Source organism: Diabrotica virgifera, chromosome 8 (genome assembly GCF_917563875.1).
Source record: "Diabrotica virgifera virgifera chromosome 8, PGI_DIABVI_V3a".
Classification (NCBI taxonomy): Eukaryota; Metazoa; Arthropoda; class Insecta; order Coleoptera; family Chrysomelidae; genus Diabrotica; species Diabrotica virgifera.
This window is the reverse complement of record NC_065450.1, coordinates 94,972,125-95,109,489: the sequence shown is the minus strand read 5'-3', so window position 1 is coordinate 95,109,489 and position 137,365 is coordinate 94,972,125. Positions and strand designations below refer to the sequence as shown.

General features: G+C 34.8%; 1 protein-coding gene across 1 annotated transcript; it reads left to right on the top strand.

The window, feature by feature from the left end:
- Nucleotides 1–32,078: 32,078 nt before the first annotated feature.
- LOC126890760 (pulmonary surfactant-associated protein D-like) lies at nucleotides 32,079–98,648 on the top strand. Its single transcript, XM_050659936.1, has 4 exons — nucleotides 32,079–32,238; nucleotides 60,032–60,114; nucleotides 86,872–86,980; nucleotides 98,267–98,648. Exons 1-4 carry the CDS (start codon nucleotides 32,139–32,141, stop codon nucleotides 98,491–98,493), a joined length of 519 nt encoding a protein of 172 aa, XP_050515893.1. The 5' UTR covers nucleotides 32,079–32,138; the 3' UTR covers nucleotides 98,494–98,648.
- The last annotated feature ends 38,717 nt before the right edge of the window (nucleotides 98,649–137,365 follow it).

The window sequence follows — 137,365 nt, the reverse complement described above, 5'->3', positions numbered from 1 at the left end:
CTTGCACACGGTGTATGATACCGGGCCTCTAAACAACTTTCTATAACTCTGATTGTAGTGGAGATTTTGAATTGCTGCTGCATATACTTCTTCAGTCATCAGTCAACTGTGGGTGAAATCCACGTGCAGTGTAAAAAAGGGTATTGTAACTTTTGTTATTATAGTCTAGTCGCAACATAGGGAGCCCCATGTGTACTTTTAGATCGCCGCGATTTGATGGTGGTATTATAGGTTTTTTGGGCCGCTGAATTCAATAGAAGTGGTCTGGAAGCCCAAATATGGCGCGTTTAATTGTTATTAATAAATTATGGTATAATTAGGTGTTTTTCAGGAATTATTAGAAGCCCTGTAAATAAATTGATAGTGTTAAGGTCTTCTCTGGTGTATTTTTGGTCGCTGAATCGAATACGACTAGTCGCGATTACTCAAAATATGCTCTTATTTTGTTAATAACAAAATAATTGTTTATTCGCCGAAAAGCTCGAAATGCGCTATCTACAGCAAGTTTGTAGTATTTTTTATTTATTTATTTGTTATTAATAAATTATTGCAAAAATAACGGTTTATAGTATGTTTACTCATGATTTTTGCTCTAGATTTTAAAAAACCACTTGGATTGACATGCAATGTGGCATACACGTAGCTAACATGTCAAACAAAACAAGTGATATTGTGCCGATGTCTGCTTTTACTCTGGGGGTGAGTTTCACCCGTTTTCGGGGGTGAAAAAAGAAAAAACTCCTCCTGGTGTAAAAACAAACCTTACTTACTGCTCAGTAGCTAGTCTTTCTGCTTCTCTCCACCCAATATTCCTTTTTACGTAATCCTTTCCAATATTTGAGTTCCACGTTCTTGCTGGCCTGCCTCTTCGTCGTTTGTTGTCAGATGCCGCTTTCCATATCCTATTTACAGTTCTACCTTCACTCATTCTCGCCATATGTCCGAACCACGATAACTGTTTCGTTTCAAGTCTGTCTAAGGTCCTTCCAAACCTTTAAAATAAGTCCAGAAGTTGATAAACTGATTAATTCTAAGCAACTTTCGTTCTATACAGTTTTTTCACAAGTCAATACTTTTCGAGTTATTTTAGTTTTTTGTTAATAACTCTAAAATATTGACTTGGTGAAAAAACTGTATAGAACAAAAGTTTCTTAGAATTAATCAGTTTATCCAATTCCGGACTTATTTTAAAGGTTTCTTTTTTCACTTCCAAAACGGGGTGAAAGTCACCCCCTGTGTAAAAGCATACATCGGCACAATATCACTTGTTTTGTTCGATATGTTAGCTACGTGCCAAATTTCATGTCATTCTATGTGGTTTTTTAAAATATAGAGCAAAAACCGTGAGTAGTTAAGTATTATAAACCATTATTTTTGCAATAATTTATTAATAAGAAAGTCGGAACGTGGTTTAAGCTATCACGATTAGTGACAATCGATTTTGCGTATAAAAATACTATGAAAAAGACTACAAACTTGCTGTAGACAACGCATTTCGAGCTTTTCAGCGAATAAACAATTATTTTGTTATTAACAAAATAAAAACATATTTTGAGTAGTTGCGACTAGTCGCTTTGGATCCAGCGACCAAAAATATACCAGAGAAGACCTTCACACTATCAATTTATTTACAGGGCTTCTAATAATTCCTGAAAAACACCATAATTCGTCAATAACAATTAAACGCACCACATTTGGCTTCCAGACCACTTCCATTGGATTCAGCGACTCAAAAAACCCATAATACCACCATCAAATCGCGGTGACATAAAAGTGCCCACGGGACCCCCTATGTTGCAACTAGACTATTAGGCAACACGGTTCGGTACAACAGGTGTGAGTATTTGCGCACAAATTTTTGTGTTTAAATCAGACATCGATAGTTTTAATTACTAAGGTAATTTATGAGCTTTTTTTATTTTCAATGTTTATATATTTGTTTATTTATATTTAGATATGGCTTTCGAGAAGGAGAAGCCAGTGTTATTAAAATTATTTGAGGAAGTATCGACTGACGAGGAAACGTATGAAGATGATGATGAACAAATTTACTTTTTATTAAAGTAATATAAGGTTATCACAAACGCATATCTACAAAATTATATAATCATATTTTCATTAAATAATATAATTGTACACAATTTTGCAAAAAAAAAAGAATTTTAAATATTGCTGACCTATATGTTTGGACCCGGTCTTCTGCACCGTGCGCCAGTATTCGATCACAATAAATTGGCACGAGTAACGGAAGGTTAATTGCAGTAGTTTTTTTTTTATCAAGATAATTCTGATCTTCTTCTTTTGGTGCCTATATACCTTACGGTGTCGAGGTAAGTGGAGAAATCAAACGTCTCCATGCCTTTCGGTCAGTAGCTAGTCTTTCTGCTTCTCTCCACCCAATATTTCTTTGTACGCAAGCCTTTCCAATATTTGCGTTCCACGTTCTTGCTGGCCTGCCTCTTCCTCGTTTGTTGTCAGATGCCGCTTTCCATACCCTCTTTACAGTTCTACCTTCACTCATTCTCGCCATATGTCCGAACCACGATAACTATTTCGTTTCAAGTCTGTCTAAGGTCCTTCCAACACCGCACCTTTCACGTATGTCTTCATTTCTTATACGATTACGTCTGGTCACTTACTACGGATATTGTCGTTCACTGTCCACGTTTCACTACCGTAGAGTAGTACCGGCTCGTATACAGTTTGAATTACTTTCATTTTTGTTTTCAGGCTTACTTCTTTCTTCCTAATAAAACTTTTATTTAGTGCATAGTATAATTTTGTTGCACTCATTACCCTGCTGTTTATTTCTGGTTCTATATTTGCTTGCCCATTCATTGTTGATCCTAGATACTTGAAGTCCTCTACTTGTGTAATGGTCTCATTATTCAGCTTTACATTTATATTTTCTTGAGTTTTCGATATTACTAAAGCTTCTGTTTTTTTCAATATTTATTTTCATCCCAAATTTCTTAAAGGCTTTATTCCAAACATTCACATTCACTTGCAAGTCTTTTTCTGATTTTGCCAAAATTACCAGGTCATCGGCATATCTCAACTCTGTCACGTAAATTTGTTGAAGTTTATACTTTCATAGTATAAACTAGTAGGGATTCACATTAGATATGTGGCACGAGTAACACGTGTTTTCGTTCGCTCTTGGCAAAAGTCTTTAGTTTTGTGTGAAAAAGAAATTAACAGTTATAAAAAGATGTGTAGGTAATCATTTGGTGGTAGTACTTGTTAAAAGTGTACCCAAATTTTGGAAACTCCAAAAACAAGGTAAAATTTGATATCTTTTATTATAAACTAAATCGACTAGTTCTTCCTTTTCGATCAAGTCGTTGTCAAAGATGCCGGATACAAGGCAAACGAAACAAACTCCACAGACGACTCAAGATGGAATGTTGAGTGAAGAACTGCTAACGAAAATTTGTAAACAACAGTCTAGTTTTATTATGAACGAAATAGATGTTAAGTTTACACAATTCAAAGTCAGTCTGGACTCATTAATTGGGCAAGTTACTGAGAATAGGGAGAAAATAAATACCATATCCATGAATCAAAATTTGATCGAACAGCGCTATAAACTTAATAATTTACTACTTTTTGGTATGGAAGAAAAAAACCAAGTGGGAAAATCTTTAGAAGACACAGTGGTAAAATTTTTAAATGATAAATTATCAGTAAACCTAACCCATAGTGACGTAGATATGTGTTTTAGAATAGGTAAATTTTCTGATAAAAACAGTACCAATCCTCGACCAATTCTCCTACGGTTTTTGTCATATAAAGTTAGAAGAAGTGTTTTTGATAAGAAAAAAATGTTGAAAAGTTCCGGAATAAGTATTAAAGAAGATTTAACCACTACTGCTAGTAAGATTTTGAGGGCGGCTATGGAGAAATACGTGAAACATCGAGTTTGGACATTGGATGGAAGAGTTTATGCATTAATTAATAATATAAAAAAGTGTCTTTCTGATCATTCATTCAACTAATTTTAAATGTTAATAATTACTTTATCGAACAGGTACTACTACTAGTTTTAGTTTCAATATAAATTTGTTTTAAACATGAATCAATTATTCTTAATGGGTTTTGTGTTTTATTAGTGATAAAAAATATATGGGTTTATTTTATGCTCGTTATTTTAACTGGAACGAAAGTTCTGCGTATTATCATTGTATTTATATTTCTTTTTCAATACTGGTTATTTATTTATTTAGGAACTATGATGGGTATTTTGTCAGGAGCAGCGTGCTCATTTTATTTGTTATATTTAATAGATTTCATACAGTTTTTTTTTGTGTTGTTATTTTAGATATCAGGTACTTTTATGAAAAAATTTTCTTTTGCTTTCTTTAACGCTAATTCATTATGTAATAAATTTAACGAATTTAAATCTTATGTTTTAAGAGAGGAATATGATGTAATAGGTATTGGGGAAACTTGGTTTAATCAGAATATTACTGATCATTTTGTGCACATTGACGGATTCAACCTTATAAGAAATGACCGAATTACAAGAGGGGGAGGAACTGCAATATACATTCGATCTTCACTTAATTATAATATTCTTTGTGATTTTACTAATACAGATTCTGTTGAACAATTGTGGATTAGTTTCAAATTACATAATACAAAATACGCATTTGGAAATATATATAGACCCCCGGATAAAAATATAAATGATTTTTTAAGCGACTTTGAAGAAAATTTAGCTGAAATTTTCACACAGTTTGATGAAATAATTTGTGGAGGGGACATAAATATTGACATGTTAAAGGGGCCGTCCTGCAATAACGTAACAAAGTTTATTAACATTACAGAAATATTTAATCTACAACAAATAATTAATGAACCTACTCGAATCACAGCTACTGGTGAATCACTTATTGATGTCATTTTAATTTCAAATCAAAACGATTCTTACATTCATGGTAATAAAGAACTATTTATTACTTCTGATCATCAGTTAGTATTTTGTGCATTAAATTTTGATATCAGTAATAAAGAAAATGTTATATATACAAGAAATTTAACTAACATAGATAAAAATTTATTGGAAAATTTTTTATATTCGTCTCCTTTCGAAGAAATATTTCGGTTAGAAAATATTAATGATAAAGTTTCACTTTTTAATCAGTTAATGGTAAATATTTTTGATACATTAGCTCCTATTAGAAAAAGAAAAAACAAAAAAATAAATCCTCCATGGCTTACAGATAACATAAAACTATTGATAAAGCTGAGAGATAAAGCTCTTTCTAAATACCGAACAACAAAACGTCCAGCTCATTACCAGTATTACTTAGTATTACCAGACTTCGAAAGTTTTTTTGAGCTCTTCGACACACTGATAATACAAAATCAGTCCCTTTCTGACATCCAAAGGTTTCTTTATTTGAAAAGTTACCTACAGGGTGATTCTCTTAAGTTGGTGGATTCTTTGAAAGTCACAAATGAAAATTTTTCGATTGCTTTAGATATTCTAAAGAACCGCTATCAGAATAAGGTCACAATCATAAATTCTTACTTAACAGAAATTATAGACATTCCTACACTGAGAAACAGCTCACCGCAAGCCCTCAGAAATTTTCTAACAACCGTAACAAAAAATATGCAATTGCTAAAAAATTTGCAATTTTCAAGTACAGAGCTCATTGATATAATTTTAGTTTTCCTGCTAGAAAGCAAATTAGATTTTTCAACAAGGAGACTTTTTGAAACTGAGCGAAATCATTCAGATGTACCAAAATTGGATGTTCTTCTTAAATTTCTTGAAAAAAGGTGCATTGTTCTGGAAAGCCTGGAAAATACAAATCCTAGGCAAGCCAAAAACGTAAAAGTTTCACATCATGCATCCAGTAATAACACATCAGAGGATTCAGATAAAAATAATACGTCAAATAATTTAGTTTCTGATTTTTATTGCATTTTCTGCAAAAAGCAAGGTCATAAAATTTACAAATGTCACTTTTTCAAAAACATTCAGCATGATGACAAAATAAAATTCGTGAATTCAAAAGGTCTCTGCGTAAACTGCCTAGGTAGGCATAATTCTAAAGATTGTTTATCAAAACATGTATGTACCGTTTGTAAAAGGCGCCATAATACAAATTTGCACATTCTGGCACCAAATAATAATTCGGGTAAACATAATACTTTTTCTACGACCCATAAAAATGAAAGTCCGTCCACTTCTACAAATTCAAACAATTACGAACGCGAACATTCGTCAAATTCAAACTTTCAAGGTCCTTCGTTTCAAGGGCAAGAACCTTTTACAAATTCCTTTTCTGCTTTGTCCGTAAAAAATTTAAACATACTTCTAGCTACGGCAAAAGTAACCATTTTCGACAAAAACGGGAAACCTTTAACGGCCCGATTGTTACTCGATACGGGAAGTCAAAATAGCTTTTGTACCCAGTGTCTCGCTGATAGGCTGGGCTACAAGCCATATGACATATCTCTAAACATTTCTGGCATAGGCCAAAGTAATTCGGTTTCAAAAAAGATGGTCAACATAAAAATGCATTCTAACTATAATAAAAAGTCTTTCAAAATTTCATGTGCCATCTTAAAAAATATTACTTGCAATCTTCCACAGTTCCGCATTCTTACAAAATAATTACCAATTCCAAGGGACGTTTTTCTCGCCGACGATTCCTATCACAAACCTAGTCAGGTAGACATCTTGGTTGGGGCTGATTTGTACTACGACTTAATTCTTCCTGACATAATTCCTCTGGGCCCTAGGCTTCCAATTTTGCAGGCTTCTCATCTGGGGTACCTAATAGCCGGCGTGATTGCTCCTCACTTGACGGCACCTACAGTAGCAAACAATGCTTCTGGAGATGTTGCTCTATTTTCTACGTGTAGCACGGACGAGCTGCTCACGAAATTCTGGAACATGGAAGAACTTTCTCAAAAACCTATTCTGTTGGAAGCTGACGAGCTGGCCGAACAAATATTTCAAACTACAACAAAGATCCTTGAAAATGGACGCTTTGAAGTAGATATTCCATTAAAAAGTGCACAAGAACACCAATTACTGGGTGATTCATTTTCTATAGCCAAACGGCGTTTTCTGTCGCTCGAAAATAAATTCCAAAAAGATAAAAAATTATTTTTCGAGTACAAAAATTTCATTGACACATATATTTCTTTAGGGCATGCTGAATATGTACCTCTTTCGTTCGTAAATGAAAATTCGGACAAAAAATATTTTATTCCACATTTATGTGTCATCAACGAACAAAATAAAAGTACAACTTTGCGTGTCGTCATGGACGCTAGTTGTAAAAGCTCTACAGGAAAAAGTCTGAACGACATTTCATTAAAAGGGTATCAGGTTCAACCCGATTTATTCGACATTCTGGTTCGTTTCAGGCAATACAAATTCATATTTTCCTGTGACATTCAAAAAATGTTTCGACAGACGTGGATCAACAAAGATCAACGCTTTCTACAAAATATTCTATGGAGGGACGATACCCACGATTCTATAAAATGTATTCAATTAAATACTATCACATACGGGACGAATAGCGCCCCGTTTCTTGCGACGAGAGTCTTGCAAGAAATTTCAAATAAAAATAAAGTTCAATTCCCATTGGCCTCGCATTTTCTCGAAAACCAATTCTACGTAGATGATGGTTTATGTGGGTCAAATAATATTCAAGAATTGCTCGAAATACTTCAGCAATTAAATTCTGTTCTAAACCGCCATGGGTTTACTTTACATAAATTCCATTCAAATTCATCCATATTCCTACAACAAATCAACCCAGAACATTCAAAAAATACTACTCAGGAATATGACCTAAATTTCGATTCCACTTCCAGTAAGGTTCTAGGCCTAAAATGGGACCCTGCGGAAGACCAAATAACAATTTCCGTCCCCGAAAATAATTTCTGCCCACCAATAACAAAAAGAAAAATCCTATCTGCGTTAGCGCAATGTTTCGACCCTCTGGGACTCATCAATCCGTTTATTGTTAAAGGCAAAATGCTTATGCAGAAACTCTATCTGCAAAAAATTCACTGGGACACAGAAATTTCGGACAAAACTATTCTAAACGATTGGAACAACTTTCTACAGGACTTGTCACAATTAAAACAATTAAAAATTCCTCGTTTCTATTTTTCTGAAAAAATAATTCTGAAGGTTGAGCTTCATGGATTTGCAGACAGCAGCATGGCAGCTTATGGCGCATGCGTATACCTAAGAACTTTCTATTCAGATGAGACCATCTCTTGTGCATTAGTCTCTTCCAAATCAAGGATAACTCCGTTAAAGACGGTAACACTTCCTAGGCTTGAGCTGTGCGCAATGGTTCTTCTTTCAAAACTTGTTGCAAAAATAATTTCTATCTTTGAAAATCAATCTATAAAATTTCATTCAGTCAGCCTCTGGTCAGACTCCCAAGTAGCTCTGTCGTGGTGTAAAAGTCATCCAAGTCGGTGGTCGGTTTTCGTGGCTCACCGGGTAGCTCTTGTCCAAGAGTTGACTCAAAACTTTACATGGCTTCACATAAAGTCTGCGCAAAATGCCGCAGACCTTCTTTCTCGAGGAATGTCTGGTTCTGAAATTCTCAATAGCGACTTCTGGTGGCAAGGTCCCAAATGCTTGCGAGATAAAAATTTCAGTGTTTCCAATCTAGTAAATGACAGAGTTCTCGAAAACCTGCCCGAGGAAAGAAAAATAAGCCTCGTGGTAAATTCTAATGTGGAAAATTTCTGGATAAAAATTTTCTCACGTTTCTCAAATATTTCACGCTTAAAACGTACAGTAGCGTACGTATTTCGTTTTATATCTAATTGTAAAAAACAAAAAATTTCTGAACCTCTTTCTGTTGCGGAGTTAAATTATGCAATGGATTTCATCATCAAGCAAATACAGGGTGATGCATTTTCAAAAGAAATTTCGGCGCTTAAAAATAACAAATTTATTTCGAATAAAAACTTCATTTCACTAAAACCATTTTTAGATCCTTCTAATTTTCTCAGAGTTGGAGGCAGACTTACGAACTGTCCCGACATAGACTATTTGCAAAAACATCCGATACTGCTCCCATCCAATAATCCTATCGTCAATCTTATCATCAAAAATGAACATCTCAGGTTGGGACATGCTGGTGCGCAAACAGTTCTCTCAAATCTTCGTTTGAAATTCTGGGCTCTCAATGGTCTAAAGGAAGCAAAACGAATCATTCGCAACTGCACCATATGTTTCCGATTTTCGTGTGCTCCTGCACAACAGCTTATGGGTAATTTACCTGAAGAAAGGTTGTCCATTACAACAAGACCCTTTCAAAAAGTGGGTGTAGATTATGGTGGACCCTTTCTGTTAAAATCTTCTTCACTCCGAAAAGCGCCAAAAATCAAGGCATACATAGCCATTTTCGTGTGCATGGTGACCAAAGCTGTGCACATTGAGGTTGTTTCTGATCTAACAACTTCTTCCTTTCTATTAACACTTAAGAGATTCATTTCCCGACGTGGTAACCCAACCGTCATTTACAGTGACAATGCCACATGTTTTTCTGGTGCAAAAAACCAACTCTATGACTTATACAAATTTTTTCAAAATAAGTCTAATTCTCAAACCATTATGGAATACCTTTCTGAAAACCTCATGGAAGTTTATCCCCCCTAGATCTCCTCATTGGGCTGGGCTCTGGGAAGCTTCAGTAAAAAGCGCAAAATATCATATGCGTAGGCTAATAGGCTGTTCTTCTTTCACTTTCGAACAGTTTTACACTGTCATGGTTCAAATTGAAGCTGTGATGAATTCAAGGCCTATCTGTTCCATGTCCAGCGACCCTTCAGATTACACCTTTCTCAGTCCTGGGCATTTTATAATTGGCTCCAGCCTGTCAGCGCATCCTGAGAAAAACTTACAAAAAATTCCGGAAAATAAACTATCCATGTTTCAGCAAATTGCAAAAATACAACAAAGTTTCTGGAAAAAGTGGTCTGTTGATTACTTGAACCGGTTACAAAATTCTCCAAAATGGTCCCGACCAAGGGAAAACGTAAAAGTCAATGACTTAGTTCTTCTGAGAGAGGATAATGTACCTCCTCTAAAATGGCCTTTAGCACGGGTAGTTGATACAATGCCCGGGCAAGATGGCAAAGTCAGAGTGGTCAAGTTGAAGACCATCGATGGTCAATTCACAAGGGCAATCTCTAAAATTTCGGTTCTCCCTAATCAAGGTAAAGAAGAGTAGGTTAGACCACAAGGCTCTAACGCCGGGGGGAATGTTGGAGAACTGTATTCTCCACCCAAAATAAACTCTATTTCACCAACAACAAATTTCCGCGCCGCCTCTGTAACAACCATAAAATAATTCCATTACGCAGTGAAAGCTTCCAAGAATGTTAATCTCCGCCCTCTCTTTTACCCAAAGCACCCAACGGAAATATTTGTTAACGGGATGAAAGAGCGGGGTGCAACAGTCAGTCAACTATCAACACTCATTAAGAACGTACACAAAAACCTCTTTTCATTTACGCTTTTTCGAAGAGAATTCTTCACGCCGCAATTAGCAAAAAGCCGGTACAAAGTGTAAATATATGTGTAGTGGCGTCTTTCACGGATAAGTTGTTAACTCAATTGTTCACATGTAAAATTCTATTTCTTGCCCTTTTCAACTTCATTACAGTCATAGCAAAATAGAAAGTGTTTTATTTACATTAACAATTCAACAGGCCAGAATTACAGCATCTTACGGTTCATTAAAAGTTCTCCTCTTAGCTATCGAAGGCTTAGCGACACATTGAACTTACTACAAGTGCAAAACGCTGGAAAGAGACATTGGAACTACTCCAAACTCTCCATGGAGGAATGTTGAACACCGGCGTCCCTCCAATATCTACCAATAAGTACGTTTAAGACTAAGTACAAAAGTATTTTACAAGAAAGTAAATAGCAATTCTTTTTCTTTGTATTTTTTTTTAATGTCATATATCATTTTTGTTTTTGTTTATAGTAATAAAGGGATGACACTTCATTGTATCAGCCTAGCTGTTTGTCATCTCTTTTTTGCAGAAATGTATTATTGAATTTAATATGTAAATATTATAATGTATTGTTACATATCATTCTGCAAATAAAACATATTATTATTATTATTATACACCCCAACCCTAGTTCTTTTTACCTTGCCCCAGCATTCTCTTGCAGTTTCGTCCATTAGAGTGATGAATAACACAGGACTCAGAACACCACCTTGTCTTAGACCTGTCCTTGTGTAGAATTCTAGAGATGAGCGATTGTTCGTTCTTACATTATTACGTGTACATTTATATATAGTTTTTATTGCTTGGATTAACTTCGGTTTAACATTTCTACGGTTTAATATTTCCCAGATTTTGTTCCGTGGCGCGTGATCAAATGCTTTTTCCAAGTTCACAAAACACAAAACAAACCATAGAAATAAAATTATCAAACAGTATCACATCTCTACAGAGCAGACAAGATGCCAAATAAATTAGAATAATTCACAGTCTACATTAAACCATCAAACATAGTATGTTGCCGTCGAAACTTCCTACTAAAGCCGGCCACTCACGATACTGCAGCGTCATTGAATTTTGTCAAATTCGACTAATTGATAAAAATGTTGATCGTGTGTGACCGTGCATCCAACAAAATCGATATACACAGAGAAACTAGTTTCTCTGCTGCAGTACTACAGAATTAATATAATTGGCGATTTTGTGGAACGACACCGCAGTATCGTGAGTGGCCAACTTAAGAGAAGGGACCAAGTGATCATATTCAGACTATGACTTGGGACATATGATGATCACCCATGATTTTATATTAAAGAACTTCCTCCAATGTGTTATGTGTGTGATAGTGAACTAACAGTTCAAATATTAATAGATGCCCTATCTATGTACTAGGTACTAGAACGACAACAACAACAGTTACCAAATACCATTAAGAATGTCTTCTTCTTCTTCCTTCTTTATAAATAGGCTCAATGCCTGTGTTTACGGTTTTTAGCCTCAATTGACATTGTCTGACCATCTTTTCCTCGGTCGTCTCAATGATCTTCTTCCATTTAGAATAGAAATATGCTTTATTGTTATAAAAAATTGTACAATTTTATCGACAAAGCTTATAAAAAGTCAAGACAACAAAACAATAACAATCCAATTTACTAAAATTACATACATCGTCAATATATTTACAATAATAACAATAATAATGAAGTTAAACAGAAGTAGTCAATTGCAAAATTTAAGTAAATTACAAATGCATAGTCTACCTAGTAATTAATAAGTTTAAAAGTTAAGCTGCTCCATATGACACCCAAATATAGACAAAAAAAAATGATAATAAAAATACTACTTGTGCAAAGGGTACTGTAATTTCTTAGTTATTGATTAAGAAAATCTTCTACTGAATAATATATGGTCTTTCAGATAGGTAGGCTTTTGTCAGTTTACGGAATTTGGGGAAAGATGCTGCAGATTTAAGTTGTAGAGGGAGATGGTTGTAAAGTTTTTTTGCGGAATATAATATAGATTTCTTTACTAACTCAGAGGACGGGGTCGGCATATAGACGTCAAACGTAGAATTTCTCGTGAAGTAGTCATGATTAGGTCTTGGTGGAAAGACATGTAGATGTTTACGAATTAAGCAAACAGTTTCTAAAATATACAAAGATGGAAGGGTTAAAATTCTGTGATCTTTGAAGTAACTTCTGCAATGTGATGTTCTTCTGAGGCCAAACAGATGTCTAATTGCTCTTTTTTGTAATTTGAAAATAACATCGAATTGGGCAGCTGTACCAGAACCCCAAAAAGGAAGACCATAACGAAGATGTGACTCGAACAAAGAAAAATATGTTATTTTGGAAGATGCTAAATTGAGTTCATTCGAAACAGATCTTATAGCATAGCAAGCTGAGGATAGTTTCTTCCTTAACAAATCGATATGGTGGGACCATTTAAGGTTGCTGTCTAAAAAAATACCAAGAAATTTCACAGAATCAACGGTACTGATCTGGCTGTTATTAAGAGGTAAGGGTTGAAGGACTCCTTTATAAGACAATGCCACTGTTTTATCTACGTTAAACGAGAGTAAATTAGAGTCAGACCAGGTTTTTATTGTAAGTAGATCAGAAGTTATAGTAGCATGAAGAGTTGCAATATTTGAGTTGCTCCAGGTGATACTGGTATCATCAGCAAAAAGAAAGATTTTTCCATCGATTTTTAAACTAGTGATGTCATTAATAAAGATAAGGAAAAGTAGAGGACCCAATACTGAACCTTGAGGTACCCCACATACAATGTTTTTGAGACTAGAGTCTGTATCATTTGCTCTAACCAGTTGTTTCCTATCATCCAAGTAAGATTGGAACCAATCTAAAGAAATACCTCGAATTCCGTAGAAATTCAGTTTTCTTATCAAAATGTTATAATTTACACAATCAAAAGCTTTGGCGTAGTCACAAAAAACGGTGGCAGTGTGAAGATTATTGTTCAGTGCTTGATAAACCTCATGTAGTACAGAAAAGATGGCATCAGTGGTGCATTTATTATTTAAAACGCCGAACTGATTTTGTGATAAAATGTTGTTTTCAACTAGAAAGGACATAAGTCGGGCTTTTATGAGTCTCTCAATAATTTTGGAGAGTACCGGTAGTAGTGCAATAGGTCTATAATTGCAGGTATTAGATATTTCACCACCCTTATGAAGAGGAATAATGATGGCTGTCTTCAGGCACTCTGGAAATTTACTTTTCTCAAAGGAATCATTAATTAGTGAGATGAGGACTTCTAACACATTTTCTGGGAGATTAGAAAAAATTTTTATCGATAGACCATCAGTACTACAGGAGGATTTGCTTTTGATAGTATTGATTGTTTGGATCAGTTCAGATTTATCGACTGGTTTTATAAAGAATGAATTCGAGACCTTTCTTGAATTAGGGAGATAAGCAATGGGATCTTGTTGTGGCAAAATAGTTGATGTAATATTTTTACTCACATTAACAAAGTATTCATTTAGATTTTCAGGGTCTGGAAGGGAAATTGTTTTAGCAGTGTGGGTTTTATTTCGAAGATCGTTTATTATGGACCAAGTTTCTTTTGCAACACTTTTTGAGCTTCCCAAACGGTTATGGTAGTAGTCTTTTTTAGCTGATTTTATAAGTTTAAGATAGGTTGCCCTGTACTTGGTGATATATTCAGTGATAGAAACGTTGGTAGTAAATTTCCTGATATAGAGAAGAGAACGCATATTCTTGGAAGATATTCGGATACTTTTAGTAGTCCAGGGTTTGCGATGTTTTGGCTTAATTGCAATTAAAGGAAATGCTTTATTGAAGATACGGACAAGCTTATCCAAAAAAGCACTAAAATTATTATCCACGTCCATAGCAGGAAAGCGCCACTCAGAGGTTAAGCATAAATTTTGGAAATTACGAAATTTCCGGGTGGAAAAAATCCTGCCCAAACGTCGGGTTTTCGAGGAGGGTTTGCTCAAGATATTAAACTTCGTATAAACTGCTTCATGATCAGATAGTCCAGCATTAATAATTGTAGATTGGATATCAAGGGGTGAAAAATCTGAGACAGTATAATCAATTATGGTAGATGAAGTTTTTGTAATCCTTGTAGGAGAATCAACGTGCATTGTTAGACCATACGATTCAAATATGTTGACCAAGGATATTTGTGTAGCACTAGCAGCAGCATAATCAATGTTAAAGTCCCCGCATAAAATTTCTCTACTTTTATGGGGCAGGTCATCTAACAAATTTAGCAGGTTCTGAAAAAATAGTTCCACGGAAGAGTTAGGTGATCTATAAATGCAAATAATATAAAGATTAAGATTCTTATTGTAAATTAACGAAAACTCAAAGAAGGCTTCACTTAGCAGAAAGTCATATTTTGTTACCGAAAAAAAATCATTGCTCGTAGATAGAATTAGGGTGCCTCCGTAAGCTGAGCTTGGACGATCATACCTAGCAATTGTGGTGTATTTTTCTACAAAAAAAGGCTCGTTGACTTCAAGCCAGTGCTCTGTAACCGCAACTACCGGGGGAAATCCTAATTCCTCTAGGAACAAAAATAATTCATCAGTTTTGTACCTTATAGAACGAATATTAATTAGAACCATGCTAAAGTTGTTATCACTAAAACAATTTGAGGATTCTAGTCCCTCAGAACACGTCGTGATGTTTAAAAATTTCGTTTTGGAGAGGCAGCGGAATAGTAATTTCGGTGACATTCCCTTGATTTCTGCAGGTGAATAATTCTTTCAGAAGTGAGAAAGGATCTGTAAGCATCAAGATCAGCTTCCACCTCATCTGGACCAATCCCATAGGCATTGTTAAATTCCAGCAGAATTCGTCGTAGATCTTCAGTCTTAGTGGGAAGTCCCTCGGAAGCCAAAAAGAGTTTAACGCTTGTGTTGGTAAATCCATCGTAAAACACTGAAGCTGGTTGGTCGTGTAGATAAGCGAGATGAAGTTTAATGGCTTTTAAGATATCCGGTTCCCTTAATCTGGCTAGAAGATATCGACTATTCGAGTTATTGGTTAATCTAACTCTTGGTGGGGTCAAAGGATCCAGATTTATCGAAGGTTCTAAAGTATCCTTCTTAATGGAATTTACAGGCGAATGGAACGGATTCTTAGATTTACAAACTTCGATGGCCTGCTTGTCTGTACGTATGTTTGTGTTTTCTACTTCATCTTTGTTCTTGCGAGAATTGGTAATTGGATTTTCTAAGGTGACAGGACTTCTGAGATTCTTCGGATTCTTATGTGACTCAGATAAAAGCGTTGGTTCAGAATTGGATGATTCTATAGACCATTTGATGTTAACACCATTTGGCCAAATTTCCTTATTAAATAATAGGTTAATAGCTGTTCTAGATTTTATACCTATTTTGAACGGAGAGCCAGTTGCTGTGTCGGCATCTTTAAGGAGTGTGTAACATCTAATGTATTCCTTAATGCCTAGCCTCTCTTTGATATAGTGCACAACTTGTATAGGGGTGTACATTGGGGTCAAGTTACTAATAACTACAAAGTGACATTTATCTTCTGAAATTTTTGGCTTTTGCTCTGGACTTGGTTCGAGATGTCGGGGCTCTTCAGTTTGGGTACTTGCGGTGACATAAGATGTATTTTTCTTCAATATCTCTTTTTTAGTTGGTATATTAGATAGATTTTTTGTAAGACTGTTCATTTGATTTGACATTTCACCGATATTTGAAGAGAGCCTTTCTAATCCCAACTTAATCTCAGTTGAATTTGTGTCTTGGATTTCAACCTTGATAGTCTCATCTGAAGAAGAGCCGAAAAAAACTGACGATATATTAAAAATGTCGTGTTCCATCTGCCTTACAGATTTTAAAACCTTCTCAGGATTCAGCAGGTTGTTTAGTTTGTGGATCTCGTCAATTTTTTTCGTAAGATAGTCCGGTTTGCCGTCATTTTTAGTTAATAGGTCATAAGTCTCGATGAAAACAGGCAAATTGTCATTTAGTTTTTTAGTAACTTGAATTAAGGCCCCAAAGTTCTCTAAAGGTATTTGATTTTTTGATAAATTTGTAATTTTGTCATTTAAATAATTTAAACTTGGAGAGTCACATACGGTACAAAAGAATCTAAGGTGAGAAGACTTTTGGTCCAATAGGGCTTTAGTGATGGTCTTGTTTAATTTTGTACATTTCATACAGAAGTTTATTTGGCAATCTCCATTACATCTTAACTGGTTGTATTTATCCGAGTCAGAATATTGTGTAAGACAATGTTCACAAGTGTACGTCATTTTCAAGGTTAGATGTGCAAAAATTAACTAGGTCGATGTGATGATGGTAATAAAAATTGAAACACTTACAGCTAGTATTCACAACACATATATCAAAACAAATAACAAAACTTGTAAACACAAGAAAACAAATCAAAACATACATCCGTATACTTCCACTGCTGGTAAACGAATTTGGCGATTGGCCTCTTGCTATCCGTACTATTCTATTTTCTGTCATTCTTTCTATGTGTTGATTGCATTCTATTTTTTTTTCTTTTGATCCACATATTTATTTCTTCTCTAATTACCACATCTCGCTCGTATTTTCTCACTTGCTCACTTCTTACTCTGTGTCTTTGAGTTTGGTTTGTTATTTCTATTTCTAGAGGAATTAGGGTTTCCTCCGATAGTTGCGGCTACTGAGCACTACGATCGTCAAAGTTTAGCTCATGGAGGCACCCAAATTCTTTCTACAAATAATGATTTTTCTCTGGTAACAAAATATGACTTTCTATTAAGTGAAGCATTCTTTGAGTTTTCCTTAGTTTACGATAAGAATCTTAATCTTTATATTATTTGCATTTATAGATCACCTGACTCTTCCGTGGTATCTGTTTTTTCAGAACCTGCTTAATTTGTTAAATTACCTGCCCCATAAAAGCAGAAGAATTTTATGCGGGGACTTCAGCATTAATTATGCTGCTACTTGTGCTACACAAATATCCCTGGTCAACATATTTGAATCGTATGGTCTAACAATGCACATTGATTCTCCTACAAGGATTACAAAAACTTCATCTACCATAATTGATTATATTGTATCAGATTTCTCACCCCGTGATGTCTGCGCTACAACTGTTAATGCGGGACTATCTGATCATGAAGCGGTTTATACGAAGTTTAAGACCTTCAGCAAGCCCTCCTCGAAAACTCGACGTTTAGGCAGAATTTTTTCCGCTCGGAACTTTCGTAAATTCCAAAATTTATGCTTAACCTCTGAGTGGCACTTTCTGTCTATGAATGTCAATTATAGTTTCAGTGATTTTTTGAATAGGCTTGTCTGTATCTTCAATAAAGCATTTCATTTAATCACAATTAAGCCAAAACATCACAAACCCTGGACTACCAAAGGTTTCCGCATATCCGCCAAAAATATGCGTTCACTACTGTACATCAAGAGATTTATTACCAACGTCTCTGTTACTGAATATGTCACTAAGTATAGGGCAATTTATTTAAAACTTATAAAATCAGCTAAAAAATTGTACTATCAGAATCGTCTGGGAAGCTCTAAAAGTGTTGCAAAAGAAACTTGGTCCATAATAAACGATCCTCGAAATAAAACTCACACAGCTCAAACATTTTCCCTTCCAGACCCAGAAAATCTAAATGAATACTTTGTTAATGTGAGTAAAAATATAACATCAACTATTGTGTCGCAACAAGATCCCATTTTCTATCTCCCTAATTCAAGAAAGGTCTCGGATTCATTCTTTATAAGACCGGTTGATAAATCTGAACTGATCCAAACAATCAATAGTATCAAAAGCAAATCTTCCTTGTAGTACCGATGGACTATCCATAAAAATTTCTCTCTATCTAATCTCTCTAATTAATGATTCTTTTGAGAAAGGTAAATTTCCAAAGTGCCTAAAAACGGCCATCATTATTCCTCTTCATAAGGGTGGTGAAAAATCTAATACCTGCAATTATAGACCTATTGCATTACTACCGGTACTCTCCCAAATTATTGAGAGACTCATAAAAGCCCAACTTATGTCCTTTCTCGTTGATAACAACATTTTATTACAAAATCAGTTCGGCTTTTTAAATAATAAATGTACCACATATGCCATGTTTTCTGTACTTCATGAGGTTTATCAAACATTAATCAATAATCTGCACACTGCCACTATTTTTGTGATTTTGGCAAAGCTTTTGATTGTGTAAATCACGACATTTTGATAAAAAAACTAGATTTTTATGGAATTCGAGGTATTTATTTGAACTGGTTTCAATCTTTCTTGGATAATAGGTTAGATAATAAACAACTGGTTTCAATCTTTCTTGGATAATAAACAACCGGTTAGAGCAAATGATACAGACTCTAGTCTCAAAAATGGTGTATGTGGGGTACCGCAAGTGTCAGGATTGGGTCATCTACTTTTCCTTATCTTTATTAATGACATCACTAGCTTAAAAATCGATGGAAAAGTTTTTCTTTTTGCTGATGATACAAGTATTACTTGGAGCAACTCAAATATAGCAACTCTTCATGCTACTATAACTTCTGCTCTACTCACAATAAAATCCTGGTCCGATTCTAATTTACTCTCTTGTAACGTAGATAAAACAGTAGCCTCATCCTATAAAGGAGCTCTTCAACCCTTACCTCTTCATAACAGCCATATCAGTATCGTTGATTCTGTAAAGTTTCTTGGTATTTTTTTAGATAGCAACCTTAAATGGTCCCTTCATATCGATGTGTTAAGCAAGAAACTATCCTCAGCTTGCTTTGCAATAAGATCTGTTTCGAAGGAAATGAATTTAGCGTCTTCCAAAATAACATATTTTTCTTTGTTCTGGTCCCATCTTCGAAATTGTTAAATTTTTCATGACAATAAAGCATATTTCTATTTCTATTTTTCGTAAGACTTTTATTTATGCTGTTTCCAGCAGTCTTTGTGTTTTCGCCATATCTGCTCTTGTTTCCGGTGTGTACGTCATTATTGTTATTATTGTTGATTTATATATCCTGGTTTTCGTTTCCATTGTGAGGTATTTGTTTCTCCAGATTGTGTTGTTGAGACATCCTGCTGCTCTGTTCGCCGTGTTCACTTGTTTTTGTACTTCTTCCACTTTTCCGTAACTTGACAGTTTTTTTCCCAACGATTCCGTTTCCACTACTTGTTCTATTATTTTGTTATTTACGACCAGTTTACATCGTCTCGGTTCGGCTGATATTACTATCGATTTAGTTTTTTCTGATGATATCACCATGTTGTATATGAGCGCCGTGCCTTCAAATTCTTTAATTAATCTTTGTAGGTCATCTTCATTTTCGGCTGTTATTATGGCGTCGTCGGCGTAGCAGATTATCTTTATTTCCTTTTCTCTCATTTTATATCCTCTTCTTTTTTAACTTTCTTTATGATTTCATCCATTATCAGATTACATATTGTCAGTTATTTTCAACCTATATTGTCAGTTCTGTGAAGATATTGATGAATACGTGGAAAAGATAAGAGCTATATTTATAACGTATAGAGAGGAAAAAGTTATAGTTGTAGCAGATGTAAATGCAAAATCAATATTGTGGAATTTAACTCAAACAGATCAAAAAGGATTATTAGTAGAAGATATGATTAATGAACTAGAGTTGATAGTACACAATAAACCAGGAAACCCACCAACTTTTCAGAACAGAGCTGGTGCGGCTAGCAATATAGATTTAACAATATCAAATGTTGCAGTAGCACACCTAGTTAAGGATTGGAAAGTGATGGAGCATGCAACAATAAGTGATCACAACCTTATAACTTTCAATCTTAATAACCTGAATCCACGTAATACGGAAATATCTTCGGTGAGATACAATATAGGTAAAGCAAATTATTAACTATTAAAGTCTGAGTTTCGACCACCTTGTCTGGTACAAAGGGGATCTAATATAAATATTGCAACAAAAGAATTAACCAAACAAATTAAAAAAGCAATGGATATAGCAATACCAAAAATAAAAGAAAATAGTAAAGTAAAAAACTCAGCCTGGAAGGAAAACCTCACAAGAATGAGAAGCAGAGTTAGATACGCGCGAAAGCGATATCAACGATGTGGTATCTATCTTGAGAGGCAAATCCTTCTAGGTGAGTATAGAAGACTAAAACAAGAATATAAACAAGAAATAAAAATAACAAAAGCTAAAAGTTGGGAAACCTTCGTATCAAGACACTTAGAATTAGATATGTGGGGAATACCATATAAAATAGTTTCTAAAAAATTAGATGTCCGACAATGCTTTCTACTTTAAAAAAGAAGATGGAACATTTACAGAAAGTTGGAAAGAATCGGCCGAAACATTACTTAATGTATTATTACCTCTAGATAAATTAGAAGGAGAAACATTAGCACAAAGAAATATAAGAGAAGAAATGATACAAGAATACCAAATAGAAGGAGAAAGAGAAATAGAGGAATTCACAGAAGAAGAAGTATATGAAAGTATGAGAGAAATGAAAAGAAAGAAGGCACCTGGACCGGATAATATTCATGTTGAAATACTTCAAGCATTGTCGGAACAAATAATTCCAGTACTGACATCATTATGTAATGAATGTCGTAGACAAAGAAGGTTTCCCAATAATTTTAAACAAGCAGAAGTTATAATAATACATAAAGGGGAAGATAAAGATCCTGCCTTACCGAAATCATATAGACCGGTATGTTTATTGAATACAATGAGAAAATTACAAGAAAAATTACTATGTAAAAAATTAAATCAAATAAGAACAGAAATTGGATTACATCCTGGTCAGTATGGTTTTAGGAAAGGTAGATCAACAGAAGATGCAATAAATAAAGTATTTGAAATAGTAAACGAAAGCATAAAAGAGTATGTTTTAATGATCTTTATAGACGTGTCTGGGGCTTTTGACAATCTTTGGTGGCCGTCATTCTTTGAAAGACTTCGAAAAATGAGATGTCCAAAGAATCTGTACGGAAGTCTCAGAAACTACTGTCAAGACCGATATGCAAGCCTAAGCTGTCCAACAGGAAAAAAGACAAAACATATCACAAAAGGATGTCCACAAGGATCAGTTTGTGGACCTATGTTCTGGGATGTTATGCTAGAGGAACTGTTGGAACAATTGACTATAGATCCTGAAGTGCTTGGAAGCATAGCATATGCAGATGATTTGTTGTTGATCATAGATGCAAACTCAAGAAGAGAATTAGAAAATAAATCAAATGAAGTATTAATAAGAGTAAATGATTGGATGAATAAAGTAAAATTAACAATATCAGATTTAAAAACAACATATAGTTTAATAAAAGGAAATTTAGAAAGAGATCCAATTATAAAAATTAGAGGGAAAACAATAAAAAGAAAAATGGAAACAAGATATTTAGGTATTATAATAGACGAACAAAAATTATTTACAAAACACATGAATTGTGTCTGTGAAAAGGCAACAAAGATCATGCATACATTGCTAGTCTAGCACAGAAGGAATATAGAATTTCGTTCCGACAGATGAGAATATACCTAAGTACAATCCTTGCATCAATTGTAGGGTACGGTTCAAGTGTATGGGCACATAGATTAATAAATAAAAAAAATGTAGAAAAATTAAATAGAGCTCAGAGAGGATTTCTTGTAAGAATGACGGGAGCATTTGGAACAACTGCAACACAGGCACTCACAGTTTTAACTGGAGTAATGCCAATGCATTTAGAAACACAAAAAAGAGCATGTAATTATTGACTAAAAAAAGAAAAATATGAAAAAATAATACAAATAATAGGATTAGATATAAGAAATAAAAGAGAATTAAAAGAAATAATAAATAGAAAAAGACAAAATGAATGGGAAAATTCAACAAAATCTAGACGTTTATACAATTTTATACCAATATTAGAAAACATTTCAAATTATTTTAATCCAAAACAAGGTTTAATACACTTTTTAACAGGACATGGACCGTACCCAACATATTTGGAAAGATTTAACTTGATGATGCATATTGTGAATGTGGAGAACTAGGTACACCAGAACATATAGTGTTACATTGTGAAAATACTATAGAAAATGAAGAACATAGAGAAATGAGAAGAAGATTAGAAAGAATTGACATAAGAGATATATTACAAAATGAAGAATATTTTGAAATATTAAACAATCTCACACAAATAATATCTAAAAAACAACACGAAATATATAATAATAGAAGAAGACAACCAATAATCCAACCCTGATGAAGTTGAGTAAGATAAAGTTAAAATAAATAAAATAAAAAATAAATTCAAAAATAGATATTTTCAATTATAATAATAATAATTCAATATAAAATAAATAAATAAAAATAATAATTCAATACATAATTCATGAAATTAAAAAAAAAACTACCAACTCTCTTCTGAAAATAGAGGGACTGTCTTTATAACTTAGAAGGGAGTTGATAGTACCAAAAATATTTTAAATTGTTTATTTAAATTTGTTTGTTAAACGTAATTAATAGATTATGGCAAATTGTTAATTGTAAAAATAGATTTAATAGTTGAGTAAAAAATGTAAAAATATAAAAAAAAAATATCTGTAATCCCATCAGGAAAAAACGACCTGGATTAGTCACTAGAGGCCAGGTCATATGTATAAATAATAAATAAATAAAATAAAAAATTATCAGATTACATATTAATGGGCTCAGCGAATCTCTTTGTCTAATGCCAGTTTCATATTTGATAGGTTGCGATAGTTTTCCCTTACATCTTACCATAGCTATGTTATCTTTTTACAGTGTGGGCCAAAGAAAACAGTCCACCTCGATATTTGGCAGTAGTTATTAGATCTTAAGGTGATACAGTAGCGATCAACAGGTAGCCAAAACGCGTTCCAAGATTGCGGCTGTAATTTTGAATATTTTTTCGAGATATTTGGCACACGTATTCGTAATATAATAAAGAATGGCGGTACAGAGCCCAATTTGAAAAATATATTAATATGTGGAAATTACTCTGTAATTAAATACAATATTAAAAAAACGAGCTTGTACCGCCATTGAGAAGAACAAAAAAATACACTTTCTTCAAATAAACTTTTTTATCCGATGCCTAGATTTTGTGTCATTTTGGAACTACTAATGAAATGTGTTATGTTAAATTGAGACATTCAGAATATTTTTTTGGGTTAACAAAAAAGACAGCGAGCTCAAAACTTTTATTTAAAAACAATTAATTACAGCAATTTTAGTTCGCGTACTGAAAAAATACCTCTATTATTTAGGGCTTTAGGCGGTTTAATACCACGTACAATGTCCTGCCAGCAATAATACAGTTCATTCCTAGGGTTGGGGTATTTCCAGTTTTCCCGTGAAGTCTTTGTCATTGCACTTATTATTGCGCCTTTACTGTGAATCTTTTCAATTACCCCAGGATAAAAATTTGAGTCGTAACTAACTATGACAAAGCATCCAACTTGTTTAGTTATTGCCGTTATTGGCTGCAGAGGATGTTTTTCTTGATGGGAGTAAATATTATCCTGGTCATTAGTCTCTTCAGTAATATTGTCTTCAATATTGTCAATCTGTTTTGCTTGCAATGAATCCCAGCCATCATCTGAAATGTCGTCAAATACAACCTCATTGCAACTGTCTTCGTCACTTTCACTAGACATAATTATTTTACTTGTCTTTTGCCTTTTCTTACTGGATGATGGTTTTCTTTATTTTTTTTTTCATTAATTGGCTTCTTTTCTTTTTTTCTCGCTTTGGTTTGTCTTCCAAAATTACTATATCCTCTTCACAGATTCCTCTAACAGCAGGAACATTCAATTTCTTTTTCTTTTGTTTTCTTAAACCATCTGTCTCTTTCCTTCTACATTCTTCTAAATATTCTTGAAATGTAGTTACCCAGGCAACGGTATTCTCACTTTCTTTGCCATCCTCTACTGCCTGTTTACTCTACTTTATCAAGCCTCTTCAAGACCTCTCCTCGATTTAGTGGAATTAATCCTGCTCCTTTAAATCCACTTATTACGTATTGTGAAAGATTTTTCTCTCCCATTACCTCCAGACATTTTTCTAATAAACGAGGAAATGTATCTTTTCGCACAGTTCCACGATTTTTTGTTTTCCAAGAATCTAAAGTTTCACGCCACTTAATTTTAAGCGGGCGGAAAAATGCGACATCTAACGGCTGAGTAAGTCCAGTGCTATTTGGGGGAAGTAGGATGAAGATAATATTTTTTTTTTACATTCCTCTATTATATATTCCTCTATTATATATCCTCTATTGTACAAATTATCTCCAATCATTACTTTTTCTTTTCTTTATCTTGCTTCGAGAAATAAGGCAAGGCAATTTTTCGAAACCCATCTTCGAATATCTTCAAAGTGAACCACCCACTCTTACTTCTATTATAAACTGTCCCCTTAGGGCCATATTCGGTCCAGGTATTATAAAGATTCTCAGTTTTGTATGTTACATATGGAGGGAGAAGTGTCCCGTCTCCGGCAGCGGCAAACATTACAGACGTACTTGACTTAGAAAAATCAATAATCCTTTCAGCATGTCGACACCCTCTTCTAACAACAACTTTTTTACGACCAGGATCCTCTGTCATATTTGTTTCATCATAATTAATGACAGAATGAGAAAGAACTCCCTCCATTGACTGATTTAACTCATCAAAGTAAATATTTATGGCGTTATGGTCGACTTTGGCTCGAGATCTCTTTATGTTTTGGCACATTTTACTACTCAAAGTGTTCTGGTGACGCTTCAAGAAAGACATGACAAAATCTCTACCTGGCATGTTGTTTTTAAATCTATGTTCATTTCTTCCAGAATGGTCGAGGAATGTTTTGACAATGAGTCTAATATCGTATAGTGTGAGAGGAAAGTCCCAATCCCCAGCTGAACATCGACACATTACTAAAGCATTTTGGTCAACTTCATTTAAAACAAATGGTCTACCGACCTTTCCTGTGTTCTTTCCATTTATTGCTCTATTTATAGAACATCGTGGTATTCCAAATTTTTCTTCGGCTTTTCTCAAAGAAATCCCGGACCTAACAGCTTCCACTGCTTTATGAAGTTGCTCCTCCGAGAAATTTCGGTATTTTCTAGATCCAAATTTCTTTTTTGGGTCCGAACCATACCTGAGCCTGAAACAATAATGAAAAAATGGTAAGTAGATAGGTAAGTAGGTAGGTTAGAAACTAGTTTTTACAGTATCTAATTTGTGGTGGGGTAACTTGAGACAGTTGTCTCAAGTTGACCAACCAAGGTCAGGCTGAGAATTCGTATATGAAATTTGCGGCACACCAATATTAATATTAGAGGTTACGTTTTCTATAACAATTGCTTGTTTTCGGATATTAGTCATAGAATTATTATATAAGTTATGTACTATATGAAATTTGGCAGTTTTAAAGTTGACGTTTATTAAAAAATTATCAACTTACGTTAGATAAGACAAAAGAATTTAATTACTAACGGTTAACAACCACACGTTTGCTACCTTTTGCTATCAAAACAACACTAACAATGTTAACCGGTTAACCGGGATGCCAAATTGACGAAAAATAATAGTGTCTCCAAATTGTCTCAAGTAACCCCATCGTCTCAAGTTACCCCAAATTACGGTACATACATCTGTCATTTGTCAACCCTCTCCCTTCCACTTTCCCCACCCCTTATTTCTAAATAAGGAATAGGGGTCGTGTGCTATCTCATTTGAAAGGTTATGCAATTCTATATTTAGTAATATAAACATTTACATAATTATTTATACAGGGTGTCCAAGAAAAAAATATTATAATTAAATTAATTGACACAAAAAGAAGAATGTATGTAATCTATTTAATTCAAAATACATCCTAATGCTGTCACAAAACAGAAAAAAAATGTTTTTTGATAAAAAATAAACATTGCTTTTCGCTTAATTTCAATGTTTAACCCGCCATTACACGCGCTATTAGGGAATCCCTCACCATATTTGTTTATAAGCAATGAAATTGTGTAAACTAATACGATAACCTTAAGCACCCAGGAATGCCTTTAGCATGGTTCATGAGAGGGTATAAAAAATTTATAGAATATTTCAGGCGGTGAGTGTGCTGTGTGATAGTTGAAAGAAGAGACATCCCTCTTCAGGTGAGGGAATTCCTCACTGCGCGTGCAATCACGGTGAAATAACGTTTCTGTTATCTCAAAGAAACTTTTAGGTTTTTATTTAATATTTAGGTAGGTTTAATTAAAATATTATTGTTTGGATTAGGTTAGGAACAGTGGCAACCCGAGGGGGGAGTTTTGGGGGTTAAAATCCCACCCAGAGCATATAGAAATATATATAAAAGAAGGTAGGAAAATGTAACTTGTCTTTCACAAATAATACAAAAAACTTTCGGTGCCCAAGCAAACCCCCCCCCCCAAAGGAAAATTCTAGGTGCGCCACTGGTTAAGAACCCATTTTTAAATTTACCTATTCTAATTGGGAAATAAGCCACAATTTAACTTGAAAAATTAATTTTATTGACGTTTCGAATTCCACCTCGGACGTCGTTATCAAAATACAAAATATTAATAGTTAATTACATAAATGCCACAAAGAAATAGCTTCAGAACAGTTGTTAATTTACATTTGTATTTTTAGTAAAATCAATTCGCGTAAAGAACGTTAATTTCTTCAGTGGCTTGCTGAAATTGAAAATTAAGAAAACTTGTTTTTGATCTATATTATTTTTACTTTTGTTTTGTTAAATTAATAAAAAAAATTGGTTTACGAGTCTTTCTATAATATGTGAGTACAACCCATTTTATATTTATACATGTTGACATTCATTCTTTCTCGAAATAAGTCGAATTGATGTAGGTGAGGGCGACGCTCATACGCGTGCAACCACGTCACAATAGAAGACGCGTGTAACGGCGGGTTAAGCTGCCACCCTCTGCCTCTTGGTAGGTTGAATATTGAATTGAAACAACAAACAATATTTATTTATCAAATAAACATTATTTTATGTTTTCTGTCAGGAGTAGAATGTATTTGAGTTAAATAAATTACATACATTCTTCTTTTTGTGTCAATTAATGAAATTTAAAATAAATTTTCTTGGACACCCTGTATAAATAATTATCTCAATGTTAGTATTACTGAATAGAGAATTGAATGACCTTTCAAATGAGCTAGAACATGACCCCTATTTCCTATTTAAAAATTAAGGGTTAAGGAAGTATGACAGATGTATGTACCATTAAAAAATGTCCCCCTTAGATTAAAAATCGACCTGTTTCTTCATTTCCTTAAAATCTAATACATAGTGCCAAATATCGAGGTGGACCGTTTTGTTTGGCCCACACTGTATATTATATTCTCAATGGTTTTTATTAAATCCCGTAATATTCCCTTATGTATGGTCCCAATGGTATCAATGGCCGCAATAAATGTATCGTGTCTAGCATTCTCACTCTATCAAACGCCTTCTTCAAATCTATCAGGTACATATAATATGCTGGTTTGTTGTATTCTAGTGACTTTTATTTTATTTGTTTAATTACAAAAACTGCACCCGTGCATGATCTTCCTGTCCAAAATCCTTGCTGTTCCTCTTGCAGAGTTATTCGTTCGTTTATTTTTGTCACTATAATTCTTAAATAAAACGGGATTCCCGAAGGTGGGCTGTATACCATCTAGTTAAATAAAATTTAACGTGAAGTAAAACACTCCCTGGTGTGGTTGGTATATTTTAATAAAAATTTAAAAATTTTAAAAATCCAAAAGGATTACGTTCAAAACGTCATCAGTCCATCATCAGTGAACTCCCTGTCCTTGCAAAATAGCAACAACGACAAACACTGGTTAAGTTATATGTTCCAACTACATAGTAAAAAGTAAAAAATAGTTTGGCTTAAAGTCGATGCCAATGGATTACTTCCAGCAACATGATGCTCTACTGCTTTACGTTAAAATATTTTTTGTTATAACAACAAAATAGAATAGAATAACAAAAAATATTTTAATGTAAAGCAGTAGAGCATCATGTTGCTGGAAGTAATCCATTGGCATCCACTTTAAGCCAAACTATTTTATACTTTTTATTATGTAGTTGGAACATATAACTTAACCAGTGTTTGGCATTGTGGCTATTTTTCAAGGACAGGGAGTTCACTGATGATGGACTGATAAGTCCGAAAACGTTTTGAACGTAATCCTTTTGGATTTTTAAAAATTTTAAATTTTTATTAAAATATACCAACTACACCAGGCACTGTTTCACTTCACGTTAAATTTTATTTTACTATAATTCTTGTTGTCAATTTGAGTGTTATATTTAAAAGATTTATTGCTTGATAATTATTGGCGTCTTTCTTATCTCCTTTCTTGAAGAACATCAGCATGATCGCTCTCCTCCTTCATCTGGTATTCTGTTCGTGGTGATTATTTTATTAATAAAAAGTTACAGTTTGTTGTTGTACGCAAGGTGATCATCTCCATATTTTAAGAGTTAATTTGATATTTGCTCTTCCCTGATGACTCTCTATTTTTTAATTTGTTTATTCCTTGTTTCACGTTTAGTTGGGAGATTTCGGTCTTTTCATTAGTTATTATATTTGGCGTTTCTGGTAAAGGTTCTTCGTTTTCTTTTTTAAATATTTCTGTCAGGAAGGCCACTCCTCGTTTATGTCTTCTATCTCAACTAGTTCTTTTATTTCGCTTCTTTGTTGTCTTATAAAGCGCCATACTTGTTTCTGTTGTCCGTACGGAAATCTATCTCTAGTCCTTTTGTGAATCTTTCCCCAGTAATCTGGTTTTGTTTTTCTTACCAATTGGAGAGTTTCAGTCCCTACTCTTTTATAGTCTTCATATCGCTCACTGAGTTCTATAGTGGCACAACCGCAAAAATGAAGTTTTGAGACAATTGACCATGAAGTTTCATGACATCATAAAATACCATTCAAATCTTCGCCCTAAAGTGTTAACCTGCTAACTCCGTTTTACCCAATTTTACAGGAGAGGCAAAAAAGGATTTCGCAGCGTGTACTTGTCAGGTCAAATTTTACTATATAAATACATGGCTGTCAAGGACTTAGCTGTGTTTACGCGGGAAAATCAAAGCAATCGGAGTTAGCTGGTATACAAATCATACAATATTTTAGGTTTTAGATAATAAATGTAACTTGACTGTTTAACTAATCGACAGACTAAATTAATACTATTATGAAGATGTTAAAAACCCATTTTGCCTAAAATATGGACTTAGCAGGTTAACACTTTAAGGCGACGAAATTACAATTTATGGATCGGAGGTCGAGAGAAGAAACCAAATACTTAACAATGAAGGGTTAGATAATACATTTTTTCCATTGTATGAATTTCGAGAACTTTGATATAAATATGTCAGTATCGAATTAAAGTTTTATAGTGTTTTGGCAAAGATGGTCGGTCGTAAGTCGTGGCATAAAGAGTTCATAAAATAAACGGTTTTATTTTTTAATTTTTTAATCATGTCTTTATTCGCACTAAAGATATACTATATGAACACATGAACACAACAATATTTTTCTTACTAATAACTAAAAAAGAATCAATGATTGTCAGTTTTATAGAAATAGCTTGTTTATAGAAACAAGAATAAAAACGTGGAATGTAACTTGATGTAAAATTCACTGTGCCTTATAATTGCATTGGATCGAATAAGATACTTACATTAGATCTTCATACCTTGTTGTGGCAAATGGAATTTTATTCTGATAGTCGCTATTAATTTTAATGTCTTTAAAAAATAATATTTTGTTAGAATTTATGGTTTGTATGTCTTCGAATAAGTTGACGATTTTAAAACAAAATTCTTTAAAGGAACTTTTATACAGGAAAATGCTAGGATTACCCTTTTCGACTTTCAGCATTGAAACATCACTTAACTTCTTCAAGACTTCTACCAAAACTTTGCACAGTCTTACTTTTGTACCTTGTTCAACAAAATGAAAAGCATTGTTATTGGTGCTTCCACCACTCTTTTCTTCATTAACCTGTTCCATCAATACCATTGTGTAGTTTATCTGCTTGGAAATGTCTCCCAAATCCCAGTATAACTTAAAAACGCTCGTCTCTCTTCTTCTGTGAATTGCTGGTACACGTTTGCCTGAATTTTGTGATGTCACACGGATCTTTAACTGATCTGGCTGGAACGTCTATCTTTATGTTGTACATTTGATAAGGTTGTCCAGAGCTTCGGAGGCGTTTAACTCAGCTTTGTATCCACTGAGAAGCTTGGGCTTTGCTTTTTCTCGTTTTCTTCTTACGTTTTTCTTCTTCTTACATTCTAAGTGAAATATAAGAAAAAGTAAACCTATACTGACAAAACTTTGTTCTTTCATGGCATAAAGTGAAGTATTTGAAGTAAAGTAAATTCCATATCGACACAACCTTGTATTTTGGTGACATAAATAGTATGTTTTTTACCAAAAAATTCATTCCATACTGGCACAACTTTTAATGTGTCGGTATAGACTAAAAAATAAGATATTTTATTGAAGGTGATAAAAATTCTAATGTGGCATGACTTTAGTTTTATTAAAATGTGCCGGTATTCCACGTAGAAGCAACACAAACACACTGAAAGTTAACGGCATATTAAATATGTACCGGTATAGTACTGCCGCTCGAGCGAAATGGAGGGAAATATGCACGTGGTACAATGCTGTCTAGGGGATTCTATGCAAACTACCTTTATGCCGGTTTTGTTCAATTATAAAGTAAAATTTCGTGATTTTTAAGTAGTGGTTATTACAAAACATCATTTTCCGAAAATGTGCCACTATAGAATTCAGTAAGCGATATGATCCATTCGTTTTTTCTGACTTATATTTTAGGAAAGCTTTCTTTTTTGTTTAACCTCTAGTGTAAACCGTGGTGTTTTTGTTGAACACTATTTGTTTTTGTTTATTATTTTCGTTTCAAGGGCTTCTGGGGCAGCATCCAGAATATTTTTGGTAAGTTTTCTCCAGCTAGTTTCTACATTGCTTTCATTATCGATACTCTCCATTTTTATTTTCTGTTCTAGCCTTTTTTGATAGAATGATTTTAGAGAGTTATCTCTTAAATTTTCTATTTTTATTATTTTCTCTTGTTTCATCTTCTCTTTCCATCTTTCATTTAATCTAATTTTACCAAGCACCAAATAGTGATCGCTTCCCACATTGGGTGACGTCAAACTTTTTACATCCACTCTCTGTTTATGGTGATTATTTCTGTTTGTGGCTACATAATGTATCATTGATCCATGTCCTCTTCTATTTCAAACGTGTATTTATGTTGAATTTTATGATCAATAAATGTGTTGGTTATTCTTATTTGGTTGGGAATGTGTAGGTACATAAGTGAAATAATAATTCATTTAAGACTTTAAATTTTTTACGTGCCATACGACCAATTAACCATATTTAATATCAACCTTGTAATTTAATGTAAATACAATTTAATGCTAATGATTCTTTTTGGTTGACGCAAATTGTAAATAAAAAAAGAGATAATAAGTTTGTTATATTCCGGGTTTTATTCTAAATGGTGTAAATATGTCTTTATTATCAGTAGTAATTGGTTGTGTATATTACATGAGATAAGATGTATGTATTTATATTTCGACATTTCAAAAAACTTAAACAAAAACAAAATGTACCATTGGTGTGTTGTTCCGTTGCTCTTTATTTTTCCCCTGGTTCTTGGAGGTATTGTATATTTTACCTTTTTTATTGAATGTAGATATATTATAATAACAACAACAACTATAACAGCAACAACTATTAAGCGAATGAAACAAACGGAGCCTGTTAAAATAAACCGAGGAATAAGACAAGGACATACCATTTCGACCAAGCTATTCAACCAAGCGCTAGAAGATGTGTTCAAACAACTACACTGGGATGGCTTGGCTGGTATTAACATAAACGGGCAATATCTGAATCACTTACGATATGCTGATGATTTTGTATCACAGAAAGAACTGAAGAATCGCAAAAAATTATGGAAGAACTAGATAGAGGATCGGCAACGATAGGACTGAAGATGAATTACAGTAAAACAAAAACCATGACCAATCAACAAGAAGAACTAATAATAACAGTTGCACAAACAAGAATAGAACAAGTAAAAGAGTACAGGGTGTCCCGAAAAGATTGGTCATAAATTATACTACAGATTTTGTGGTCAAAAATAGGTTGATTGAACCTAACTTACCTTAGTACAAATGTGCACATAAAAAGAAGTTACAGCCCTTTGAAGTTACAAAATGATAATCAATGTTTTCCAATATATCGAAAACTATTAGAGAATTTTTATTGAAAATGGACACGTGGCATTCTTATGGCAGGAACATCTTAAGAAAAAATTATAGTGAAATTTGTGCCCCCCATAAAAATTTTATGGGGGTTTTGTTATCTTAAATCCTCCCAAACTTTTGTGTAAGTTCTAATTAAATTATTATTGTGGTACCATTAGTTATAGACACAATATTTCTAAAACTTTTTTGGCCCTTTGTACTTTCTCGAAAAGCCAGTTTTTATCGAGATATTTTGAATATTTGTCAAATCCACCACATATTTGTATATGGAGATTATAAAAAATCAATTTTCATTTTGTAACTTTAAAGGGCTATAACTTTTTTTGTGTGCACTATTTTATATAGGTAAGTGAGGTTCAATCAACCTATTTTTGATCCCAGAATCTGTGGTATAATTTATGTCCAATCTTTTCGGGACACCCCCTGTATATCTAAGACAAATCACTAGATTAAATAAAGAAAATCAGACCGAAGAAATAAAGAGAAGAATTAGATTGGAAAACTGTCTTATATTCTAAATAATCGAAAATAACCGCAATACCTATAAACAAGAGTCTTCAATCAATGTATACTTACCACTTCTCTAATATCTGGCTCTCAGACATGGACGTTTACAAAAGAAAATATGGGAAAAGTAACAAAGACACAAAGATCCATGGAAAGACAAACGCTAAACATTAAACTATCAGACAGGAAAAGAAACGAATGGAAACATATTATTTGGCTTTAAACTGACGCGTCTTAATGATTACGAATACGTGCTTACTTGCAATACAGAGTGTTTCATTAATAATTGTCCATATAGTAACTGGAGAAACCTTAGCACAAAATACGAAGATTTAAGCTAAAACACTTATATAAAATGTGGTTCCTTACTGAGTTACAGGGTGTGTTATCTAGAAATTTAAAAATTATGTTTGCTCAGCATTTTAAAACTATTCGACGTATCCTTTTCATACCTGGCAGGAAGTATAGGTACTGTACAAACTACTAAATTATGTTAAAAAACGTTTCTGGCTGTTACCAGAGGCGTACGACGGGGGAAAGTGAATGGTTGACTCTTTCCAAATTCTACGCCACAGGCGGAATTGCTATTTTAGTTTAATTTTTGGATTCTCCAATATTTTCTATAAAAATAATATCCTCTTTATTCGTAACGATCAATTCATTATTTTCGAAATCTTTTAAGTTAAATATGAAACTACACGGTTATTTTGATTAATGTAGTGTGTCGCTTCATTTTTAATTTGAAATATCTCGAAAACTAATCATTTTATCGTTACAAATGAAGAATATATTATTTACGTAAAAAGTATTGGAACATCAAAAAATTAAACTAAAATAGCAATTTCGTCAGTGGCGTAGAATTTGGGAAGGGTCAACCAGCCACTATCCCCTGTCGTACGCCTCTGGTAGTAGCTAGAAACGTTTATTTATCTTAATTTAGTAGGGTGTACAGTACCTACACTTTCTGCCAAGTATGATAAGGATATGCCAAATAGTTTTAAAGTACTGGCTAAAAATAATTTTTAAATTTTAATCATATGAATCATATAAATTAATCGAAATATCTGTCCCGTTTCATATTTAACTTCAAATATCTCGAAAACTAATGACTTTCTCGTTACCAATGAAGTGTATATTATTTACGTATAAAGTATTGGAAAATCTAAAAATGGTACTAAAATAGTAATTCCTCCAGTGGCGTAGAATTTGAGAAGTGTCGACCATTCACTATCCCCTGTCGTACGCCTCTGGTAGTAGCTAGAAACGTTTGTGTATTATAATTTAGTAGGGTGTATAGTAGTCGCAATTTCTGCCAAGTATGAAAAGGATATGTCAAACAGTTTTAAAATGCTGAGCAAAAATAATTTTTAAACTTTTAGATAAAACACCCTGTAAGTCAGTAAGGAATCACATTTTATTTAAGTGTTTACGCTTAAATCTTCGTATTTTGTGCTAAGGTTTTCCAGTGACTATACGGACAATTATTAATGAAACACCCTGTCTAATTCATATATTCCAGTTATATCTTGAGGGCACCAACTTTTGGGTCAAATACTTCCGCAATAAGAATACTTTGGTATTTTGGTACAGAATTGTTCTATACTAATTTTTAGAATTTAGCTGTACATAGAATTGCTCAATTTTTTACAAACACACACACACACACACACACACACACACACACACACACACACACACACACACACACACACACACACACACACACACACACACACACACACACACACACACACACACACACACACACACACACACACACACACACACACACACACACACACACACACACACACACACACACACACACACACACACACACACACACACACACACACACACACACACACACACACACACACACACACACACACACACACACACACACACACACACACACACACACACACACACACACACACACACACACACACACACACACACACACACACACACACACACACACACACACACACACACACACACACACACACACACACACACACACACACACACACACACACACACACACACACACACACACACACACACACACACACACACACACACACACACACACACACACACACACACACACACACACACACACACACACACACACACACACACACACACACACACACACACACACACACACACACACACACACACACACACACACACACACACACACACACACACACACACACACACACACACACACACACACACACACACACACACACACACACACACACACACACACACACACACACACACACACACACACACACACACACACACACACACACACACACACACACACACACACACACACACACACACACACACACACACACACACACACACACACACACACACACACACACACACACACACACACACACACACACACACACACACACACACACACACACACACACACACACACACACACACACACACACACACACACACACACACACACACACACACACACACACACACACACACACACACACACACACACACACACACACACACACACACACACACACACACACACACACACACACACACACACACACACACACACACACACACACACACACACACACACACACACACACACACACACACACACACACACACACACACACACACACACACACACACACACACACACACACACACACACACACACACACACACACACACACACACACACACACACACACACACACACACACACACACACACACACACACACACACACACACACACACACACACACACACACACACACACACACACACACACACACACACACACACACACACACACACACACACACACACACACACACACACACACACACACACACACACACACACACACACACACACACACACACACACACACACACACACACACACACACACACACACACACACACACACACACACACACACACACACACACACACACACACACACACACACACACACACACACACACACACACACACACACACACACACACACACACACACACACACACACACACACACACACACACACACACACACACACACACACACACACACACACACACACACACACACACACACACACACACACACACACACACACACACACACACACACACACACACACACACACACTGTCTATTTATCTGGCTATTTTTGTTGTTATCTTGCCAGCATATGGGAGAGAGCCGAAGGTACCGGGTTCTTTCTGTGGTGGTGGATATGTTACGGTCAATGTGATAAATCCGGTCTGTATTAAGAAGAAGACATCAACAGGTTCTATGGTCGTCTAGAAGAAACTGTTCGCGCTATTCCGAATCGTGAACTCGTCATAATTTTGGGAGATTTTAACGCCAAAGTGGGGTCATCTAATGAAAATATTGAAGGAGTGCTGGGCAAAAATGGACTGGGACAGAGAAATGAGAATGGCGACCGTCTAGTGGAGTTCTGTGTAGAACAACGTCTTACAATTACAAACACGTTATATCAACATCATCCACGGAGATTATACACATGGCGCAGCCCAGATGGACGAACAAGGAATCAAATAGACTACATCCTAATAAGATCAAGATGGAAGTCGTCGTCCATCAAGTGTAAAACATATCCTGGCGCAGACTGTGGAAGCGATCATCAACTCCTGGTATTGAACGTTCGACTTCGTTTCAAAGTCCCCAAAAGGACACCCCAGATAAAAGTCATGTCTCTAAGTCCATCAAAAATCAATGACTTCCAACAAAACCTAGAAGATGCTCTTTCTTTAGATAGGCCAAGAATAGGCTTTTGAATTGTGTAAGCTGGATAAATCTGTGGTCAATTTTAATAGAAATGGGCGCACCAATGCACCTGGTGACACTTATTAAAAATCTGTACCAGTCCAATATGGCGACAGTACGACTAGATCAGAAGTTCTCAAACCAATTCAAGACCGAGAGAGGTGTTAGACAAGGATGCGTGTTGTCACCTGACTTATTTAACATTTATGGTGAACATGTCATGAGGATGGTTTTAGAAGGATGGGCCGGTGGAGTGACAGTAGCTGGTAGAAAAATCTCCAATTTAAGATTTGCTGATGATACTACACTTATAGCAGCAAATGAGCAAGAAATGTTTGATCTTCTGCGAAGAGTTGAGTACGAAAGCAATAAAGTTGGCCTGAAAATCAATAAAAGACAAAAATAATGGTGGTCGACAGATTTGACACTATTCAACTGACTAACATATTACAGGAATACCAGATAGTAAACACCTTTGTCTATCTCGGGTCTAGTATAACTAACGATGGTAACTGTGAAGCAGAAGTTCGGAGACGTATTGGTGTGGCAAAGAATGCGATGAGTCGCCTAACTAAACTTTGGAAAGACAGATCTCTCTCTCAAAATATCAAGATGAGACTGGTGAATGCCCTTGTATTCTCAATATTTCTATACGGAGCAGAGACTTGGACTCTTCGAGCATGCGAGCGCCAAAAAATTGATGCCTTTGAGATGTGGTGCTGGAGAAGAATGCTGCGCATACCTTGGACAGCTCATAGGACAAACGTTTCCATTCTAAACCAACTCATTATTAAAAAAAGCTGTCCACAATATGTCTGCAACGAATTCGGCAATTCTTTGGTCACGTGGTTCGCAGAGGTGACGACAGTTTGGAGAGATTAATTGTTTCTGGAAACGTTCCGGGGAGAAGATCAAGAGGACGATCATCAACTAGATGGTCTGACCAAATAAAGCATTCAGCTGGAAATTCATTCTGCGAAGCTCTTAGAGCAGCTGAAGATAGAGACCAATGGAGAAACATTGTTAGGAATATTGGAAGAAATCACGATCCTCAGTAATGGGGAAACGACAGGAGAGAGAGTGTCAGTATGGGTAGGTTTATGATATACGGAGAACTCATGTGTGTTGTGTAGTCTGGTACCTAATCGTTACATCTAGAAAGTTTATAGACTTATTCTGTTCTGTTTCTATTGTAAACTCAACATATATTACTATGAAGTGAATTGATGTATTATAGAAATTGGTCAAGTTGTCTGTTAATTCCTGTAAACCATACTAGTATATCATCCACGTATCTCCAACAATATAAGAACTGTTTAAATACGGGATGTTTAGAAATTGTTGTTTCAAGTTGGTTCATAAATATATCTGATAGTAATGGGCTTAGAGGATTTCCCATAATAAGACCTGCACTGTTGTTTGTGTATAAGAAGTCCATTTTATTATTGAATTCAAAATATTCTTGATTTATGCAAATTTCAAGGAGGTGTAAAATTTCAGATGCAATGATCGGATTTGTACTATTATGGTCTAAAAGATTTTTAACTAAAACAAAAGTTTCTGTATTGAATTCATTAATAAAATATACACAAACAACAGTGCAGGACTTGTTGAGATGTATCAAAAAATAAGTATTTTAATACATGTAGCGCCATCGGTTGATAACCAATGTAAACATATTGTATTGTATTGTAAGTTGCCTATGTGACGTATTGAAATTAATTAGTCGTTAATATTGAACAGAACATGGCGTGTCTCATTTCTAAGTACCCCAGATAATCCTTTCTTCCACATTAATTTCAAGAGGTTATGGGCCCAATTAACGAGTTTTAAGTAAGTTTTAACCTGAAGTAATAAGTTGAAGGTTTTTCTGGCAACGTTGTCACGTAGGGTCAAGTGAAAAGTGAGTTAGCAGTTTGTTCGTTGTTTGTAGACAGAAAATGGTGGCGGCTAATTATTTAGCAAGTGTTCCAAAGTTATTGGGTCGTGATAATTACGATGACTGGCAGAGATGGGCATCGACACGTCGACTTTAATTGTCGACACAGACGTGTCGACAATGTCGAGAACGTGTCAACAATGTCGACAATGTCGACAATGTCAGCAACGTGTCCATAATGGAAAAAAGTGAGGTTATGTTATGAAATTATTCAGTTGTAAACTTTGAATGTGATCTGATCTGATCAGAATCAAAATGAGTGGCAGAAAACTGAATAAAAACTATGATAAATTATCATTCAAAGTATTAAAGATAGAAGGAAAGCACGCGGCTAAATGTTGTGTATGTGGAAATGTGATAAAAAATACAGTTGCAGCAAGATTGCAAAGTCACAGGTAAGAAGAAATATTTTAATTAATTTTAGCTGGATAGCTATAGAGATTTATTCTCTGAAATTGATATTTGTATCGGCTGATAACTAACCCCGTCCCGTACTTTCATTTTAAGAAACTTCTGCAAGTTAGATCGTGGCAATGGTAATCAATCCAATAATGAAATGTCGCATGTTTCGATATACGAAAATACTGGCTCAGACACAGGTTTTACACCTACAGTTAATCCACAAGTGAGTATGTTCTACTACATATTTAGCAGGGGCGGATCTAGAAAAAATTTTGGGGGGAACTTTTGGAATATTCTATGAATTTGACAATCGCAAGTTAATAGTGAGGTTAAAAGTTTCAAAAGTTTGAGATTATTTGGTCTCTTTGCAACTTGTTGAAACATTAATGCATACTTTTTCAATAAGTCAGCGCAGCCAGATTAACCTAAAATTTCAAATTAGTGCGCACGGAACGTCATTCTGATCGTTTGCTAATTGTCGACATACTCGACATTGTCGACATTGGCAACAACTTTAAATCACTCGACATCGACATGATTGTCGACATGTCGACAATCGAATTGTCGACATGACATTATCGACACCGCCCATCCCTGATGACTGGTCGTTTGCAATCGAAAACGTGTTTGTGCTCGATGGACTATGTGATTTCCTGGTACAGGACGGGGAAAAAGATGAAGACAAGCAAAAGAAAGCGAAAGCAAAACTTTGTTTGTGCATAGATCCCTCTATTTATGTACATATTCGCGAAGAAAAAACAGCGTTTGACGTGTCGCTAGCACTAAAAAACTGTATGGTGAGAAAACTTTTACGCGAATGATTGATTTACTTAGGACTCTTATAAATATACGACTGGATAATTGTGATAGTATGGAACAGTATATAGGGCAGATGATTGAAACAGCCCAGAAATTAACTCGGAGTGGATTCGAAATTACTAGTAAATGGGTCGGTTCGTTGTTACTAGCGGGGTTGCCGAATAGATTCGCACCAATGCAAATGGCTTTGGAACACTCGGGCATTAAAATAACAGCAGATTCAATAAAATCCAAGTTAATCGATATGCAGTAAGATTGAAACGGTAGGAACACAGACAGTGAAAAATCTACCGGTAGTGCTTTTGTAAGTCAAAGTCCAGGCAAGTTCCGAAAACATCCCAAAGAGGGCGGTGGTAGTTCCAAAAACAATGACAGAAATGATAATCATAACAAAAACAAAGAACATGTGATTTGCTATGGATGTCAACAGGTCGGCCATTACAAAAACAAGTGACCAATTTTGAAACGGGAGTTTGAGCATTTTCGAAACAGCAGAGAAAACCGGAAGATAAAAATGCCTTTAGTGCGGTCTTTTTAAATGGTGGATTTAATAACAGTGATTGGTACATTGACTCTGGAGCTAGTGTGCATCTAACGTCAAGAAATGACTGGATAAAGAATACATCCCAGGATATGGAGCTCAAAGAAATTTTAGTAGCCAACAATGATAAGAAGTCTGTGTTGTGTACCGGAGAAGTAGAGTTAACTACAGTAAGTAGCAACAAAAACTTTGACATTGTAGTTAAAAACGTTCATTGTGTACCAAATATTACAACCAATTTACTGTCAGTTAGCCAGTTGTCAGGCCATGGAGTGGTGTGTTACGTTGTAAAGAATGACGTGCACCATATCCTTCATGCTATGGTAAGCTGGACGAGCCATACAGCCTGTAGTCAACACCCCGAAGTATGAGCGGGAACACAAGGTGTATTAATACTCATACGCTTATGAACTGCACCTAGCGGGTCATAAGGGCCTTCACATTTTACTCTTCTTCAACTGGTCTTGAGTAAAATGTCTTTAATCTTTCCTATCAGCCTCCCTTGGCTAACTCTTGTTTCTTCCGACCCCGAATGGCTATTAGGTTTACGAGGGCAGACGGGTCACTATATTTCCTTCTACTACTTTCTCTAAAACTCACCAACCCGCATGGCAGGCGTGGTGTTTTATTTTTGCCATACCCCCTCAAATAATGTCAAGATTTAAAAAATTACCCCAGGTGAGTAGGATGAATCCAGAATCTCACACTGATTTATCAGTGTGTCCCACGAACTCGGATTCTGGGGGGACAAAACCTTGACTCAGAGACTATATAAAATGAATGTCGCAACGTACAATGCTCGAACGCTACTATCGGATGACAAGATCACTGAAATGGAGATGGAGATGGAAAAGATCAGGTGGGACGTAATTGGGCTCTGCGAGGTAAGAAGACATGGTGAACACCTACAGACACTAAAATCTGGCCATATATTCTATCACGTTGGTGAAGATAACAAATCAGTGGGAGGTGTAGGTTTCCTCATAAATAAACGGCTTTATAGTAGAATCGTTACAATACATGGTATATCCACTAGAGTAATATACACCATTCTAAAGCTAAACGAGAGATACAATATCAAAATAATACAGGCTTATGCACCAACCACAGACTACAGCGAAGAGGAAATAGACATTTTCTATGACGAAGTAACGAAAGCCCTGAAAGAAAATCTTAATAACCGTTTTACCTATCTTAATAACCAAAAGATTGTAAAATAACCGTTTTACAATCCTATTTGGTGATATGAATGCAAAAATTGGCATGAAATCCGATCCGTCAGAATTTGCACTTGGAAACTTCGGCAGCGATGGAAGAAATGAACGCGGACAAACTTTATTAAACTATCTCCTTCAGAACAAATTATATGAAATGAATAGCTTCTTTTACAAAAAACATCATAGAAGGTGGACATGGAGAAGCCCGGATGGGAAAACGCAAATTGAAATTGACTACATAATTGCAGACAAAAATTTTATAGTTAAAGATGTCACTGTCCTAAACAGCTTCACAACAGGAAGTGATCACAGAATGGTTCGCGCTAGAATAGAAATTAACATCGACAAAGAGAGAACTAAACTAATAAGAAAGCAACAAATGAAAGCATGGTCACAACCAAAAAATGAAACAGAGTTTGCAGATCAGATAACTGTACATCTACAAAACAGACCCCTACAAATGATATAAATCAGCTAAATAAATTAATTACTAATACCATAGCAAAAGCTCAAAGGAAATGTTGTACGATCAACAAGAGAGAGGAGAGAATCACTGCTAACACCAAACTTAAAATGGAAGAAAGAAGAGAAATGCTAAAAGATAAGAATATAGAACAACAAAGCTTAAATAAAATAAACAAAGAGGTCTCTAAAGCTACTAGAAAGGACATAAGGGCATATAAAAATGAGAAAATCTCGCAGACAATCGAGCATAACAAGAGCATGACGATATTAAGAAGGAAATTGACGAACAGCAGAAAAGAAATTATCAGACTGAAGGGAAAAAATGGCAAACTAACATCCAATAGAGAGGAAATGCTAGAGATAGTGGAAGACTTCTATAAAACACTATATACAAATAAACTTGACCTAAACCCTACAGAACATTCAGAACAAAAAATTATGAATCAAGGTTCAGAGGATATTCCCGAGATAACAACAGCTAAAATCTATCATGCTTTAAAGAAAATGAAAAATAACAAAGCACCAGGAGAGGATGGAGTAGTGGCAGACGCGCTAAAAATCGGAGGCTCTGCTCTCATCAGGGCAATTAAACACCTTTTCAATATATGCTTAGAAACCCAAGCCATACCAGCTGAATGGAATAATTCTATAACGCTCCTCATACATAAGAAAGGAGATGAAACAGACCTCGAAAACTATAGGCCAATTAGTCTTCCAAACCACCTGTATAAATTGTTTGCTCGAATAATCACTGCCAGAATTGAGAACAAGCTAGAAACATGCCAACCTAGAGAACAGGCAGGTTTCCGTCCTGGGTATGGTACAAATGACCATCTAACTTGGCAAGGTCCTAATTGAAAAAACTGTGGAGTACAACCGGCCGCTAGTTCTAGTATTTGTTGACTACAAAAAAGCCTTTGACAATATCGAAATGGTAGCCATCTTAAGAGCTTTGAGAGATTGTAGAATCGACTACCGATATTCCAACATTATTCAACATATATATGCAAATGCCACAACAGCAATAAACCTCTATACCCAAACTCAAAAAATAAAACTAAAAAGGGGAGTTAGACAAGGAGACAACATGTCACCAAAACTATTCAATGCCGTAATGCAGCATGTATTCCAGATGTTAGAATGGGAAAACAGAGGTTTGAATGTCGATGGCGAAAGGCTGAACCACCTACGATTTGCAGATGATATAGTTTTAATAACCGACCAATTAAAGGAAGCCCACGAAATGGTGCAAGAACTACAACGAGTTTCTCAAAAAGTAGGGTTGGAAATAAACTTTGGGAAAACTAAAATGATGACCAATTTAGTACCTAGCGGATCACTGACACTAGAAGACTGTCATATCGAAACAGTTCACAAATACATCTATCTGGGCCACGAAATACAAATAAGTAGACAACCAAACATGCGAATTATCTCGAAGAATAGCTTTAGGATGAGCAGCATATGGCAAACTAAGAGACGTGTTCAAGGAAAACATCCCAATAAAGCTAAAAAGAAAAGCATTTAACCAGTGCGTACTTCCGGTGCTTACTTATGGAGCTGAAACACTGACATTGACTAAAACATCAATAAGAAAACTACAAGTAGCACAACTAAAAATGGAAAGATCCATGTTTGGCCTAACTTTGAGAGACAGAATACGAAATGATGAGTTACGGCGAAGAACTGGAGTGGAAGACATCATAAAGCGCATTACGAAGTTGAAGTGGAAATGGTCAGGACACGTCTCAAGACAAAGAGATAACAGATGGACAAGGAAGATCTTAGAGTGGAGGCCAAGAGCGGACAAACGAAGTCGTGGAAGACCACCTACCAGATGGACCGACGATATCAAGAGAATAGCGACAAACTGGATTGCAGCTGCCCAGGACAGAGAAGGGTGGAGACATCTTGAGGAGGCCTATGTCCGACAGTGGACAAATTTGGCTGTATGATGATGATGATGAGCCAGTTGATTTTAAATGGCAACAAGGTTGTTTTTAACCAGAAGGGTTGTGAGATTTTTAATAGTAAAGGTACAAGTGTAGCTACAGCTGATTTAATAAATCAAGTTTATAGACTTAATTTTGTCAAGTCTCAGCCAGTGGCGTTCTCTACGTATTCTCAAGATGGTTGTGATTTGTGGCATAGAAGTTTCGGTCATATCAACTTTAGAGACTTGGGTATGATGAGGGACGGGGCAGTTGCAGGCTTGGACTATAAAGTGCGGACAAGCTTGCATAATCTGTGTCAGGTGTGCTGTGAGGGAAAGTAGACTGGGTAACCATTCAAGAGTAGTAGAAATAGTGCTGCAGAACTACTCGAGGTTGTGCATGGTGATTTGTGTGGTCCCATGGAGGTGATGTCCATCAGAGGATCCAGATATTTTTTGGTTCGAAGATGACCTGAGTAAGATGGTTTTTGTTTATTTTTTAAAACACAAAAGTGAAGCTCTAGATAGGTTTAAGGAGTTTAAATTGCTAGTTGAGAACCAAAAAGGGCACAAAATCAAATGTTTTAGGTCTGACAACGGAGGAGAATTTTGTAGTGCTGACTTTGAATCTTTTTTAAGTAAGAATGGTATAACACATCAAAAAACAAATCCTTACACCCCAGAGCAGAATGGTACTTCGGAGAGAATGAACCGTACGCTGGTGGAGAAGGCGAGGTGCTTGTTATTCGATGCAGATTTTCCTAAACAGTTATGGGCTGAAGCCATCAATACAGCAGCTTACTTAAGAAATAGGTCTGTGGTCAGAGGTCTTAAAGGTAGAACACCATATGAACTATTCTATAATAAAAAGCCAGATGTGAGTCATGTTCGAATTTTTGGTAGTGAGGCAATGGTGCACGTACCCAAAGAAAAAAAGACAGAAGTTTGACAAAAAGGCAGAGAAGATGTTCTTAGTTGGTTATGGTCAAAATGTGAAGGGCTATAGACTGTATGATCCCATTAAGAAGAGTGTAATTACCAGTAGAGATGTGGTCATTAATGAAAAACCAAAGCTGCTTAAAAACTTTGATTTTTTAGAATCACCAAGCAATGAGATTGCGTTGAGAGTGGGGGACCCAGACCAAGGTAAATTCCCAGATAGACTCTCAGATGAGGAAGAAAACCGTCATATTTTGGATGATGACCTCAGAGATGACTCAAATGACCCAGAGTATGTTCCAGATAAAGTGATCACACCAGAAATACCAAGTATCTCAAGACGATCCGATAGAACGAAGAAGCCCAAGGTCTTCAAGGACTATGTGATATTCCAATGTCATAAACAGCAGGAAGTAGATCTAGAAGATATTCCATCCAGTGTGTCAGAAGCTCTATCCAGACCAGATTCGGACAGATGAAAGAGGGCCATGGATGAAGAGATGCAGTCTTTTGCAGAAAGTGATGCATGGGAGTTGGTCGATACTCCAAAAAGTGGAACTTTAGTTGAGTGTAAGTGGGTTTTTAAAACCAAAGTTGATTGTGATGATTGGGTGTGTTATCGGGCTTGCTTAGTGGCTAAGGGATACACTCAACGTGAAGGTGTGGATTTTGAGGAGACATTCTCTCCTGTAATAAGGTATTCAAGTTTACGATTGTTATTAGCCTTATCTGTAAAGTTAGATTTAGATGTTATTCATTTGGACGTGAAGACAGCTTTTTTAAATGGTGACTTGCAAGAAACAGTATTCATGCGTCAACCAGAAGGTTATATTTTTAAAGGCAATGAAAATAAAGTTTGTCATTTAAAAAAGGCCATTTATGGATTAAAGCAGTCTTCTCGAGCCTGGTATCAAAAAGTGAATGACATTTTGATTGGCCTAGCATTTAATAAATCAGATTATGAATCATGTGTCTATATTAAGAAAATTGATAAGAGCTTAGTTGTCGTGGTTTTATATGTGGATGATTTTATTATTTTTAGTAATGATAAAGCCGAAACTGATTTATTAAAGGCAGAATTATGTTCAAAATTTAAAATTAAAAACTTAAGTCAGTTAACATTGTGTCTTGGTATGAAAATTCATAGGGATAAAGATACTATTAGATTAGACCAGAGTGCTTATATTGCAAACTTATTAAGAAAGTTTAATATGGACCAGTGCAATGCTGTGAGCTCACCGATAGATAGTTTTGATTTTGGAGAAAGTAGATGCAAAGAAAAAATTGAAAATCCTTTATATCAAAAGTTAATTGGTAGTTTAATGTTTTTAACAGTTTTGATAAGGCCAGCCATTGCATATAGTGTAAGTTTTCTAAGTCAATTTAATAAAAGTCATAATGAGTATCATTGGAAATGTGCTAAAAAGATGTTGAGGTACTTAAAGGGGACTAAAGATATTTGTTTGACATACAAAAGGGATGATTTAAATTTAACATGGTTTGTTGATGCTGGTTGGGCCTCAAATATGTTGGATAGAATATCTTACACAGGTTTTGCTTTTAAACTTTCGGGTGGTGCAATTTCTTGGAAGAGTGTTAAACAGAAATCAGTGGCTCTTTCTAGCACTGAAGCAGAGTAATGTAGCTTTAGGGGAGGCTACTAAGGAAGCCATTTATTTGAGAAATTTGTTGTCGGAAATTCAAGGAACACTGGAATCAGTTGTTTTGTATAATGACAATCAAGGGGCTCAGAAGCGGTGCCGCCCAAAATCCCGACAGCCAAAATCCCGACAGCCAAAATCCCGACGGCCAAAACACCGACACGCCAGATTCCCGACACGCCAGAATCCCGACAATCCAAAATCTCGACATGCAACAATCCTCGCATAAGTAAAAATTCCGACTTTTGTTTAATACTTTTAATACAAAATACTTTTGTTTAGTAACAAAAAATAAAAAACAGATGGCCATAAACAAAAAACAAAAAATTAATGTAATTATATTTTAAAAAGAAACTTATCAAACCTGTCAGGATTCTGGCCTGTCGGGATTTTGGGGTAGACCCGCTCAGAAGTTATGTATGAATCCAGTATTCCATCAAAAAACAAAACATATTGACATCCGCCACCATTTTATCAGAGAGGCTGTTCAAAATAATGCTGCTGAATTGAAGTATTTATGTACTGATGAAATGTTGGCTGACATCCTTACTAAAGGGTTGAAGAATGTTAAAAATTCTAAATTTAGGCTAGGTTTAGGTTTGAAGGTTTGGATTTTTTGATAAGTGGGGGTGTTGAGATGTATCAAAAAATAAGTATTTTAATACATGTAGCGCCATCGGTTGATAACCAATGTAAACATATTGTATTGTATTGTAAGTTGCCTATGTGACGTATTGAAATAAATTAGTCGTTAATATTGAACAGAACTTGGCGTGTCTCATTTCTAAGTACCCCAGATAATCCTTCCTTCCACATTAATTTCAAGAGGACTTATTATGGGTAATCCTCTAAGCCCAATACTATCAGATATATTTATGAACCAACTTGAAACAACTATTTCCAAACATCCCGTATTTAAACAGTTCTTATATAGGTGGAGATACGTGGATGATATACTAGTATGCTTTACAGGAACTAACAGACAAGTTTACCAATTTCTATCATACATTAATTCACTTCATAGTAATATTGAGTTTACAATAGAAACAGAACAGAATAATTCCATAAACTTTCTAGATGTAACGATTACCAGACTACACAACAAACATGAGTTCTCCGTATATCATAAACCTACCCATACTGACACAACTATACATAATTCATCATCCCATCCTACAAAACACAAATTAGCAGCCTACCATAGCATGATACATAGACTGACAGAAATTCCCATGACAAAAAATAACTTCGAAATAGAACTAAACATTATTATACAAATAGCAGTAAACAACGGCTATAACGAACAAACAGTTAACAAAATTTTAAATCAAAAACTTCATAAGAAAGCCCTGAAATTAGTGTATCCACCACCACAGAAAGAACCCAGTACCTTCTGCTCTCTCACATATTACTGGCAAGATAAAAACAAAAATAGCCAGATACATAAAAAAGAAAGGAATAATACCAGCTTTCAGAATTAACATCAACTTAAGCAAATATATTAAGAACAATAAAAGCCGAAAGAGAAAGCAACTACAGAGTGGTGTGTACAAACTAACTTGTGGTGACTGTCCGAAAACGTACATAGGTCAAACTGGCAGAACTTTTGACAAACGGATAGCAGAACACAAAAGGGCTTTCAACAATAGAAAAACAGACACTTCTACATACGCACTTAACCTTTTAGACAATAATCATTCTTTCAATGAAGAGTTTCAAATTCTGCATATTCAAAATAAAGGCGTTAAGCTATCTTTTTTAGAATCTATGGAAATTAATAAACTGAAAAATATAGATATAATTCTGAATGACCAACTCGAGACAAACAGCTACCCACTCCTCAACCTCTTCAGTTAGAGACTTAAAAAGGCAAACACATTGTAAATTATATCACTTGAGAAAGGCACTCGCCGAAACAGCTGTAGTCACATAGTTGTAAATAATAAATTTTGTGGAAGTATAGAAAACAAACGTTTTCAGTGCTTTATTTTTAGATAAAATTCACTTCCATCAAGTAACGGTCGAATCCATCAATTATAAAAAAAAACAAGTATTCGCATTTTACGTTTTTCAACCATTCCTGCGAATGTTACGTTTTTCAACCTGTGAATTTCATAAGGATCGGATCAGAACATTTTGCGAAATAAATTTTGCAATCCAGCTTTCGCAAAAAAAAAATAATTTTTTCAAAACGTTACAGGACTGAAAATAAAGGAGACAGCAAGCTGATTTTTTTTTCATATAGAAGAATACTGTACCTTTCATTTTCAATTTTCAAAATTAAAATCGGTTAACTACCACGGCGTCAGGAATTTTTTTTAAATAAACATTAATTATTGGTGCTAGTTTGCGGATAGTTTGCTCTGATTGGGCATTCCAATGACCTTTGATAATGATTGATACATTTTAATTTTTAGTAGATTTCGATATAAATAAATTTGTTTATTGCAAAAAAACACATACTTTATCCTTTGAAATAACACTTTTTTTGGCAAAAACTTTCTTTGTTCATATATTTTTACTTAGAGCATAAAAGTTTATTATCTTTAAACATATGCAATTGTTTAAACAATATTTCACAAACAAAAATAAAATTAGTTTGATTTTTGTGAAATTAAAATATTGAAATACAACAAAATATAGAGCAAGAAAATAATATATTAGATAAAGATTGGAAGAAATTTTGGTGGAAATCAACTTGTGTGAATCGAACACCGCTGTCCTGCGCGTAGAACCAAAAACTAATGTTTATTTAAAAAAATTTCTGACGCCGTGGTAGTTAATCGATTTTAATTTTGCAAATTACAAATGAAAGGTACAGTATTCTTCTATATGTAAAAAAAATCAACTTGCTATCTGCTTTATTTTCAGTCCTGCAACATTTTGAAAAAATGAATTTTTTGAGAAAACTGGATTGCAAAATTTATTTTGCAAAATCTATTGAACCGATCTTAATGAAATTTACAGTATCGTTTTATAATATTATAAAGCTTTTCTGGGTAAAACCTAAAGCTCCTAAGTGTAGCATAAATGGTTGAAAAACGTAAAATGCGAATACTTGTTTTTTAAGGGTTTTTCCGCAATTACTGCTATTTTGCAACAAGGGTTAGTGGAGTCAATGAAGGTTTTCACCTCCGATTTCGTTGAACCTCCATCGATTTTCATGAAAATTGGTAAGTATGTAGAGGATACCTCAAGAAACAAAGGTGATATGGTGCCAACTTGCGCTTTTACCCTGGGGGGGGGGGGTGCCACCCCTTCTCGGGGGTGGAAATTATTTTATTAAAAATAATACCACTAATCGATAGAGGGATAAATTATAAGTAAAATTTGTTATATAAAGTTATTCCAATAAATCAATAGTTTTTGAGTTATTTGAGTTATTAAAGATTTTTTCTGAAAAAAATCCATGTTTTAAAACAGTTTTTCATAAATAACTCAAAAACCATAAGTTTCTTCAAAAAAGTTGTTATTACCAAAATCGAAGATAATATAAAAATAAATAAGCTCCTTATTCGAACAATCCTTTATTACATATACAAAGTGAGTTATATGCAATTGAATATATATTTTTTTTCACGAGTACACAAATCTTAGTATTCAAGCTTAAATAACAGGAAAACGATGCACTTTGTTAAATTTAGATACTAAACATTTTAATAAAGTACTTAAAGGTAACTATAAAAAAGCTATATTAGAAGTCGATAGCATCAAAATTAAGCAAGTTATGATGGAAATAAGAGAACCCTTTCAGATTTTTTAGGGGAGAATGAAAAATTAAACATACGTCATTTTCACAAAAATTAAAATTTATAGTAACCCATTTAAAACTTTATTTATTTTAACATGAGTAATAACTCCAACAATTTTGACCGGTTTAGAATGCATATTTTTGAAAAAAAAATACGATTAAAAAATTAGAATTTTTCAAATTTTCGTGATTTTCATTTTCTTTTGATAATAACTCCAAAAATACTCGATATACTTAAAAAATGGTATAGAACAAAATTTTAGTTTTAACTTTATTTAAGCATTTTCTTTTTTTAATATTTTTTTACGACAAAAAATAACCGAGATAGAAACATTTAAAACCTAAATTTTACTGCGAGAACCATGTAACCGGGGCCCTTTCACCTTGTATTTGAAAAAAAATAAAGGATTTAGAAAATTATGTTTAATACAGTGTTATAGACCTTTTACTTAGCTTTTTAATGGTTTTGGATAAATCTCATATTTCAAAAATTAACGGAGTTATTTAAAAAAAACCAATAACATTTTCTTTGAAAAAATTTTATAGCGGAGGTTTTGCATGTATACAGGTTGTGGGAAGTCCAATTAGTCGTGTGTTGTAGGAGATACGAAAAAAGTTTATTTAGGTGAGATTGGGGCATAGATAATATCAGAATTTAAATACATTTCCAAATATACAGGGCCACCCATATTGACAGGGTAAAACAAAATTATTTTTTGTTTAATGGAACACCCTGTATATTTTTACATTTTTGGATTCTTCTCTATGGTTTATTTCTTAAAATATCAGGTTTTGTGATGTTATGCGAAGTAGTTTAAAAGATAATTACGTTTTTTTTTCAAATTTCATAGCAATATTCACCCCCTGTATAATTGTAGTGATTTGACATCAGAAAATCAATTTATGTTCAAGTGATTTTTAATATAGTCTATTATTGTTAAAAGTATTAATCTAGCAAAACGTTTAATTTTAGCTAATACAGGGTTGGTCGAAACTGAATGAGTGTTTTCTCAAAGTTTGAGAGTATGAGTTTTCTCAAACGGAGCAGCCTGTAGTAGTGATGTAACGAATGTCATTTTTTGAACATTCGCGAATACGAATGCGAATGCGAATATCTGCTACCGACATTCGCGAATGCGAATGCGAATATACAGTTTTTTTTTAATTTGTTTCTATTTTTGTAATGTTTCCTAAATGTATAATGAAAAGTTAATTGATATTTAGTGTAAATCGATTTCAATCTTAAGCTTTATTACATAATACCAAATAATAAAAAAAAAGTGAAGGCCGATAATGTCATTATACAAGGTTAAGTTCTATCTATCTATTGCTCATCATTTGTCCAAAGTTGAACGTAGGCCTCCCCCTTATTTTTCCACTCTTCTCGGTTCAGTGCTAATGCTGTCGATCTGGTCCCTGCGTATCTTTTTAGGTCATCCGACCATCTCGTCTGTGGTCTGCCCCTTCCTCTTTTGTAGTCCCAAGGTCTCCAGTGAGTTATCGCTTCATTCCATCTTCCGTCTCTTTGTCTGCTGTTGTGTCTTGCATATTTCCATTTGAGAGTGGCTAAATGTTTGAGGTTAGGTTACCTTTTCTTAATAAAAAAAGATGAGAAGTGAATAGATTTTGATTTTATTATCCTCAAATTATCTTAAAATTATTTTTTTTTCTGGTTTTCATATTCGCAAAACATTTGCACAAATTTCGCGAATGCGGATGCGAATGCGAATATGCAAAAACATGCGAATATTCGCGAATGCGAATACGAATATTCGTTAAATCACTAGCCTGTAATGCCTGTAATGAGCATTGTAATGACATGCTATTGTATGGCACTTTATTATTTCCCACCCTGCCAGTGAGAACTGAATTTATTTTTGAAATTCCTAACTTTATGTCTTTAATTATTTTAAATATTGTAAACGATTAAAAAACAATCAAATTAAATTGAAATGAATAACCAGTGTATATCTTCCACATTTACTTTATATTTAACGTAGCCTGTACCATAGCATTGCACAGATTATTATCCCTGTATAGCAACGATATACCATGACTGTGAATTCATACTTGAGAAATGTCCTATATCCAGTCTCACCAAAAAAAAGGGATTCCTTAAACATAATATATATGCAGACAAAATCAGCCAAAGTGATTTGCGATATCTAATTAAAGGCCGTACCAAGTTGGTTTTGTTGAATATATCATGAAAGTACGACGATACTTTAGTGATAAGCGTATTTTTCGTAGTAGCTATAGTATGTTGTTTTATATTATGTATTACCTATATTAAATTAGTTTTAGTATGTTTCGTTTATCTAAAAAAATGTAAAACAAACAAAAATTATGTTTTTCTTGTAGTTTTTTTTTCGTATAGATATTGTTTTATATTGTAGTAAATTGAATTTAGTTTTAGTATGTTCCGTTTGTTTGTAGAATTATATTTAATTAGATTTGCTTTAATTACTAAAATAAATAAATTTTCAATTATATTTTATGTATTTGTGGAAAAGGAAACCTAGCATTAGCGGCCACATTTCTATAACGGCCAATTGTTTTCTATTTTTTAGTGGCCGTTATTGTCAAGTTTTACTGTACCAATAATATTTTATTAAATTATGAAATATTATTAAAATAAAAAATTTAAAAACTTGATAAAAGAAAGTTTGCTTAGAATTTACTCCTCTATCTAATTATGGGGTTATTTTTAATAAAATAGTGTTCACCCATGAGAAGTGGTAACATCCACCCCCATGATAAAAGCGCAAGTTGGTACCACATCATTTTTGTTTCTTGAGGTATCCTCTAACTACTTACCAATTTTCATGAAAATTGATGGAGTTTCAACGAAATCAGGGGTGAAAACCTTCAGTGACTGCCTTTTTGGAAATATAAAAGAATAATTTTTTTCGTGATTGTCGATTTGCTAATTTTCTGATTTTTGGTTGCTATAAGGTTTGAAAAATTAATAAAAATTATAAATCATGCACATAAATGTAAAAAAAAAATTATTTTACTTAATTAAACGAGATTGCTTGAGCCAGAATGCTGAAATCTGCATTTTTATCATTAAAAAAAAAAGGTGGATTTCACCCCTAAAATGCAGAAAGCGCAACTTGGTGCCATATCACTTTTGTTTTTTGAGGTATCCTCTAACTAATCAACAATTTTCATGAAAATCGATGAAGGTTCAAAGAAATCGTGGGTGAAAACATTTAGTGACTACACTTTCAGAAATATAGAAGAAGGTTTTCGTGATTTTCGACTTGTTAATTTTCGGATTTTTGGTTGCTATAAGGTTTGAAAAATTAAAAAAAAAATGTAATTCATGCACATAAATATAAAAAAAATATTAATTTTTTTTAATTAAACTAGAATACTTGCGCCATAATTCGGAAATCTGCATTTTTTTAAATTTCAAAAGTAGGGGTGTATTGCACCCCTAAAATGCAAAAGCGCAAGTTAATGCTATATAACTTTTATTGCTTGAGGTATCCTCTAACTCTAACGAGTGAAAGATCCCCAGGAAACGAAATACAGCAAATAAAAAAAACAAAAAGAACAGCAGAAGGAGGAGCATTTAACTCAAAAAACTGATAACACAGGCACCAAAAACTGCAAAGATACTAGTAGAAAAGACAACGCAAATGGAAAAGGACAACGAAAATAATGGAAAGGAAGCAACAATAATAGGTACTTGGAATATCACAAGTCTTTATGGTAAAGAATTCGAATTGACAGAGGAAATGAAAACATACGGTATTGACATCCTAGGCCTGAGCGAAACGAAGAAGAAGGGAAGAGGAAATATGAGATGTGGCGATGGTTACAAGCTCTTCTACTCAGGTGTACAAGAAATGGAAAGAGCAAAAGAGGGAGTCGGTTTTATAATCACGGATGATCTGAGTGGGAGAGTTGTAAAGTACCAAGCAATATACTCTAGAATAATTACCGTGAGTATAAAACTAGACGAGTTAGTTAGCATAATAAAAATATATGCACCAGTCGAGGGCACAGAAGAACAGAAAATGTCTCAATTCTATAGCGAACTCCAAACAGCTTTAGACGAAGTGAGAGAAGATACTGAGTACATAATTATTATGGGAGACTGGAATGCTAGAGTTGGAAATGACATCAACAAGGGACTTGGAAGCCTTGGGCGGTATGGAGAAAAAGCTGAGAACAGAAATGGGAAGAAGATGATATAATTTTATGTAAATAACGACCTAAAAATTGGAAATACATGCTGGTATCAAAATATGGAGGACAGATACACTTTTGAAGCACAAGAAAGAAATGCTAAAAGTCTAATAGATTACATTGTGATTCCTGCAGAAATGGATATTATCAAAAATATAAAAACAGAAAAATTTGCAGAACTAAATACTCAACACAAGCTACTCGTAGCCGAAATGATTACAAAGAAAAAGCAATAATATAGTCGATAAGTCATACACTAAGGTAAATATTAAGAAGCTGAAAAGAGAGAAAGAGAAAAATGACTATAAAAAAGAAATATATGAGGAATTGCAAAGAATGGAGCTGGAAAGAGAGCAATTGGATATGGAAGAAAGATGGAAAATACTAAAAGACGCACTATATAAAACAGCAGAGAAAATTTGGGGAAAAAAGTCAATAAATAAATATCATAAGAGAACAGAATGGTGGAGTCAAGAACTAAAGAAAATAATAAAGGAAAAGAAGCAAGCCTGGAAAAAATATCAACAATGTAGAGATGAAAATAACAAAGCAGAATACATAGAGAAACGTAATAGAGCAAAGATAGCAGTAAAGGAAGCGAAAAATCTGAGCTGGGGAGAATTCGGAAAAGAATTGGAAGCAAATTACAAAACAGATAACAGAAAATTCTGGAACCGTATAAAGGGTTTAAGAGGGAAAGAAGGCAGGGAACAGTATGGAATCAAAGATAAAAATAACCAATTGAAAATAGAGACTACAGAAATAGTAGAAGTATGGAAACAATACTACGAAGATAAATTCAAACACGAAGAAGTAGAAAGATATGAAGCAGGAAGAAAGAGACCAGAACTGGAGGAGGAAGAGGAACCAGAGAGTATAAGGAAGGAAGAACTGGAAGAAGCTATAAACAATATTAAACTTAGAAAAGCGGCAGGAGAGGACCAAATAGATCCAGAAATGATAAAATGGATGGGTGAAAAAGGAGAGGACTGGCTATTACAGATATGCAAGGAAGCATGGAGTACAGAGAAAATCCCAGATGACTGGAAGAAGAACATAGTTCTACCAATATACAAAAAAGGACAACATAATGAATGCGAGAATTATAGAGCAATATGCTTGTCATCGGTCGCCTTCAAGGTATACACGAGAATTATAGAGAAGCGTCTAAGATCAGTGATAGAGAAAAAATTGGAAGACGAACAGGCTGCATTCAGATCAAACCGTCAAACAAACGATAACGTCTACATCATAAGAAATATAATAGAGAGACAATGCCTTAAAGAGAATGAACTATTTCTCATGTTCGTCGATCTGAAGGCGGCATTTGATACAATAAACAGAGAAATATTGTGGAAAATATTGGAGAGCTATAATATACCAAAAAAGATGATAAAAGTCATAAAATCTATATATATATATGGAAGTAGAAGGCCAAGTACAAATAAATGGAGAAAGATCAGGCACTTTTAAATGGGATAAGGGAATTAAACAAGGAGATGGACTAAGCCCCCTCTTGTTTATAATAGTCATGGATACTTTAATCAAAAATACCAAAGATCAAACAAGAAACCTTCAATACATAGTAGGATATAAAAACTTAAATGCAATAAAGATCAACTCCCTTCTATACGCTGATGATATAGTTTTAATCACAGACACAGTAGAGAAAATGCAGAAACTAATAGATATTTGGCAAAAAGAGATTCATAAATTAAAAATGAAAATGAACCTCAACAAAACAAAACTTATGATAATAAATGAAGATGAGAAAAGAGAAAGGAATACTAATATAATAGTAAAGGAAAAAGTAATAGAACATGTATCTACTTTTGAATATTTGGGAAATATAATAACAGATGATGGGAAAACGGACTTGGCAATAAGTAATAAACTGAAGAAGGCAACTAGCGTGTACTACTCTTTAAATAATACAATTTTTGGAAAGTCAGAAATAAGCAACAAAACTAAACTCAGAGTATATAACAGCATAGTAAATCCGATAATGGCATATGGGGCGGAAACATGGATTGTCCAAAAGAAACATGAATCAATGATAAACGCGACCGAGATGAAATACATGAGAAGAATAGCCGGAGTTACGAAGTTTGACAGATTCAGAAATGAAGATATAAGAAGGGAGCTGGAACAAGAACCGATAATTAGGAAGATCGAAAACAAACAATTAAGCTGGACACATACAACGAATGGAGCAAAATAGACTTACAAAGAAGGTACATGAAGCCAAAATGGGAAACAAAAGAAAAAAGGGAAGGCCGAGGAAGACATGGATGGACCAGATTAAAGATATAGGTGAAAGGAGACACATCAGTATGAGGGATATGAAGAACCTGGCCACCAATAGAAGCAATTGGAAGAAGTGGATAAAAGGCGGAACCCGACATCCGACGCCCTGAAGGGCACTAAGGATTATGAGAAAGAAGAAGAAGAAGAATTATTTTAAATATGAATAACTTCCACATTTCTTCCACAATGTATATCTTCCACATTTACTTTATATTTAACGTAGCCTGTACCATAGCATTGCACAGATTATTATCCCTGTATAGCAACGATATACCATGACTGTGAATTCATACTTGAGAAATGTCCTATATCCAGTCTCACCAAAAAAAAGGGATTCCTCAAACATAATATATATGCAGACAAAATCAGCCAAAGTGATTTGCGATATCTAATTAAAGGCCGTACCAAGTTGGTTTTGTTGAATATATCATGAAAGTACGACGATACTTTAGTGATAAGCGTATTTTTCGTAGTAGCTATAGTATGTTGTTTTATATTATGTATTACCTATATTAAATTAGTTTTAGTATGTTTCGTTTATCTAAAAAAATGTAAAACAAACAAAAATTATGTTTTTCTTGTAGTTGTTTTTTCGTATAGATATTGTTTTATATTGTAGTAAATTGAATTTAGTTTTGGTATGTTCCGTTTGTTTGTAGAATTATATTTAATTAGAATTGCTTTAATTACTAAAATAAATAAATTTTCAATTATATTTTATGTATTTGTGGAAACGGAAATCTAGCATTAGCGGCCACATTTCTATAACGGCCAATTGTTTTCTATTTTTTAGTGGCCGTTATTGTCAGGTTTTACTGTACCAATAATATTTTATTAAATTATGAAATATTATTTAAATAAAAAATTTAAAAACTTGATAAAAGAAAGTTTGCTGAGAATTTACTACTCTATCTAATTATGGGGTTATTTTTAATAAAATAGTGTTCACCCATGAGAAGGGGTAACATCCACCCCCAGGATAAAAGCGCAAGTTGGTACCACATCATTTTTGTTTCTTGAGGTATCCTCTAACTACTTACCAATTTTCATGAAAATTGATGGAGTTTCAACGAAATCAGGGGTGAAAACCTTCAGTGACTGCCTTTTTGGAAATATAAAAGAATAATTTTTTTCGTGATTGTCGATTTGCTAATTTTCTGATTTTTGGTTGCTATAAGGTTTGAAAAATTAATAAAAATTATAAATCATGCACATAAATGTAAAAAAATATTTATTTTACTTAATTAAACGAGATTGCTTGAACCAGAATGCTGAAATCTGCATTTTTATCATTAAAAACAAAGGTGGATTTCACCCCTAAAATGCAGAAAGCGCAACTTGGTGCCATATCACTTTTGTTTTTGAGGTATCCTCTAACTAATCAACAATTTTCATGAAAATCCTTGAAGGTTCAAAGAAATCGTGGGTGAAAACATTTAGTGACTACACTTTCAGAAATATAGAAGAATAAGGTTTCCGTGATTTTGGACTTGTTAATTTTCGGATTTTTGGTTGCTATAAGGTTTGAAAAAAAAAAAAAAATGTAATTCATGCACATAAATATAAAAAAAATATTAATTTTTTTTAATTAAACGAGATTACTTGCGCCATAATGCGGAAATCTGCATTTTTTTAAATTTCAAAAGTAGGGGTGTATTGCACCCCTAAAATGCAAAAGCGCAAGTTAATGCTATATAACTTTTATTGCTTGAGGTATCCTCTAACTATTTACCGATTTTCATGAAAATCTATGAAGGCTCAACGAAATAGGAAGTGAAAACTTACAGTGACTGCACTTTCAGAAATCTAAAAAATAATTTTTAAAAAAGGGGTGTATTTCACCCCTAAAATGCAAAAAGCGCAAGTTGGCACTATGTCACCTTTGTTCCTTGAGGTATCCTTTAACCACTCACCAATTTTTATGAAAATCGATGGAGGTTCAACGAAATCTGAGGTAATAACTCATATCCACCTTCATTGACTCCACTAGGTGATCATTTTAAAATTTTTAACCAATTCTATATTGTAGGAAATTTAATTACGCAACTTTCATGTAAGTACAACTTTTCTCAAAAATGAATATTTTTAAAGTTATAATCAAAAAACGAAGAAAATATCGAATTTTTCCTTCATATTTTGATATTTTGATTATTTAAACAATGTTCTAGAGCTTTTTGAGTGGGAGGATAACTCAAATATTATTATTTGAGTTATTTTCAAGCAATTTCTGCAAAAAAATTTTAGTCACCTCTCAACGTCCATCTCAAAACAGATGCGCCCTGGACTATTGGCCCATTTTTCAATTTCGTCAGGTGGACAGAATTGAAAATTCCGGATTATAGTATCTCGCATGTAGGGTGGGGTTGCGTGACGCTGGCTATTTCGTTTCACATACCCCTAGAATGGGGTTGTCTGGTCCGACAATTTCTACTTAAATATTTAGCAGCTTCAAACATATTAATAATAATTAGTAAAATTACGTTCCATATACATTTTGGATTTTCAGAATGTACATTTTTAGAGCCTTTCGGATATATAGGTTAACGAATATACATATAAATTCGGATATATAGATATATTCTGTTATATACCCATTAATAAAAGGTTTTAACATCTAGGTAGAGTAAGTAAGTACTATATAAAAATATTTTTTTGTAGCTACCAAAGGGAATTGTGCAAGTTGCGGATGTAAAGTAAATAATGTCCCTCCAGTCATAACCTATAAATTACTGACTACTCCAGTAAGTACAGCTAAAATTTAATAATAATTCTAATTTATTCAAACTACGTTTATCTATAATTTTTTAGTTTTTTTAATGAATAGGGGAATTAATATTAATATACCTAAAATATAATAAATTCAGCTTTCAAATTTGGAAAAAAAAAGTTTTTTTATGTTATTGGCAAATAAATAAATTTCCATAAACATGCAACAATAGGATGGAGGTAATACCTACCAATGATATTTGAACAAAGAAATCAAACAAACACTAAGCAGTCTTCTGATGTGGTGCTCTGGAAATTAGACCTATCTCTCATGAGCTATAAAAAATATTTCGTTTTTGATCTAAGTGACGAAATCTTAGTATAATTATTTTTCTATTTAGATATACAGTAACCGCCACCCTACTAGATACATAAGAACATTGAACTATTACAGTCCTGGACCCTTCACTTGTTGCAATGTTTATTTTTATAACTAGTGACGTCTGGAACGTTAAAAACTGTATGAAGTTGTGTTCGTGTATAGAAAGTTGACAAATAACAGATCAGCTATATTTGACGTTTAATGTAATTTTTTTTAAGTTGTAAAAGTTTTAAAGTATTGTATATTCTTTAAATAAAGTTATTTTAAAGCAGTCATAATACTATTAATTAATGTTGTTCTGAAGCTATTTTCTTGTGGCATTTTTACAATTTTAACTATTTATAATGGGAAATAAGCCACAATTTTACCAAAAAAAAAGATTTTATTAACGTTTCGAAGCCCAAATCGGGTGCCGTTGTCAAAATACAAAATACTACTAACATAAACAAAAATGTTGTTGCTTAGTAAAAAAATTCTTCTAATAATTTATTTGACTCATTTATATCGGCAATTCAGATACATATGATACAATCATATACAATTTATGAGTTGCGTTCCTGGGACGACTTTACTGAAAGATAGTTCATTTGATTCCATGAAATCAACCCCAACTCAAGAATATCCGTCACAAAAAAATCATACCATGTGATCTGTCTTTAAAAAGCCAACCACATGCAACGGTGACATTAAAATTCTCGCGTTAGAGATCTCATAGTAAATCACGAGGGAAAACCAGGAAAAACCTCGTGATACTATCCCGACATCGTAAGTATTTGGTCTTACATTTAATTTACTCTCAAAATTAATACCAAATTCTGACTTTACTATAATTTTGTTTAAATTATAAATAATATCAATAATACATGGATATATAAGTAATACTAAAATATAAAATATGTACTAACTCGACTATTGACTTACTAATTGTGGTATTTTCTTTCTATTGACTTCCTCTTTCAGTATGGGTATCCACATCCTACTGCATTCCACCGAGGAATTTGCGACACAATTGGTTTCGTTTAGTATAATTAGAGCCGATTCTTTGATTTTTCTCTTTTTACTATCTGTTTCTTTCAGAACTGTACTTGAATCTCTCCACTGAACTCTATGTTCATTATCCCATGCGTGTTGACATATTTGAGATCTATCAAATTTTTAATATAAGATTGATGTTCACTTATTCTAACGTTTGATGGTCTTGATGTTTCACCTATATAAAACTGTTCGCATTCACAAGGTATTTTATAAATACAATTCTTTGTCCTTTCTTGTTCATTGTTAGGTTTAGTTTTAGATAGAAGAGATCTCAATGTGTTGGTTGTTTTGAATGTTGTTGAAATGTTGAACTTATTTCCTATTGTTTTAAGTTTCTCGGATAGTCCTTTTATGTATGGTATTGATATTTTCCTCGTATTATTTCTTGTGAATGTTGTAGGATCCCGTTCTATGTTGTTCTGTTCCATTTGATCCAATCTTGAAATATCTTGACTATCTGAGAAACTTAAGACAATAGGAAATAAATTCAACATTTCAACAACATTCAAAACAACCAACACATTGAGATCTATTCTATCTAAAACTAAACCTAACAATGAACAAGAAAGGACAAAGAATTGTATTTATAAAATACCTTGTGAATGCGAACAGTTTTATACAGGTGAAACATCAAGACCATTAAACGTTAGAATAAGTGAACATCAATCTTATATTAAAAATAGAGAATTTGATAGATCTCAAATATGTCAACACGCATGGAATAATGAATATAGAGTTCAGTGGAGAGATTCAAGTATAGTCCTGAAAGAAACAGATAGTAAAAAGAGAAAAATGAAAGAAGCGGCTCTAATTATGCTAAACGAAACCAATTGTGTCGCAAATTCCTCGGTGGAATGCAGTAGGATGTGGATACACATACTGAAAGAGGAAGTCAATAGAAAGAAAATATCACAATTAGTAAGTCAATAGTCGAGTTAGTACATATTTTATATTTTAGTATTACTTATATATCCATGTATTATTGATATTATTTATAATTTAAACAAAAATTAGATTTAAGTCAGAATTTGGTATTAATTTTGAGAGTAAATTAAATGTAAGACCAAATACTTACGATGTCGGGATAGTATCACGAGGTTATTCCTGGTTTTCCCTCGTGATTTACTATGAGATCTCTAACGCGAGAATTTTAATGTCACCGTTGCATGTGGTTGTCTTTTTAAAGGCAGATCACATGGTATGATTTTTTGTGACGGATATTCTTGAGTTGGGGTTGATTTCATGTAATCGAATGAACTATCTTTCACTAAAGTCGTCCCAGGAACGCAAATCATAAATATTGGCAATATCATTTTAAAGTCTTCTACTTTAAAATGTATCATATGTATCTGAATTGCCGATATAAATGAATGAGTCAAATAAATTATTAGAAGAATTTTTTTACTAAGCAACAACATTTTTGTTTATGTTAGTAGTATTTTGTATTTTGACAACGGCACCCGATTTTGGCGTCGAAACGTTAATAAAAATCATTTTTTAATAATATTGTGGCTTATTTCCCATTATAAATAGTTAAAACTATTAATTAATGTATTTTTGCATGGAAAAAACATACCGTTTATTAATTTTCTTTGTTCGAATTAATTTCGAATAATATAGGTTACATGCCTTCAAATTAGATTGAATTGTCTTTTTTCGTCCAACAATACTGCAACAAGCAGTGCTTCTTCTTCTTGCATATCGCACATTTTATACACAATATTTCCAACTGTATTATTATTTATACTAATGAAATCGCAGGTCGCTATCGCTCCGATGTGTTCGCTTTCTACAGAAACCGAGATCGCCATCGCAATCGTGGACGCGATCGCGATCGTGGTCGCATAGATGTGTTCTTCGTTATATTATACGGTATGACGGTATGCGGCAAAATAAACAGTACTTAAATGCGTATGCCTCAAATTTGTATGTGTTGTGGGGCGCAACGTACTGAATTGTTTCCTAATTTAGTTATAAAGTATGCAAATGTGGTGTTATTATTAGATCCTTCAGGAGGTTCTCAGTTTTGCAGAAAATTTTTTTTATCGTGGAGTAGTTTTTTCGGTAATACGGAAAAGGTTGGGAAAATGGTCTAGCAACCAATATTGGGTTCATAAGGACAGGATAACCTATCACACGGCCCGGGAGTCTTTTCGAATACTCCGTGATCATTTTGGGAGACCGTCACTCACCTGACCTAACTCCATCTGATGCGTAGGCGTGAGAAATACTGAAGGGGCCAGACCGATCCACAGTATTACATTTAGGTATTGCAGATTAGAATTAAAGTTTTTTTCGTGCCAGAGGGCATTTTTAACATCTGTTTTATCGGGAACGTCGTCGTGAATAATGTTTGAAGGCTATATTATAAATATACTAATATATAAATAATTCTAAACATTTCAATATTCATTTCAGTACTGTTTATACTGCCGCATACTGTCATTTACCTGATGAGTAAAGCTCGGATTTATAGGCAACAAAAATTGAAGAAAAATGCGCCTATATAGTCAAAGATTTTTATTAAAAAAGGCAGGAATATTAACATTTAGGCAAAATATAGGCAATAAAGGAATATAATTTATTATTTATTGTACAAAGTAAATTAACGTAATATTAACTTACGGCAGGTATATTTACACATTAGTATAAATAAACTAGTAACTAAATAACTGCTAATTAATAATTAAACATTGTAACCACTTAAAATTTTATCATTAATAGAAACAACTAAATGTTTTTCAATATTTTCGGTCTTAAAACTATGTCTTCGATCACTTAAAATTAATTTGTACATTGAAAACGAACGTTCGACATCGACAGATGTAATTGGAGCATATTTCAGAGCGGATAATAAATCTGGCATAATTTGTAATTCCTCGGAAAATGTCCCATTCAAAACTTTAGCAACATTAGATAAAAACGAAAAACCTTCATTCTTGTCGAAAACATATTTCATTTTTTTTAAAATTAATTGACCGTTACTTCCAGGTGCCGATTTAATTTTCGTCTTTAAATTATCTATTAATTTTACTGACTCACATAAATTTATCTCTTGTTTTTCTAATAAGGTAATTGTGGTAACTATTAATTTATAATTGTCATTGATATAAGCGAGTTCCTGTTTCAATTTGGGATTTTTTAATATTTTTTTTGCTTCTCGAATGGCTTCGGAAATATCATCATCAAATTCTGACATAACTAATTCTATTTCAGTGCAGTGTTCAAAGTAAAAAAAAATGCTTCGAGCCAGGTTCCCCACCTTGTAATTACTGGTTTAGGTGGCAAAGGGACACCGGGAAGTCTTTCTTTATATATTTGCACCCTCAACGGAGCCTTTACAAAAACTTTTTTCATAAAATTTATAAAATTATTTACCAACGGAAACAGATTTCTTATTTCTTCAGCAATTCTATTTACCCCGTGGGCTACACAAGTGCAATGAATTAAATTAGGATAAAAAAATCTTTAAATTAACAGCAGCTTTTAACATATATGCCGCAGCATCTGAAAGCATTAAAACTATTTTATTCACTGGTATAGGGTTGGGTAAAAAGAGGTTTGTTAAAATATCTTTTATAAATCGACTTATTGTTAAATTGTTTGTTTTTTCCAATTCTTTAACGGCAACTAAATAAGGTTTTCTCGCAAAGTTTTCGTTCAAAATTCCAATCATTAAATTAGCTATATACCTGCCGCATACATCTGTCGTTTCATCCACGATAATATACAAAAAATTGCCCTCTAACTCCCGCTTAATTTTTGAAATACATTCCACATAACATTTTTCCACAGTATGTTTTCTCAATGTACTCTCGTCCGGTAAGGATTTATTAAGATATTTTTCGAAAAAGCATTTAAAACTAGGGTTATTAACTTTATATAGAGGAATGTTGGATGCAATCATCATCTGGCATAAATCAAATTTAAATGCGTCTTCCACCCTTTTTTTTGAACTGCTTAAACTATCCCGCAGATCGCGACCCGTCAAAATAGCCCGGTCAAAACAGCCCCTTCAAAAAAGCCCCGTCAAAATAGCCCCAACACAAAATAGCCTCGACAAAATAGCCCACAAACAAAATAGCCCCGACAAAATAGATCGCACACAAAATAGCCCCGGACAAAACAGCCCCGGCTGAAATAGCCCCGGCTAAAACAGCCTCTTATAAACAATTACATAATTAAAAGACTAAGTTTTTCAACCTAATAAAAATATTTGTAAATTAAATATTTTTAAAAGATTTTTAATTGAAAAACTTTATTGGCCCATTTCCTGGTGACAACCTCCAAGGCTTCTACAATATGCAAGCCAAATGGATGCTGCAGTGAAGACTAAAGGGAAGGAATTCTACACTAAAAATGGTATACATTTTTATTTTTATAATTACATAATTATTTATACAAGGTGTCCAAAAACTTTCTTTTAATTTAAATTATTTGACAAAAAGGAAGAATGTATTTAATTTATTTAATTTAAAATGCATTTTACTGTTGCATAACAGAAAAAAATGTTTATATCATAAATTAATATGGATTTTCGCTTAACCTAAATGTTCAAACGTCCAAGAGGCAGGAAAGACAGGACTCGAGTTCTCTGAAAAGACAATTTTTATTTAATGTGGTTAAGATAAACATCTGAATAGAGGATAATTACCATTTCCGAAAAAATATATTTTTAAGGAATTATTTCATGATGATTTCTGAAGGGAGCTTTTTTTTTCGGGGCTATTTTGTCGGGGCTGTTTTGTCGGGGCTATTTTGTCGGCGGGCTATTATTCCGCGGCTATTTTGTCAGCACGCTATTTTGTCGGAGCTATTTTGTGTACGGGATATTATGTCGGGGCTATTTTGTCGGGGCTTTTTTGACGGGGCTATTTTGACGGGGTACCCCCGCAGATATATTTGGGCTCACTTAGAGGAATTTAATTTTTCCAAATTACGTTTATGAAGTGGGGTTCCACAATGCTGGTCAATAAAGTACTTTTTTCTACTTGAAATCTGAGAATTAAAAAAAAATAATTAGAATTCTAAAACCGCTTTAGAATTTAGTTATGTTGTGAGACGAGAAAAAAAGAGAAAAAATAAAACTTACCGATTTGCCGCATGGTTTACAAAATGCTCCATCTCCTTCTAGAGAAAGTTCCGAATAAGGTGAGATCCATAGCCTTAAAGTCGCTTTTACACGATGGCAATTGGCGAGACAATTGTCATTGGACAATTGTCATTGGACAATTGTCATCACGTGGTTGCAGATTTTCGGAGGCCAGTCCAGTTGAAAGAGAAGATGTTTACACGGGGCCAACTTAACATCATGGCCCCGTGTAAACATCTTCTCTTTCAACTGGACTGTCTTCCGACAATCCGCAACCACGTGATGACAATTGTCCAATGAAAATTGTCTCGCCAATTGCCATCGTGTAAACGCGACTTAATTTAGATGTCATCTTTTCACACAAATGTCTAAAACGTGTTCTTTGCTTTTCGGTACTTATACGCAACAAAACTAAACTAGGATATAGCAATTTGTGACTAAACTCTGATACAGTAACCGACTTTACAACTGATAATAAACTAATAAAGCTTAGGGATTTCCAAATAGTTAATCCTCAAGTCTCGATCAGGTACATTTTCCTAGAAATCTGTTATACAGAGTGAGTTTTATGTATGGAAACACTCAATTATCTCGAAAACAGCTTGGCCGATTTTTATATATTTTGGTAGGTAGGGGTTTTCTACTGCGGCCAATATTATAGTGCTAATTACATTGTTCTCATATTTTCCGTTTTTCTGGAAATCTAATGAACTTTCTTATTTCAAATGGAACACCCTGTATATTTTTTGCGTTTTGAAGTCCTTAAGAAATACCGATTATTTTTCATGTTATATTCCCTATACCTAAATGCCATAAGTTCGAAGTTATTGTTACATTTATTTAAAAAAAAATTTAAACAAATTATAAAAATCGACTTTTTAGGCCCGGGTAAACACTATTTTAGGTTGTTTGGATCATTGGGAAGAAAAAAGGTCGTTTGTAATTTTTCTCTGAAATTAATCGTTTCCGAGTTATAAACAATTTAAAACTGAAAAAAATCGAATAATGATGATTTTCAAGGTTCAAGAACACAAGTAAAAAATATAATTTTTAAAATTTTTAAGTACCTAAGTTCAAGCCCAACTCTTCTTCTAATAGTGCTATAAGATTTTTTGCCTCCTTTTATTTTATAACATTGCTTTTTAATTTTTAATGAAGTGCATATGAGAGGACGGGCGATCGGACTGCATTAACAACTAAAAAACAATGTTTTAAAATGAAACAATCTTAAATTACTTATCGGTAGCTAATAAAATAAGCCTTGAGCTTGAATTTGAGTACTTCGCAATTTCAAAAATAATATTTAGACTAAGTGCCGCTATAGGTGAAATTTCTTAATCATTTTAGGCACGATGGGACCCTATAACTTAAATAGTAGAACCTAAAAGAAAACGTTTGAACACTGTGCCGTCACTTTTCAGTGGCACATGCGTCGACAGTGGCGCATCAAACTTTCCACTTATGGACGGGATAAATAAATTAAAAGTTAACAGAACTTACTAACAGAATTATTTTTTTTACTTTTTTAAGTTCTATGTGATTAACACATAGGATTCATCATGATTTTAATCCACCACCCCCTTCCCCCTGCCCCCACCATCAGAAACTTCATTTTTGGTTTTTATTTTTTTTTGGTGGGATGCAATCAATTTTAAAATTTCAAAAAATTCACACGCATAGTTAAGGCTTTTATAAAACATGCTTATTTTTATAGACCCATAGGTAGAGTGTACATAACCTCAAAAAATTAAAAGAGATTTTTTTTTCAAAAAAGCGTATAACTTTTTTTGAGGAATAGCTGTAGGTCTAATTTTTTCTTAATCTTGTGTGTTTTATCAAACACTATATTTTTAATTTTTTTCAGATTTTTCCGTAAGCCTCCCCACCTTCAAAAATCCGAAAAACTGTTTTTTGAGGGGTTTTGGGGGATTTTCCCTATTTTATAGACTTCATAATATATCAAATCAATTTTGTTTTTATAGGTTATATATAACTTGAAGTAACTGAGTTCTTTGGAATATTTAAAAATCAGAAAAACACTTTCAAACCCCCCAAAACCCCCTTATAAAACAGTTTTTTGGATTTTTGAAGGTGACTTACGTTACAGAAAAATCTGAAAAAAATTAAAAATATAGTGTTTGATAAAATACACAAGACTAAGAAAAAATTAGATCTGCAGCTATCCCCAAAAAAAAGTTATATACTTTTTTTCAAAAAAAAAATTTTAAAATTTTTTTGAGGTTATGTACAGTCAACCTACAGGTTTATAAAAATAGACGTGTTTTATAAAAGCCTTAACTATGCGTGTAAATTTTTTGAAATTTTAAAATTGATTGCATCTCACAAAAAAAAAATAAAATCGAAAAATAAATTTTTTGATGGTGGGGGCAGGGAGAAGGGGGTGGTGGGTTAAAATTACGATGAATCTTATGTCTTAATCACATAAAACTTAAAAAAATGAAAAAAAATTAAATTCTGGTAATGAGGGAGGGTATTTTTTAATTTATGTATCCCGTCCATAAGTGGAAAGTTTGATGCGCCACTGTAGATGCATGTGCCACTGAAAAGTGACTGCACAGTGCTCAAACGTTTTCTTTTAGGTTCTACTATTTAAGTTATAGGGTCCCGTCGTGCCTAAAATGATTAAGAATTTTCACCTATAGCGGCTCTTAGTCTAATTGTTAATTTGTGTTCTTGAACCTTGTAAATCGTCATTATTCGATTTTTTTTTTCAGTTTTAAATTGTTTATAACTCGGGAACGATTAATTTTAGAGAAAAATTACAACAAAAGACCTTTTTTGTTCCCAATGATCCAAACAACCTAAAATAGTGTTTACTCGGGCCAAAAAATTGATTTTTATAATTTATTTAAATTTTATTTTTAAAATAAATATAGCAATAACTTCGAACTTATAGCATTTAGGTATAGGGGATATGCCATGAAAAATAATCGGTATTTTTTAGGGACTTCAAAACGCAAAAAATATACAGGGTGTTCCATTTGAAATAAGAAATTTCATTAGATTTCCAGAAAAACGGAAAATATGACAACAATGTAATTAGCACTATAATATCGGCCGCATTAGAAAACCCCTACTTACCAAAATCTATAAAATTCGTGGACGCCATTTTCGAGATAATTGAGTGTTTCCATACATAAAACTCACTCTGTATAAACAAACCATTGATATTTTATTATTGACCCAAAATTTTATTATAGAATGGTTTAGTAATAGAATAATATCATGGGTGGTAGTACCATGAAATTTTAAAAAAGGCACAAATAGGCGGAATTTACGAAAAAAGGCAAAAAGTGCAAAAAACAATTATAATAGGCAAAATAGGCAAAAAAAGGCATTTTGCCTATAATCCGAGCTTTACTGATGAGATCTGTATCATATAAACTCAGTTACTTATTCACTTGATTAGGGTGGTGCAAAATAGGAAGAAAAGTAAAAGATATACAAATATAACCCTGAGATAGTAAAACCAATGCTTACATATCAGTCACAAGGGCTTTAAAACTAACATGTGTATATGAAATGTCATCATCTCCTCAAAAAAAGAATCATCTACTCAGATGAATAGAATAGAATAGAATAGAATTTATTTCATCAAATATACAAAATTTCTTTTGTTTTTGACAAGTCAAAAGAGTACGTACCTATATTATAAAATTTTGACAAAATTTAAAAGATAAATATTATAAATTATAATGAACAGATATACAAACAGGTACTAACAAATTTAAACAATTTAACACACTATGTAAAAACGTAAAGACATGAAATAAACTTAAAAACATGAAATATCGTCATAATCGGCAAAGAAACCCTGACCAAACTAGTGTACTTATTATAATGTATTATAAGCGGTACCTAAGTACTCTGTCTTTGTGTAAAAACAATGTTTTAAAAAGTGTGATTTTATTTTATTTTTAAACGGCTGTAAATGAAGACTTTTTACTTCATCTGGCAAAAAATTGTACAAACTAACATCGGTTGAGTTTTTTATACTTTTCGTCAACCTAAAACGTTGTGCTCTAATAGCATCGCTCGATCTTGTATGGTGATCATGGAAGTTGGAGTTTATGTTAAACTTACTTTTGTTGGAATGAATTTCAATCAGCGTCTCATATATATAGAGTGAAGGTAGTGACATAATACCTAACTTCTGAAATAAAGGTTTACAGTGTTCCCTATACTCTGCTCCTGCAAGTATCCTCACTACTTTCTTTTGTAACTTAAAAATTCTGTCTGCGTGACAAGAGCCACCCCAAACAGTTATTCCGTACTTTAAATGGCTATGGAACAGTGCAAAGTAGATCATTTTAAGGGTACTTTTAGGAATCATAAAAACTAAGTTGCGTATCAAAAATATAGTTGTAGCAAGTTTAGAACTTAAGTAGTCTGCATGAGCACTCCAGTCCAAATTATCATCTAGGAAAATTCCTAAGAGTTTAACACTATTTCCTAAGACATACTTCCGGTCAGAACTAAACATCAAATTCTGATTTTTGTTTTCATTTAGCTTCAGACCATTATGCAAAAACCAGTTTTTTGCTTTCTGAGTATCACTATCTATTTTAATTTTCAAATTATGATGATTAATGTCAGTATTTATGAGAGTGGTATCATCTGCAAAGCACACACATTTTATGGGAAAAGTGTAGTGAAATAGATCGTTCAGATAAATAAGAAACAAAGTGGGTCCTAGTATTGAACCTTGAGGAACCCCGTATTCCACCGTGTTCAAATCAGAATAGCTATTATTAAGAAAAACTGCCTGCTTTCTATTTGTTAAATAAGATCTAAATAGATTGAGAGTGGTTCCCCTTATACCATATTTATGCATTTTTTTTTCAACATTAATTTATGCAAAACACAGTCAAAAGCTTTGGATAAATCACACAGTGTCAAAGGCACGAAATGACCTTCCTCCATGCCGTCGACTATAAATATCTCTCACAATTTTCTGTATAGCTTGTGTAGTGCTGCACTTTTTTCTAAAGCCATATTGGTTACAGTGAAGTATTTTGTGTTTATCTAGATATTCTATCAAACGAGTATTAAGAATGCTTTCAAAAATTTTACCGAAAATGGGAATGATAGAGATGGGACGGTAATTTCCAATTTCATCTAAAGACCCTTTTTTGAATAGTAGCAACACTTTTGTTACTTTTAGTACATCAGGGAAAATCCCCTCAGTAAGGCAATTATTATAAAGTAAAACTAATTTGTCAATAACAATATCAATAGTTTCGACAATTATTTTTTTGTTTAAAAAATAAAAATCTGTACAATGTGAATTTTTCAAGCCACGCAAAACATTTCTGATTTCAATATCAGTAACAGGTAGTAAAAATAAAGAGTGGCAAGGAGAGTGTACATCTTTCAAAATATCTATAGCTACATTTTCATCTGTAGAACTGAAAAAACCTCTAATATTTTTAGCTACTGAAGTAAAGTAATTATTGAAATCGTTTGATAACTTCGTTCGATAACTTTCCAACTGTCACGAGATATATTTTCAGAATTTGAAAAGAAATACCCATAAGCTAGTTTTTTCTTTAATGATATTGTTGATCTATAATGCTTCTTAAACTTATTACAGTCGAACCCGCTTATTGGAATAACCTTCGTGCCAAGCAAAAATATTCATATAACCGGGATATTCTAATAACCGAGCATTGGTGGCTAGTAAAAACGTTTAGAGACCTCAAATTTCTATTCTTTAAACCGGGAGATTCCTATAACCGGTATTCTAATAAGCGGGTTTGACTGTATATTCACTATAATTTTTTGTAACGTCAGCAATTACCTTGACTGTGGAAAGATTTTCTCGCATAAGTTTTAATTCATCATCAAACCAAGAAATTGGAGCTTTATTCTGACTTCGCAATTTTTTTAATGGAAAATTGATTTCAGTTAACTTTTGATACATTTCAGTAATAAATTGAGCTAATTCTGCTGCTGTTTTGAGAGAAATAGCTAAAGACCAATCAACGTTATTTTACGAATGTTTCAACTTCAGTATGCCATTACTCGTTATACGTCTTGTGTATGTATTTGCACTATGATTTTTTTCAGATTTTATTTTTAAGTTAATAAATTGAGCAAGATGATCAGAGATACATGGGTCCACAATTCCACTACCAACTATCCCACTGTTTATGTTTGTTAAGATGTTATCTAAACAAGTTGCTGATCTAGTTGTTATTCTAGTATATTCATTAATATTTATTGTTAAGCCAAAAGTAGAAATTAGATCACGGAAAATTCTGAGTTCTGAAATCCCCAATTATTATTATTTCCAAAAAATTAGCAAAGCAAAACACCAATAACTTTTCAAAAAGGTCTAGAAATATTTTAAAATTCCCATTTCCGGTTCTATACACTGTTACTAGAATAGTTTTAATATCTGTAATTTCTAATGCACAAAATTCACCCTCATATTCACATGATATATCATTCAAACAAACTGGTCGTGTAGAAAATTTATTATCGCTAAAGATTGCAACACCTCCATGTTCTCTTACCTTCCGACAGAAAAAAGTTGACAAAAAGTACCCATCAAACTTTAATGTTGTTAATTCGTTTTCTCTGAGCCAATGTTCAGAGAAACATAATATATTGTATCTTTTATTTTTCAAAAAAACATTAAGCTGATCTATTTTGTTTATTGAACTTTGGGTGTTTACATGAAAAATACTAACTAGACTAATTTGGTCAGAGTTTGCTAACGAATTTTGTTTATTATAAAATGGTACAGAGTTTTTTAAAATAACACTTTCACTGTTGTCTTTTCCTGTTAAAGTATCTACCTTGGTTAGGAGGTTTATTGACGGAATATTTTCTGCGAAAAAAATATTCACTCACCTCTATTCCCTTTGGCCATGTCTGTGGTTGAAAAAGAATATCCTTCAATTCTGCATTTGCCGTAATCCTGAAAGAATTGGATCCATTTACCTTATTCTCGTATAAAGTGCACGAGAACTCATGCCCGGGAAACTTTGTTTGTAGGTATGTTTCCAATTTTTGTGTACTATAAGATTGTTTATACTTTGCTGCATAAATCCACACCTTGTCTTTTGTTGCAAGCTCCTCACTCTCGCTGTTATTGCCCACAACTTTTGCATCGGACCGAGTTTTGTTTTGGTTTTGGCCAAGACTGTGGATATCATTCATTTTCAAACTTTGTTGAGCCTGCGTTAGGGCGCTTGAGAATTGCTGGTTTGTAATTGTTATATTCTCACGTGTCTCGTGTATGCCCTTGGTTTTCTTTCCTTCAGCTTTAGCGACGGAATTTGGAGGATGACCGGCAACACCGCTTTGTTTGTTTGTATTTGGCACATGGTTAACCTGCAAATTTGCTGGGTTTTGTACCAAATTTATAATATAATCTTGATTACTAATCTTGATTACTTGATGTAGGGGGTGAGAACCATATTTTCCTGGACACTGCATGTAATAGGTTGTTTCTTATATACCTAGTCTTCTATGATAAGTTATAGTTGTATTTTGAAAGTTATCTTAATCTCAGGTGTGAAATTTGTTAAAATATTATTATATTACTTAGCTTAATGCCTCGACAACTAATTGGCCATTGGCATGGTACAATTGATTTTCTATCAAATACCTAGTGTAGTGTGTGTATGTGTGTTAAGTAAATGTCTTGTTACTTTGAAAAGTCGACTTCATTGTCTTTACAAAGATACGCTAATTGTATCCAAACGTCTGCGATCCCTCCGGTGAGTACCGATCCCAAAAGGATAGAAACTATTTTCGTTTATTAATTTTTAATAAAATGAAATACCTCCTACCCAGCTGAGGTTCGAGCTCAAGACACCTGGATCCAAAGGTAGGCACTCTTACTGCTGAGACACAGAGGGGGTGTTGATGTATAATAAGTATAAATGTATATGTATCTAATGTCCATAGTTATAGTTGTTTGCTTATCTTAATAATTTTGACTCTAGTTTAGTGTAACGTTTGTGCGTAATTTTTTGTATAATATAACTTAGGTATTGGTAAATAATAAATAAATAAATCAGTCTTAAATTTTCATAACGGAAGGGGTAATTAACTTTATATTTAGGGTTTTTCAATAAGGGAAGGGGAAGAAGTTTATAACAAATAAAAAGTCTCAATCCCTAATAATTTCGATAGCTTTATACACACACCGGCAAAATTAAAGGAACACCTTAAAAATGGGACATATTTGATGTCTCGAATCTCCTAAACCAGTTGTCCGATTTGATTGATTTTTTTAGTATGTTGTAGCCTAATTATTTAAGAATATCGTTGTAATAATATTGTTGCTAGACAGGTAATTGTCATTTTATACTGGGTGTAACAATCATACTGTGTTTTTTCGTTAATGTTCGGAACACCCTGTTGAATATTCTAGCCTATCTAAAATATTTAAATTAAAACTCAATTGTAGCCTTAGGCTTTCTTAACATTTTCTTTTTGGATTTATTTGCTTATGTTGGATAATAAAAAGTTAGGTACTTTAACAACTAGCCATGTTCTTTATCAATACAGGGAGTTTCTAAATAAGTGCAACAAACTTTAAGGGGTAATTCTGCACAAAAAATAATGACAGTTTACTTTATAAACATATATGTCCGCAAATGCTTCTTTTCCGAGATATGGGATGTTGAATTTTATCTTGCAAACTGACGATTTATTTATTGCTCTAAAACCGGTTGAGATATGCAAATGAAATTTGGTAGGTTTTAAGAGGTAGTTAATGCGCATTTTTTGACATACAATTAAGAATTTTGCATTTACCATTTTTCTGCATACGAGTATAAATATTTTACATATATCCCGTATGCACGCCAATGATGAATACAAGATTTTTGATTGTATGTCAAAAAATGCGCAATAACTACTTCTTAAAACCGACCAAATTTTATTTGCATATCTCAACCAGTTTTAGAGCAATAAATAAATCGTCAGCTTGCAAGAAAAAATTCAACATCCCGTATCTCGGAAAAGAAGCATTTGCGGACAAGTGTTTATAAAGTAAACTCTCATAATTTTTTCATGCAGAATTTCTCCTTAAAGTTTGTCGCACTTATTTAGAAACACCCTGTATTGATGACGAACATGGCTAGTTGTTAAAGTACCTAACTTTTTTATTATCCAACATTAGCAAATGAGTCAAAAAGGAAAATGTTAAGAAAACTTAAGGCTACAATCGAGTTTTAATTTAAATATTTTATATTGGCTAGAATTTTGGCCAGAATGGCACAGAGTGTTTCAAGCATTAAGGAAAAAACACAGTATGATTGTTACACCTGGTATAAAATGACATTTACCTGTCTAGCAACAATATTATTACACCGATATTCTCAAATAATAAGGCTACAAGATACTACAAAAATCGCTCAAATCGGACAACTGGTTTAGGAGATTCGAGACCTCAAACATGTCCCATTTTTAAGGTGTTACTTTAATTTTGCCGGTTTGTGTATCTCCTAGCTTCTACATTATACAGTGATGAGCGCGCCAATAACCGGAAAAATAGCGCAAAAGATGGAAAATAGAATAAATTGTGAGATAAAAAGAAATAAAACTAGTAGAGGTGTTAAAACTAGCGATAGTAACATATGCATTGACATTATATTGATTGTTTCCCACCTTTAGCCGAGTGGATTGATTGCATTTTGCCGAGTGGATTTGAATAGTGTAGAAGCTTTTGTGGTAACTTTTAATACCTTTTTTATAAATTTTGCTACTATTAACTTTTATAATCATTTTAATAATGTTACCTAAAGTCAAAATCAAACTAAATTAATATGCTTTTGTTGGAAGGTTGATCTTGTGATCTTACTTAGTTTCTCGGCGAATACAAGTTTTTTACATATTTTTTTAATCACATGTGTGATAACCACATGCTGCTTTTGCTGTTCAAAGTCTTTGTTAAACTGTAAACTGTACTTGTTATTGATTGTTTCTACAACCTAACGATTCAATGGTTCATTGTTTCAAGCTTTTTTTACAATTTTATACCTTTGACTGCTACATGTCTTTTTGAGATGAACCGATGATGCTCTTTGATTAGAGAGCGAAACGTCTTCGAATAAATAGATGAAGTAGCCACCTTCTTTGTCTTATTTCTCCACCTATTGACCGAAAAACCCACCACTCTTCGAGTGATCCTTAATTTATATTGGATTAACGGTCGTACTCCTTTTCTCGTTACGTATCAGAGGAGTATGTCAACTAAAACTGTTACTGTGACATTGGCATTTCTCAAACTCTTCCGACACGTCTGAAGGTGGGAAACCATAAATATAATGTCAATTTTTAAGTTACTATCGCTAAAGGACATCGCACACATCTTATGGAAAATATAATGTCACTCAAATTCAATAAAAGGCTATAGCGGGATAAGATGGTCAAAAATGCCCCCGCACCGATCAGCCTCGATACTTATGTTTTCGATAAAGGATATAACATTATGCCCTCATGCAAATTTTTAGCTTCCCAGAGGTCCTAAAACTTTTTAAATCGAGAAAAGAAGAATTTTTAGGTTTTATTTTTTTGTGAGCGTAGTTTTACTTTAAAAAGTCTGAAAAAATTCAAGAGGTTGTATCTTTTGAATACAAAACAACCTGATTTTTTTTTTAGATTTTTGTAACAAAAAATGAGCCCAGGAAAAATTTTTGAAATATTCAAAAAATTTTTAGGTTATGATAATGTAATTTGGCCAACTTTTAAATAGTATTTTTTTGTGTACCTTTTGCCGTTCTTTTGAATGGCAGAGGCAGAATTTTTAATATCTGAGCGGAAAGAACGAAAAAATCGAAAAAACCGTTTTTGGCTGTCACGAGATGCATCTCGGGACAGCCAATTTTAGGATTAAGGACTACAACTTCCTGACTACAACAACTGAAAAAAAAAACTAAAAGTGAATTGTGTCATACAGTTTGGTATGTGGGGTTTTAATAATATTTGGAACAACTTTTCCAAATAACTTTTTTCGATATCTCTAACGCGAAGCAAATCGAATCGCATATCGAAAATTCACCCTGTTTGTAATAGGCCGCGTTTAAAACTTAAAGTTTAGTTGACTATTTTCAAAACTGTGAACCATCATCCTGTATGACTGTGCAAAATTTCAAATCTATATATATTTTGATAGCCGAAACATAGGGGTGTCTTCATCTTAAATGCGACACACTGTATCTTATCAATTTGATAATTTATTGCAACTAATATAGTCGTATTTTTTATAGATTCAAAATATAAAATCAAAATACTGACTAATTCACTAATTTTATCATAAAAAGTACAAATTGATTGCATTGAAGTATTGAATCAATTAATGTGTAATACTTAATATAAATATTTATACTATAATATACAGAGTGAGTTTTATGTATGGAAACCCTCAATTATCTCGGAAATGGCTTGCACGGTTTTTATAGATTGTGGTGGGTAGGGGTTTTCTAATGTGACCGATATTATAGTAATACTTACATTGTTGTCAGATCTTCCGTTTTTCTGAATATCTAATTAACTTTCTTATTTCAAATGGAACACCCTATATATTTTTTGCGTTTTGAAGTCCTTAAGAAATACTGATTATTTTCCATGTTATATTCTCTATACCTAAAGGCCATAATTTCGGAGTTATTGCTACATTTATTTTAAAAAACTTTTTAAACAAATTATAAAAATCAATTTTTTCGGCCTGGGTAGACATTATTTTAGGTTCTTTGGACCACTGGGAGCAAAAAAGTTCTTTTGTAATTTTTCTCTAAAGTTAATCGTTTTCGAGTTCTAAATAATTTAAAACTGAAAAGAAATCGAATAATGACGATTTTCAAGGTTAAAAAACACAAATCAAAAATATTATTTTTGAAACTGCGAAGTACAGAAATTCAAGCTGAAGCCTTATTTCAGCTAACAATAAGTAATTTGTTGTAGGTAAGCTTGTTTCATTCTAAAATATTGTTTTTTAGTTGTTAATGCAGCCTGATAACCCGTCCTCACATATGCGCTTCGTTAACATTTATTAAAAAGCAATGTTTTAGAATCAAAAGTGCCAAAAATTTTTAAAGCGAGCTGCTGGAAGAAGGATTTAGCTTGAATTTGGGTACACCACAGTTTCAAAAATAATATTTTTTATTTTTGTTTTTGAACCTTGAAAATGGTCATTATTCGATTTTTTTCAGTTTTAGATTGTTTATAACTCGAAAACGATTAACTTTAGAGAAAAAGTATAAAAGACCTTTTTGTTCCCAATGATCCAAATAACGTAAAATAATGCCTACACGGGCCTAAAAAATTGATTTTTCTAATTTCTTTACATCTTATTTTAAATCAATGTAGCAATTACTCCGAAACTATGGCATTTAGGTATAGGGAATATAATATACAAAATAATCAGTATATCTTAAGGACTTCGAAACGTAAAAAATATACAGGGTGTTCTATTTGAAATAAGAAAGTTCATTAGATTTCCAGAAAAACGGAAAATCTGACAACAATGTAACTATCACTGTAATATCGGCTGCATTGCGGGAAAACCCCTACCCACCAAAACCTATGAAAAACGTGCAAGTCGTTTCCGAGATACTTCAGGGTCTCTATACATAAAACTCACTCTATTATATTATATAATAATTATAATAATATTATTATATTAATACGCATTAATTGTTTCAATATTTCAATGCAATCAATTTGAACTTTTTATGATAAAATTAGTGAATTAGTCAGTATTTTCATTGTACATTTTGAATCTGCAAAAATTACGACTATATTAGTTGCAATAAATTATCGAATGGATAAGATACAGTGTGTCGCATTTAAGATGAAGACACCCCTATGTTTCGGCTATCAAAATATATACAGATTTGAAATTTTGCAGTCATAGAGGTTGATGGTTCACAATTTTTAAAATAGTCAACTGAACTTTAAATTTTAAACGCGGCCTACTGCGAATCCACAAATAGGGTGAATTTTCGATTTAGAGCGTTAGAGATATCGAAAAAAGTTATTTGGAAAAGTTGTTCCAAATATTATTATAATCCCACATACCAAATTTTATGACAAAATTCACACTTCTAGTTTTTTTCAGTTGTTGTAGTCAGGATCTTAAATCCTAAAATTGGCTGTCCCGAGATGCATCTCGTGACAGCCAAAAACGGTTTTTTCGATTTTTTCGTTTTTTCCGCTCAGATATTAAAAATTCTGCCTCTGCCATTCAAAACAACGGCAAAAAGTACACAAAAAAATACTATTTGAAAGTTGGCCAAATTATATTATCATAACCTAAAAATTTTTTGAAAATTTCAAAAATTTTTCCTGAGCTCATTTTTTATTACAAAAATCTAAAAAAAAATCAGGTTGTTTTGTATTCAAAAGATACAACCTCTTGAATTTTTTCAGATTTTTTAAAGTAAAACTGCGCTCACAAAAAAATAAAACCTAAAAATTCTTCTTTTCTCGATTTAAAAAGTTTTAGGACCTCTGGGAAGCTAAAAATTTGCATGAGGGCATAATTTTATATCCTTTATCGAAAACATAAGTAGCGGGGCTGATCGGTGCGGGGGCATTTTTGACCATCTTATCCCGCTATAGCCTTTATACCAATAGATTCATTTTAAATTAACGATCAAATCTTATCACTGCGCCAACTCTCTATTTTCAAAAATAAGAGCAGAAATTGATATAAATAAATCTGAAATCAAATGGGTAGGTACATAAGTTAGAGAGAGAAAAAATATTTTAAAATACCCAGATTTTCGGTACTCCATAAATCAGCGGATTAGTTTCACTAATCCGCTTAGGCCCAGCGGGATTTAAGCTGTTATGAATAGCACTCAGAGCAATAATGATTGTAAACTAACATTTTATGGACTCCAAAAATGTGATTTCGATAAACTTTAATTGCAATTTGCGCCGTAATTAATCATAATTAAGAGTTGGCGCAATGATAAGAATTGATCGTTATATTAAAACGAATCTAATCGTATAAATTTTATTGAATTTGAGTGACATTATATTTTCCATAAGATGTGTGCGATGTCCTTTAACACATCTACTAGGTTGATCCCTTTTTATCTCACACCTTAATATGTTTTCCATCTATTGCGTTATTTTTCCCGTTATTAGTGCTCTCATCACTGTATATTATTGTAAGTATATTTACACATAGATCACAGATCAGGTATTTAGGTTATTGTTGCGGACACTTGTTCATTGGATTAGTGGCTACCTCACCCTTTTTAATTTCTAGTGGGTAAGGTATTTATTCGTGAACCGTTATACTTTCCTTATCTTTTATACCTTACCTAGTCAAGGATTTGGTCCTGATGATCCTTCTTCTCATGGACAATCGGAGAATAATGAAAGGAAAAAATGAACAAAGGTATAAACAAATACAGAAAGAAATCAAAAAAGAAATCAGAATAGCAAAGGAAGATTTTTATAAAAGAAAATGTGAAGAAATAGAGCAATTGCAGGCAAAACATGATATTTTTAATGTACATAAAAAAGTGAAAGAACTTGCAGGTACACAAAAACGTAAGCAGCCAAATACCCTGTATAATGTCAACAAAAACATAATAACACAACTAGAATTATGTTGAACAGTTGAAGACATGGAAAAACTATGTTGAAGAACTCTTTTCAGATGATAGACAACAATCTGAACTAAGTAACATACAAGGAGACGAAGGTCCAAAAATAACGGAAGACGAAGTAATGTACGCACTAAAAAAAATGAAAAACGGTAAAGCCCCAGGGTCCAGATGAAATACCAACGGAAATCCTTAAACTAATAGAAAAAGACTCGATCCACATTTTAGTTGAACTTTTCAATAGCATTTATAGATCAGGAAAAATACCACAAGATTGGCTTTTGTCCACCTTTGTTATTATACCAAAAAAGATGAATGCCAAACCATGTAGTGATTACCGTACAATCAGTTTGATGTGCCATGTACTGAAAATATTCCTGAAAATTATACATACTAGAGTACACAGAAAACTGGAAATGGACATCAATGATACCCAGTTTGGATTCCGAAATGGACTCGGAACAAGAGAGGCGTTGTTTGCACTGAACGTTATGTCTCAAAAATGTCTTGACATAAATCAAGATGTATTCATGTGTTTCATAGATTATAACAAGGCCTTTGATAAAGTGCAGCATGATCATCTAATCAGACTCCTGGCAGAAAAGAATTTAGATAAACGAGACATCGGACTAATAGCAAATATGTACTACAATCAGAAAGCAGTAGTGAGAGTAGAGAATAATACCACTGAAGAAATTGAAATAAAGCGAGGTGTGAGACAAGGGTGTATACTGTCATCAGCCCTGTTTAATCTCTATACCGAAGACGTAATGAATAGAACACTCTCTGAGCAATCCATAGGTATTAAAATAAATGGTGTTATATTAAACAATCTGAGATTTGCCGACGACACCGTTCTGATCGCAGAAACATTTGAAGAGCTACAGACATTGGTGAATAAGATAGCAGACTGCAGCGAAGAATATGGACTATCTTTGAACACAAAGAAAACTAAATTTATGGTGATAGCGAAATCAACACGAAATGTCCAAAATTTATATTTATACAATGAAATTATCGATCGAGTTAGCAAATACAAATATTTAGGCACTTTTATCAATGAAGACAACCATAGCTCAGCAGAAATCAAAATAAGAATAGAAAAAGTGCGGCATGATCATCTAATCAGACTCCTGGCAGAAAAGAATTTAGATAAACGAGACATCCGACTAATAGCAAATATGTACTACAATCAGAAAGCAGTAGTGAGAGTAGAGAATAATACCACTGAAGAAATTGAAATAAATTTTCATATTCATATTACATATTCACTAAAATAAAGAGAGTGTTCTGTGGAAGAAAGAGCCTTAAAATGAAACTTCGCCTGATGAGATGTTACGTACTTTCTGTGCTGTTCTACGGAATGGAGTCATGGACGCTGAAAAATATTGATACCAAAAAATTAGAGGCATTTGAACTGTGGATGTATCGCAGAATCTTGAGAATATCATGGACGGAGAGAGTCACAAACGTCGAGGTCTTGAGAAGACTGAATAAAGAAAAGGAAGTCATATTTACGATCAAAAAACGAAAACTGCAATACTTGGGACACATTACAAGAGGCGAAAGATATGAACTGCTTCGAATAATTATGCAAGGGAAGATAGCAGGAAAAAGGTCCATAGGAATAAGACGAAACTCCTGGCTAAAGAATCTACGGGAATGGTATAGCTGTACAAATTGTTTCGGTCAGCAGTTTCGAAAATACGTATAGCCCTGATGATCGCCAACCTTCGGAACGAAGATGGCACTTGACGAAAAAGTCAAGGATTATTTTTGATTATAATATTAACACATTATCATGCACTCATCGTTTCCAGCGCGTAGCGTTAAGTTTACGAAAATATTGATTTTAATGGTTTTAAATAATATGAACAATTCATACTGTCCGGAACGTATGGTATCAGACACTTCTTCGTAAAATCAGGTTCTTTGGAGACTACGCTACGTGCCGGAAATAATGAGTATATGATAATATGTAGAATCCTTTAGTGTTAAGGCTTTTTGCTTTCCCCCCGGACATTGATTGTTTTTCTCACTAATACCTTTTAAACTGGCGCAGTAGTGTTGATAATTTATTTTACGTAACCTTCTGGTTCTAGCCTTCCCGTAGACTCCACTACTTTTTATATCCTTTCTGTATACAAATAAATACATTTTTTTATTGACAAATATTTTTTATTAAATATATTTGTCATTGATACTTTTGCCTTTTATTTCAGCTTCTACTATACAGTACATTATAGCAACACAAGATAAATAGTTTTTTTGTGATTGCAGGTTATTTTCTCAACCGTAATTTGTTTTTGTGCCGTTCATCACTTCCAAATTCTTAAGCTAGACTTGAGTGGCGCCCACATTATTTTAGTCAACTTCGTATCTAATCGCATTGTTAAAAGGTCTCATTTTCTCCCTTGTTTATATACATAGTTTTATTATCCAATATCTTTGTTTTCTATCTCAAAGCCAAATTTCAGTGTAGTAGAGCTAGCCCGAATCCTCACTTAAGATTTTGTGTCTCTCTGGCAGTTTAAATTTATTCCTCTAAGCTAAGCCATGCATTATTAATTTATTCAACAAATTCACTTCACCACAATAAAACAGCAGCAATTAAAATTCAAATGAGTGAAAATAATTTCGATCACGAGTCAGTAATCTGTTAACCGAGGTACAGTAGTACCAAGCGGCGCCGCTAGGAGAACACTCCAACAATGCGTCGCAGATCAGTTTAATGAAACGTGGTCATTTGTACTCTAAAACCGAGTAAGGTAAAACAAAAACAAAATAATCGTTAGATTATTCTCATACACTCATTTCGTCATTCCCCGTTAGAGGACAGTCTAACCACACTCCGCTGCAAATATTTTGATATCTGCAGTTATTCTTCGTTAAGTTATGATTCAATTCAGTCTACTTGTAAAGCCTCTTTGACAAGGGATAGATTCCGAAACACCAGGTGTCAGGGGATGACAAGAGACTCGAATTGAATCAAAACAAAACGATTATTTTGTTTTTGTTTTACCTTACTCGGTTTTAGAGTACAAATGACCACGTTTCATTAAAGTGATCTGCGACGCATTGTTGGAGTGTTCTCCTAGCGGCGCCGCTTGGTACTACTGTACCTCGGTTAACAGATTACTGACTCGTGGTCGAAATTATTTTCACTCATTTCGTCATTCCCCGTTAGAGGACAGTCTAACCACACTCCGCTGCAAATATTTTAATATCTGCAGTTATTCTTCGTTAAGTTATGATTCAATTCAGTCTACTTGTAAAGCCTCTTTGACAAGGGATAGATTCCGAAACACCAGGTGTCAGGGGATGACAAGAGACTCGAATTGAATCAAAACAAAACGATTATTTTGTTTTTGTTTTACCTTACTCGGTTTTAGAGTACAAATGACCACGTTTCTTTAAAGTGATCTGCGACGCATTGTTGGAGTGTTCTCCTAGCGGCGCCGCTTGGTACTACTGTACCTCGGTTAACAGATTACTGACTCGTGGTCGAAATTATTTTCACTCATTTCGTCATTCCCCGTTAGAGGACAGTCTAACCACACTCCGCTGCAAATATTTTAATATCTGCAGTTATTCTTCGTTAAGTTATGATTCAATTCAGTCTACTTGTAAAGCCTCTTTGACAAGGGATAGATTCCGAAACACCAGGTGTCAGGGGATGACAAGAGACTCGAATTGAATCAAAACAAAACGATTATTTTGTTTTTGTTTTACCTTACTCGGTTTTACAGTACAAATGACCACGTTTCATTAAAGTGATCTGCGACGCATTGTTGGAGTGTTCTCCTAGCGGCGCCGCTTGGTACTACTGTACCTCGGTTAACAGATTAGTGACTCGTGGTCGAAATTATTTTCACTCATTTCGTCATTCCCCGTTAGAGGCCAGTCTAATCACACTCCGCTGCAAATATTTTAATATCTGCAGTTATTCTTCGTTAAGTTATGATTCAATTCAGTCTACTTGTAAAGCCTCTTTGACAAGGGATATATTCCGAAACACCAGGTGTCAGGGGATGACAAGAGACTCGAATTGAATCAAAACAAAACGATTATTTTGTTTTTGTTTTACCTTACTCGGTTTTAGAGTACAAATGACCACGTTTCATTAAAGTGATCTGCGACGCATTGTTGGAGTGTTCTCCTAGCGGCGCCGCTTGGTACTACTGTACCTCGGTTAACAGATTACTGACTCGTGGTCGAAATTATTTTCACTCATTTCGTCATTCCCCGTTAGAGGACAGTCTAACCACACTCCGCTGCAAATATTTTAATATCTGCAGTTATTCTTCGTTAAGTTATGATTCAATTCAGTCTACTTGTAAAGCCTCTTTGACAAGGGATAGATTCCGAAACACCAGGTGTCAGGGGATGACAAGAGACTCGAATTGAATCAAAACAAAACGATTATTTTGTTTTTAATTAAAATTCAGTCTTTACGTTAATTAAAATTGAAAAAAAAATTTTTCAAATACCTTTAAAACTTCGAAAGGTCTTTTGCAGAGATGCTGTGTCGCCCACTTCATTTAAAATTTACCTTACACATGTGTTAAAATATTGGACTAGGAAATGCCAAACAATGGAGGTAGCAGAAGAAGATTATTATTTGTATACATTTCTATTTGCTGACGACCAAGTTGTGATTCCTGCTGATAAAGAAGACGCCAATTACATGATTAGAAAATTAAAAGAGGAGTACCGAAAATGGGGTTTGGAAATGAGCATAGAGAAAACTGAAAACCTTGTAGCCGGAGGTGATGGTGAAGACTTAGAAGAAGAATACATAAAAGGATGTGATGAATGATGAATTTAAATATCTAGGTTCTATTTTTGCCAAAAACTCCACATGCGATCAAGATATAGAATATCGAGTAAGTCAAGAAAGAAAAGGTATAAAGTAGCTGAGTAGCATTTGGTGTAAAGGACTGCAAAATCAGACAAAGGAAAGAATCTACCAAACTATCGTGAAAGGAATAATTGTCCTGTACAACTCTGAAGTGTGGGAAATACAAGACCGACAAAATAAAAGGCTTTAAGTTTTAGGAATGGACGCGCTTAGAAGAAGCTGCAAAATATCTAAACTATAGCATATCTCAAACGATGAAATAAAAGAAAGAATACAAGTAGAAAGGGATATTATGGACCGAATAGAACAAAAAAGATTAATATGGTACGGACATCTCCACAGAATGCAACCAACAAAATGGCGCAAGAAAATGAACCAGTATACACCACCCGAGAGAATAAAAAGAGGCAGGCCGAAGAGAACATGCATATAAGATATTTCTGCTTATTTTGATCTCGTGTCTCAGATATTTGTAAGTGTCTGTTTGTTGTATGGTATTATTGTCAATAGTTATGTTTCCACTCATTGCGAAATTTGTCATTTTAGTTTTCTCAAAGTTTATTTTTATTCCTGCTCTCTCAGACAGAGTTTTAAGCGAATTTATCATAGAAACGGTATCCTGTAAGTTATCTGCGATTAATATAACACAAAACCCATATGATTTACCAACAAAAAAATATAAAGATTGTAAGTATTGACCATTATCATTAGATATCTAAATATTTAATCCATCTGTTAAAAAATTTTTCATGGTGTCTAACCATTGAATTAGTATAATATACATAATTCAATATACTTACATAAAATTTGTTGTAGGTTACTTATAAGGGGGCTGTTGCCGCATGTGCGGCAGCTGGAATGGAGTTAGCTAGTATCCAGTCAAGAGAAAAAAACGAAGGTGTTAATGCTGCACTTCACGCCAGTCGTAAGTCATTTTAATTGTATCAGGTATTAAATATCCAAATGATCTTTTTATCGAAACTTCCCTAGAGCTTTTGGTTACACAACAAAATAAATTTCAGTTTCAGAGGACATGAGATTCCCGAGGTAAGGTGTTCTCATGTCCAAAGATCAGAGAGGTCGCGACTCAAGGAGACGGTACCTCACCGACCTACTGTAAAAATAGTGTTGAGACTTTACTTGTTTTTTACCTTGGATGCCCTGGGAAACGGGACTTTCGAGAGGCCTTTCTGCGGTGATATCGCTTACGTACGGGTGGCGTTAAGCGCCTTTCTCCCTTTTATAACTTTAATTATTTTTTTACTCCTAGGGAAAATGCCTCTTGTCCAAATGTTTGCCCGTTCAGTGAGCCTGTGACCTTGGTTTTTAACGTTGGTCACTATCTCTTCGTACTGGGGTTTTGTGGGGAGAGATTAAATGTCCAGCAAACGACGGCACTGTTGCCAGATTCCTTTTAGCGGGAATTTTAAAATTTGGTTGTAAATTTGACAGTTCTGTTTTCTCAACTCAAAAATCTTAACCTTACTTTTACAAGTGGTTAGGATTATTATGTATTTTATTTACATGTAAATATTGAAACAAATATTATTTTACTGTTTCATAATTTAAAACTCATTATGTTACAGTCTTTTCCAGTTGATAAAATTGCAAATCAAAAACTTTTAGGTAGGTACCTGTAACTTCCACATTATTATTTATTTTTTAAGTATTAAGGTTGATGTTGTTTTTGTAGATTTTACTGTGTGGATGGCAATAAGAATATGAAACATCTTATTATGAATGTATGCGATCCTCAAAAAATTATTCTACAAAACAAGATCGAGAAAGAGCTTTAAAATCCCAAGGATCCTGCAAAATGTTTATTTCCTGTACTAGTCGAAGAATAATAGTATCTAAAAACATTGAAACTGATTGTTGTGGAGTAACATATTTTAAAACACATTATGAGATGAGGATGATATAGAGTATTTACATATACCAAAATCAGATAAATATCTCTTCAAAGTTTATTTTGAGAGTTTTTTGAAAAATGTAAGTAAAATATTAAATATTTACACATATACAATATGTTGCTCTGAAGCTATTTCCTTGTGGCATTTTTACAATTAATTAATATATTTTGTATTTTAACAACAGCACCCGATTTGAGCATCGAAACGTTAATAAAATTATTTTTTTCAATTTAATTGTGGCTTATTTCCGATCTAAATAGTTAATATACAATACGTTTTAAAACAAAATTGTTACCACTAAACCACTTTTTAAATATTAATCATGAATATTTACAGTTTACAATTTTAAACTATCATAGTGTTTTTGATTCTCCTAATATACCTATATTTTACTTTTTTAGTTCACTTCAGACTGTTCAGGATAGCATAGGAGGTGAATTAAAAATAATTAATTTACTTACCTACAAGAAAAGATATCACAAACATTAAACACCCTTGTGGCATTGATTTGAAAGATGGATATAGGTAAAAACATGACGCAACCAGTGTTCATTTTTGGATCGAATGCTTACAGACTACGTCATGTCCAATATTATTTTACAAACAACAGGGCATACTAATGAATATTCATCCTGAATTTAACATTTATGATTTTTGTCTTATTTTCATGAATGCTGTGCCAAAATGAAATGTTAATTAAGTTTGGTAAATCTTTTATCGCAATAGATGGAACTCATGAATTCATTTCTTATGACTTTGAACTTACGACAGTATTAGTAAAAATGAATTTAGGAATGGATTTCCTAATGCTTTCTTATTTTCAAATAGAAAAGATACCTACTTTTATTTACCAAGTTTTTTTTTAATACATGTGTGTGATGGTGTTATATGTACAATTGAGTGTTTTCATATCAGACATAACTGACACCTTTTACAATGCCTGCTCAAATGTAACGGGTTCTGTTCCTAATAGACTGTTTTAAGTGCCTGGCACATAGATAGGGCATGTCAAGTAAATCTTAATAAAATATCTGATTCTGAAAAAAATCTTATGTATACAGATGTGTTAATGATGTTTTAGAGAGTATCAATAGCTTTTTGTGTAGAATTCTAAGTGATGCAGGTGCATACAATTTTAGTAAGTATTTCCAATAGAACTACTGCAATATCATCCAAAAATCTATTGTTACACGAAAGGTTGTGGAATTAATACCAATATCATAAGATATCCATAAAATTTTGGACAAAAGAGTATCCATCAGTTGTTATCAGTTAAGCTTAAAACTTGGCACACATGGAGAGCTATACTATAATATATTATATTATATCTCATATCGTTGTATATATCATAATATATATTATAGTTCCGTGTATGCAGGCTCACTTATTACTACAGTGAGCGATATGAGATATAACAATAATATATTATAGTATAGCTCTCTGCGCATGACCAGATTAACACATTCAGTGATCATCTTGAACAAACGCCACTTGGCTGGTACCACATACTTAAATCATTTATTTAGTTACACAGTACTACTGACACAACTTATGCGTCATCAGTAACTTTGGTAAAACCTTCGTGACGCTACCCATAAGTCATGGTCACCGAAAATTTTAAAGCTTGTTACCGAAGGGGTGGCTATACTAAAATATATATTTCATATATTACCTTATGTATCCATAATAATTATATTTATATTATGGAGCCTGAAGACCAAAACAAATATTTTCAATTGGGTGGTTAATGTGTTACATATATAATGTCATGATTTATGTATTTTTAGCACTAACACATTTGTAGGTAGCAAATCATATTTGTTAATATTATCTAATTTTAATTGTTTACTTTGAAATAAATCTTTTAATCAAAAAAGTGTTGTTTAGTTGTGTACACCCAGCAAATATCCTGATGTAATGCAGACGCCAATTGGATATGATGCCATAAAGATGTCTTTCTATGGTTAAAATTTCACAGCCTAAAGACGTCATTTATATAACTTCCTAGGACGTCACAAAATGCCCGCAATAAGAAAATAGAATTAATAACCCGCCTCGCCCCCCAGGTAAAGTAAAGGTGCTGCGCCACTAAGAAAGTGTTTTTTTTTTCAATTTTTTTTATTTTGTGGCTTTAGCGCTTAGCTATTTAGCCAGATACATGATGAGAATTAATATTAAAACTAATAAAAATTAATACTAGTACATATTTTATTAATATTCTGAAAATTATATCCACTTAATACTAAAATAAAAAAGTGTCCATCTATACCATCCAACACATTTTCACTTTTGAAATCGTAAATCTCTATTGCCATTAAATAATAAGTTGTACTGTAAACAAGTACATAATATAAGTATATTTCTTGAGCTTCATTTTTTTTCGAAAGACTGCACCACGAGTTTTAAATTATTATGACACAGTACATAATATTTGATTCAATATTTACATGTAAATAAAAATAAAATAATCCTAATCACTTGTAAAAATAAGGTTATTGTTATATTAATATTTGAGAATAAAGAACCAAAGTGGCATTAGGCTAATTTTAAAATTCCCGCTAAAAGGAAAAAGTAAATCTGGCAACAGTGCCGTCGTTTGCGGACATTTAATCTCTCCCGGGTTTTGTGTGTGCCGGACGGTCGATCGCCGATTTGGCAAACGGTGTTTGCTTACCTCGCCGGCCGACCACCCGGAGGATCTAGCCACCAAGCCTGTGTCCATAGATGAGGGGGTCTTGTGTCTAACGGTACACGGCCTGAACGCTCAGGAATCGCGGTTGCTTCATCTGGACTGAAGGAAAGAAAATTTATGTCTTCTTTTGAATGACCTAAATCTCAAAAGAAATTGAAGAAGTGGTGTGAATTAGTAGTGTTTAACCTAGGGGGTGATGTATGCATTCCTAGGTATATAGCGCCCTCACAAGCCTCGTGTATGTGTTTTTGTAATTTTTTCCTAAAGGTAACTTAGGTAACTTTCCTAATCTTATTTCATTAACTAACCTAATTTACTAGTTCACTTGCCGCGTCCAGAGTATTCGATTGACTGTCGGAAGAGAAGCACGTGAATGTGACTCTGTTCTGTAGTGAAACGAAATCAGTATAAAAGCGGTAAGCCGTCCTTTTATTTGAATATAATTTATTAGTATCTGTAATTAGTATACAATAGAAAAACAATAACAACAAAAATTGAGAGCAGGTCTTGTCTCCGCAGAGTGGGACTGGACAGGCCTGCTATCGCTATGTATGTTTTTATCTTTTTTATCGCATGTGTTATAAATAAAAATAAAATAGGCCAGTCCTTCAAACAATAATTATTAAATTAGTCAAATTGTTATTTATATGAATTATTTTAAATATGGCTTACAACCAGCAGCCTGTGCTTGACACACAGGAACCAATGGCAGAAGCCAACCAAAATATGATTATGCAAGTGAACCAGGCGCTTTTTGAAGAAAATTATAAAAGGTCGCAAAACGAACAGACTCTATTTAATGCTTGGAAAGCTGCCGAGAGCCACAAAACCAAATTGTGTGATACAGTAAGCATACTTGAAAGAGAACTAGCACAGTTAAAATCTCAATATACAGAGTTGGCAACAAAAGTTAATTTAACTGAAAAAGAAAATGAAATAGAATATTTAACAGATGAAGAAGAGCTCGCTAAGGAGACAGAGTGGATTAGGGTTCAATCAAGAGCCAGTAAGAAACGTAAGATGGATACTTCACCATACATCTCACCACAAAAACATAGCTCCAAAGAAACTGCAGTTAGGAAAGCCAAAATGCCTCCACCTGTGGTAGTGGAAGGCTTCAAAGAATATGAAGTCCTATATAACTTCCTTAAATCGAAGATAACAAACTTTACTACTAAACTGGTGAATAGTGAAGTGATAAAAGTTAATGTACAAGACGGTGAAGAGTACAGAAAATTAATAAAAGCTTTAAGAGAGGAAAATATCCAATATCACTCATACGAAAACAAACAAGAAAGACCGATAAAAGTTATAGTAAAGAGATTACATCACACTTGCTCGTCCCAAAAAATTGTTGAAGATCTGCAAAAAAGAGGCTATAAAGCCATAGACGCAGTTAAAAAGCTAAAGTGGCAAACCAAACAGCCATTAGACATGTTTATGTTAACCTTCAAACCAGACGAAGATATCAACAAAATATATGGGATAACGGACATCCTAGGAACAAAAGTCGAAATTCAGCCTTTTAAAAATTCCAAACTAATACCGCAATGCAAACGATGTCAAGCATATGGTCACACATGGAAGTTCTGTGCTAGAGGGCCAAGGTGTGTTAAATGCACAAAAAACATCTTACTAAAGATTGCGACAAACCTGAAAATGTTAAACCAAAATTTGTCCATTGTGGCGAAAACCATCCTGCCAACTACCGAGGATGTATCGTCGCAAAGGAAATGCAGAAAATAAAAAACAGAGGTCTGAAAAAGACGAATTTGCCACACCCTCCAGACAGAAGGTCAACTGAAACCAAGTCAAATGCTGGTGAAAGAAAACAAGCACAGAAAGTTACTAGTAATAAGACATATAGTGCGGTAACAAAAGGTCACAATGAAAATTATCAGAATGATAAATACCAAAAAACAACAGAGATTGAAAAAGAAACAGAACAAACCCTACAAATGATATTACAGGAGTTGAAAAAATTAAATGAAAGGGTCACTTCCCTGGAATATAGAGCTCAAAGTGCTATTCCAAAGGTAAGAAATGGCTAATGATCTTAGAATTGTCGCATGGAATGCCAACGGGTTGCTTAATCATCAACAAGAACTACAAGCAATCCTTGACATCGAAAAAATTGATTTGTTTCTTGTCTCTGAAACGCATTTCACAAATCAATCCTACATCAAATTTAAAGGATATAAGGTATATCATACAATACACCCTGACAATGCGGCCAAAGGAGGCAGTGCAATCATCATAAAGGATAATATATGTCATCATGAAGAGTTGGAATATAAAACTGAACATATTCAAGCCACTACAGTACACATAAAAACTAAAAGTTTTAAAATAAATATAAGTTCAATATACTGCCCACCTAAACATTCCATTAAAAAAGAGCAGTATAATGAATTCTTGAAAAGCTTAGGGGAAAGGTTCATTATTGGAGATGACTTCAATGCAAAGAACACACACTGGGGCTCTAGAATCACTACTACTAAGGGAAAGGAGCTTTTGTTAGCCATTAAAGAACAGAGGTGTGAAGCACTATCAACTGGTAGACCAACCTACTGGCCTACGGATAGAAACAAGACCCCTGATTTAATAGACTTCTTTATTATTAAGAATATTTCAACTAATTTCATAGACATTGATGACTGTTGGGACTTAAATTCTGATCATTCCCCTATAGTACTAACCATGAGTGACAGGATTATTAAAAAACAAAGTAACCCCACATTAACAAATAAATGGACGGATTGGGATAGTTTTAAGCTAAGCCTTGAAGAGAGAATAAATCTAAGTGTACCAATACAAAACGCAGAGCAATTAGATAAAGAAGCAGAATTGTTGGTGAACAATATCCAGCAAGCAGCATGGGAAAACACTCCTACGCTGAAAACTAGGCTAAAAGGAAATAATTATCCAAAGGAAATAAGGAGCATGATAATTGAAAAAAGAAAACTGAGAAGAATCTGGCAACAAACAAGGTCTCCTCAAGATAAGACTAAACTAAATCGTGCAAGTCAACAACTCAAAAGAACTATCCTACAATTAAAGAATGACTCGATTAATTCTTACTTACAGGAGCTAACAGATGACGGTAATACAGATTATTCCTTATGGAAAGCTACTAAAAGACTGAAAAGACCTATTATGCACTCTCCTCCTATTAAACTAGAAAATGGTAACTGGGCCAGAAGTAGTGCACAAAAAGCAGAGCTATTTGCCATACATCTTGAAAATACATTCAAACCAAATGAACCTTAAGGGGATGAAGAAAGATGGGAGGAACCTGTTCAATTAGAGGAAGAAATTCGGCTAACTACACCAAAAGAAGTACTTGAAGAAATAAGGGAAAATATTAATCCGAAGAAAGCTCCGGGCTATGATCTAATTACGGGTGAGCTGTTAAAAAATCTTCCCCGAAGAGCTATCGTAAAATTAACAAACCTCTTTAACGGTGCATTCAGATTAAAATATGTACCAATGATATGGAAGATGGCGGAAGTCATTATGATTCCTAAACCAGGAAAACCAGCACATGATGTTTCGTCATACAGACCGATATCTCTGCTTCCTGTAATATCGAAGCTGTTTGAGAAACTGCTCCTTAAGCGAATAAAACCAATTATCGAAGCAAGGAATTTGATACCGACACATCAATTCGGATTTAGAAATAAGCATTCAACAATTGACCAGGTGCACAGAATCACAAATATTATCGAAAGATCTCTAGAAGAAAAGAAAGTCTGTTCAACTGTATTCCTTGATGCTGCACAGGCTTTTGATAAATTCTGGCATGAAGGTTTAACATACAAACTAAAATGTTTTTTACCTATACAGTACTCAAAACTTTTACAGTCATACATAAAAGAACGACATTTTAGAATTAAGCAAGAAGACTGTTTTTCAGACTTAAAAGAAATTAGAGCAGGTGTTCTACAAGGCAGTGTGTTGGGTCCGGTCCTATACCTACTATACACGTGTGATATACCTGTACTGGAAAACAACACAGTTGCCACCTTTGCTGATGATACAGCTATTCAAGCAGTAGGGACGACAAGTGAAGAGGCGACCAACAAGGTCCAAATAGCAGTTAACCAAATCTATAAGTGGACACAAAAATGGAGAATCAGGCTAAATGAAGCTAAATCTGTCCATGTTAATTTCACCAACAAAAAAATACAATATATACCAGTTATAATCAACAATATCCAAGTACCATATGCAGATACTGCTAAGTATTAGGGTATAACATTAGATGCAAAACTACGCTGGAAGGTGCACGTTAAGAAAAAAAAGGAAGAACTAAATATAAGATATAAAAAAATATATTGGCTAATTGGAAGAAACTCCACACTGTCGATGCATAATAAGTTACTAATTTACAAACAAATATTGAGACCTGTATGGACTTATGGATGCCCACTATGGGGGTGTACTAGACCAAGTAATATAACAGTAATACAAAGATTCCAGAACAAAATACTAAGAAATATTGTAGATGCTCCTTGGTATGTTACAAACAGTGATCTCCATAAGGACCTAGGAATGGAAACTGTGGATATAATCATCAAGAAGATGGCAGGAAGTCACGAGCAACGACTTCACATGCACGAGAATATTGAGGCAATCCAGCTCCTCGATACTACTGGGCAAGTTAGAAGACTGAAGAGGACAAAACCTTATGAACTAGTTTAAGTGATAGGTGATAGTGAAAAGCAGAGCATAGTGCTTGTGCGCGTTAGTGTGTATGCTAGAATAGTGCACTATCTTGTTAGGTTAGATAAGAGACGCTATGGGGCAAGCTCTTAATTTTAAGGAACAGTAATAATTTAGGTTAGATTAAAATTGCTCATTGGTCAAGTATGACCAGATTGTAATTGTAATAATCATCATCGTAGTGATGATTATGGGAAAAAAAAAACTTGCCGCGTCCAGTGTAATTCCAACCCATTGGTCCTGTTAACTACTATGTAACTACCTTTTAATAATTTACTCTTCTGGTTGATATATACCCTACTAGTTGGTGTCAGGGTCTTCTGTGCGTCATGGATCTGTCTTCGTCGTAGTTCATCAAGTTATTTAGTTTTTTATTTGATTATGTTCTTAGTTCGTTGAATATTCCTTATACTTTTTACTCATTTCGTCTAGAATCCTTACCTGTTTGGTTTCTCTGTACAGAAACCTTTCGGAAACGTATGTGGGAATGTTGACGGCCTCTGTTATAATGTGGTTATGTGCTACTTGAATCTTCTTCATGTTGCTTTTACAAGTTGGTCCTCAAGCTACTGATTTATATGTTATGGCTGGTATGATGATGCTGTTTGCCATTTATAGCTTTGTTTTCAGGCTTAACTTGCCGTTTCTTCCAATGAGAGATCTTAGCCTACTTCTTATTGTCTTGCTCTTAGTGACAGCACTATTCACATGTGGTGTGTATGTCATTTTTTGCCCATTAGTACTCTTAGATATTTTGCTTGGTTAGACCATTCTATCTGTTTGTTGAACATCCTTACATTTAAGTTTTTGGTATTTTAATTTAGTGAGAGTTTTTGTCCTTGTGTTATATCTTAATGCCAATTTGTCAGAGATTATAAAATATTATTTTCTGATATAAGAGAAACCTAAACGAATCATTTTTATACAAAAAAAATCTGTCCAAAGGGTTTTAACTCCTGTAACCTACAAATACCAAATACAACTAGTTAAATATAAACCAAATAATTATATTATTAAAAGTATAATGTAATTTCATAAAAAAAAGGGTTGGATAGCTCAGGCTGTAGAATTCCTGAGTTCCACGCAGATGGCCGGGGATCAAATCGGGGATTATCTACAATCCCCAGGTCGACTCACCCTGACTAAATTGAGTACCTTGGGTAGAACCAGGGGTAATAATAGGCGGTTGAAGCTCAGCACTAGTCCTGCTACCTGCCTATTATATCTGTCGATAATTCACAGAGACTTTAACAGAAGAAACAAGATATAGTCCTATTAAAAGAAGAAGGTTTGTTTTTGTTTTTGGCTTGCTCTTGATGACGTCAGCGTCTAGGATTCGTTAATTGCTTGTGTTCCGTTAAGGTTGTCATAGGGGTAGGTCCTTAAATGTTGCTTTTATCACAAAAAAGTTAATTCTCTCTATTTTTGTTTATGCGCATTTATCTATTTACGTCGGAAAGTTAATAATAAGTAAAATAATATACGATATGCATAAATATCTTGGAGTTAAGCAAGCGCGAAAAATTGACCATAAACAAAATAAAAACTAAGACAAATACCTACTCTAAACACCTACGCATGTTCGGCGCTTAGCTATTCATTTGGCATTGTTAAGTGGAAAAAAACGGACATAGAGAATCTTCAGCTAAAAGTAAGAATACACCTCAAAAAGGCACAAAAACACCATCCTCGAAGTGCAGTAGAAAGAACGACATTACCACGAAATTTAGGAGGAAGAGGACTTATGGATATAGGTGAGCAATTAGATAAACAAATTGATAATTTAAGAACTTATTTTCAGATGCAGGCTGAACACCGACCAAACTGAGGGAACCAGAAATGCGCATAAACCACCTTACTAAGGATGAGCACCTGGATGGGTAAACCTCTGCACGGGCGACCTTCCAATGAGATCATCCAAAAATATGTCGACAATATAGCGTCGAACTACTGGTTGACATTAGAAAAGATGTTCTCCGAAACGGAGGATTCATTATTGCTCATTCAGGATCAGGTTATACCAACCAAAAATTACCTGAAATATGTCATCAAAGACCGTCAGGTCCAAAACGACAAATGCCGATATGAATGTCAAGCCCAATAAACCATCCAACATCGTACAGGGGGCTGTCAGGCATTTGCTGCAACTGAATACAAGGAACGGCATGACGCAGTGGGAAAGATCCTTCATCAAGAGATAGCTATCAAGCTAGGACTTCTCCAAATGGACCATTTCCCATATTATCAATACGTTCCTGAGAGTATGCTTGAGAATAACAAATACAAGCTATATTGGGCCGCATTGTGCTCCCAGACCAAACAGTGGCACATAATAGACCAGATCTCGTATTAGTCAAGAAATTAAAGAGACAAACAACACTCATTGATGTGGCGATTGCTAACAATAATAATCTACGTACTAAATTTAGTGAAAGGTCGCCAAATACAGAGATGTGGAAATTCAAATACGAGAACAATAGAGAATGCAAAGTACCCAGACAATACCTATTATAATAATTGAAGAAAAATCTTCTGCGTAAAAGGTATATTTATTTTAAAAAAGCCAAAAAAGAGCTACAAATACAATACAGAACGTTTTATCTTTAAATAGAGCATCGTCAGTGTTCTTTGCAAGCTCTACATGCTAAGCCACCAAAAATACATGGAGTAAAACCTTAAAATGTCGACTAAATGTCTTACATTAAAATATTAAATTATAAATCCTGACGATGCGCGATGGATAAAATTACTAAGGACCTACCCTAAGGCATTATATGACTTTCCACGAAGCACGTGGGTTGTTGAGTTGAATTTTCTGTCTTCACATAGAGAAAGGTAAAAGCCAACTTCTACTCAGTTTTATTTTATTATTATATTTTAGCTCTAATTCAGGATTTCTGGATATCCGGTTACAAATATGAAAAACAATGGTTCTGGTTGAAAGGAGAGGCAATGGTATTTACTAATTGGGGCTCTGGAGAACCAAACAATGCAAGGGGAAATGAAGACTGCGTCGTAGTCTTTAAATCTGGTACCGGATCTTTCTGGAACGATCAAGTTTGTGAAGTCAAAAATATTCCGCTGTGTGAAAAAGTCGTTGCTCCTTAGAATGAAGGATGTTGTTGCAAGGCTCCAGTTGTGACTGTAATTGTTGATGGAGTTCGAGCTGACCATGCGTGTTCGTAAGAAATCAGAAAGTGTGCTACATTTGAAAACTGTGTCAAGTCTACTCTGTGCTTTCTTATTAAAGTTTTTTAAGTTAACTGTTTGTTCTGTTTATATTCGTAAGAAATCCATAATGAATAATTCCATCCTATAACCAAACAGAGAAGATAAATACGAAAATCTATTTCGAATGGAAAGTGACGGTACTACGACAAACGAAAACGACAAGACGAGAAACGTAGAACAAGAGGAAGAATTGAAACAAGCTTTCAATAAAAGTCGAAAAATAGGCAGATCTCCAACCTACAGAAAGGAGAAAATGGAGAAAAATGGAGAAAAATGTACAAAAGAAAGAAATAAGAGAGTTAAGACAATAGAATATAAGATTAAGAGAAGAAAACACAAAACTAAAACAAACAGTTTTTCAAATACAAGAACGGCTTGAAAATGTGTAAAATGAAAAAAGACGTAAAAATAAAGTTATACAGGGTTTGAACATCGATACAAAAATGTCCCAAATACTCTTAAACATGCAATGAAAAATTTTATGCAGGCATAATTAGCAGTCGGTGCGCAAATAGAGAAGTGTCGATGTGCAAATAGGGAAGAAGTCGATGTGCTCTGAAGTTAGGAGAAAAAGTTATCTGGTTTAGCTTGAAAAGAAAGAAGATAAAAAGAATCATGCAAAACAAAAGCAAATTTATTTCGAGGAGATCGAGGTCAGAAATATCGGCCCAAATGATAAAATCAGCAGGGAAAAGACCATAAACTGATAAAAAGAATATGGGAAGTAGAAAAAAAATACCAGAAGAGTGGACTAAAGCAAGGATATGCCATATGCCCTATACATAAAAAGGTGATAAAATGCTATGCGAAAAATATAAAGGCATCGCACTATCTAGAAATAGTTTACAAAATATTGGCACAAAATATAAGAAAAAGGCCAAATCAATATTCGGAAAAAATATTGGCAGAATACCAGGCAGGTGTTTGAAACAACATATCAACGACGTTCCAAATATTTGCCTTAAAAGAAATACAGGCTACCTGTTACGAACATAAAACAGTACTACATACAAGGTGGGGCATTATTGTGACAAAGTCCAATTACTCGTTTGTCGTAAGAGATGCAAAAAAATATTAATTAGTTAAAAATTGAAGCACAGAAAGGACCATAATTTAAAAATATTCTCAAATATACAGGGTCACTCGTATTGATAGGGGACACAAACTTTTGTTATTCTAAATGGAATACCCTGTATATTTTTACTTTTTTGGATCCTTCTCGATGGATTTTTTCGTAAAATACAGAGTTTTGTAATATTATATGAGGTAGTTTAAAAGATAATTACGTTTTTTTGTTAATTTCTTAGCAACATTCACACCCTGTAGAATTGTAGTGATTTAACATCAAAATTTCTATTTATGTTCAAACAAATTTTAATATGCTCTACTATTGTTAAACATTAATAATATAGCGAAATGTTTATAGTATACAGGGTTGGTCGAAACTCGGAATGAGTATTTTCTTAGTTTTCTTAAATAGAGCACCCTGTATTTTAGTACTCTAGTGAAATGATATTTTATGGAACTTTTTTATTTCTTAAGCATTCCCTATACCTAAGTGCTTTAATTTGTGAGTTATTCGTGATTATTTATGAAAAACATTAATTGCAACAAAAATTACGTGAAATTTTATTAGGTGGCCGTGAAAATATTCAATCAAAAATAACTTTTCGAAAAAAAATTCATATTTATCTAGTCTGCTCTACTGATCCTTTGTTTATCAATATTGATTTAGATCACAAAACCTACGTAGATAAATTTGCTGGTGCGTAAAATAAGAATAAAAACATACAATATTCGACCTAGTGGGCTAAGACACTAAGTTTTTTTTTAAATTTGACATACTAATTTTATAGTTCCAGTTGCTTTGTTAAAATTACTAATATGGATTTTCCTAACAATCAACTGATTAATATGGTTTTTTGCTTGTAGAGTACAACAAAAATATGCTACTAGCAATAAGAATTTATTAACAGCAATTCTTTGATAGACGACAACCAAGAAGATAAACTACTTTTGAAAGTTCACCAACAAACTTAATTACGTAGGTATTTTCATATATCAACCAATTACGATAAATAAAAGATCAATCTAGATTAATATGTGTTATTTTTTTCGAAAAATTATTTTGGATTGAATATTTTCACGGCCATCTAATAAAATTTCACATAATTTTTGTTGCCATTAATGTTTGGCTTAAATAATCACGAATAACTCACAAATTATAGCACTTAGGTATTGGGAATGCTTAGGAAATAAAAAAGTACAAAAAAATAACGTTTCATTACAATACAAAAATACAGGGTGTTCCATTTAAGAAAACTCAGAAAATACTCATTTTGAGTTTTGACCAAACCTGTATACGAAAATTAAACATTTCGCTATATTATTAATGTTTATTAATAATAGACTATATTAAAATTTGTTTGAACATAAATATAAATTTTGATGTTAAATTACTACAATTCTATAGGGTGTGAATGTTGCTACGAAATTAACAAAAAAACCGTAATTATCTTTTTAATTACCTCGTATAATATTACAAAACCCTGTATTTTATGAAAGAAGCTATCGAGGAGAATCCAAAATGTAAAAATATACCGGGTTCTCTATTTACAAAAAATATAAGTTTGTGTCACTCTGTCAATATGGGTAACCCTGTATATTTGAAAATATTTTTAAATTATGGTCCTATCTGTGCCATAACTTTCACCTAAATATTTTTTGTACCTCTTACGACAAACGGGTAATTGGACTTTGTCACACTAATGCCCCACCCTGTATAAACTTTATTTATCGACTTTAAGTAGGCGTACGACACAGTAAACAGACAGCAGGTGTACGAACTGATGAAATAATTGGGGATATCAAGTAAAATTTTCAGGATGGAAAAGATGACGATGGAAAACACAACAAACGAAATAGCATGGAAAGGGTATCCATCCAAAAAGTTTGAAACCAAGGAAGGATTACGACAACGAGACCCACTATCAACAACTGCATTCAATCTGACATTGGAAGGAATAATCAAGAAAAGCAGAATAGATATGCAAGAAACGATATTTAAAAACGGCCACCAATGCGTAGCATTTGCAGATGATCTGACACTATTAGCAACAAGCAAGAAAAAACTACAAAAGTTAATGAAAAACATAATAACAGAAGCCAAAAAATTCAAAAAAGACAAAGTACACTTCGCGTCAAAAAAACCTGGTACAACTCTTATAACCGAAAATCGTGTTTTTCAAGTTGTGTAAGTTGATCTTGTCACAAGTGTCATTCCAATTTCTAGGGCAACGTTGCCAGTTCAACGAAAATATTATATCAAACTAGGTAAAAACGGGGCTGTGCGACAGACCGCATTTTTTAATATACTAAAAACTAAAACAATTGTAATTATCTGTCATCTCAATTAAGTATCCATACATTGATTCGTGTTTTATTATAATTTATGAAAATATTTCAATTCAAAAATAATGATAAATAATAAATCTTGACATGACTTTAAATTATTATGTCAAATCGAGAGGTGTGATTGGTTTCTCGTAAATTGTAGGACAAAACTGCATTAAGTTGTGTAGAATAAATAAAACACACTGGAAAAATTAAAAATTTAATATGAAATTAATAAAAAATGAATAACTTTTACAGTGAACAAGTGTGTAATTTAAATATATGTATTACAATGCGAAATATAAATTTTAAACCTTATTTTTTGTATTTAGATTTCGTGCAATTCCGTTATCTGTGATGGCAATAACGAAGTGATTAACGAACAATAATTGTCAGTCTGAACACAGGTTTACATTGGGAAAAGAAAGTGTATTCTTGTTCTCATGATCATTTTTCAGTGCGTCACAGTTTTTCGATTTCTCTCTAATGCATTAAGTTAGATGAGACGGAAAAAGCGGTAGCTCCGTGATTAAACACAAAAATAATGCAGCATTACAATGGTTATATACACCCTAATAGCACACGACGTCCTTTGGACGTCCAAAATAGGTCCATTTTTGGTCCTTATGTCCATGGACTATAAACTGACGTCCTTTGGACGTCCCATGTTGGACGTCCTTCGGAAGGAATAAATATGGACGTCCTTTGGACGTTCGACGTTGGACGTCCTTCGGACGGAATAAATATGGACGTCCTTTGGACGTCCGACGTTGAACGTCCTTTGGACGTCCATACTGGACGAAATACGGACGTTTTATGAACGCTTATATATTTTATATTGGACACATTATACCAATTACGGGATCAAATAGCAAAATAATTCAATAAAATGTTAACTTACGCGTTAACTTTACGTTAATGAAATACAGTCAAATCTGTCAGTAACGGCCACTAAAATGAAAGAACTATTGGCCGATATAGAAAGGTGGCCGTTATTGCCAGTTTTTGTAGTCTAGATATACAGTAAAACTTGTGTTACTGGCCACCTGATAAAATCGGCCACCTGTACTAACGGCCAATTTAAAAATTCCCCAAACCAATTATATCTAGACTACAAAAACTGGTAATACCGGTCACCTTTCTATATCGGCCAATAGCTTTTTCATTTTTAGTGGCCGTTACGGACAGGCTTTACTGTAATTGGTTTGGGGAATTTTTAAACTGGCCGTTAGTACAGGTGGCCGGTGTTTGCAGGGGGCCGGTAACACAGGTTTTACTGTAGTTTAAATCGAAAAGATTAAATCTTAATTCAAAATTGTATATACAATTATTACAATTATAAACTATATAGTTTAATATCCAAAACATGTTTTTGATTTTATGTAATGTAATGAAAATCTTATTTGTAAATTATTGGTTACAATGTTTAACAATAGGAAATATTCAAGAATAAATAAAGTAAAAGTTTAATCCTAACAACACAAAACATTCCATGAATGTAGGTACTACCGTTCTATTCCGTGAACATCTATCTGATTAAATTATGGGTGGAAAGTTACCACAAGATATTCTATGAACATAGTACAATGTCTTCCTGGAGGGGTAAAATTTTCCATTACAAGATTTTAGAGAGGCCATTTACTATTCAATTTGCGTTCATTTTCAAATTTGCCGCGCGAGTATCTATGTAGCGTCGCGTGGTCATTGGTCATCACATTTCATATATTTATTTCATTTTCATGGATAACCGATAACCTAAAAATTTAGTAAAAATTTTGATTGGAAAAAAATGCATCGATAAGGGGGTGTGGAAAATGGAAATTAGTGGCTTTTTGCTGTACTGTCTGCTAGTTTTTGCTCTGGTCTCTGGCTGGATCTCTTGTTTAAACAATTTTGTAAGTATTATAAAATCCGTTTTCAATTTTCTTTATTCTTTATGAAACGAATCATTTATGCATGCATATTATTACCTGTAAATAATACCTATTTCTTTTGATTTTTAATTGTAAAGAATAGAAAAATTACCGTTCATTTTAATTTTTTTTAGAATCAGCTGAAAGTGGTCTACAAAAAAAACCAAGGAGGAAATGTATAGCCTTGTGGCTATGAAAGGCAAAAGAGAGATATAAAAAGTGTATTGGCTAGTTAGAAGAAAGTCCACATTGTCCATGCATAATAAGTTATTACTTTATCAACAAATATCAAGAAGATAGCAGGAATAAGTCATGAGCAAAAACTTCATAAGTTCAAGAATATTGAGGAAATCCAGCTCTTCGATACTACTGGGCAAACTAGAAGATTGAAGAGGACAAAGCCTTTTGAACTAGTTTGAGTGATAGGTGATAGTGAAAAACGGAGCATAGTGCTTGTGTGCTGTGCCTGTGTATGTTATAATAGTGCACGATCTTGTCAGATTAGATAAGAGACGCTATGGGGTAAGCTCTTCATTTTAAGAAACAGTAGTAATTTAGGTTAAATTAAAATTGCTCATTGGTCAGTTATGACCAGATTGTTTTTTTATGTTTGGCAAAAAGGGCTTAAGTCAGAATTGCACATTGATAATGTTTTGATGATTTCTGGACCAGAAAAAAACTGTTGTAGATGTAAACTGTATGTACAGTAGAATCTACTACAGTACTGTAGAAATCATCAAAACATTATCGATGTGCAATTCTGACTTAAGCCCTTTTTCCCAAACATCAGAAATTGTAATGTACAATAATTCTCCTATCTGCTTTTTCATGAATTTTGTAGGAGACGAAAAACCATTTTTAGGATCATCTGCTTTCACATGTACATTTTGACATGTTTTGTAGTAAATAGATAGTTGAATTTACTACAAAACATGTCAAAAATTATATGAAAACAGGAGGTGACTATAAAAAAAGTTTTTAGTCTCTCTTACAAAACTCATGAAAAACAAATCGGAGATATGTCACATCGGTGACTATATCCAGGAAATGTCTAAAAAATAAACTTTGATGTCCCAAGAACCAAATATAACCTGCAGTCCATCTAATTTACTTACCGTTGCACGTCATTATCTACGCCAGAGATCTAAGTTGACATAGTTGCCAAAGTATAAAAAGATCCTGAATCCATTTTAAATCAAATTTATCACATAATTATTGTAAACATGGATTATACAACAAAACAAATTAATATTCAATGTAAATAAGTAAAAACTTAAGAAATAGAGAACAAGAATTAAGTTATAATCTTTTAAGATTTGCAGTGCAAGCGTTTTTGCACTGCATTGTTAATAATTAAAAAACGGCAACTCTTGGCAAAAAGCCGGTAGGTTTCTTTGTATAAGTATGTCTACAATAACAACTAAAAAAGTTGTCAGATACCTCGATTATTCCAAGTCGTTATAAAATTAGGTGAAATTTATATTTTTATAGTAGAGGATCTTTTTATAGTAAAGTAAATAATAAAAACAGTAAATATAATAAATAAAACAGATACTTATAGTAAAGAATATAAACAAATATGAAGTGTCATCACCGCAACTGTCAAATAAATGTTACCAATTTATTCTAAAATGTCACCTTCGTTCGATTACAGTTACAGTGTGATCCGAACAAATTTGCTTCATAAAAACGCTTTATAATCCATTTATACAAATTAAATGAAACATATTATTGTGTATTTCTTTAGGTTAACATTAATAGAAATCTTCAAATATTATTTCTACGCGTATATAATAAAATATGTCTAGTGGCTGTAATTCCAGTGTACTCGGCAAAGTGATTCTAAAAAAGAACTCACCTACCGCCTAAATATTTCGTGTTGGTATCATGCGACGTCACAGGCTACGACGCGGATGACGCGCAACAGTTAGTAAATTAGACGAAGTATGTAGATATATACAGGGTGTAACAAAAATACAGGTCATAAATTTAATCACATATTCTGGGACCAAAAATAGTTTGATTGGACCTAACTTACCTTAGTACAAATGTGCACACAAGAAAAGTTACAGCCCTTTGATGTTATATATTATATATATAATAGCACTAAGGGCCTTAGAGGCCCATGGCTTGAAAAGTTTGTTTTTTTTTCTTCATTTTCACGTTTCTTTATGTACTAAGATCTTCTCTGGCTTGATATGTGATTTTTCTTCATTCCTTCCTGTTATTCATTTTTCTTTTCTGACCCTGTAGCACCATTCTTTCCAAATCTTTTTCGACCTCTTGCTTCCATCTATTTTTCGGCCTTCCTCTTCTCTTTCTTGAAGCTGTAGTGTAGTTTAGTACCCTTTTTTTAGTCCTCGTGTTTGGCATCCTTTCAATGTGACCTCGCCATCTAAGTCTCTGTGCCTTTATCACTCATTTGAAGTTACAAGATGAAGTGATTTTTTCCAATATATCGAAAACTATTAGAGATTTTTTATTGAAAATGGACATGTGGCATTATTATGGCAGCAGTATCTTACGAAAAAACTATAGTAAAATTTGGACACCCCATAAAAATTCTATATGGGTTTTGTTCCTATAAACTCCCCCCCCCCCCCCCCAAACTTTTGTGTATGTTTCAATTTAATTATTATTGTAGTACCATTTAAACACAACGTTTTAAAAACTTTTTTGCCTCTTATTGCTTTTTCGAAAAGTCAATTTTTATCGAAATATTTTGAATATTTGTCAAATCCACCACATATTTGTATATGGTTAAGTACGATTATGGGACTTAATAATAATATGCAGACTTATTTATGCTTTACATTTTTAGGTATATTTTGAACCATAGTAAAAAAGAAGCCAGATCTCGATAAAACGTGCCTTATCGAAAAAATTCAAAGAGGCAAAAATGTTTTAAAAACATTCTGTTTAACTAATGGTACCTCAGTAATAGTTTAATTGGAATGTACACAAACATTTGGGGGGTTTAAAGGAACAAAACCCCCATAAAATTTTTATGTAGACATGTTAAAAAAGAAGTCGCAACTCGATAAAAACTGCCTTATCTGAAAAATACTAAGAAACAAAAATATTGAATTTAACTAATGGTACCACAATAGTAAAATTGAATTGGAACGTACACAAAAGTTTGGGAGGATCTAAGGGATCAAAACCCCCATAAAATTTTTATGGGGTGCACAAATTTCACCATAATTTTTCTTTAAGATATTCCTGCCATAATAATGCCACATGTCCATTTTCAATAAAAAAGCGCTAATAGTTTTCGATATAATCGAAAAAATCTATTTTCATTTTGTAATTTCAAAGGGCTGTAACTTTTTTTATGTGCATATTTGTACTAAGGTAAGTTAGGTTCATTCGAACTATTTTTGGTCCCAGAATATGTGATTTAATTTATGACCTGTATTTTTGTTACACCCTGTATACAGCCCATTACGCACCACCTTAAAAATTGGGCATTTTTGATGTCTCGAATTTCCTAAACATGTTGTTGCATCTAAGTGATTTTTTTATAATATTCTAGCCTAGGCTCTAGGCTATAGGTTAAGTAGCTCCTTATGCTTGTCATGCACAGGGAGCTATACTGTAATATATATTATATCACATCGCTCTCTATAGTAATGAGTGAGCCTGCACATACGGAACCATTTGTTTCCTGTATGCAGGCTCACTCATTACTATAGAGAGCGATATGATATAATGTACATATATTACAGCATAGCTCCCTGTGCATGACAAGCTTAAGGAGGTAACCTATAGCCTAGGCTATAATATTATAAAAAAATCACTTAGATGAAACAACAGGTTTAGGAAATACGAGACATCAAAAATACCCCATATTTAAGGTGGTGCGTTAATTTCTTGGAGAAGTGTATTGTAATTTAATGTAAATAATGTAATATCCAATAACTGTAATTTAATATAAGATGTAATATAAGTTCCTTAAAAAATATATTTTTTATTTCCCACGACATTAGATGGATGTTCGGCAGCAAGACATTGGACTAAACTGGGACGTCCTATGAACGCCCAATTGACGTCCACCGAATGTCCCTTCGGATGTTAAGTGGACCTCCATTGAACGTTTGGCAACGTGGCATTTGGACCAAAATTGGACGTCCTGTTAAGGTCCAATTCACGTCCCCTAGGACGTCCGGTTAAGGTCCAATTTACTTCCGATTAAGTTCCAATTTACGTCCGATTTACGTATTGTTTACGTCCTATTAAGGTCCAATTTACGTCCGATTAAGGTCCAATTTACGTCCGATTAAGGTCCAATTTACGTCCGATTAAGGTCCCATTTACGTCCGATTAAGGGCCAATTTACGTCCTATTAAGGTCCAATTTACGTTCGGTTAAGGTCCAATTTACGTCCGATTAAGGTCCAATTTACGTCCGATTAAGGTCCAATTTATGTCCGATTAAGGTCCAATTTACGTCCGATTAAGGTCCAATTTACTTCCGATTAAGGTCCAATTTACATCCGATTAAGGTCCAATTTACGTCCCCTAGGACGTCCGATTAAGGTCCAAATTACGTCCGATTAAGGTCCAATATACGTCCCCTCGGACCTTAGATGGACGTCCAATGGACGTTCGGTAGCGCGACATTTGGACCAAAATAGGACGTATAAAGGACGTTCCTCGGACGAAAACGGACGTCCAATGGACGTCCCTAAAGTCCGTGAAGGACGTCCAATGGACGTCCATTGGACGTCCTTGTGCTATTAGGGCATAAGATGTCTATTCCTAACCTACGTTTGATTCGTTGATATTTAGAATGCGCGTTTTTTCTAGCCAATCAAATACTCGTATTACGAACATTTGACGAAAACTTCGTCCATTTTGGCCATTTTTTAGAAGTGTCAAAGAGTCAAGTGACGGTTATTATTCAGGTCAGTATTTTGTGTACCTGTCATTTTGAAATTTGAATTCGACTTCCCTTGTGTTTCACAACGTTTTTGTGCATTATTTTGTGTTTTGGTTTAGAATTTAGTTCGTTAAAAGTTAGTCATTGGCGTGAGGAGACTAGAGACATTCGAGATGTACCGAAGAGTGCTAAAAATCTCATGAGTAGATAGAATAGCCAACGTGGAGGTAATGAGACTTACGCATAGGGAACGAGAAGAACTAACAAATAAGAAGAAAACTGAGATATATGGGACATGTGATGAGAGATGTATATCTAATACTCCAGATCATTATGCAAAAAAAAAGATCCATAGTAAGGAGACGTAACTCATGGCTGAAGAACCTTAGGAACTGGTTTGGATGTAAAAACAATGAATTATTTAGAGCCGCGGTTTCAGAAATAAAGATCTCTCTGATGATTGCCAACTTTTGAAGCGGAGATAGCACCTAGAGAAGAAGATAATAACCAATGAACCGTCAATACGGATGGAATGGCCATGTCCCATTCAAATAGTGAAGCAAGATTGACACCAACATACAAGAGAGAGGTCCTAGAGAGAGACAGACAAGGTGTTGGAGAATTTGACAGGCCGTGTAATTTGAGTTGCCTATATAAATGGACCCGATTGAATCAGTATTTACAGTTCGTTGAATATTTTAACTTGGCTAAGGCCTAATGCTGATTGGCAGTACATATTTCAAAATTTAACCACTTTTTTGTATTTAGGGGATAAATAGAGTACACAGTGCCATACTTGGTGTTTAGATACTTTTCAGAATTGTTATTTGTATTTATCAAAACAAATACCTACTTTCCTAAAGTATTTGGGAGTTAAATAATTTTAAAACTATTTAAATACGAAATTAGTGACTGTTTTATACAAAGTGAAGAAGTCCTTGATTATGTTTTTATGTTACTTTTATATTTAGACTTTTATATTTCCCCGATTTAAGTTGATATAGGCAACTCAAATTACACGGCCTGTCAAAGTTTCCACCACCTTGTCTGTCTCTCTCTAGGACCTCTCTCTTGTATCGTGGCTGCATTAGTTGTCTTTGTGCCTATTCCATCCGTATTGACAGTTCATTGATAATAACACAGTTTATGGATAGTTTTGAGTCATTTTTTAATGTTTCCATATTTATAAATTTAATTAACAATATTGTTTACTTTTTAATTTTATTCCCCTTTATAAAAAATACCTACATGTTAACATATTGTGTAAAAATCAAATCTACTAAATTACTAATTAGTTTAATTCCACAAGCTTTTCACCTATGGCGAAGTACGATTCTGGCATCTGTCAGATTCGTCAATAATTACATGAAATTAGTCTCGACACACCCAATACAGTATGTGACGTCATAATTAATGACGCACTGAAAAATGATCATGAGAACAAGAATACCAGTTTTATATGACGCGAAGTGTACATATATGATAATAGGAGAGACCCAAAAAGAGAAACAAAATAAAATCAGCACAAATAGATGGAGAAAAAACATACCTACTCGTTCAACAGAGTCAAAGAAATTAATTACCTGGGAGCCAAAATAGATGAAAATGGTCATGAATAAAGGCAAAAGGAAATAAAAAGTATGGAGCATTACGCATATTAATGAAATCCAAATACCTACGTATCAAGACAAACAAAAATCCGAATTAGACTGTTATCAGACCTACAGTAACATACGCATGCGAAACATGGGACATGGGTGCTGAAAAAGTCAAAAAGAGACCTTTTATAAAGATGGGAGAAAAAAAATACTAAGAGCAATATACAGAGGTGTGAAAATAGAAGATCACTGGAGAAGAAGAACCAATAAAGAATTGGAAGAACTATATACAGAGCCAACGATCACGACGACGGTCAAAGCACAGAAAATACGATAGTCCCTGGGCACATCCCCAAGGAGAGAATGGGAAGTAAAAAATACCAAAAATGGTACAGTCGAACCCGCTTATTAGAGTACCGGTTAAAGGAATATGCCGGTTTAAGGAATAAAATTTTGAGGTCGGTCCCAAAACGTTTCTGCTAGCTACCAATTATCGGTTATTAGAATATCCCGGTTATAGGAATATTTTGCTCGGCACCAATACAAGACCAATACAAAAGAGAAAGAAAGACAGACTAAGAAAAAGATGGAAGGACAGTGCGTACGAAGACCTGAAGAAAAATAACATTGAGAGATGGAAAGAACTAGCATTGGACAGGAGGAGATGGAGGGAGGTGGTGAACGAGTGTATAAAAAGACAAGTGTAATTAAATATTTATAAGACTAAAATAAAATGTAATCATAAATGTAAACGTTCTGGCCCTAGGCCTACAAAGCCTGTTGAGTTTAATAAATAAAAAAATATCGCTAAAGAGTACTAAAAACTACCGTTTTTTATATAAATGCAGACTAGAAATCTAAAAATTAAAGGAATACCGCAGAAAACGCTAAAAATCGTCGATATACTTTACTTAACACATTAATTTTAATTGACATTATTGTCAAAATTTCATAAATACCAATAGTGTAAAAATTTAATAATTTAGTGGAGTAAGCTTGCATGAAGCTTGCCTGCGGTTATACCAATTACAAGCATTACGGCGCGCTAAATTTGAATTACCCCTCCTATTTAAAAAATAAACCATAGTATTCGAAATTGAAACGTTAGAATAGAATATTTATTTATTTTTATTTAATGTCGTCCGAACCACTGGGGTTATAAACGACAACAATCGGAAATACATTATTAAAAATAAACAGTGATTACAATATTAAGTGCATACATATGAACTAACAAAAAGGAAACCTGGAAAATTTGTGGTACAATTAAATATCTTTTATTCCTATATCCGTTAAAAACTGGATAATATTATTGATATTTTATCGTCTCCAAGAAGCTCCGATATGTATCTGGGAAGGTTAAGTTTACTTCTCGTTTGCTGGTATTTTTGACAGTCGGATAATATATGTTTAACTGTTACGTTTGTTTGACACTGCTGGCAGAATGGAGGATTGACTCTAGTTATTTTGTAGAGATGTGTATGACGGGTGTGACCAAGTCAGAGCCGAGTGAAGATAACTTGTTTTTTCCTAGGTAAAGAAAAGGCCTGTTTTTGTATAGCGTTGCCTTTAATTTGTTTTAGTTTTTCGGAACACTGCGACCACTTGTTTTGCCACGCACAACTAACTACGTTTTTAAGACACAATTTCACATCACTTGGCACAATTTTATTTAGATGAACTTGATCACTTGTTGCTGCTTCGTGAACTAGGCGGTCCACAACCTCGTTACCGTGTACTCCAATATGGGATGGAACCCAGATTAATACCACATGTTTGTTTCCCTTTGCAGCATGCTGAAGTTCTTGATAAATATCTTTATGAATAGGGTTGCAGGAATATATGTTTTGAATGTCACAAAGGGCGTTCATTGAGTCCGTTATGATTGTGTAATTTCTCTGGTTCGATTTGTTAATGAATTTTAAAGCTTCAAGAATTGCATACAGCTCTGCATTGGAAATAGTCCAGTTGTTATGCAGCTTAAATTTAGCATTATGGGTATTGGAGAAAATGGCTGCTCCCACTCCGTCCGCTGTTTTTGATGCATCTGTGTATATCTGTTGGTAGTTGCTAAATCTATTCCTAAATCTCTTTGAAATGATTTAATATTATGGTTGGATGAGATTCATGCTTATTAAATCTTGATAGATCAGTAATAATTCGTGGTTTATTTACAGTCCATGGAGGAGGAGGGTTTTCGGTAGGATGGTATATGGTCGGGAATGTTATATGATATTTTTGCAGTAATCGGTTGATTCGTTCATAGAAAGGCGGATCGCATTGAGGGTGAGATGAGAAGTACTGATTAAAACGATTTGTATGTACATTATGGTAAACTGGGTTATCTGGAGAGGATAGAACTTTACAAGCAAACGACAAACTCAAAAAATCTCGTCCAAATTCTAGGGGGGATTGCCCTGACTCGCTACATACAGGGTGTCCCAGACTAATTTACCCACGCTATATCTCTTAAAAGAATAGAGATTTTCGAATGGGACAAAAGGTGATATATTCTAATTGTAATACACTTTAATATGGCGTACAAAAAAATCATCCCCTAAATAATCATCCCTTAGTTACAACCCCTAACTTTAATTTTTTTAATAGCACCCTGTATATTTTTTTATAGTTTTGGATGTGATCTTTTATCGTCTATTGAACACATTTTTTGAAAATAAAATCGGTTCGTAAATAACCTAGAAACTATCAGTTTATTTTTGTTAAATTGTGTGTCCCAGACTAATTTATCCAGGCTATATTTCTTAAACGAATAGAGATTTTCGAATGGCACAAAAATTGATCTATTCCATTTGTAATACACTTTCATATGGCGTAGAAAAAATTCATCCCCTAAATATTCATCCCTAACTTACAGGGTGCTATTTAAAAAAAATAAAGTTAGGGGTTGTAACTAAGGGATGAATATTTAGGGGATATTTTTTTTCTACACCATATTAAAGTGTATTACAAATGTAATAGATCAGTTTTTTTCCCATTCGAAAATCTCTATTCGTTTATGAAATATAGCCTTGATAAATTAGTCTGGGACACATAATTAACAAAACTAAACTGATATTTTCTTGGTTATTTACGAACCGATTTTATTTTCAAAAAATGTGTTGAATAGACGATAGAAGACTACATCCAAAACTATAAAAAAATATACAAGGTGCTATTAAAAAAATTAAAGTTAGGGGTTGTAACTAAGGGATGATTATTTAGGGGATGATTTTTTTGTACGCCATATTAAAGTGTATTACAAGTAGAATATATCATCTTTTGTCCCATTCGAAAATCTCTATTCGTTTAAGAGATATAGCGTGGGTAAATTAGTCTGGGACACCCTGTATACTTAGTATGGGACTTGTTCGAAAAGCGCCCAAAGCGACTCGCAATCCCGTATTTTGAATGACATCTAGCTCTTTAAGAACATATTTCTTAGCTGAGTTATATACCACTGAGCCGTAGTCAATTTTTGATCGAACTAAGGATGAAAAAATTCGTATAAAAGTTGACGTATCGCTGCCCCAGGATATGCTCGATAGTGTCTTCAAAATATTAATAATTTGTTGGCAAGTACCTTTCAAATTTTTAATGTGATTTTTCCAAACCAATGTTTTGTCAAATGTAAGACCGAGAAATTTTATTTCTTTTACAAAGATAAGATTCTTACCATTCAACGTTAAAACTGGATTATCCTCTTTTCGCTTTTTTGAGAAAAGTAGGCATTTTGTTTTTTCGTTAGAGAAGTTGAGTCCTGTTTTATCGGACCATTTCTGTAGATTATTTAATGTGCTTTGAAGGATTCTTTGGGTGGATTCTATATTTGTTCCTCTTAGTAGGAGAACTAGGTCGTCGGCATACAGTCTTCCTTTAACTGGCTGTTGACATTGTTCCAAAATATCGTTGATTGCAACAAGAAATAAAGTTACACTCAACACCGAGCCCTGAGGGATTCCGTTTTCCTGGATTCGAGTTGATGAGAGTGTTCCATTTACTCTTACCTTAAATGTTCTGAGTTGAAGAAAATTTTGAATACATTTTAGAAATTGTCCATTAATACCCCAGGAGTGAAGCTTTTTTATTATACCATATCTCCATGTGCAATCGTAGGCTTTTGTTATATCGCAGAAAATAGCTAGGCAGTGTTGTTTGTTAATGAGTGCTTCGTGAACTTCGGATTCAAGATCAACTAGGTTATCGGTGGTTGATCTATTTTGACGAAAGCCATTCTGCTCCGGGATTAGCAGTTTTTTGTTTTCTAAGAACCATGAAAGGCACCGGTTTATAACCTTTTCCAGTAGCTTACAAGTTGATGAGGTTAGGGATATTGGTCTATAGGATTGGGGATCTATTTTAGGTTTTTGAGTTTTGGGGATTGGTATAATATATGATTCTGACCAAGATTTTGGAAAGTAGTGTTGTATCCACATTTGATTTAAAACATTAAGGAGGTATGATCTAGCGTTTGTACTTGGTTTTTGGAGAAAAATTATTGGTATATCGTCCGATCCTGGAGAAGAGTTTTTCATGCCGAACAATGCATCGTCCAGTTCTTCTAGTGAAATTGGAGAGTTCATGTAGTCATCCGTGTTCTCTGTGACGATTAGCTCCATTTCATTTCTAAATTTGTATTGAAGAAAACTCGGAGAGTAGTTGCTGGTGCTGGAATTTTGTTCGTAAAGATCAGCAAACATTTCTGTGATTTCTTCAGTTGAAGTAATTAATTTGTCATCATGTTTTAAAAAACTAATTTGAGCGTTTTGCTCTTTTCCAGATAGTTGACGAATTTTTACCCAAAATGTAGAAAGGGGGGTGGAGTTATTGATGGATGCCACAAAAGATTTCCAGTTTTGTTTTTTGGTTTGCTTAATCTTATACCACGATTCAGCTCTTAGTTTTTTATATTCTATTTGATTTTGTGTAGTTGGACATCGTCTGAATTTGTTAAAATCCCGCTTGTATTTTTTGATCGCTTCGTCACACTCATTATTCCACCACGGTACTGGTGTGTGAGTTTTTAGAGTTTTGGTTTTTCCCACTGCTTTGTACCCTGCTTCCAATAGTATCTCGGAAAACTGTACATAAGTTGAAGCTATATCTGAGGTATTAGGGTCAGGAAGGTATGACAGTTTTTGGTCTACTTCATCTGAGAAGAGTGTCCAATTGGACTGGTTTAATTTCCATTTTGAGAGAGGGGTTGTTGATGCAGTTTGGAAAGGACGGGTTGTAATAAGAGGAAAGTGGACAAGTCTACCGTACAAGTAGGGGTGGACTTCCCAATTTAAAGATGTTTGTAGGATAGGATCGCACATGCTCAGGTCGATAACTGAATGTTCTCCTGTTTGTATATTGAATCTTGTGGGTTCCCCTGTATTCAAGATGTTTAGGTTCTTACTGTCAAGTAATTGTTCTAGTGTTTTCCCTTTTGATGATAGAAATTTGGACCCCCAGTACGGACTGTGACTATTAAAATCTCCTAAGAGTATACGGGGAGATGGGATCTGCTGAAGTAGTTCCTCAATTACGGCCGTTGAAAAATTTTCACTTGGTGGGATATAAATGTTGCATATTGAGATTTTTATATCACTATTAATAGTGACTACAACAGCTTCTAAAGATGTATTTAAATGTATTGGTTCTGCTTCGTAAATTTGGTTGATATAGATTGCTACTCCACCACTTGCTTTATCTCTATTAGTCCTGTTTTTGTAAAAGCATTTAAAACCTTTTAACCTAGCATGGTAAGAATCTTTGAAATTAGTTTCTTGGAGGCAAATAACTGACGGTTTTTGTTGAGCAATTAGCTTTTGTAACATTTCGCAACGGGTATGGTACCCGTTAAGGTTCCATTGTATTATAGATGTGAATGTTAAGTATTTAAGGATTCTTGTGAAGATGAGAGTTCGTTGTCCATTGGTGTCGGTTTATCGGGTTGATAAATTTGATGGAGTAATTTCTTTTTAATGTTTGTGATTTTTGTTTTTAACTTTTTTGAGCATTGAGGGTATATAGTGTCAAGATCATTAAGGAAACCTGGTACATTGTCTGTATATGTTTTAAGAAGATCCAGTATGTTCGCATTTTGTGGAGCTGCTTCGAAGAAATTTAAAGTCTGGTTAAAGTTAAGTGTAAAATTGTTTTTATTGTCTTCAAACATTCGTTGTAATGGTTGCATTTCATCGTGAATGGGTTTGTCCGGTTTTATTTTCTTAGCTTTGGGTTTTTGAAATGTGGGTTGTTTTTCGAGGTCTTCGTGCGGCGGTGTGGATTCTGACATTTGTCGTTTAACGGAAACCGTTGAAGTTTATTGGGGTATCGTTTCAGATGTTTTCGTGGATTCAGTATTCTCTTCGTTTTGCTCTTTGGAATGTACACTGACATCTTGATTGACTGGAGTTATGCTAATGTTTTGGTGAGATTCATCATTAGACCCTATAGTGTTGGTGGCTTCTGTGCATTGGGTGAGAATATCTGATGAAGTTGGCTCGTTATGTGGTAGAAGTGGGCATACTGCGGCCAAGTGACCTGATTGTTTACAAGAGAAACATTCGAGATTGTCGGTTGCTAGGAAAATTCTGTATGATGTGTTGTCAAAATTTATGAGAAAAGAAGTTGGTAATGTTGCAATATTTTCCAATGGAGTAATATACGTTTGTCGGCGAAAACTAAGAATATGACTAAATTCTGGACGAGAGGCATTTATTTTAAGAAAGTTGATAGGACATAACAGATTTAGACCTAGCTTTATAAGCTCGGCTTCTAAAATAGAATGTGGTATGCTAGGGCACACATTGGATAAAACAATTCTCTGACTTGGAGTGATTAGTTTGCGGGCAGTGAGGATTTGATTGTTGATTTTAATTGAACCATAATTTTTTAAAAAGTTATCTACAAGTTCTTTTGAGGAGAAATAAATGCATACTCTATTTTGTGAAATTCGTGAAGCGAAAATGATATCTTTAGGATTTACAATACTGCCCAATGATATTAGATAGTCTTCGATTTTTACGTCGTCAATGGAAGTAAATAAGACGGCTTGTTGTTTATCAGGGAATTTTGAAGATGTTTGATTTTTTGTTGTAATTATTGATGCATATGATTGGGAATTTTGTTGGGTTGGGTGTGGTATGGAGAGACTCAGATGGGAATTAGGGACATAGTCCCCTTGTTTTTCGTTATCCATTATTTAAAATCCACATTTATAATATGTGTATTGGGCAAGTACGGTCCTGTCCCTTGAAGAACTTAATATCTCAACTTATCAAGGTTGAGAAATAATAGTTTCGACAATAATTGTTTAAATATATGTAAACAAACTTTGTTTACTTACAGCTTTTGTAGAATCAAACGTTGATATTGATGAACTTGATTAAATCACTGTTTTTATTCACTACAGTAAGTTTTACTTTTGCGGTAAAAACTTTAAACTTTATCAAAATTGGTTTTTAATTATCACCGTAATTATAGCTATGCTATCGATACGATGTTTGCTTGACGGAGGTCAGAATGAGAGCGTTAGAATAGAATAGAAATATGCTTTATTGTCATGAAAAATTGTACAATTTTATCGACAAAGCTTATAAAAAGTCAAGAAAACAAAACAATAACAATCCAATTTACTAAAATTACATAAATCATCAATATATTTACAATAATAACAATAATAATGAAGTTAAACATAAGTAATCAATTGCAAAATTTAAGTAAATTGCAAATGCATAGTCTACCTAGGAATTAATAAGTTTAAAGGTTAAGCTGCTGCATATGACACCAAAATATAGACAAAAAAATGATAATAAAAATACTACTTGTGCAAAGGGTACTGTAATTTCTTAGTTATTGATTAAGAAAATATTCTACTGAATAATATGGTCTTTCAGATAGGTAGGCTTTTGTCAGTTTACGGAATTTGGGGAAAGATGCTGCAGATTTAAGTTGTAGAGGGAGATGGTTGTAAAGTTTTTTTGCGGAATATAATATAGATTTCTTTACTACCTCAGAGGACGGAGTCGGCATATAGACGTCAAACGTAGAATTTCTCGTGAAGTAGTCATGATTAGGTCTTGATGGAAAGCCATGTAGATGTTTACGAATTAAGCAAACAGTTTCTAAAATATACAAAGATGGAAGGGTTAAAATTCTGTGATCTTTGAAGTAACTTCTGCAATGTGTTGTTCTTCTGAGGCCAAACAGATATCTAATTGCTCTTTTTTGTAATTTGAAAATAACATCGAATTGGGCAGCTGTACCAGAACCCCAAAAAGGAAGACCATAACGAAGATTTGACTCGAACAAAGAAAAATATGTTATTTTGGAAGATGCTAAATTGCGTTCATTCGAAACAGATCTTATAGCATAGTAAGCTGAGGATAGTTTCTTCTTAACAAATCGATATGTTGGGACCATTTAAGGTTGCTGTCTAAAAAAATACCAAGAAATTTTACAGAATCAACGGTACTGATCTGGCTGTTATTAAGAGGTAAGGGTTGAAGGACTCCTTTATAAGACAATGCTACTGTTTTATCTATGTTAAACGAGAGTAAATTAAAGTCAGACCAGGTTTTTATTGTAAGTAGATCAGAAGTTATAGTAGCATGAAGAGTTGCAATATTTGAGTTGCTCCAAGTGATACTGGTATCATCAGCAAAAAGAAAGAATTTTCCATCGATTTTTAAACTAGTGATGTCATTAATAAAGATAAGGAAAAGTAGAGGACCCAATACTGAACCTTGAGGTACACTTCGCGTCATATAAAACTGGTACACTTTTTTTCCCAATGTAAACCTGTGGTCAGACTGACAATAATTATTGTTCGTGAATCACTTCGTCGTTGCCATCACAAATAACGGAATTGCACTAAATCTTAATACAAAAAAATAACATTTAAAATGTATATTTCGAATTGTAAAATAACATTTAAAATGTATATTTCGAATTGTAAAAGTTATTCATTTTGTATTAATTTCAAATTAAATTTTTAATTTTTCCAGTATGTTTTATTTATTCTACACAACTTAATGCAGTTTTATCATTGTTATTTGACATTAAACATAATAATTTAAAGTCATGTCAAGATATATTTTCTATCATTATTTTTGAATTGAAATATTTTCATACATTATAATAAAACACGAATCAATGTATATGGATACTTAATTGAGATGACGGAAAATTACAATTGTTTTAGTTTTTAGTATATTAAAAAATGCGGTCTGTCGCACAGTCTCGTTTTTACCTAGTTTGATATAATTTTTTCGTTGAACTGGCAACGTTGCCCTAGAAATTGGAATGACACTTGTGACAAGATCAACTTACACAACTTGAAAAACACGATTTTCGGTTATAAGAGTTGTACCAGTTTTTTTTGACGCGAAGTGTACCCCACATACAATGTTTTTGAGACTAGAGTCTGTATCATTTGCTCTAACCAGTTGTTTCCTATCATCCAAGTAAAATTGGAAGCAATCTAAAGAAATACCTCGAATTCCGTAGAAATTTAGTTTTCTTATCAAAATGTTATGATTTACACAATCAAAAGCTTTGGCGTAGTCACAAAAAACGGTGACAGTGTAAAGATTATTGTTCAGTGCTTGATAAACCTCTTGTAGTACAGAAAAGATGGCATCAGTGGTGCATTTATTATTTAAAAAGCCGAACTGATTTTGTGATAAAATGTTGTTTTCAACTAGAAAGGACGTAAGTCGGGCTTTTATGAGTCTCTCAATAATTTTGGAGAGTACCGGTAGTAATGCAATAGGTCTATAATTGCAGGTATTAGATATTTCACCACCCTTATGGAGAGGAATAATGATAGCTGTCTTCAGGCACTCTGGAAATTTACCTTTCTCAAAGGAATCATTAATTAGTGAGATGAGGACTTCTAACACATTTTCTGGGAAATTAGAAAAAAATTTTATCGATAGACCATCAGTACTACAGGAGGATTTGCTTTTGATACTATTGATTGTTTGGATCAGTTCAGATTTATCGACTGGTTTTATAAAGAATGAATTCGAGACCTTTCTTGAATTAGGGAGATAAGCAATGTTATCTTGTTGTGGCAAAATAGTTGATGTAATATTTTTACTCACATTAACAAAGTACTGATTTAGATTTTCAGGGTCTGGAAGGGAAATTGTTTTAGCAGTGTCGGTTTTATTTCGAAGATCGTTTATTATGGACCAAGTTTCTTTTGCAACACTTTTTGAGCTTCCCAAACGGTTATGGTAGTAGTTTTTTTAGCTGATTTTTTAAGTTTAAGATAGGTCGCCCTGTACTTGGTGATATATTCAGTGATAGAGACGTTGGTAGCAAATTTCCTGATATAGAGAAGAGAACGCATATTCTTGGAAGATATTCGGATACCTTTAGTAGTCCAGGATTTGCGATGTTTTGGCTTAACTGCAATTAAAGGAAATGCTTAATTGAAGATACAGACAAGCTTATCCAAAAAAGCACTGAAATTATTATCCACGTCCATAGCAGGAAAGCGCCACTCAGAGGTTAAGCATAAATTTTAGAAATTACGAAAGTTCCGGGTGGAAAAATTCCTGCCTAAACGTCGGGTTTTCGAGGAGGGTTTGCTCAAGATATTAAACTTCGTATAAACTGCTTCATGATCAGATAGTCCAGCATTAATAATTGTAGAGTGGACATCAAGAGGTGAAAAATCTGAGACAGTATAATCAATTATGGTAGATGAAGTTTTGTAATCCTTGTAGGAGAATCAACGTGCATTGTTAGACCATACGATTCAAATATGTTGACCAAGGATATTTGTGTATCACTAGCAGCAGCATAATCAATGTTAAAGTCCCCGCATAAAATGTTTCTACTTTTATGGGGCAGGTCATCTAACAAATTTAGCAGGTTCTGAAAAAATAGTTCCACGGAAGAGTTAGGTGATCTATAAATGCAAATAATATAAAGATTAAGATTCTTATTGTAAATTAACGAAAACGCAAAGAAGGCTTCACTTAGCAGAAAGTCATATTTTGTTACCGAAGAAATATTATTGCTCGTAGATAGAATTAGGGTGCCTCCATAAGCTGAGCTTAGACGATCATACCTAGCAATTTTGGTGTATTTTTCTACAAAAAAAGGCTCGCTGACTTCAAGCCAGTGCTCTGTAACCGCAACTACCGGGGGAATCCTAATTCCTCTAGGAACAAAAATAATTCATCAGTTTTGTATCTTATAGAACGAATATTAACCAGAACCATGCTAAAGTTGTTATCACTAAAACAATTTGAGGATTCTAGTCCCTCAGAACACGTCGTGATGTTTAAAAATTTCGTTTTGGAGAGGCAGCGGAATAGTAATTTCGGTGACATTCCCTTGATTTTTGCAGTTGTATAATTCTTTCAGAAGTGAGAAAGGATCTGTAAGCATCAAGATCACCTTCCACCTCATCTGGATCAATCCCATAGGCATTGTTAAATTCCAGCAGAATTCGTCGTAGAACTTCAGTCTTAGTGGGAAGTCCCTCGGAAGCCAAAAAGAGTTTAACGCTTGTATTGGTAAGTCCATCGTAAAACACTGAAGCTGGTTGGTAGTGCAGATAATCAAGATGAAGTTTAATGGCTTTTAAGATATCCGGTTCCCTTAATCTGGCTAGAAGATATCGACTATTCGAGTTATTGGTTAATCTAACTCTTGGTGGGGTCAAAGGATCCAGATTTATCGAAGGTTCTAAAGTATCCTTCTTAATGAAATTTACAGGCGAATGGAACGGATTCTTAGATCTACAAACTTCGATGGCCTGCTTGTCTGTACGTATGGTTGTGTTTTCTACTTCATCTTTGTTCTTGCGAGAATTGGTAATTGGATTTTCCAAAGTGACAGGACTTCTGAGATTCTTCGGATTCTTATGTGACTCAGATGAAAGCGTTGAAATTTAATAATGTCAATGTAATGTTAAGTGACAGCTTACTATTTTTTTATTAATTTGTTACAAGGGATATTTTATTCCATGGCGTACTATATGTACTATTACGTAATTGATGAATTTAATTACGCAAATAAACAAAGTTTTCGTTATGATAATGCTCGCATCTTTAGCTTGTTTCTTATATTTTAGCTATAACTCGGGACTGCTGGATATCCGGTAACAAATATGAAAACAAGTGGTTCTGGTTGACAGGAGATGCAATGGTATTTACTAATTGGTACGATAGAGAACCAAACAATGCAAGGGGAAATGAAGATTGTCTCGTAGTCTTTAAATATGGCACCGGATCTTTTTGGGGCGATCAAGTTTGCGACGTCAAAAATATTCCGCTGTGTGAAAAAGTCGTTACTTCTCAGAATGAAGGATCTTGTTGCAAGGCTCCAGTTGTGAATGTGTTTGTTGATGTAGTCCGAGCTGACTATGCATGTTCGTAAGAAATCAGAAAGTATGCTGCTTCTGAAAATTGTGGCAAATCTACTCTGGGTTTTCTTATTAAAGTTTTTTAAGTTAACTGTTTATTTTGTTTATAGTCGTAAGAAATCCATCATGAAAAATTCCATCCTACAACTAGACATAATTTAACTGTTACACTTATTGACTTTATTTATTATTTTTACTAACTTATATAAGCACTTAGTCTATATTCTTTTATTTACAAACACTTTAATTCTTTAATTTGTTCAATTTTTAAAGTAGTGTATATTAAGATCACTAGAACATATTTAGAAACTAAAACATACCTACTAATTTACCTTATTAAAAATCATTTTACAATTAAAAAATCCCGCGAAATATATATTCAAAATAGGTGACAAAAATTTTTTAACCACTGAAACTCTTCATTAAAAATCGTCTCTATTTATACCTAACTTTCCTTTCCTTACTCCTTTGAGTAACTTGGTCTATTTTCCGTTGGAATTTACCAGCTGAACAGACGGGGTCGTGAATTTAAGTTTTTTGAATTTCCTCTTGTCTTCTTCGCTTCAGCATCCACCTGGCTTGCAATTTTTAGAAGCCATGGAGGTGTTACCAGGAAAATGGTCCAATAAGTTTCCAATTAAATACCTTTTAGGAATGTTTTTAATATTTTTAAATATTTTTAATATTTCTATTAGGTTGAAAACTTTAACTTTTAGTTACTAGATGTCGTTAGACACCTACTCCAATACCGTCAGTTGTAATGCGGGGATAAGCTCTCGGAGATTGGTCACTTGGGGCATTTACTAGACTGTGACGACTCGTACTGGCAACACGTACTTGACCGAACATTCTAACCCTGTCACTCGACTCTGTCTCAGAGAGAACTGACGCTCGATTTTTTCTAAGTTGTCATCGAGGCCTATGCTCTCGATGTGCATCGCCCCGCCTTCTCTCTTCTGACGCGAGTCAGAAGCTCCTCCCGCCGAGGCTTTGGAATTCCCAGCTGCCGCATACGTCACATGCGACAAGTTCTATAAAAGCTGGTGGTTCCAAACCTCAACCTCGGTATCATTCTCGTCCCGGACGTCGAAGAGTAAGGTCACTGCTAGCACACCCCACTCTTACCGACGAACAGCGAGAAGCCTGAGAGCACCAAGTGCTGAAGAAGCGGCGCACGGTTAGCCCTAAGCTATTAGTTTGGAACCAGAGTGAAAAACCAACGACGCTTGGCCGTGTAAACCAAAAAGGTAGACGGATTACTGGGTTTCAGAGGAATACTCTGGCCCTGGGCTCGAGCGAGTTCGCTCGCCCCGAACTCTACCTAGCGTTCACACACGGTTACAAGAACAAGTGCGAGTAAGGGGGCCAAACTAACTGCGAAAAAGGCTTTCAACGAGGGACCCACCAGCAGCAGGGTAAACTGCACCCATCAGGTAATTATAGTCACTGTCTTACGCCGGAAAAGCACGGAGGGGTGGACAAGCCACCTTTATCCCTGGGGTTTACCCCCCAGAACACCTTGAGGCTGAGGTGCCCTCCGATCGCTCGACTTGCATCCTCACCCATTTGTAATGCCTTCTTCTGTAAGGTCAGTCAGCTCCACCCGGTCGCTTCGTCCTCGGACGACGACCTCGACAAGCGTTGCCACCACCACCACCACCACTACAGCCACCACTACTGCCAACCAGTTCTCTTCCTTACATCAGGAAGGCACTGTACCCCCATCCAGAGGTTACAACCGGCTCACGGCGGAGCTAGACCTCGAGACGCTTAGCGCGGAGATGGAAATCGTCCGCAACAAGTATCGCGAGGCCTACCTTCGCATCGAGCAGGACGACGCCTCCAACCCCCTTCTGCAGCGATATGCTAACGATTTTCCGCCTCTAAGAACACCAGCACAGGCTGGACCTCAGCGTCAGAGCGCTCGGAATATTCACGGTGCCATACCAAAAGTCCCAACTCAACCGTCAAAACAAGCACCCAAACAATCGAAACAACAATCATCTCAACAGCAACCCTCTTCTCAACCACAAGCAACCATCAGCACTGCAAACAATCCTGAACCGAACGATTTCGTCTTCCAAAGAAGACAAATAAGACAAATGTCTTACGCCAATGCCGCAACCAATCCACGCCCCAAAACCCAAGCCAGAAATCAAAACGTCATCAACGCCATAAACGATCCCACACTGTCCGAGTATCTCATCAAAGATCTCCCAAAAGATCTTTGTAACAAACGTACCTTCTTTCGGCAAATAAATGCCACCACTCTTTTGTCCAACAAAATTCATTCTTGCAAAGTTCTCTCACATGGAATCGCACATCTTCGACTTTTTAATCCTATAAATGCAGGGGATATCGAGAAAGCTATCCACACAGCAACTGGCCAAACCATGGTTACGGTCCATAGCCGTAGCAGAAATGCAAACACTTCCGCTAAAGAGCCTACCTATCTCCTCTGCATTACCGGAATCGACGTAGATTACTCCGAGCAGGAGGTCACCGACTTGCTCACAGAACAGCAATTCCCGGTCGAAAGACTGTGGAGAGTCAAAGCTTATAAAACAGGCAAAGACTCTAAAGTGATCAAGGTGGTGACCAAATCCTTGGAGAGATTTACGTCAGCACTGAGCCGAGGCATAACTCTAGATGGCGAAATCTACAATGCCGAACTTCCTCATGGCTCCGACCCTACAATCCCCACTCCAAAATATTGCAGCAAATGTTGCATCAACGGACATTCCATCGACGAATGCCCTCAAAAAGCATTCGTCTGCCCCCACTGCGGCGGTAACCACAAGTCCAGCGCCTGCACCAAACAGCAGGAACCCAAATGCCCGAATTGCGGCGGTGACCACCCCGCATACTCCAACAAGTGTCCACAAAGACACACCATCCCCTCCGCCCAACACGAAATACAGCCACTTACGATCGAAAGATCATTCCCCCCTTTCGAACTCCCTACAGAAACAAAGAACATCTTGTCTATTCAGACTGCTCTGTTGCTCAACTTGTTGCCTGAACTTCGCGAGCATATCGCTGCAATCACGGTTAATCTGATTAGCCAAGTCTACGACCACTCCACAGTGGTCCACGGGTACGGGAGCAATGTCACGGTGACATTCCGCCCCAACCACTAAACACCCTCCCTTTATGGATTTCACCCTAGGCACAGTCAACTGTCAGGGTCTCTCCAAAAAGAGACCCCTCATCAAGAATATCCTGTCGAAGCATAACATCCAGATCCTCGCACTCACAGATACTCTGTCGAAAAACGATCCACACTTCGCAGGATATTCGATCATCCATCGAAGCCGTTGTCAGGTTTCACGTGGGAATGGTATTCTCGTGAAACACGGAATACCGCACAACACACACACATTCCCACAAAATTTTCGTCCACCTGATGTGGACTTCCTGGCAATTGACGTGCACATCCCCAATAACGAAACCCTCACGATAGTCTCTTACTACAAACACCCGGATCAACCACTCAACAGGCATTTGCTAGAGTACTTTTCGAGGCTCGGCAAGGCTGTGTTGATGGGCGATCTAAATTGTAGACACACACAGTTTGGTGATCATCGTCAAAACCCAGAAGGCATCCGCCTCACGGATTATCTACTAGACCTTCCTATTTCAAGAATCACCAACACTGAATTCACGTTTTTGAACGCCAATGGGGCTTCTATTGTCGACCACATCCTAGTTACTAGTAACATTCTGGATCGGTTCGGGGATAGATGCCACATAGGCGATTCAATAACGTCAGACCACGTACCTCTTCTTGTCGACACCGACATACTCATTCCAAAACAACCAAACCCTCCAAGATCTATAAGAGACTATCGTCACGCTAACTGGACTGAATTCCAAAACTTCATCACACAAAATCTCCCTATGTTAGGCGAACTCGATACTAACGATAGTATCGACACCAGTGCAACCGATATCGAGAACCTCATCACTGAGGCGATCACGCACGCAATTCCACTCAAACAAATAACCTATACATCACCGGCACTTCCACAATACATCATTGCCAAAATCCAACAAAAACGACGTCTTCTACGTCAATACAAGGCCAACAGAAACCCACTAATCAAAACAGAGTACAACCGGATCTGTGTCAGGATAAAGAGGGAGATATCTGTCCTAACGGCTCGCCGATGGGAAGATGCTACCTCAAAACTGGACTACAGAGACGGAGGTAAATTCTGGCAAAAATTCAAAGTCCTATGAAAGTCCTTTCCCACGGTATCGCTCACATGCGATTATTCAATTCACTAAATGCAGAGGAAATCGGAACCACTATCCGTAAAGCCACAGGCCAGACAATGATTACGGTCACAAGCCGTACCAGGAATCCATCCAATTCCAACAACTCTCCGACATACCTCCTCTGCATTACTGGCGTCGAAACCGACTACTCCGAGGATGAGATCACCGCTTCCCTCACCGAACAGGACTTCCCACTCGTCAAACTGTGGCGAGTAAAATCCTACAGGCTTGGGCGAGACTCTTTGGTGGTCAAAGTGGTGACCAATTCCCAGGAAAAGTATACACAAGCACTGATCCGGGGCATTTCTTTCGACGGTACAATTTACAACGTCGAACTCCCACACAGCTCCGATCCCGTACGTCCAACCCCGAAGTACTGCAGCAAATGCTGCATGAACGGGCACAACATCGACGAATGCCGTGAAAAAGCTTTCGTCTGTCCTCACTGCGGCGGTAACCACAAATCAAGTGCCTGCCAAACCCCTGAGCAACCCAAATGCCCGAATTGTAGCGGTGACCACCTTGCATATTCAAACAAGTGTCCCGACAGACACACAGTCCCATCCTCCGCCCAAGAGATTCAACCTCTCATGGTTGAAAGATCATTTCCACCACACGCTATGCCTTTGGAGACGCAAAATATCATACTGATTCAAACAACGCTTCTGTTGAACTTGATGCCTGAACTCACGGAACAAATAGCAACAATCACTGCTAACCTGGTCAGCCAGATCTATGATCACTCAACCGTGATCCATGGACATGGCAGCCAGATCAAACTGGCCTTCAGCCCGAACAACTAAACCCCCCCTTTATGGATTTCACCCTAGGTGCAGTTAACTGTCAGGGTCTCTCCAAAAAGAGACCCCTCATCAAGAATATCCTGTCGAAACATAACATTCAAATCCTTGCACTCACAGATACTCTGTCGAAAAGCGACCCACATTTCGCAGGATATTCGATCATTCATCGAAACCGCTGTCAGGTTTCACGTGGGAACGGTATTCTAGTGAAACACGGAATACCACACAGCATACATACATTCCCACAAAATTTTCGTCCACCAGACGTGGACTTCCTGGCAGTTGACGTGCACATCCCCAACAACGAAACCCTCACGATAGTCTCTTACTACAAACACCCGGATCAACCACTCAACAGGCATTTGCTAGAGTATTTTTCAAGGCTCGGCAAGGCCGTGTTGATGGGCGATCTGAATTGTAGACACACTCAGTTTGGTGATCACCGTCAAAAACACGGATTTACTACTAGACCTTCCAATCTCTCGAATCACCAACACTGAATACACGTTTCTGAACGCTACTGGGGCTTCTATTGTTGACCACATCCTAGTTACTAGTAACATTCTGGATCGGTTCGAGGATAGATGCCACATCGGTGACTCAATAACGTCAGACCACGTACCACTTCTTGTCAACACTGACATACTAACTCCAAAACAACCCTACCCTCCAAGAACTATAAGAGACTATCGTCACGCTAACTGGACTGAATTCAAAAATTTCATCACTCAAAATATTCCAATGTTAGGCGAACTCGACACTAATGATAGTATCGACACTAGTGCAACCGAAATCGAGAACCTCATCACTGAGGCAATCACGCAAGCAATTCCACTCAAACAAATAACCTATACATCACCGGCACTACCTCAATACATCATTGCCAAAATCCAACAAAAAAGACGTCTTCTACGTCAATATAAGGCCAACAGAAATCCACTAATCAAAACAGAATACAACCGAATCTGCGCCAGGATAAAGAGAGAGATATCTGACCTAACTGCTCGCCGGTGGGAAGATACTACCTCAAAACTGGACTACAGAGACGGAAGTAAATTTTGGCACAAATTCAAAGTCCTAACAAAACAAAAACTATCTCAACCTTCACATCTGTTGGTCGACAATCACGTAATCAATTCCCCAGAAGGGAAAGCCGAAGCATTCAAAAATTCGCTTCAAACCAACTTTCAAACCCCAGACAACCCGAACTTTAATCACTTATTCAAACTCAACACAGAATACATAGTAAATGTTACTCTCAATCACCACGTTCCAGTCTATGATCCTATCATGGAGCCCCTCACAAACAGGGAAACGGAGAGCTTTTGCCAAATAGGTAAAAACAGCGCTCCCGGACCTGATGGCATCAACCGAAGATACCTCAAAAAACTTCCAGAGAGTATCATCCCTCTTCTAACTAAAATATTCAATGCATGTCTCAAAAACAGCCACTTCCCTACTCCTTGGAAAGGGGCCAATACCATCATGCTTTTGAAAAAAGGCAAACCCCCAACCAACGTGGAATCCTATAGACCAATTTCTTTAATCAACACTCTGGGCAAAGTTCTTGAGCTAATCCTAAAAGAGAGGCTCAATGACTTTCTCGAAAACCACAATATCATATCAAAATTTCAATACGGATTCCAGTCAGGTAAATCTACCAAACATGCAATAACTGATTTCACTACTAAAGTTACTCAAACCATCAACGATGGTTCATTCGCCATAGCCACATTCCTGGATGTGCAGAAGGCTTTAGATCAGGTCTGGCATGACGGACTAGTTCGGAAACTTCTGGACATCGGGCTACCATTACAATTTATCAAAATTGTATACTCATACCTCCACAACCGTACTGTCAGAGTGAAAATAGGTGATCAAAAGTCCACCCCCTTCACTCCACAAGCTGGAGTTCCCCAGGGTTCAGTCCTAGCACCGCTGTTATACATCATCTACAACAGCGATATCACTAACCAAAATATCCCAGGCACTCGGCTGTTTCTCTATGCAGACGACACGGCTCTGCTCACAACAACCTCTCGATACAACCCAAGACTCCTCTTCAGAAGAGCCCAGGCTCTGTTGGACGGTGTCGGCGAATGGTGTTGTAAGTGGAGAGTCACGCGAACAAAACAACAACAATTGTGTTTCGCGCCCCTTCTGTGTCACATAGAATCATAATTAATGAAGACGACCAATATCCTCTGAGACTGTTAGGAGAAAGACTTGTTGTTAGTCCGACTGCGAACTATTTGGGAGTTCTGTTCACCAGGACTCTTAACTGGAACGCAGAAATAAAGGCAACTTTAGATAGGGTAAGAAACAGGGCCAGACTTCTCAACTCTCTCTCTGGACGAATTGGCAAGACACACAAGAAGACTCTCATTCACACTTACAAGACCTTTATTCGACCCGTCATGGAGTATAAATCTTGCCTTTACTCTCTCTGCGCTAGAGCAAAACAAGAGTGGTTGTTGAGCGCTGAACGTCGAATCTTGCGTAGATGTAACTATGAGCACTGGCGATATCCCTCAAACGAAATCCATAACATCTCGAACATCCCCAAAATCACCGAGAGAATAAACTCTCTGAACAGGAACTTCACAATCAAAGTAATCAACGGCCCCCCCTCCGACACACAAGAATCTCTCAAATGTTCCTGTTCATCTTCCGGCCACGTACTCTACCGAAAGCCCAAACGAAAAAAGATTCATTTACCGTCCGCTCTAATGCAAACATGCATTGACGTACTCCCGGTAGAGTACGAAAACATCCTCGAGGCTACCCCGTTAGCCTACCGTACCCACCTCTAACATCTCCTCTTCCCTACCCCGAACAGGGAGAAGTTGGTTTTTTGCGGTTTCCCAACTTCATTGCACAATTATACCTGTTCGTCCCAAGAAAATAGCCGCAACTATTTTCTCCACTCGAACGCACACTGTCCACGCCGCGCTCAAAGCCACCTCCTGACCGCCGACGAGGGACGCAGGTTCGCCTGTCGTTGTACAATGGTTTCTAGGGAGACTGGTCGAGAGCAAAGCACGGACAGTACACGTAAATGTCTATGGAACCAACAACAATCCATCAAACTTTCTTCTCTGTTGTCTTCTTAGCCTTCTGGACACCACCGTCTGGCATCCCAGGATCCAAAAACACCAGGACACGGCGCTTGCCCCAGTGTGTTTTTCGGACTGTTTGCTTTTGCTGCCAACACTATACATTCACTACAAACCCTGAAGAGGACAAAATCCTAAACAGGGACAATCATTGAACGCATTTCCACATAGCATTTTATCTATACACGCAAATCAAACAATGGTAGTAGATCCTCGATATCTCAGTCCGCAGTCGTCCTCCGGCCTGCACGGGCCTGCCCGTCAGCCTGGGGCGCTGCACTTGCCCTACCCTGACTCTGTGGTCTGGGGTGGTTCTACAATAGAAAACTGTTGTTTTATTTACTAGTTCTAGTTAGCAGTAGTGTCTTTTCTTTTAGGTCTTCATTTTAAAATGTAAGAAAGCAATAGCTTTGGCTCGGTTCTTTTCAGAACCAGCCAAACGCTACCAGAGAAGCAGCCTTTAGTTCTTCGAGTAGGAGTAATTTTATTTTTAGGTTTATTCTAAATGTAAGAAATACGAGCTTTGGTTTGGTTCTTTTTAGAACCAGCCAAAGTCTCGTAGAAGATAAGAACCGTAGTTCTTAGTGTAAGAACTGTACTGAGTTCTGTTCTTCGAACGGCAGAACTCAGTGCAGCTCTTCAGTTCCAGTAGCCATAGGATTTCATAATGTAAGAATCATGTGTCGAGTTCTTATTAGAACTCGGTACACCCCAGCACTGGCCTTTATCAAGGCCCATAGTGCACCTCCAATTGCCTTAGCCCTGGAGGGCTGAGGCGTAGCAGCGATCCTGCAGAGCCGTAAATGGACGAGGACCCAACAGGCCGGGGGTGAATTGAGTAGCCTCTTGCATGCTGGAAGTTGGAGGCCCTTCGAGGGGGACTTACGACTCTAACTTTCAGCTCCTGTTGTGGACAAAGTGCTGGAGTATATCAAACTGCTCGGACGGTAGACTGAGCAGTTTGGAATTTTTGGACTTAGAAAAAATTCAGGTCTCGGAGAAATCCGTGAATAATACCAATGAAATAGTCTTTGTTAAGACTAAAAAAGGACCAGCGTTTGGAACGTCGAAAAAACATTGCAGAATAATCAAGGTTTCTAGCACCCCTAGAACAAATAACCTTCCTAATCTGAGAAAAGATTTAGTGAAGCAAGTAGCCAAGAACATCAGGTCAACCTCGAATAGAGGTGGGACAAAAATAACGGAAAGGAACGAAAATGCAACGATGCAGACACGATGGCAAACAACACCAACGAAATTATGGAACAGGACGGATACGAAATGGTGAAGATAACAAAGAAAACCAACATCGAAAACGTGACAGATGCACGTGGAAGAGCATCAACATCAACAGGAATACCGACCTCAAACATGTTTGAGATTTTCCAACGACCAGATCAGCAGAACAAGGGAAACGAAAACCCAGAGAAGAAAGTTAGAATAGCGCCAATTGTGCTCCAGCACGGAATTGGTCACTATACTAACTTAGTGAAGAACCTGACCACTCTGCTGGGTCACAAAAACTTTTCCATAGCCCCTGCAGGTAGAAGTGGCACGAGAGTGTTCACCTATACCACAGCGGACTATGATAAAGTAAAAGAAAACTTGATAGCACAAAATCAGGGATTCCACACCTACGCCAGGAAAGAAGACATCACGAAGAAGATCATCATGAGAGGTGCACCCAGAATGGATATCAAGGAGATGACCGACGAATTGAAAGAAGCTGGTATTGAGGCGAAAATCTCGGTACTGAAACCAAAGAGTGGAGAAGACGGAAGCACCTATTTGGTACAAGTACCCAAGACACAGGACGTCAAAGAAGTGAGGAGGCTGACAGGGATCCAAAACATTAGAGTACGGTGGGATACATATAGTAGACCACAGCGAGCTACTCAGTGTTTTAACTGTCAGTCCTTTGGACACAGTGCCAGGAACTGCTACAGGGCTCCAAAGTGCATGAAGTGCGCAGAAGACCACAGCACAAGACTGTGTCCTTTACCAAAAGGACAAATCAACAAAGTAAAGTGCTGCAACTGTGGTGAAAGCCACACATCGAATTACCAGCTGTGCCCAAAACACCTGCAATTCCTGGACTTCCAAGCGCAGAAGAACGGAAGAACCCAACCAACGGCGCCGCCAACAGCACCAAGAAGTCACCCTTCGGCCTATAGGACTACTACAAGTGGAAGAACCTATGCCCAAACCACCAGGAGTGTACCTCAATAACCCCAACCGAGGAACAACAGCCAAAAACAGGAGGAAATAAACAACCTATGGCAAGAAATATACGACATCTGTGACTACGACAGGATGATCCAACTGCTCAAGCAAATGAGGGACGAACTCAGGACACACACCGATCTCAGGACAAGAGGAGAAATCTTTGCCAGATACGAAGCTCTCTACAATGCCAAATAAGAAGTTAAAGATGCTGCAACTCAACATATCCTCACTAAGGTTAAGAACAAATGAACTCAGGGAAATGGTGATCCGACTCCAACCAGATGTCATATGCCTGTCCGAAACGAGATACCAGACGACTACACAACTTCCAAGGATAACGAACTACCAAGGAATCGGAAGACACACCCATAGAGGAGTGGCTATTTACGTGAAAAATAGCATCGTATGGAACCAAGTAGACACCGAAACTGAAAACTTCGAAACCATTGGTATCAAAATTGGAAATATTAACATTTTTTCTGTTTACAGGATTCACAGAGCCGATCTAGACCTTGAAGAAATAGAAGAGATGTTCAACTCAGAAAAGACCGTAGTGCTAGCTGGAGACTTCAACTGCCACCACATCAACTGGGGATGCCAAGACACGGACAGAGCAGGTGAACATATTTTTAGATACTGTGAAGACAGAGAAAAAATGTTGTTCGCACCTGACGAACCCACAAGGATAAATCCAATAAGAGGACAACGCGACAATACACTGGACTTATTCATCACGAAGAACATCATCGTAGAAGACGTCAGAACTCATTTTGAATGCAGTTCTGACCACAAACCAGTAACAGGCACCACGACGTCAAGAACAGACCTCCCTACTGTTGAACCAGAAGAAAGATGGAAATGGAAAGAAGCAAACTGGCCAAACTTCAGAAGACAGATCAACCAATTCCAAATGAGAAGAGAATTCGAAACAACAGAAGAAATAGAAAGAAAAATAGAAGAAATCACCAGGAGCATACAACAGGCCATGAAGGACAACATTCCAAGAGAGAAGACAAACCACAAAGGACTCATCATTCCAAACGAAGTCAAGGACCTAATCAGAGACAGAAACAACGCAAGAAAAGCTTACCAAAGGACAAGACTACAAGGACTACAGCGATGAACTCTCAGCAGAAATAAGGACAAGACTGACCAGCATCAACGAGAGCAAATGGCACAACATCATCAGAAAAGCCGAAGAAAATCAAGGAAACGTCTGGAAAATGATGAAGGCCAGAAAAAGAGGAAAACAGAAAATGCCACCTATCACGGATGAAGAAGGAACACACTACGAGGCCCAAAGAAAAGCAGATGCAATTGCAAGAAAACTGGAAGCCACACACAGGCAAAATCAGCACATGTCGGACCAACAGACCATAGACGAAGTAAACAGGGCCTACAACAGGATTTCAGAAAGAAATCAATTCGTGATAGAAGAAGAAGACCAACTACACCCCGCAGAAGTCCACAGGATCATCAAGAAACTCAAAGGATCCAGAGCTCCAGGACAGGAAGACATCCACAACATCGTCCTCAAGGAACTACCGAAGAAAATGATAGTACAACTGTACTACATTTTTAGGTATTGCCTTGAGAAAGCTCATTTCCCAAACAACTGGAAACATGCAAAGACGATACCTCTCCTGAAGCCAAGAAAAGATGGAAGAAGACCAGAAAGCTACAGACCAATCTCACTGCTGGAACCCTTAGGAAAAATCCTGGAAAAAATCATATTCAAGAGGCTCATCAAACACGCTGATAGAAAAAACATCATCCAAGAAGACCAATTCGGATTCAGAAAAGGAAGAAACTGTGAACTACAACTCGCAAGAGTTGTCAGCGACACCAAAATCAGGTTCAACAGAAAACAGGGATGGCAATACTGGACATCGAAAAGGCATATGACACGGTCTGGAAGAAAGCACTCATCTTCAAAATGGACAAGGCTAGATTACCACATTATATAGTTAATATTTGTGACACATATTTAACTAATAGAACTTTTCATGTTACAGCTGACAAAAAGATGTCCAGGATACAACAAATTCAAGAAGGGATGCCACAAGGCAGTATTTTATCTCCTATTTTATATAACATTTTTGTTTCAGACTTACCAACAGATGCAAGAACCAGTACAGCTTTGTATGCAGATGACACAGCAATCTACACTTCAGGCAAACAGGACAGAAGAATCATCCAAACATTAGAAGACCACCTAGAGAGGATTGCAGAATTCACGGATAAATGGAAAATCAAGATAAACGCGCAGAAGACACAGTTCACCATCTTTACGCAGCAACCCAACCCACCAGCGGCAGAACTAACGATGAGAGGAAACGTTATTCCAGCCACACCATCAGTGAAGTACCTAGGAGTCCACCTAGACAGAAAAATGAACTTCCATCTGCATTAAAAACAAATTAAGAAGAGAGCCACAGTCAGTAAAAAACTAATTCTGCCTTACATTTTCAGGTCATCACCACTATCGAAGAAGAAGAAGATCCAACTCTACCAAGCATACGTCAGGTCAACTAGGCTTTATGCAGTCCCAATATGGAGTTCAACCGCCAACAGCAACTGGAAGAAACTAGAAGCAACAGAAACGTCATGCTACAGGATAATCGACGGTACAGCATGGCAGGACCGGGTGACGAATGCAACCATCCAAGAAAGGCTCCAGTACACACCACTGAGGGAGGTGGCCGAGAAAAGGACCCAGTACTTCTTCCACCAGGCCACAAGAAGACTCCTAAAGACCAGGAACATCCTCGAGAATAACAGGGCCCAGAGGATGTTTCGAGAAACACATCGTCTGATCGACCATATGATCAGACAATAGCCAGGTGGTTGCAAACCGGTCAGGAAAGTAGGTACAGAGCCAGATAAAGTACCTACAGAAGAAGACGTCCAGGACACAAGAAGAGAAGAACCAACACCGAGAGGATGAAGACCAAAGGAGATGGTGCAAATGCGGAACTTCTAAGAAGAAATAAAATATCTTAAGGTTGAAATGTACATATAAGTTAGGGCAATAAACGTTTTTATTTTATTTTTATTTTTATTTTTATTTTATTTTATTTTATTTTATTTATACTTGGGGCTGAGAGCAGCAGGCCTACGCCTCGCTGATGATGACTCCAAATAGAGTCGAAAATCGTCGATTTAGAGTGCTGGCTTGCGCTCTCTGTTCTAAGTGAAAAATAAGACAGTTTTGCCTTCGCATTGCAACTGAATAAAAATGGTATACATTTTTATTTCATTTTATATTGGTTTTACTCCTTTGAGTAACTAGGTCCATTTTCCGTTGGAATTTACCAGCTGAACAGACGGGGTCCTGAATTGTAAGTTTTTTTAATTCCCTCTTGTCTTCTTCTCTTCAGCATCCATCTGACTTGCAATTTTTAGAAACCATGGAAGTGTTACCAGGAAAATGGTTCAATAAGTTTTCAGTTAAATATCTTTTAGGAATATTTTTAATATTTTTCAATATTTTTAATATTTCTATTAAGTTAAAAACTTTAAAACTTTGGATTTTAAGACATTTTAATCCAATTCATCTAGTTCGAAAATGCTTACTAAGGGAGCTAGGGCTCTTTGAAGATGGCTTCTTGTAATTAGTTTTTCTTAAATACCTCCAGAACGTTTGTTTCTATTTAGAAAAACGAAAATTGGCACTCGTATTTATCTTCCACAGATAAATCGATTCCATCCATTGCGAATTTCTAGTACCGGTCTTAGGCGACCGCTTTGGGTAGGACAACGGTTATTTTATAGCATAACTTTTTTGTCATAAACTTTTAAGCACCTTTGATACTGGATTATTAAATTGTGAGGTAATCTAGTAATAAAACGTACTCTTAATTTAAGTCGGTAGGGCACACCGTTTTCTAGAAAAATCGTTTTGAAAATTTATCGTTTTTTGAATATGAAAAAAAATTGGAAAATTTTTTCAAAAAAAGTGGTGTAGTTTACCAAGTTAAACCAAGAATAAATTTTAGTACTGGAATACCTGATAATTTAATAATCTAGAGTCAAAAATGTTAAAAAATTAAAGACAAAAAAGTTATGGGATAAAATAACCGTTGACCTACCCAAAACGGACTCATACGATCGGTACTAGAAATTCGCAATTAATGAAATCGATTCACCTCTGGAATATAAATAA

What these genes read in the sequence shown, in the direction of transcription:
- LOC126890760 (XM_050659936.1), top strand. Translation starts at nt 32,139, where the DNA reads ATGTATTTATATTTCGACATTTCAAAAAACTTAAACAAAAACAAAATG. An exon ending in TTTTCCCCTGGTTCTTGGAG is followed by an intron (nt 32,239 to 60,031) that starts GTATTGTATATT and finishes ATTTTTTTGTAG; the next exon opens with CTACCAAAGGGAATTGTGCA. An exon ending in ATAAATTACTGACTACTCCA is followed by an intron (nt 60,115 to 86,871) that starts GTAAGTACAGCT and finishes AATTTGTTGTAG; the next exon opens with GTTACTTATAAGGGGGCTGT.